Source organism: Loxodonta africana, chromosome 13 (assembly GCF_030014295.1).
Source record: "Loxodonta africana isolate mLoxAfr1 chromosome 13, mLoxAfr1.hap2, whole genome shotgun sequence".
Classification (NCBI taxonomy): Eukaryota; Metazoa; Chordata; class Mammalia; order Proboscidea; family Elephantidae; genus Loxodonta; species Loxodonta africana.
In genome coordinates this window covers 94,456,335-94,600,513 of record NC_087354.1, presented here as the reverse complement: position 1 = coordinate 94,600,513, position 144,179 = coordinate 94,456,335, and the positions used below count along the sequence as shown (strand labels likewise).

At 43.1% G+C, this 144,179-nt stretch overlaps 1 long non-coding RNA gene across 4 annotated transcripts; it reads right to left on the bottom strand.

Moving 5' to 3' along the window:
• Window positions 1–40,729: 40,729 nt before the first annotated feature.
• On the bottom strand, window positions 40,730–142,370 carry LOC111749280 (uncharacterized). Of its 4 annotated transcripts, none has more exons than XR_010317457.1 (6): window positions 142,148–142,370; window positions 134,906–135,080; window positions 57,159–57,343; window positions 43,938–44,018; window positions 43,593–43,706; window positions 40,730–43,226 (listed from the first exon to the last, which is right to left on the bottom strand). It is a non-coding gene; the product is annotated as an uncharacterized LOC111749280 (long non-coding RNA). The 4 variants fall into 4 exon arrangements; XR_010317456.1 differs by having other exon boundaries at window positions 43,938–44,013; window positions 142,148–142,369; XR_010317459.1 differs by lacking the exons at window positions 40,730–43,226; window positions 43,593–43,706; window positions 43,938–44,018; window positions 57,159–57,343 and adding an exon at window positions 66,697–66,773 and having other exon boundaries at window positions 142,148–142,343.
• Window positions 142,371–144,179: the final 1,809 nt, after the last annotated feature.

Genomic DNA, 144,179 nt, shown 5'->3' with positions numbered 1-144,179 from the left:
TGCAAAAGAGTTCTTTAAAGTGTTCAAAAGCAAAGATGACACTCTGAGGTCTAAGGTGGGCCTGACCCAAGCCATGGTATTTTCCATTGCCTTATATGCATGTTTTTTTTTTTTTACATGCATGCAAAAGCTGGGACAATAAATAAGGAAGGCCGAAGAAGTACTGACACCTTCGAATTATGGTGTTGGCAAAAAATATTGAATATACCATGGGCTACCAGAAGTAGAAACAAATCTGTTTTGGAAGAAGTATGACCACAGTGCTCCTTAGAAGCAAGGATGGTGAGGCTCTGTCTCACGTACTTTGGACATGTTATCAGGAGGAACCAGTCCCTGGAGAAAGACATCGTGCTTGATAAAGTAGAAGCTCAGCAAAAAAGAGGAAGTTCCTCAATGAGATGGATTAACACAGTGACTGCAACAGTGGTCTCCAACATGGTGACAACTGTGAGGATGGTGCAGGACTGGGCAGTGTTTCCATCTGTGGTCCATAAGGTCAGTATGAGCTGGAACTGATTAGACCCACCTAACAACAACAACACAACAGCAACAGTGTACGGCGAGCAATTTCACATGGGTTTCACTACGTCTTTGATGTGGTGGTTGACAGGTGAAATGGTGCACTGTAGATTAGTGGGAAGGCACAACTGGACCCATGCATAACCTTGCTTATTGGGTCACAGGCTGTGACAGTAATAATTCCTGCTTAGGAGAATTTGAAAGCTGTTCATTGTGGACGTGTGAGGGACTCCGAAATACTTGCAGAAATTTCCAAGTGGGTGGGGTGCTCTAGTGTGAGCATCAGGAGGAATGGACCCCATGTGTGCTTTACATCCTCTGCAGATTATGACACAATCAAACATTCCCTTTTCACTGTCTTGCAAATTGTAAGAGAACAGGGGGAATTTTTAGGCAGGACGCTTTCAAAACACATGGCAAGAAAATTTATTGAAACATTAAATTCAAAATAAAATTTTCCTATATTTTTCTTCCTTCCCTATCTTATTTCAAGGAGATAGTTGGACTCACAGAGTTGAACCTCTGAAACTTTGAGACCCTGAAGAGCCTGTTGTAAAAGCCTCAGCTCACTGGAGTAATCACACTGCGTGAACTGAAACCCAGGGGAGGAGTGAGAGTCAGATAGCAGAGTCCTAGAAATAGGAAAGGGGTTGGCCCTGCTTCTTGACAGTGCCCTGGGGTAGACGGCAGCACCTCAAAGGATAATGCAGGCACATAGGTACACAAACCCCATCATGGTGTTCGCAGCCCTGCCAAGGTTCTCCTGCTCCAGCTAGGAATGGAAGGAGCAGAGCCAATACCTCTAGAGAAATCACCCATGTAGGCTGGGGCAATGGGTGTTTTGAAGCCTGTCTCCAAACCTTGGTCCTTCATTAGACCCCAGGAATTATTGCATATCTGGATGAGGAGGGAACCTAAAAATAAGTAAGGTGAAAATCCACCCCCCTGTCCCCCCCCCCACCCCCCAATTTTGTAAGCAGGCTGCTCTGAGCTGGAATTCAGTTTATTTAAAGAAATATCATGCTTTTTTTCACACAGGATTTTATGCAGATTCACACTTATGATTCATATTATTCATTTATCCATTAAGTCAACAAAGATTCACTGTATACTGACTACATGTCAGACCCTATGCCATGTACTCTTGATGATAAGATAACTCAGAGAAGGTCCCTCATTGCCTGATCAGAGAAAGAGCCAAGTTAACCGTTGTATCAGTTGTGTATTGCTGTGTAACAAATGACCCCAAAATGTAGCACTTAAAAGAACAACCACTTACTAAGCTCAGAGTTATTCTGGTTGTCAATTTGGGAATCTTCCTATCTGGGCCAAGCACAGTGACTCGCAGCAGGCCTTCCTCATGTGTCTACAATTCGCTTCCAGGTCAGCTAGGAGCCATTTCATCTAAAATCAACTCAGTGAAACTCCTGGATCCTCTCTCCAATGGTCTCCCACCATCCAGCAGGCTGGCCTGGGTCCGTTCCCATGGGTTCTCAGGCTTTAAGAGCAACAAAAGGGCAAGTCTGAATGCAAAGTCCTTTCAACTCTCACCTTGTATCTGGTTCACTACTATCTTAATGGCCAAAGCAACCGTAAGGTCAGCCTCGACTGAGGGTGCAGAAAGACTCCTGCTGCTGAGGAAAGGCGCTCCAGAGTCTCACAGAAGGCATGGACACAGAGAGAGGGAGAATGTGTAGACCTTTCTAAAATCATCTGTGGCAAGTAAATGTAATTGTGTTTTATGTGGTGGTAAAGGGTATCTTGAATACAAAGGTATACAGAGCAAGAAGCGGACAAATTTACCAGGAAAAGGGTCAGGGAAGATCTCAACTAGGAAGTGATGCCTGAACCAAGTTGGGAATATGGTTGGATAGTTAAGGGATGACAAAGGCCCAGAATCCAGGAAACCCCAAGAATTCTCTAGAGGCTTCAGTACAAGGTGAGGGATGGCTTGATGAGAACATTCTGAGGAGACAGAGTGAAGCCACTGGTGCATTTGTCAACAGGCACAGATCGTCTTTTGTTCTGTTTTCCAACCAGTCCTCCCTCCTATACAGTTGGGAGTCACACAAAACGAGCCCCTAGCATCTTCGTGTTGAAATTTCTATTTTCTGCCGAGAAGTCAGCACCTCTCTCATCACCTCTCCAACTTTCCTAATTTCTTCCATAATAGATCTCCCCATTTCCAGGATCTTTTTCTAAATGGCATCCAAAACAAAAATAGAGTCTGGAAGAAGCAGAGGTCATGGGCTTTCCCAAGTCAACTCCTAAACCTCTTATTCTGGCTGCATAAAAGTCCTGAGTCTTAGGGCTTTTTGGTGAGGCCATAAGCCTAACCTGTTCCAACAGGGTCAGTTCTCTTCACCACATACTTCACCAGGGAGAGTAGGCCAGGAGATGGGAAGGGGGACAACATCTTCTAGTCAGAGTGAAGAGCCTGTGTGAAGCCTCAGAGGCTAAGGAGACCTGAAAAGGGTGCAGAGTGGATGTTGTATGACCAGGGCTGGAGAGACGATTCAAACTGAGTTAAATGAGAGGATTTGGTGGAAGCAACTGCCTATCACACTATTTTCATTCCCTGTATGCTCTCTCTCCCTCCCAAGGGATGGTAACCTCTTTGAGTGCAGAGAGAAGTTTTAATTTATTTTTAATATATAATCTCCCTCCTCCCAGCCCCCAAGCCCCTACTTCAACAGTTGCCATATTTTTCTTGCTGCCCAGCTTCGCTTCAAACTGGGCCCATAGAACCGAGCAGTGTCAACAATGATGTCACACAAGGGCTATGGAAGTCTTGGTGCTCACTCAGATGTCAACTGCTCTTTGGAGAGGGTGCCGATCTGAGGTCTCCTGCAGGAGAGTGTCTTTAGATAGCAAATCCAGGAAATTCAGGACTACATCAGAGTCTCCAAGTCATGAAAGATTCAGATATCATCAGTAACTGGGAGGAGGGATAGAGATCCTTCAGAATACCATTATTTTTGGATGTCTTCACCCAGACAGGATGAATCAGTGATAAACGAAGAAGAGGCCTTTCTCTAAGACTCTAAATAAGGGTGGGAGGAAAAATCTCCCAGATGGGTGAGAGCTAGGGAACTAGGGGATCTGATTTCCACAGAAATCAGAGCTATGACAGGAGAAGATGAAGGATTTGAGGTGAACAGATAGGGTCATAAGGAGGATTGACCTAAGAAAGCATTTCCTGTCATTTAGTAGATAATTAACCAAAGTTTGTAATGTCAATGGGAAATGCAGGAATAAATCAATGATCAAACTTAGGATTCTGAGAAATTTCTGGAATAAGTGCAGAAATAATACTCAATTGTTCTGGCCTTCAAACCTGATGGAAAGGAAGGAAGCCAGTGTACAACTGGGACAGAGAATGTAGGACTGAGGAAAGGGTGGTGAGGGAAAAGTGTATTCCATTATTATATTTTCTAATGAGATGGAATGAACATACTATGTGAAGAACTAAGAAAATTTTCAGGAGGTTCTAGGAGTGGGTGGTGTGAAGAAGCACAGGGCCCACATCATTGTGAACCATGCAGCCCCAGCCTGTTAGGGCAGAAGAAGGTCTTTCAGACTCCTTCCCTAGACCCAGGAACGCGCCTTTTCCTCCTATGTCTCCTCCCCACCTCTTCCCAAGGACCTAAATCCCTCACAGCAAAGATAGCTACAGGATAGAATTTTTTACATTCCTACTTGACTTAACCTGAGCTTCATCTAGGATTACTAATTTCCCACTGTATCACAGGCCAGTTTTGTTGCTCTCCCCACTACCATTATCTCTGCTGACCCCTAGCCTATGCTGCCCTCCCCTGGCCGTGCTTCCTGCTTCTTCCTGGTTTTCTGACACCCTCTTGACAAGTCCCCCATCCCATCTTCTGTCAGTCCCTGGAGCTTTCACTCCCCTCCCAAACTGCTTCCATTCATTTCTTCATTAACTCACCAATCCTTCCTTCATATTCAGAAATGTACACAGACCGTTAGGCTGACATTACAGCACACCCAGACACACTGAGGTGAGGTTCTTGTATGTTGCCCATCTGACGTTTGTGGCATCAAAACTCTCAGAAATGGACATCTGTTTCTGCCTCACCCTGAAGGAGTGCTTCTCATAGCAACATGGTAAGGTCCTTCTGTTCAGAAAAGGGAAATTTTAACCTTCTACCCTGGGTTGGTTAAGGATACAAGGAGAAGCTTTACATATATATAAAATACAAATTATTCTAAGTATGCTTCCTCCTATAAATACCCTTCCCTTAAAAGAAGGCTGAAAAGAGTTTAAAAAGTGATGACAATTTCTCCTGTTTCACTGTTTACACTCTAAATCTGTTATGAAAATCACTTTCATAGAAAATGTCTCTCAGAGAAGTCATGTGTGATTATGAAAGTTCAGGCAAATGAGGTCATTTTCATGTTCCAAAGGAAAAATTTCATTTGGCATGCAACAAATGCCAAAAAAATTAATGTGGAGACCCTCTCTTTGCAATAGAAACTATCAGTGTATTATAGTCCTTTGAAAGACTATAGACTTCTGTTATGAAGTGCTAATATCACAAAAGATTTCCCAGTGGAGACTTGGTCTCCCACAGTGATGTTCCCCAAAGATAGAAGGTCCCCAGGGAAAAAGGAAGAAACCACAGGTCCTGCAGAGGTGGAGGACAGTGATGATGGAGAGGCCTCCAAGAACACCTGAAACCAGGGTCTTGGGTCACAGTTGACAACTCAGTGCCCAGAGGGTTCATGTAAGTTAACTCTTTATTATCAGAAGTCTCAACCCAAGAGGAAAGTGCCACTCAAGCTAGAATATCGGAAGCAAAAAACGTAAGCTTCAGGTCCAGGAAGACTCCTTAAGAATCAGAGAGGTCTTCTTTCTCAGCTTCCTCTGAACAGATATCTCACTCATCAAGCTACTCCAGAGAAGCAATGAGTCAAGTATGTGTATTTCACCCAAGTGTGTACAGTGAAGGGGGTAGCCGTGGTCTGGCAGACCAAAACATCCCCTGCCTCCGTGGGAAAGATGCCCCCAGTCTTGAGGCCAAGTTCTCAAAGACAGCCCCATCGGCTCTGCTTCCAGTCTACACAATACCTAAGCCTCGGTCAGCATCCTGGAGTCCTGGCAAGAAGAGCCGGGCACCTTCAGGAGCATCTAGAGGAGCAGAGACAGGGGCTGGAGAGACTACAGCACCTACTGGTGCTGCTGCAGATGTGGGGGACCTGGCTACAGAGGGTACAGGCATGGCCTCAAAATGTGGGCCCTTCTGGAAAGACGTCCTTTCAGGCTCCTTTCACCCACTGCACCTGTAAAATCCTCACATGTGCCTTCCTCCCCACCCCACTCCATCCCCTTAACTGCATGGAGAGCTCCAGCCGGAGGGGGAACTGGATGGAAGAAGCCTCAGGACAGCTGACCATAGACACCAGGTCTGCTCAGAGGCTCTCTTGGAGAGGAAAGGACAGGCCTCATCTGGATGGTGAGCTCTTGAGGCCTTGAGGATGAGCACAGCATTAGTAGGGAAAGTGAAATGGGATTTCAGTGGGACTTGGGAGACTGAGAGGGAGCCTCTGTAATGACAGCTCTAAGGGAAGTGTGACGGTGAAGGGGACATCACCACGTTCTTTGTGACAGAAGGAGCCAATGAGACAGTAGGCTGTGGGGAAACCTGCCTGCAGGTGAGCAGTGGGCATAAAGCCCTAAACCAATGACAGTCAATTCCTTTCCCAGCAGCCTCCACACATAATCAATGACACTTGTTTCATCTTTCTCTTTTCTGTGGTCTAGCCTGAACTGCCCTGAGATCAGAGAACTGGAAGAGAAAAGCCTGACTGAGATGAAAGGAGCAAAAGAGAAGGCAAGGCCTCCTAAACCTGGTAAAGACAGCCAGAGTACAGATAACCAAAGGTTGAGGGTAGGAAGGGGCAGCTTGAGGCCCAGGCTCTGCAGGCCCAGAAAAGCCCAAGTCCCATCCTCAATATCAAGCTCCAGGGCCTGGGAAGCCCTGGAGGTGCCAGAGGTATGTCCACCCTGGGAAATGAAACCCCAGTTGGCGCAGGGAAGTCCTCAGGGGTAAGGAAGGATAGACACGGCCTCCAGGACAGGCACCTCCACCTGCAGGCTCTCCTACTTTTATTTCTCAGAGTGGAAGTGAGGGGTCCTATACGGGACTGGTTGGGGTTGATGGCAGCAAGGGTTCTGAAGTGGGTAAATTCTGCAGTCTCCTGATAAAGAAACAGAAAGACTGAAATGCTCAGAGATACTGAGTGAGAGGGGTCTTGCATTCCCATCCCATGCAGAGGCTGCCTGGGAGGTCCACCTGTCTAAAGACCTTGTGGACAAAATCTTCTTTATCTTTAAAAGATGTATCTTTCCAGTTAACTTCCTCTATGTTGAGTCCTGAAAAAAGGCCTACAATGTATACCGTGGGTTTTCCAGTAGATCAACAAGGGGAGGAACGTGGTAGTGGGACATCAGAGAAAGAACTGTCTAATGGTCCACTTGTTACTTAATGAATTGCACATGGTGTCCAGCATTCTTCCTTACCCCGTAGACATGTAAATGCAGTAGATGTTTGAACAATGAGTGCATTAATCCTGACAGAACTCTTTTTGGCCATTTCCAGGTATAGAGACCAGAAGAGGTCATTAGCTCCAAGAACAAGCAAGAAATTTGCTGAGACTTTTGTTCCATCTCTGAGTTTGCTCTTCATCCAGTGGTGAAAGTCTCTGAATCCAGTATTGGTGACAGTGTTTTGCCTATATAAAATAACAGCCAATAAAACTGTTTTAAATATATACATATATATATTTCTATGATTTTTTTACTTTGAAAACTCTTGTATTCTTATTATAACACATTTAACAACACAGATCTTTATAAGAATTATAATAAGAGCCATCCCCACATGTGTAAATTTTACCTGCTTCTCCAAGGTGTCCATGTTCAAAGACACATGTGTACCTCTTCACACATTCCTGTTTGCTGGAACACATATGCATAGTCACAGGTACACACGTAGCTTTATGGTTTGTTTGCTTTTCTGGAGATTAGGTCACACTCTACCCACATGTTTCTCTGCACCATTCTTCACTTGACAATTTATCTTGGTTCCCATAAGTCAGTAGCCATGGCAGTAATGCTATCTTTTTGGTTCTTCTAATTTTTAACTCATATATAAACGGGAACATACCAAATAAACAAAAAACCCGAACTCACTGCCAGCAAGTTGATTCCGACTCATAGCAACCCTCTAGAACAGAGTAGAGCTGCCCATGGGATTTCTAAGGAGCAGCTGGTGGATTTGAACCACCAATCTTTTGGTTAGCAAGCGAGCTTTTAGCCACTGTGCCACCAGGGCAGTACACACTATAAACACTCACATACAACTCTACAGAAATGAAAAGACATATCATCAATGCTTTTGAAGCATACTGTTTCTGTGTTTTAACTCTCCTCTGCCTGTCTTTTCCGACAAGTGAATCCAAGGGAATTCACACTATGAATCTGTTAAGTTTATCTCATTATCCTTGCTTAAACTGTTAAACAGTTATAAAACTCTGCAGATTCCCTATTTAAATTACACGTTCATGAAGAAACATGCATTTTCTTCCTGAAATAATATGATAAATTCACATTATCAAGGTTGAGCAAATCAGTGTTGTTTCCATGTCCCAGTGGTAGACATTAATTCAGCAGTCAATTAACAAAAAATGTTTTAACAGAATTATTTAAACTGTGAATTCCTCTGAGATTGAAAATATACCAAGTATAAATGCAACACTTTGCACTGGGTTTTCTCCTTGAAATGAACACATTTTTCTTTCAAGTTTATTTTTCATGTCCTTTGGTACTAAGTACTTCTCTCTAAGACCTCAACTAGAAGCTGGGAAGGCTTATCTCCTGAGAAGGAACCAAAGAGATCTCACTTACTGACAGAAAGATGGGGCCAAACCAGATCTCAGGGATGACAATCCCTTTTGTAATGGGCCCAAGAACTCACATGCATTATATTTGATTTCTCTGAGATCCAGGTCAGTCATGGTGCTTCCCAAACTTCACTGTGCACCCAGATCACCTAAGGATCGTGTTAAAATGATGAGTCTGAGTCAGGAGGTCTGGGTTGAGGCCCAAGAGTCTACATTTCCATCAAGGTTCCAGGTGCTCCCTGGATCCCAGCCTGAGGAGAGAGGTCCTAGAATATCCAAATGAAGAATTCAGATTCAAGAAGATTCAGGGAATAAAGAAGAAACATCTACATCAATTCAACTGGCCATACCTCTGAGAGGGGTGGGGATCAAAAGTGCCTAGAGCAACCATCCTTCATTCCCAAACCCAACCGGGATATCAGAGCAGTAGCCAGAGCCATGGCTGGGTTCCCAGAAGCTCCTTACTGTGCTCAGCCCACCAAGGTACAAAGGAGAGTAATACAGATTGGTGAAGTCAGAAGTGGCCGAGTCTACTTCTATCATAAGCACGGGTGTGAGTGTTGACCTCAATACATGCAGGCCCAACTTGTGACTCCATCCTTCTAGACCTGGTGAGGCTCCATGACCTATGGTCAGCTCAGAATTCTTCCATAGGAGATACCTCTGAGACAAATTTGATGAGAAGATCTGTGGCCTTGGGATTTTCTGATGGGCTTGGTGTCTGTTTTGGGGTGCAGATTTGACACGGGGGGGCCTTTCTTTCTTTCCATGGGGCTCTCTGACCCTTGCTGACATTGCAAGATCAGATGCAGCGAGTGCCCAAAAGAGCAAAAAAAAAGGGGATGTTGGTTGGGCCTGGGTGAGGGGTGTCAACTTGAATCTCAGTGGTGGGAGGGGGACATGGAGCATTTCACGTGCATGTCTCCAGCATAAAGAGTAGTTAGGAAATCCCAGTCTACAGCTTTGGCTGCAAATGAGAGGCATGGAAAGCCCTGGAGACACCAGAGATATGACAGTTGTGCCTCCATTATTGGGAGAAGAGATAGGAGAGAGTTTCCCTGTTCGAGCTGTCTTTCTTTGGATTCATGCATCCATTCCACAAATATTGAACTACCTAAAACATACTACACTAGGAAGTGTTCTATCTATGATCGGGGGATATATCAATGCATAAAGCACACAAAAATTCCTGTCCTCACTAAGCTGATAGTCCAGTGGAGAGACAATAGATAATAAATGTAATAAACTAGGAAATATTTATTATGTTAAAGGTGATAAGTGCTAGTAATAAAATAGGGCACAATTAGTGAAGGTGACAAAGACTTCCTCCAAAACTGATAGAGAAAGCCTTCCCCTGGAGCTGACACCCTGAATTTGGATCACCAGCCTATTAGACTGTGAGAAAATAAATTTGTCTTTGTTAAAGCCATCCTCTTGTGGTATTTCTGTTGTAGCAGCACTAGATGACTAAGACAGAATTTGGTACCGAGAGAATGGGGTGCTGCTCTAACAGATACTTAAAATGTGGAAGTGGTTTTGAAACTGTAAATGGACAGACTCAGAAGGAAGTGAGGAGAACTGGTAACACCGGAGAAGGTACCGATGGTGAGAAACAGCAGCAGAGGACTAGCAGCAGCAGGGAGCCAGGAGCAGCACACCCAGGAAACCAGGGCCAGGCAGTGCTGAAGTCAACCCAAGGAGCAGGAGAGCTGAGTGCCTGTGTGCTGGAGGATTCCTGGCAGAGTGGGGTGCCTCCAGGCACTTATCGGGGGAGCTACTGAGCTTTGGAACACTTGCCCCAATAGGACAGATGTGGGCATAAGGCCAGAGGGCCAAGAAGCCAAAAAGCAGAGGTTAAAGAGACAAGGAACACTGTAAGTTGAGCTGCCTTAGTCTCAAAAGGTATAGCCTTGACCTCTGGGATTTCAAAGTGGAGCCATGGCTTCTGGTGTTTCTAAGGGTGGAGTCGCCACTCAGATGGACCAGGAGAATTGTATGACTAAAGTCGAGGGAGCAGAGTTGCCATCCCAGTGGGTCAGGAAGGCAGAGCTGAACCCCAGGGCTCTGGGACCTCCGCTCAGAATCTGGACAGTGTGGCCAATACCTAGAGTCTAGAGGGCTGGGCCATTGTGTAAATGGTCTCAGAGAACAGAGGATTATTTGCAAAGGCTTTAGGGATAATGTAACGTGTTCTGTTAACTTGCTTGGTGCTTGTTATCCCTTCTATTCTTCTAGTTTCTCCATTTGTAATGGAAATGTACAGCTTGCACTTGTCCTGCCACTGCATTTGAAAACAGAAAACTTATATTCTAGATTTCACAGATGAAGAGGAATTTTTGGATTTTAGACTAGGAGTTGATTTAAGACTTTTGCTGTGATATGATGGGGTAAATACATCTTACATGTAGCAAGGACATGAATTTGGTTGGGGGGCAAAGGGTGGAATGTCATGGATCAAACTGTGTCTTCCCAAAATATGAGTCAACTTGGTTAGGCCATAATTCCTAGTATTGTGTGCTTGCCCTTCATTTTGTGATTGTAATTTTATGTTAAAGAGGATTAGGGTGGGATTGTAACCCCCTTACTAAGGTCACATCCCTGATCCAATGTAAAGGGAGTTTCTCCGGGGTATGGCCTACACCACCTTTTATTTTCAAGAGATAAAATGAAAGAGAAGTAAGCAGAGAGTTGGAGATCTCATAACACCAAGAAAGCAGTGCTGGGGTTCCTGCACAGAGAAGCTCCTAGTCCAGGGGTAGATTGGTAACAAGGACCTTCCTCCAGAGATGACAGAGAGAGAAAGACTTCCACTGGAGCTGGTGCTCTGATTTTGGACTTTTAGCCTACTAGGGTATGAGAAAATAAATTTCTCTTTGTTAAAGCCATCAGCTTGTGGTATTCCTGTTACAGCAGCACTAGATGACTAAGACAGTTAAAGGTGATAAGTGCTAGTAATAAAATAGGGCAGGGCTAGGGAGCATGTGAGTGTGAATGGGAGGGAAGAGTTTCCCTGGTTGCAATTTTAAATGGGTGGTCAGGGTAACCCTTAATGAGGAAATGGATTTTGAGCAATGAATTTTAAATGGTAAGCTAATTAGTCACATCTAAATCCTAGATTCTGGGGGCCAGAGGTGGTGCCGGAATGGGCCAGGACATGGGCAGAGCTGTGAGCTCATCTCAGGGAACCATGGAGATTTCCCTCTCAATATGGCCATGCTGTGCCACCTTGAAATAGGCTATAGGATTTCAGGGCTGGCCCCAGGGAAATAGGTCATCTGCCCATCTGCGCACTGCATGGGTTTTCCCTCTGATTTTCTCCTCTTGGGCAGCAGACACCCGTTTTGAGAAGCTGGGCTAAGGGAAATGCTCTCCAAACCCCTCTATAAGGTCACCTGGTTTTTTTACTTAACCAGAAGCAGAACCTAGGTATCCTGGTCAAAGGCATGCAGGATGCCGAGTGGGCCCCAGTGGTGGTATAGACGGACTGATCCTCTTCTCTCAATGAGAGCTTCATAACACGTTCATTCAGGGGCCTGGCCCTGGACTGCTCCCTGTGTGGGAAGGACTATTCTGTGTGGTCTCTGTGATGATCCCTAATTACTTCTGAGGAGCTCGGGTTTATAGGCCGTTTTAGGTGCCTCTGCTATAATCTGCCTTCTAGTGACTCTTCTCCATTGGGTTTTTGCTTTTTCTCTGTTCACTGAGAGAGATCTTAACATATTCTGAATGCCTATCCTTAGGTAGTTATGTTCATTGCAAATATCCCCGCCCGCCCCCGCCCCCGAGTTTGTGGCATTTTTTCCCCTTTTTCAGTAAGAATGAAAACTTCATTGGTTTGAAAAATACTGAATTTAAAAAGCGCCTTTCTTGCAGGATTTTCTAAGAATTCCCATATTGTCTCTTAGTCACACTCACAGCAGAGGCCTTGGAAATGAGACATTGGGCAATATCATTTTGGACCCCAAATGAGCAGTGTTAACAGAAAAACGGGACTGAATTCCCACGTGGCCAGGAACCAGCCCTGAAGGCCTTCCCCAGGGAGGCATTTCAAAGATGTCTGGAGCAATAGGTGTGCCTCCCAGGGAATCGTGAATGAACCTCTCCACAGGCCTGCTTTGAGGGGTCCCCACTCACTTATGTACCAAGCTTAGTGCTTAAAATGTCATACTTCTGCTTACAGTCTAGGTAAGAATTAGAATGCTTCCCTGAGGGGAAAATTCTTCATATGTGCTCCATAATCAAAGAGCCTCAGGACAAAGTTTAAAAGAAAAGCAAGGCACTTCCCACCAGTCCTTACTGAGAGGGTCTTTGTGAGAATTTCGTGAGACTCATGGAAAAGGACACAGTAAATGCCGCCTTCTTTTCTCCTCAAGAAAAAAAAAAACTGGCGCTAAGATGTCAGGCATTCTACAATCTCCTCTTCTCGTCCCGTATCTAAGTTTTCTAATAAAACTAGGAACCAGGCAATCAGCTGCTGTGAGAAGAGAACCCAGGAGTATTTCCAGTCTATGTCATGTTTGAGCTTCAGTGAAATCCTGTTTCAAGTCATTAGATCGGTGGAGGAGCTGGAAGGCTGAAACTACTGGCCCTCAGACTTGCGGGAAGGGCGGAGTGTGGTTGGCAGGGCCTCCTGGGCTATTCTTTGCCCCAATAGGCTTTGGAGGCTCCTTCATGTTAAAGCAAAGGCCTTTCAGGCCTAGCCAATAAGAGCAGCAAAAGACTTTGAAAAGACTTTGAAAGAAGAAACGGACTCAGGAGGGGCAGGTTTGAAGCTTTTCATCTTCAGTCAGCTTTCTGGCTTCAGGTCACCCTGGCCCCTGGCTGCCTACAGAACCAGGCCTTTCTAACTCATCCACCTCTCTCTCCCTCCCAGCTTTCCCTCAGCACCATGGGCTGTGGCTTCTGCCAGTTATGATGGTGTCCTTTCAGTAGCTCCTTGCACCTTTCAGAGGGGGCAGGTGCTCAGGGTATAGAGCACAAACCCACAGTGCCCTTCAAAACCCAAATCTACTGCCATCAAGTCGATTCCAACTCATAGAGACCCTGTACAACACAGTAGAACTGCCCCACAGGGTTTCCAAGGCTGTAAATCTTCACAGAAGCAGACTGCCACCTCTTCTCCTGTGGAGTGGCTGGCAGGTTTGAACCACCAAACTTTAGGATAGCCGCTGAGCACTTTAACCACTGTGCCACCAGGGCTCCTTACAGTACCCTTTGTTGTCCTTTAGCAGAAACACTGCTGAGAGGACATGAGGCCTGACTGATCCTGAGGCTCAGATGGGGAGAACCTGAGGAGTGGGTGGGAGTATTGACTTCAGAAAATCTCAGCTTCCTCAGGGTCAGGTCCCTGGGGTCAAGCCCGAGTGTTGGAAAACTGAAGTGGTTCTGAACCTCAGTGTGTTGAATGTCTAGTACACAGGCCTGGGCAGTCCCTGGAGGATTCTCAGACCTTATTCCAGCCAGCACTCGGGAAACCCTCACGGGGCGACGAAAGCAGCAATATTCCTGGGGATCTTTATTCCAGGATCTGAACTCAGTTTGTACAGTCTTGGGAGGTGGAAGATGAGAAAGTTAGGGACCAGGCAGAGTGTCAAAAGAGGAGGCTCATTTCACGTCCTTTGGATTCTTGTTTCACCCCGCCCCCCCCCCCTTTTTTTTAGCAACTAGGGCTCCAAACAGGCATTTATTGTTTCAAGCTCATTTTGTTAACTCTTCTTTAGTCTGAGCAGAGAACAGTCTGCTCACAGGTAGTGATGAGAATGGGGGAAACAAATTCCCTAGCCCACACCAGGGCAGGCTTTGCTGCAGGAAATCCTTGCAGCTTAGCTCTGCTATCTTCTTCTGTCTCCCCTAGACTGAGCAAAGCAGAGGGGTGTGTGGGAAACCTGCCACAGCCATTCTCAGTAGGGGCCTGCTCACAGCTGACCTCTAAAATAAAGCCTTCCATTGCATCAGGACCAGAATTGCCTGAAGAGCTTCTTAGAAGTGTAGATCCCTAGATACTCCCTCCCCAAATTGCTGAGCAGCTGGGGGCCCATGAACCACGCTCTAGCACCTTCCATGGGGGTCTTCCAGGGTGGGGTCTACAGTGGCAGAGTCATGGGAGGGTGGGGGCAAAAGAACTGATAGATGTCATAGGAGCCAACAAAATGGAGGTGGGAGGAAAAGAAGAAAGAACTAGATAGGGCTGAGAAGAAAATCTGGGAAAACATGTCATTGGAAAGAAACCACCCAACTAAAATCATGGGACCTCGTCCTGGGAGTGCACAGGCTCAGGACCTCAGTGCAAAGCAGCTTCATGAAGCAACTCTCCCTGCAGCTTCTGTTGCGGAATGCCAGGCTGGTGGAAAAACAGTGCAAGAAATTCAGGCTGGCAAATGGGTCACATGCAAGAGGAACTGCTGCCAGGGCTTGGCCCGTAAGCACCACCTCACCCTCCCCATGCGGTGCTGCAGCTCTGGGAGCCTGGGGATCCCCACAGTCTGATTTTGGCCTTCAATCTAGGGGTGAGCCCTTGGGAGGACTCTTCCCAGTGCGGTGCAGCCGGTGAGTCCTGACTGGAGAGAGGGTCCACCTGACAGTGTGGCCTCTTTGGCCTGGTCTTTTCCTCCTGGAAGTGCACCCCCCGGGGTTTCCTATGGATGGATTTAGAAACCCATGTGTGATCGCAACTCACTCACCCGTGCCCAGCGTCCTAGGGATACCCGACAGCTGACCGATTCGCAGCGGAAGTGCTGTGGGCCCGGAGGTGCACGTGGAGCTCCTGAAGTCCAGGTTCTGGGCCACCCCCTCCGTGGCATTGGCCTCCCCCTAAATTTTAGTGGTAGCAATGAGGAGACTGGTGGGGGAGACCCAGAGGATGAGGGCAGGGGCTGGAGCCTGGCTGGCAGGCAGGTATGAGGGGAGCTGACCCTTCGCCAGAGGCACCGGACCCAGGCTCAGGTCCTCTGCCAGCCCTGCTGGGCGCAGGACTCCGTGACGCCCTTGAGTGCTCCTCTCCCCGCGCGCAGCACCCACTGTGGTTGGCCCAACCGCCCCAACTGCCTCTCCCTGCCTTTTAGTTTCACAATGTGCGTGTGTGTGTGCATGTGCGTGTGTGTGTATAACATTTTCGTGCTTTAGGTGAAAATTTACATAGTAAATTAGTTTGCCATTCAGCAATTCATACACAAATTGTTCCCTGACATTGGTTGCAATCCCGGCAATGTGTCAGCACCCCCCCCATCCCCACCCTCCTGAAAAATGTGTCCTTTTGATGCCCACATGCAGCTGGACACCACAACATACCACACACAAAAGGAATCTCAGCTGGGTTTCAGACCCAGACATGAAAAGCACAACTTTAAAACAATTACGATACGGTATGAAAAAGAAATTAAGTAAAGACAAAAATAGAAAATAAAAGAATATTTGAAGACAGTATCCTCCCTATTTTGGACTCAGGAGCCTGTGGGCACGACACTGCTTGGGTAGCACACTGTTCATTTCTTTTCAGAAAATACAAAGTCTGAGAGGAGGGAACTGGTACCAGGAGTGGATGCAGGAAAGGACCTTTGTGGAAATGGGGAGAATCTGGGATTGATTAATGGGTTTGGATAAGGCTAAAACGAGTGAATATCCACATAATCTTTAAAGATGGGTTTCTAGCAGCCTAGAGCACACATTGGAAACTTCTGTAATAAATTATTGCCAGAAGATTCCATGAATCAAAATGGATTGTTGTTGTCGCTACTTGCCGTTGAGTCGAAAATGGATTAGAGTTAAAAATCTTCCTGCAAAGAAAATTACAGGCCTGGTTGGCTCTCAGATTTCATGAAGCATGCAAACAGTTAATTTTGGTCTTAGACAGGATCCATCAAAGAATAGATGAAGATGAAACTCTCCCCAACTTGCCCACGAAGCTAAATGCAATCATGGTCGGCAAGGTCAATGTGTTTGTTATCTACTGGTGCACAACGAATTATCCCAAAACTTAACAGATGTGGGATAGACTACAAAATAGTCCATTCATTTTGATAAAATTCGCAACTAAACAAAGATAGCTATAATTACTTCTATCCCAGAATATAGTTTTGGTGGTGAATGAATAAGCCAGAAATTTTAAATAACGAGGGTAACTATTAAAAGATTTTAAAACTTTTTTAATGCTGATATAATTGCAAACCTAGAGGACGAATATAAAATTGCTGATAAAGTGGCAGGATATAGGACAAATATACCAAAATCAGTGCTATATTTTCGACCAGAAATAAGCACCCAAAAAAATGGAAATGGGAAGGATAAATCATTCTTTTTTCTCTGCTATTTGATTGTACCAAATAGTGTCAAAAACAATAAGATACTTAGGGAAATGTTTTGATAGAAACAGTAAGGAACCTATATGAAGAAAATAATCTACTAAAGTAAATAAAACAAAACCCGAATGAACGCAAAAAAATATGCCTGTTCTCCCAAACGTGAAGACTTGTAAAACAAGTCAAGTGTTTCAAAACTAAGATATATATATAATGTGATTCCCATTGGAATATCAAAATAGTTGTCTGTTGAACCGAATACAGAGTAGAACTGCCACTTAGGGTTTTTTCTGAGGGAGAAAGAAGGAGGCTGTAATTTTTACAGAAGCAGATTCCCAGGTCTTTCTCCTGTAGAGCTGCTGGGTGCGTTTGACCCGCCAACCTCTCGGTTAGCAGCCAAGTGCTTAACCATTGCACCACCAGGGCTCCTTATACCAAAGAATAGACAATTGAAATATGAAAAAGGATAGTAAGTGCAGCGTTGTTTCATTGAATAATAGAACATATTAATACATTACACTAAACCAAAAAACCAAACCCATGCTGTCGAGTCGATTCTGACTCATAGCGACCCTATACGACAGGGTAGAACTGCCCCATAGTTTCCAAGGAGTGCCTGGTGGACTTGAACTGCCAACCTTTTGGTTAGAAGCCATAGCTCTGAACCACTGCGCAACCAGGGTTTATACTAAGAACTGAGAAATACACCAATGGAACAAAATAGAAAATTCATAAGGAGATCCTAATAACCACGAAGACAGAGTTGATATTTCAACTAGGCAAAATTATGATTTACATAATAAATGGTGCTGACTCAACTGATTGTCCTTATAGAAAAGTGTGCCAAAATACCACATGGATTTACAAATTTAATGTATAAATCAACAACAATCTTAACAGAAAATCAGGAAGTTACATGTAAGATTTTCTTAACCTATATAGGAAATCCAGAAATTATAAGAGAAAAGGTAGATGTAATTGAGCATAAAACATTTCAATTATTGAAGAGAGGAAAATATCGCTTTCAAAAAAAAAAAAAAAGAAAAGATAAACAAGCAAAAGATTTAAAAATTTGAAACGTAGATGACAAAGGACTAATAACTATTCCTACTTTAGATGAAGGAGACACAAAAATTTGGCATTTGGAAAATGAGCAGTGATTTTTTTTAATAATATTTTATTATGTTTTTGGTGAAACTTTACGCAGCAAATTAGGTTCCTGTCTGACAATTTCTACAAAAATCATTCAGATCTTTCACAGCGTGTCAACAGTGTCTTTAATTGTGTTCTGGTTGTTCCATTTCCAGTACTCTAGTTTCCCTGCCCCCTTATCATCTCGTCTTTGCTTTAGAGTAATGGTTGACATTTTGGCTGCATATAATGGCTTTTTAATGGAGTGCCGTACTGATGGATAATACCCTTTAATTTTGTGTGCCAGTCTGCTATTTCACTAAAAGATGAACTCAGGGAATAGTTTCAGTACAAGGTTTAAAGAGTATCTCAGGGTGATAATCTCAGGGAGTCCTCTAGTCTCAACTGGTCCAGTAAGTCTGGACTTTTTAATAATCTGAGTTCTGTTCTTCATTTTTCTCCCACTTTTTCAGCATCTATGTATTGTGGCCCTCATCAGAACTGTCAGTAATGAGCAATTATCGACCATTCAGAAAATATCCAAATCCCCAATAAAAATAATCAAAGTTTCAAAAACACTGATAGTTAAGAAAATGTCAATCAAAACCCCAGTGAAACTGGCACAATTTAAAAATCAACACCACTTATGGCTGGATGGGCTGTGGGAAGAAGGATGCCCTCAGACATGGCTGGAAAGGTGCTGTCATGGATGGAATTATGTCCCCTCCAAAAGGTATATATCAATTTGTCTGGGCCATGATTCCCAGTATTGTGTAATTGTCCTCCACTTTTGATTGTAATTTTACGTTAAAGAGGATTAGGGTGGGATTTTAACACCCTTACTATGATCCAGTGTAAATGGAGTTTCCCTGGGGTGTGGCCTGCTCCACCTTTTACCTTACAAGAGATAAAAGGAAAGGGAAGCAATTGACCTGAGATTCCCACACTGAGAAGCTCCCAGACCAAGGAAAGAGTGATGACAAGGACCTTTCTCCAGAGCTAGCAGAGATAGAAAGCCACCCTGCATTTGGATTTGCAGCCTACTAGACAGTGAGAGAATAAATTTCTCTTTGTTAAAGCTATCCACTTGTGGTATTTTTGTTATAGCAGCACTAGATGACAAAGACAGGTGCGTTACTACAGGCTTTTAGGGGAAAGACATAGACATGGCTCTATACTTTTTAAAACATTCTTTGAACTGGAAATCTCACTCATTAGAATCTACCCGACAGATACAAATCCTAGAGTATATAGTAACCCTACAGGACACAGTAGAGCTGCCTCATACAGTTTCCAGGGAGCAGCTGGTGGATTCGAACTGCCAACCTTTTGGTTAGCAGCTGGGCTCTTAACCACCGTGCCACCAAGGCTCCATGTAGTATATGCAAAGGATGGTTATTGTTAAAGACAAAAAAGGAAAAATAAAATTATTGCCCATTGATGATGTGATATTATAATAAAATTTTAATACATAATATTCAAATATTCCAGTAATATTAGAATAATAATATAATAACCATATCATATAATAATATATGGTAGCCATTAGAATGAAACAGAGCTATAGAAGATTAGTAAGTGAAATCACTGTGAAGTATCATTGAAGAAAAAAAAGCAAGACAGAGAGAAGTATATATATAAAGTGAGCCCATATGGGTAAAACAATAACAAATAACCAAATGTATTTGAATATAAGCATATAAAAATTTTTTTATATGTATATATATATGTCCATAAATGAGTAGATGTGGTTATTTGCATGTATGAGTATGATAGTTAAGCAAGAATAATACGATAGAACACTTACCTGATTGTTGATATGAACTATCTTAGATTCAGTTATGGGAAGGGACAAGGGGTGGGGAGCTAGAACATACTGAAAAGACTATGCTTAATCGACTCAATGGCAGTAGATTTTTTTAAAGATCATAGCTGCTATGTGTTTTCATTTCTGTAGAGTTATATGAAAGTGTATAGGTTGCACATTGTCATTGTTCCCATTTATTTACATTCTTTGTGTATAAATACGAGTTAAAAAATTAGAAGAACCAAACAGCATTAGTTCCATATCTACTGACTTACAGGGGAGCCATGATCAAATGTCAAGTGAAAAAAGGGGCAAGGAGCAATGTGGGTAGACTGTGTTGAAGGTTCTGTAACAGCAAACATGCAAATAGATCTACATGGATACGTACAACTGTAACATGTGTCCCAGAAAAGAGAAATGTAAGGAAGGACACACATGTGTCTTTGAACACTGGACACCTTGGGAGAGCAGGAGCATCATACATATGTAGGGATGGCTTGTATTATAACTTCTCTACAAATTTGTACTGTTATGTATGTCATAATAAGATTATAAGATATTTGCAAGTCGTAAAATATGACATATATGTTTTTAAAACTATTTTTTTATGTTGTTGTTGTTGTTAGGTGCCATCAAGTTGGTTCCGACTCATAATGACCTTATGTACAACAGTAGGAAATACTACCCCATCCTGCACCATCCTCACACCTGTTGCTGTTTGATCCCATTGTTGCAGACACTGTGTTAATCCATCTTGTTGAGGGTCTTCCTCTTTTTCTTGTAGGAAAAAAAACAATCTTTAATGTCAGATCAGAGATTTTAATCCCTGGATAGAGAACACAAACACAGACTGTACAAAAGTCAGACTCTGCAGATTTCATGTTTGGTATATGGAGCCAGTGACCTCTTCTGATCTCTATCCCTAGAAAGGACCAAAAAGAATTCTGCGAGGCTCAATATAGTAACTCTTAATGCATGTACACGTGTATACGCAAAGATGAGGGCTGAACACCATGTGCAATTGAGTAGGTAACACAAGGCACAAAGAAGAGTCTCCTTGTCAGGTATGCTATTACCATCTTCCTCCCCTCATTGCTCTACTGGAAAACCCACCCTTGAGCACTCCAGGCCTTTTATCAGGACTCAATGGCAATGGGTTTGGCTTTGGTTTAAACTTAGAGGAAGTTAACTGGGAAATTGCTGCTTTTAGGATAATGAAGACTATGGCCATAAGTCTTTAGACAGGTGGACCTCTTCAGACACCTCTGCCCACCTTGTAAACATCAGGCCCCTGGCAGTTCTGTACCTCTGAGAACCATAGGCGTTCCTTTTTCATCCTCTGGTACTGGCAGAGTTAATCCTGTCTCAAAGCTCTCGCTTCTGTCTGCCTCTGAACCCGTCCCTCGCAGGAGCCATTACCGTCACTGAGAAATATACACAGGGCAGCCTGTGGATGGAGATGCCCGTTCTGGAGGCCCTGCCCTCCCTTCCTTGCTCCTGAAGGCTTCCCTGTGCCATTTGGGGTCTTATCTCCCAGGAGGGTCAACATGCCCCTGGCACCTGCAGGGCTTCCCAGGGTGTGGGACATGATGATGTGTCTAAGACTTGGGCTTTTCTGTTCATTATACAGTCTGGGCCTGAATCTGCCCCTTGCTGGCCTCACCTCTAACCATCTGTGTTCTCCCAGGGTTAAGAGGCCTCGTCTGCCTTTGTTCCTGTACTTCCTGCCCAGTCTTTTTCTTCCCGTTCTCTGACCTCAGGATTGGCCAAATTATACCACAGAAAAAAAGAAAGAACAAGCTAGTGTCATTGATATGTGCAAAATCAAACAGAAAAAGCTTTTTTAAAAGAAAAAAAAAAGTTCCCTTACATCCTAGGAACTCATCCTTTGCATGAGTTATGCAGACACTACTAGATCTACTGTTATGCAGAAAAGGGACACCCAGGAGAGTTTTTCTAAACCATCTCCCACTCCAGCCCAAAGAGGCCCAGTACCCAGTGCCGCCAAGTCGATTCTGATTCATAGTGACCCTATAGGACAGAGTAGAACTGCCCCATAGAGTTTCCAATGAGTACCTGGTGGATTCGAACTGCCGACGCTTTGGTTAGCAGCCCTGGCACTTAACCAATACACCATGAGGGTTTCCTCCAAAGAGGCAACACTAAATCACAGCAATAAACCCAAATTCCCCCAGCGAGGGCAGTAGACTTGAATGCGGTGAGCTCTTTATTTCACCACCTCCTCCTCTTTGCCCAACCAGGACCTCTTCCTTTCTATGCTTGGAGGATGATGAGAAGTGACCCAGAGTCCTTGGTCAGGGCCTTATGCCCACTGCTCACCTACAGGCAGGTCTCCCCACAGCCTACTGTCTCTCTGGTTCCTTCTACGCAAAAAACTCAGTGACACCCCATTCACCAGCACACTTCCCTTGGAGCTATCTTTCCAGGGTCCCCCTCAGCCTCCCAAGTCCCACTGAAATCCCATTTCTCTCCCCCTCCTTATGCTGTGCTCATTCTCAGGGTTCTGAGACCTCACCATCCAGATCAGGCCTGTCCTCTCCTCTCCTAGGCTAGGGGAACCTCTGAGCAGACCTGGTGTCTGCAGTCAGGTGTCCTGGGGCTCCTTCCTTCCAGGTCCCCCTAGGATTGCAGCTCTCCATGCACTTGGAGTAGTTGGGTTGGGGCACAGGCTGGGAGGAGAGGTTCTTACAGGGCAGGTGGGTTAAAGGAGCCTGAACAGAGGCCTTAACAGAACAAAAACCTACTGTCTTGTTGATTTCAATGCATGGTGAACCCAGGTGTTTCAGAGTAGAACTGCACTGCACAGAGTTTTCAACGACTGTGATAGTACAGAAGTAGATTGCCAGGCCTTTCTTCCGTGGGCCACATATCTTTTGGGTAGCAGCTGATGAGACAACCCACATTTCCCAGCACAAATGCCCTGCTCCTCCCAGTCCCAAGTTGCTAGCAGGTCTTCAGGCTCTTCCTCCTCTGCTGTGCCCCCACCCTCTGTAGCCTGGCCTCCTCCCTCTGCAACCTCACCAGCTGGTGCCTCAACCTCCTCAGCTGCTCTCTGCTTCTCCAGCTGCCCCTCCAACTCCTGCAGATGGCACTCCTCTCCCACACCTCCCTCTTCTTGGAGGCCATCAAGTGGCCTTGGCCAGCTGGTGGCCGCCTCTGGGCTTGCATGGGGGTGAGGGTGGCAGTTCGTTTTCCAGCAGCTCTTCACAGAGGACCTGGCAGCTGAAGCCCTGGCGCACTCCATGCTCCATGTGAGCCACCAGGGCCTCCTGGGACTTGAACACAAGGCAGCAGGCCAAGCAGCGGAAGCTGTGCTCATGGGTCACTAGCCACTCCGGGGTGGCTGCGTGGGGGCTTTCCCCATGCTCCTCTCCTCAGACGCTGGGCTCGGTGGTGCGGGCCTGGGGCCCCTCCTTCCAAGGCCCCAGGGTGCTTACCAGGGACTCAGTGTTGGCCAGACTGGGGGCACAGCGACGGTGCTCTACTCAGAGAGCTCGGCCTCAAAGACTTGGGGCATCTGTCCCACGGGGGCAAAGGAGGTTTTGGTCTGCCAGGCCACAGCCACCCACTTGACCGTGCGCACCTGGGTGAAATATGCACACCTTACCCATCGCTTCTCTGGGGTAGCCCCTTAGCTGGATGAATGAGATGTCTGCTCAGCGGAAGCTGAGGGAAAAGGCCTCTCTGATGGTAGTGGAGTCTTCCTGGCCCTAAAGCTTGGGTTTTTTGCTTGAGATGTTGTGGATTCTTGGGCATTTTCCTTTTGGATAGAGACCTCTGAGAATAGTTAATTTATATGAGCTCTCATGGCCCTGATCTTCATATAGGAGCCCAAGGCTCTGGTCTCAGGAATCCCTGGAGGCCTCTCCATCACCAGCACCCTCCACCTCTGCAGACCTCGTCCCTTCTCTCTTTCCACAGAAGCTACCATATTTTTGGGGGCATTGCTGTGAGCAATAAAATCTCTGCAAAATGGTACCAATGATAATAGCCATTTCCAAGCAGTGGATTCTGACTCATGGCTATACCACGTGTTACAGAGTAAAGCTGCACTCCATAGAGTATTCTTGGCTGTAATCATTATGAAAGCAGAAGCAAGGCCTCTCTTTCAGGACGCACCTGTGTGAGTTGGAACCACTAACCCTTCGTTTATCTGTAGAGCACAAACGGTTTGTGCCACCAAAGGTCCCCTTCTAGTGATAGTAGTGCCTTGAAACAAAAGTTCATGCCCTTTGAAAATAGTATTGTGGGGTTTCATATTTGTAAACAAAGAATCTTCAAGTTAATTTTTTCATGGCATTGATATGTTGAATGCCAAGTGAATTCCCTCCTTTGGAACATGTAAATGTCCTCATTTCCCTGAACCTTTTTAACAGTCTGAAACTTCTCCTAAAGATTTCTTCTAAGCCGGTGATTTTCTTACCATATTTAACAAGTAAACATTCAAACAGGAGAAATGCTCATCTCTTTTAACTCTCTTTGAAGGGAGGACTTTTATAGAGACGCCGTACCTAAAGAGAAAGAAAAATTTGTATACTTTGTTAAAAATCTTACATGTATACCTCTTCCTTGTACCCTTCCTAAACAAGCAAGAGAGGGTTAAACTTATCTTTCTGTAAACAGAAGTCCCCTCTACAGGTCCATCTTAGATGAACTCTTTCAAGGTCCTCAGGCAGAAAACAGATGACTGTATGTATCTGAGAGTCTTGATTCCACAGACGTCAGTGGTCAAATACAACTACCTCACCTCGGTGTGTCTGGGTGGGTTGTCCATGTCAGCCTAAAGGTCTGTAGGTTTTTCTGTATCTGAGGGAAGGACTGGAGAGCTCAGAGAGAAGAAGGAGATGGAGGTAGGTTGTGTGAGTTGGATGGACAGAAAACTCCAAGGTGAGATACAGGATAGGGAGGAGGGACCTCCCAGGAGTATGTTAGAGAGATACAGAGACCAAGGAGGGAGCAGAAAGCAGGGCTCAGCCACTGTGGGGCAATACAGGAGAAAAGCAGAGAAGAAAAAGGGGTGGGTGGTGGAAGAGGTTATAGTATCAGGGTGTGCCACCAGGATTTACAGCATAAGCTCAGGTTCAGTGTGGTAAAATTTTAAAACTTCAAGTCTAAATAGAACTTTAGAACTTGGAGGAAAAGGGCAAGTCCCTGGAGCTCAGGCAGCAAGTCGTGCCCAGACCTTCTGCTGCCTGAGTCCAGGCTGGGAACTGTTGGGGCTCACAGTGACCGGCAACTCTGGGTCAGCGTGGGGTACTGTGTTCTCTCACACCACCCACTCCCAAAACTCCTCAAATACCTTTATTTCTTTTAGTTCATCACATGAATTATCAATTCGATCTCATTAGAACATATTAAAAATAAGTACAAGTCTCCATAACCACCCTTCTTCCTGGCCCTTCACCCACTGCCCTAGGTGACCACTTGCCTCCTTCAACCCCAGAGATAGAAGCATATGCCTAAAATATTGAGTGTCTTCTCCTCCCTACTCTGAAAAACCCTCAGGTTACAGTAGAATTTTATGATTAACGCATTTATTCCTTCACATTACCTACTTTGCTTAATTCTCTACTAAATGGCAGGAAGTACTTTCCCAACAAAAACCTTAGTGAGCCCGGTCATCCCACATCAAAGGCTTCATCTTCTCTCCTTGTGGCCTTCTTTTTCAGGGAAATACAACCCCTCACTGCCAGCTCTAACTGATTGGGAAGAATTTTCCTCCCACCTCAATTCTTAGAGAAAGGCCTCTTCGTTGCATTCCGCTGCTCCATCCCTGGGTGAAGATGAGCCAAAAAGGATGGTTTTCTGAAGGAGGTTTCTCCCTCCTCCCAGTTAGAGAAGATATCCCAAACTCTCACTAGCTGGATGACTCTGACTTAGGAAACACTCTCTGGCAACTGGTAGCTTAAGTCGCTCTCCCACAGAAGACCTCAGATCAACAACCTCTCCAAAGAGCCGTTGGGATCTGAGTGAACACCATGGCTTCCAGTAACTCTTGTGTGACATCATTGTTGACATATCTCAGTTCCAAGGACCCATTGTGAATCCATACACGGCAACAAGAAAAATGTGGCAACTCTTCTGGCAGGGGTTAGGAAGTTATTTTAAGGGAAGTGATATAGAAAGAATGAATTGAACCTTTCCCCTGCCCTTGAACAGGTTAATATCCACTGGGGTGACTTGAGAGTCCAGGGAATGATAACAGTATAAGGGCTGTTGTTCCCCAAGCCACTCCTCTGACACTGTTTGAACCACTTTGCTCCAGTCCTAGAAACACATGTCCACTCTGAAGCCCTCTCAGGCCTCCTTTGCAGCTGAGGCTTCACATAGGCTGTTCCCTTTGGATGGAAGATGTTCTCTCCCCTCTCTTCTTCTCCGTGGTGAACCATGATGAAGACAGCAGGCCCTAGCCAAACTCCTGGGCTTGAGTCCCAATGTCTCCATATACCTGCCATATGACCTTGGATGAGGCATTTAACCTCTCTATGCCTCACTTCCATCACCTGTCAGATTAAGAGAACTCTATCCTTCTCATAGGGTTGTTGAGAGGATGCCACCTTTAACAACAGTGACTGCTACAGACTAAGATTGTGTGAATGCTCACTGTTAGAGGAGCCCTGGTGGTGCAACTGTTAAGTGCTGGATACTAAGGAAAAAGGTGTCAGTTCAAACCCACTTAGTGGCTTTTGGGAAGAAAGAGCTGGCTATCTGCTCTCGTAAAGATTACAGCCTTGGAAACCCTATGGGGCTGTTCTACTCTGTCACGTGGGGTCAGTAGGAGTTGGAATCGAGTTGATAGAACATAGCAACAACAACAACATTGTTATACTTCATGTCACAACTTGCTGAGTCTGCCTAAACTACTTGATATTCCTGCTCTAAGTATATCAGATCACTCTATAATCCCTACATGATAACACTCCCCCTCCCCACCCCACTCAACTGTTCACGTGAGATCCTCATTTAAAAATCTATCTCCTTTAGAAGGATTATAAGCAACTTAGGGGCAAACACAAGGTCTACCTTATACGTGTAGTCCTAGAAAGTAGGATAGTACCTGACACATAGTAGATACTTGACATATATTAGTTGGATCAATGAATGATGAATAATGAGTCCCCCAAAAGACCCATCCTTTATAGAAAATCAGTGCAGAATAGAACTCTTTGATGTGGTGCCTAAAAGCACCATCACTCATGGGTAGGCTGTTGACCCAAATTCATTAACCTTCCTGGCTCTGAGCCCCAGAATATGGTACACTTACCCCCTTCCCATGCTTTCTCTTGGGCCTTCTGGAAAAGGGTTAGCATTATGGCCTCACAGAAAAGCAATGAGTATAAGGACCTCCATGGTCAACCCACAGGGGAGGCCTAGCAGAGCCCTCAGGAAAAAGCCCACTGTTCTCTGCTTTGCTGCACATTTGATTTTGTTCAAGAGTGCTGTTTAGAAAAGCAACCAGTAAAATTGTTGAAACCATTTGAGAAGGGGTTTTAGAAAGTTTTGTTGGTGAACAGAAGGGAATCTGATAACTTGGAGGAAAACGGAAGGTCTCAGATGAGGAGGAGAGGAGGATTGTTTTGTGTGACTGCAAAGGGTAGAACCGGGACAAGCATCTCTAAACACAAAAGGACAAAAGAAGATCTTTCTTGCTCAGAAATGCAGCAAAAATGCCCCAATAGCTTCACCCTGTCTCCTCAGAATTTTTACGTTCATGATACCCATGCACTTGCACTGTGGCCTCAGGAGAATACTTGGGGTTTCCTGAATATATTGGGCCATTTCCTACTTTTTAACCAGCTACTGATATTTCCACATTTGGCTCAGCATCACTTCCTGGTAAACGCTTCTCTGACCCTACTGCTGGTATAACTCGTCACTCCCTGCTGTGTACTCCATTGTGTTTTAGAAACAATTTGCCATAGCTCAGAACACACTTGATTGTATTTGCTTCTTGTGATTGATGGTAAAAGTGGCCACTCATTCTTGCTATCTCTGTACCTGTGCCCTTTTAATGTTTCAAGCATCACTTCTTGGTTGAAGCCTTTCTTGACACTATTCCTGGTAGCATATCCTACTCCCTGTTGCTGTTGTCTTTAGGTGCCATTGAGTCAATTCCGACTCATAGTGACCCTATGTACAACAGAACTATGTCCCACTCTGGGAGATTCTTGTACTCAAGAAATTCCTTACCATAGTTCAGAAAACACTCAAGTGCTTTTATTTATTGTACCTGAATACAGTATGGCCATATATTTTTCCTGTTTGTTTTCCATGCCTTTGGAAAATGACCTGGAAGCTGCCTTCACCAAAAGCAGGAGTCTGTTAACCTCTTGAATTGCGACTGAGCTTATGACAGCTTTGGCCATTGGCCAATACCAAACCTGATAGAAGTAGAGAACTGAAAGGACTTGGGCTTTGGGGCTTGCCCTATAGCTGCTCTTCAAACCCTGGAAACTCATGGGTTTGAGCCAAGGCCAGTGTGCTGCATGATTTATGTCTTCCATCAAATTTGGATAGTGTCCGGCTGTTATTTTTGCTTCTGCACCTTTCTCTCTATCCTCTATTTTTGGGATGACCGTGATGTGTTGCAGGGAGAAAAATATGGCAGTCTGCTCCCATAAAGATTTACAGCCTTGGAAACCCTATGAGGGTGGTTCTACTTTGTCCTACAAGGTTGCTATGAGTTGGGATCAACTCAACGGCAATGGGTTTGGTTTTGGTGTGATATGTTTACTGGCGTGTTTGATGTCACACAGGAAACTCAGGTTCTGTTCGTTTTTCTTATTCTTTTTTCCCCCTTCAGACTGGATAATTCCAAATACCTTGTCTTCAAATTTGCTGACCCTGTGTTCTGCCTGTTCAAATCTGTCATTGAGCCACTCTAGTGAATTTTTATTTCAGCTGTTGTGTTTTCAGCTTCATAATTTCCATTTGGTTCATTTTTATAGTTTCTATTCCTTTATTATAGAAACTATGTCATCGTGAGTGAGACTATATCATAGAAACTATAAAAATGAACCAAATGGAAATCATGAAGATGAAAAGCACAACAGCTGAAAAAAAAAAGTTTCTGTATCTTTATTAGAGCCCTGCTGGTGCAGTGGTTAAGAGTTTGGCAGCTGGAATCCACCAGCTTCTCCTGGGACACCATATGGGGCAGTTCTCCTCTGTCCTATAGGGTCACAATGAGTCAGGTTCAACTGAATAGCAACCGGTTTGATTTATACCATTGTGGACATTCATAGAGAGATAGTATTTTGTTCTTGTGATTTACCTCTTTATTCATGGCTTTCTTTATTTCATTGAGCATATTTAAGATATTTGATTTAATGTCTTTGACTACTGCCTCCACTGTCTAGGCTCCCTCAGAGATTGTTTCTGTCAGATATTTTTCTTTACTTTGTATGAGCCATATTTTTCTGGGTTTTTGTATGCTCTGGAATTTTTTGTTGAGAAATGGAAATTTTGACTATTAAAATGTGGCAGTTCTGGAAATTATATTCTGTCCCTCATCATGGTTACTGCTGTTGCTTGTTGAGGGCTTCAGCCATCCATTTGCAAAGTGGATTTTTAAATTATGTATGTAATGTAATTATTTCACCTGTGAGTGGTCAGTCAAGCATCTGTTCCATTATCTCTGTGGTCAGTTTGTGACCTTACAGATATTTCCTTAAATATGGAGATTTTTTTTTAAGGTGTGTATATCTCTTTAGAAACCCTGTTAGCACCATGGTTAAGAGCTCGGCTGCTAATCAAAAGGTTGGCAGTTCAAATCCAACAGCTGCTCCTTGGGAATCCTATGAGGCAGTTTTACTCTGTCCTATAGGGTTGCTGTTGGTTGGAAATGACTCTATGGCAACATGTTTTTTTTGTTTGTTTGTATCTCTTTCAGCCACTGGATCCTGAAGCGGCTAAAACACGGCAAAAACATCCTCAGTGTTCCCTCAAGTAACCACCTGACCCACCAAAATGTACAACTCCAAATGTTTGGAGGACAAGGTTCTTATAGTCCATGCTGGCATCAGTTAGCCACTCTAAGAATAAAAGCTACTGCCCGTATGTCTGTGGTCATGCTGAGGAATGGGTGCTGGTAGCTCGTTCCCCCATGTTGCTCTCTTACTAAAGCTCAGCAGCCACTCTTTTCATCAAGTAGTTCTCTGGTTGCCCTAAGTATCTGATTAGGTTGCAGAGCACTGCAATAGATGATTCTGACTTTTTTTTTTCAAGCTTAGCGCTGTTTTGCTGGAGAGACCAATACTTGGTGCTTTCTACTCTGCCATTTTCCATTACATTAAGTTTTTTCAACTATATTGTTTTTCGCATCACATTCACTGTCACTTTAAAAGTAGGATGAGGTGTCATTATTTGCTGAGCCTTTTTGGGTATTTACACTACAAATCAGGTCTCATGCCCTACTGACAGCTCAGGAATCAATGTTCTTGGTTGCCTCTCCCAGTCTGATACTTGCATATTAATTCCTTTAAAAATGATTTTTCTACGGCTATTTTTTATTTTAGTGGACTTTAAGGAATTAAAGGAGGTAAGTATGTGTATTCAATCTTCTGTCTTAAAGTGGAATCATTGACCTTGCCCATTTATTAATTGGGGATTTTATAGTAACCCCTATTGATGTATTGCTTCTGTTTATTTAACTTTAAGTTTGCCTTTATGAGTGATACATTTTTATTTTGCTTTAGGTGAAAGTTTACAGCACAAATTATTTTCTCATTCAAAAATTTATACACAAATTGTTTTGTTGCCGTTGGTTGCAATCCCCACTATCTATTAGTATGCTCCCACTTTCCCTTTACACCTCAGGTTTCCTGTGTCCATTCCTCCGGTTGTCCTGAACAGGTGATGCCCATTTGGTGTCATACACTTGATTGAATTAAGAAGCATGTTCTTCACGTGTGTTATTGTTTGTTTTATAAGCCTGTCTAATCTTTGGCTGAAAGGTAGACTTTGGGAGTGTCTTCAGTTCTGGGTTAGCAGGTGTCTGTGGGCCATAATCTCTAATCTCTGGCTGAAGGGCGCACCTCAGGAGTGACTTCATTACTGAGCTAAAAAGATGCCTGGGGACCATACTCTTGCAGTTTCTCCAGTCTCTGTCAGGCCAGTAAGTCTGGTCTTTTTTTGTGAGTTAGAATTTTTTCCTACATTTTTCTCCAGCTCTGTCTGGGACCCTCTATTGTGATCCCTATCAGAGCAGTCAGTGGTGGTAGCCTGGCACCATCTAGTTGTGCTGGACTCAGTCTGGTGGAGGCCATGGTAGTTGTGATCCATTAGTCCCTTGGACTAATCTTCCCCTCGTGTTTTTGGTTTTCTTCATTCCCCCTTGCTCCTGAGGGGTGAGACCAGTGGAGTATCTTAGATGGCTGTTCACAGGCTTTTAAGACCCCAGATGATACTCACCAAAGTAGAATGTAGAATATTTTCTTTATAAACTATGTTATGCCAGTTGAGCTGGATGTTCCCTGAGACCATGGTCCCCAGGTCCCTCAGCCCAATAATTTGGTCCCTCAGGGAGTTTGGATGTGTTTATGGAGCTACCATGACCCTGAGTTATACAGTTCTGCTGGTTTCCCCAGTATTGTGTACTCTTTTATCCTTTGCCAAAGTTACTACTTCTCTATCTGGTTATAGTTTCTTACACATAACTTATCACCTTTCTATTTTATGACTTTGAGTATTTTAGAATGCACTTCCTCCTTATCAGTTAAAAAATTAAGCAAAAATGCCATAGTTTCTTAAAAAAAATTTATTTTTTATATTTTAAATTTAAATATGTGATCTAACTGGAAATAAGTAGGTGTAAGCAGCAAGTCAATGGATCAAAATATTTATTTTTAGAGGTTATTGTTTAGGTAGTTACCAAATTGACCAGAAAACTACTTCTTGAATAAATCATCTCGTTCCTCTGCTCCCCACCATCAAACAAATTGAAAAGCATTTTCAGAAAAAGGAAGCCCACCATTCTCACCATTTCATTTTAAATATATTGCTTTGGTGCAAAATATACCCTTTCTGTTTTTTTTTTTATTTATCCATCTGTGATCTTTTCTCTATTAAACTCACAAAAATTTTGAGGTGTGCGGGATTTTTGCAAAACTAACAAGCAAGGGTGATTTCATAACTGGGTCTATGTGTTCCAGCCTCAAAGCAGGAGAGGTGTAAATAGAAACCACAGGGATGTCTTAAGCCATGAGAACATGATTCTCTGGGATTTGCTATTTTGTTCTACAAAGGGCTCTAGATTTTTTCCATATGAAGATGAATCTGTATATCAACTTTACTATCCACAGGGAATAACATCCTAAGCCATAGGCATTTATAAGGAATATATTCATGCCTTGGAGGATATTTACAAGTGTATGTATTTTGGTGAACATATATTTTCATTTTTGATGGGTATTTGTCTAGAAGTAAATTTGCTGAATTATAAATTATAGCTTCAAATAATTGTTTAAAATGGTTGTACCAGTTTACACTCTTCCCTGCAGTAGATTAGAGTTCCAGTTCCTCCATTCTACTCAAAATTTGGTATTTAGTATCTTTTTCATTTTACCCATCCTGGTTGGTATGGGGTAGTATAATATTGTTGCTTTATATTTGCATTTGCATGATGACCAAAGATGTCTAGCCCCTTTTCTTGTGTTTATTGCTCACTAGGCAGGCCAAAGTGGGAGATGAGAGTGAGGGCTGGGGTAAAAAAAGGAGTCAGAAATAATCTGCCATTTTTCCTTGTAGATCATATACTTCTGTCTGCTTTCCTAACTGGTAGCAGCTAAGCCCTGTATTCGAAATACTCCCACCACCATTCTGCTTGACTCTTTTAATGATTTTTCCATACATATCTCCTGAGCCCTGGTGGTGCAAAGGTTAAGAGCTCCCTGCTAACTGAAAGGTTGGCAGTTCAAACCTACAAGGGACCTCCATGGGAGAAAGACCTGGCAATCTGCTTCCATAAAGATTACAGCCTAGAAAAACCTATAGAGCAGTTCTGTTCGGTCATATCAGGTCACTATGAGTCAAAAATGACTGGATGGCACCTAACAACAACAACTTCCTCAGTTTCTGACTAAATAATAGTAGTCAATTGATGAGATTTCCCCTTTAAGTATACTTTTCTCTAGTTTCTCGTTTGTTTCAATAAACACTCATTACTGTTAAGTCAGAGAAAATAAAACTTTTGCAATGTTAAAAGTGAATAATAATACCTGTCTCACACACTGTATCAATCTAAGGGTTAAATGAGGAATGACATGTGAACATAGCAGAGGGCCAAGCCTCCTATGCCACTCAGGGAATGTGTTCTTCTCTCCTCTGGCTCTCTCTCTTTTCCTTATTGCTCTACTAAGACCTCGAGGGCTACATATGGCTACAGGGTTCACGACTTCGCAATTCTGTTTTCCATACCAGTGCACCGTAATCTTGGGCTCATGGGCAGCCTCTCTACAGATGTGGTGCTTCCATTTCTATTCACTTATTTATTAAGTCAAGGTTCCACCTCCAGCCATTTCAACTCCTCCTGGGTCCAGACTTATACTCAAATGTCAGCATAAATCTCTGTATCGACCTCTTCATGTATAAAATGTGCATTATAATGATACATTCCTCATACAGCTATCATGCAGAACAAATATCGTAAGAAAGGAGAAGCCCTCACAAGGGTCCTGGCACCACCAGCGCATGTACTCAATAAGTGTTAGCTGTTAGTATCATTACCTGACATCTCCAGGTGGATGTCTAACAGTTATCACATGTTATCAAGGCCATGAAATAATTCTTGGTCCCAAGCCCTATTCTACTTTTATTAATGCATTTCTCCAGACTTCCATAATGGTGGTATGTGTTTTCTTCCACACAATGGATATGTTTAGGAAAGTTTGGCCAGGTCTTACCTAATGAATTGCTCAGACATTTGAATGGGCAAACTTTTCTAAACATATCCATTAGAATCATCCTCAGCTGCTCCTGCTAGGACTCTCAATCCAGAATATCTGGTAAGACTATTGTTATGGACTGAATTGTGTCCCACAAAAATGTGTGTTGAAATTCTAACTCCCGCAATTGTAAATATGACCCAGCTTGAAAATAGGGGGCTCCCTTTGTTATGTTAATGAGGCCATAACAGTGTACGGTGGGTCCTAAACCTATTCACTTCTGAGCTATGAAAATGTGTGGAACGGACACAGAAATACACACGGGGCAGAGGAAGGCAGACGGTGGAGAGCGAAGACAAATGCCTCTACAGGGCAGGAACTCTAAGGATTGCTGGCAGTTTCTAGAAGCTGAAATAGAGGAGGAAGTACCTCCCCTGGAGCTATGCTCTGAATTCAGACTTCTGGCCTCCTGAACTGTGAGGAAATATATTTCTCTTTTAAAGCCACCCAATAGCCACTTTGTTTTTGTTGTTGTTATTGTAACTCCTACAGGTACCAAGATGATAAATTTTGCCCAAAGTAAAGTAATGTTTTTTCCTTCTTGGTATTCGTTGTTGGTGTTAGCTGCTCTTTACTCAGCCCCTGACTAATGGTGATGCTATGCATAACGAGATGGGACTGTTGTGATTCGTAGTGTGTTCACTGGCTGATTTTCAAAAATAGATTGCCACCTCTTTCTTCTTCATTCATCTTAGTCTGGAAGCTCTGCTGAAACCTGTTCAGCCTCATAGCAACAAGCAAGCTTCCTCTGACAGATGGTGGTAACCGTGCGTGCGGTGCACGGGCCAGGAATTGATTGGGGTCCCCTGCATGGAAGGCAAGGATTCAACCACTGAACCACCCTGCCCCCTTCCTCCTCGGTGCGGCCCACCAGAATCCTGCTCTTTCCCTCTCAGTGTCCTCTGCTCTCACCTGAGAGCCTTGGCAGGGTCAGCTTCGTGCTGATGGATAGAAATTTGATTGATTTTTAATTGTGGTGAAAATACATATTCTTATTTTATATTTATGATTACCTACTGCTTTCCAGTCAATTCCTACTCGTAGTCACCCTGTAGGACAGAGTAGAAGTGCTCCATATGGTTTCCAAGGCTGTACATTTTTACGGAAGCCGACTGACACATCTTCCTCCTGAAGAGCGGCTGGTGGGTTGGAACCGCCCATCCTTCACTGAGCAGCCGAACACAGAACTACTGTGCCACGAGGGTTCCTCATATGTATGATTAATTTTTATTAATTACAATACTTTCTATAGTTTTGAATTTTTTTCTATGGAGACTGCTCTGTAATCTACATATGATAAAAGTTATGCCTTTTCTTTCTTTTTTGTTTTGTGTCTTATTGTATGAGTTTGATCTCCATTTTAAATGTTTAATAAAAATAATACAAAGCATTCTTATTTTATTGCTAATTTTAAAGGAAATGTCCAACATTTCCCGTTAATACCATATTAATTATAGTTTTCCAGGTCAGGCAACTCCTTTCCTGTTTCATGTTTGCTCAGAGTTCTTATCTCTCACAGTGACTGGATTTTATCAACTGCTTTATCCCATCTCTTCGGGTGACCCTATGTCTTTTCTTCTTTCACCTATACATGTGGTGAATTAAATTATTAAATCTTTAATGTTCTCTCAAACCTGCGTGCCTACAATAAACCATCTTGATCATGGCATATTATATGTTTTATTCTGTGCCGGATTTCCTTTGCCAGCACTTCACGTAGGTTTTTGCATCTCAGTTATTTAGTGTGCTTGTCCTGTAACTCTTCTTCTACCATCCTTCTGTAATTGGTTATCCTTATTAAACTAGCCTTAAGATCCAGTTGGAGGAGTGTCTCATGGTTTTCTATTCTTTGTTGCCTATGTACAAGTTTAAAATTACCTGTTCCTTGCATGTTTGATGGTAACCTGACTGAAAATTATCTAGGCCCATTATTTTCTTTGTACAGAGATCTTGAACTATTGATCCATGTTGTTTAGTGATTAAAGGCCTCTTCTGGTAGTAATTAGAAAAATTTCTGCTGCCTGTTCTAAGGCTACTAGAATTCTATCTTTAAACATTATCTTGATTTTCATGGTTTTCAGCCTCATTCAGACCAACTAATCAATGCCAAATTTTCCCCCTTTTCCCAAAGTCAGCTTCTGCAACTATTCCTGGCACCAATCCCCTTATCTAAGTCTTATTTCCAAAGAAAGATATCACAGTATGCTATCCAAGCAGTTTTGTGTGCACAGGCTCCGTGAATCCATAATGTGAGCATATAATCTTCTAATACTTTTTTCAAATTGTTCTTTTGCTAAAACTTTCTTTCTCTACTTTCTTTTTTCATCCCTTCCCTCCTCCTCCATCTGGTAGTATTAAAGTTGTGGGTTTTATGTTCAGGTCTTCAACCCAGGTGGGATTGACTCTGCGTGCATTGCGGTGCCCAGTTGCATCTATGCAGCAAGAGGACACACTTCTAGAATCAGACGGCGGGGAGAGCGCCGGTTGGGCAGTTGGGGCGGGGGCGGGGCTGCGCAGAGAGGGGCGCGAGGGTGGCGCGAGGTCCCGGGCAGCCCCACCGCAAAGGCGGGGCTGCTGGACAGAGCCCGGCCTCCTGTGCCTTTTGGGACAGGCCCAGCCGGTCCAGCACCTCAAGGCCCCAGACCCCCGCCAGGCTACAGGTCCCACCAAAACTCGGGGCAGCCTAAGGCCACGGAGGCCAAGGCCCAGGGTCTGGCCCTGAGGACTTTTTCTGCCCCGCTTGATCACAATGCTTATACTGGGAAGGAGGGAAGGAGGCCTATCAGGACATGGGTCCAGAGGAGGACAGGAGGCAGGGCAGTGAGTTGTGGTCACCCATGGAGTCAGGGTCCTCCCATGGGAAGCCCACAGGGTACCCTTCCAGGAGGAGAAATCAAAGCAACAGAGGCCACACAGCCTGGCCGCAGCCCCAGGCTCGACTCACTGCCTGCCCTGCTGCCCTGGGAAAGGCTCCCCAGGGGCATCACCCCTAGTACAGGAAGCAGCAGAGCCTGCTCTGGCTAAGGAATTTGTTTCCTCCCCTCTCATCACTGGCTGTGAGCAGACTCTTCTCTGTGCAGACAGAAGAGGAATTATCAAAATGAGCTACATACTCCAGATTTAAGTTAAGGATCATAAGTTAACACAGAGAAATATGATTTTAGCAACAAATGCCTGCTTGGAGTCTGAGATGCATTAAAAAAAAAAAAAAGAAGAGGGAAGAAGCGGGGAGAAAGGGAGGGATGGAGGGAAGGAAGGAAAGAAGCGACAGAGGGAGGGAGGGAGGAAGGGAAGGGAGGAAAAGCAGGAGAAAGGAAGGAAGGGGGAGGGAGTGAGGAAGGAAGGGAGGAAGAAAGAAAGGACTACTCAAGACCGCAGAGGGAGTGATAGGAGTCTCCTTCTTTTGCCACCCTCCCATGGTCCCAAGCTTTCTAATCTCCCACCTCTTAAGACTATATCACCTGCTTTGAGAATTTTAGAATAAAGATCCTCAGGAATATCACTGCTCTCCCCCCTTAGGGTTTGCCCAGTGCTGGGTGAAACTAGGACTGAGAATCTTCCACAGGCTTCCCCCACCTGTGTATTGGGCAGTCAACACACTGAAGTTTGGAGCCACTTAAAGGAAGCTGAGACTTCTGGACAATGACCCCCCGCCCAAAGTTCTGCCCATCTGGGTCTAAGGATCAGTCAGGCCATCGTGTACCCTCAGCAATGTTCCTACTGAAGGACACTTAAGGGCACTGTGGGTTTGCTCCCTCAGCGGAGAGCAAGGAGCTACTGAAAGGACACCATTGAAACCCGCAGAAGCCACAGCCCAGGGTGCTCGGGGAATTTGGGAGGGAGAGATGAGGATGAGTTCAAAAGGCAAGTTGTGAAGGTGGCCAGGGGCCAGTGACCTGAAGCCACAAAGCTGACTTAAAGAGAAAAGCCTCACACCTGCCCCTCCTGGGCCCTTTGCTCCTTCAAAGGAGAAAGTCTTTTTCGCAGTTAATGCAACTGGGCAGTAATAGTCCTTGAGTTATGACATGAACGAGTCTCCAAAACCTCTTGGGGAAAATGATGGTCAAGGAGGCTCTGACAAACCCACCCTGTCCTTCTCTCAGGTCAGAGGACCAGAGCTCCTCTGCTGGTCTAGCGATTTGAAACAGGATTTCACTGGAAGGCAAACCTGTCACAGACTGGAAATACTCCTTGGGTTCATCTTCTTATAGCTCATTGTCTGGTGCTATTACACAACTTAGATACGGGACCAGGAGAGGAGTTTAGAGCTTGACCCCTGACATCTTAGCACCAGTTCCTGTTTCTTGAGGAGGGAAGAGGTGAAAGAAGACAGAGTTTACTCTGTTCTTTTTTCTGAGCCACTGGAAATCCTTACAAAGACCCTCTCAGGTAAAGACTGATGGGAAATGCCTTGGTTTACTATAACTTTGTCTTTGAGGCACTTGTTTATGTCATTTGTATAAAATGCTTTCCTCTCAAGGAGGCATTGTAATTCTTAGCTAGACTGTCTACAGAATGACTATATGTTAACCACTAAGCTTGGTACTTAAGCAAGTGGTTACCCTTCAGAGAAGGCCAGAGGAGAGGTATATAGCCTTCATTCCCTGATGCTGCCATTGCTCCAGATGTATTTGAAATGCCTCCCTGGGGAAGGCCTTCAGAGCCGGCTCATGGGCACATGGGAATTCAGACTCATTTTGTTTGTTTGTTTGCTACCATCTTTCATTTGGTGTCCAAAATGTTATTATCCAGTTTTTCACCAGATGTGGCTACAGACATCTCTCATATTTTCAAAGTAAATTTCATTCTCTAGTACTGATATGCCACCAAGAGTGTATTCCAAAGTGTTTGCACCAAGCTGTAAAGACTTTCCAAAGAGGGCAGTCCTGCGCCATGTTGTGTAGTGACAGCAGGGTTGGCATAGAGTGTTCACCCAGATACTTACCACTGTGCTGCTTTCCATAATTCCTGAAATTCCGAGTCTGCCACCTGAAGAACTTCCTTTAGTGCTTAAACTAAGTCTGGTGGTTATGAATTCTCTTTAGAGTTCCTTCAGCTGAGAATGTCATTATTTTCCTTTATTCCTGACGGATATTTTCACTGGATATAGAATTCTGAGTTAACGGTTCTTTTCTTTCAGCACTGAAAAAATGTTGTTGCAGTCTTTTGACCTCCATGGTTTTGGATGAGAACTGTAGAGTAATTGAAAAATTTTTTCCCCTTTGTGAAATGTATTGTTTTCTCTCTAACTTCTTCCAAGGCATTTCATTGTCTTTGCTATTCTACAGTTGATTATAACTTATTTGGGCATAAAGTTCTTTGAATTTAACTTGTTGGCATGTCCTGAGCTTCTTAAATTTGTAAGTTTGTCTTTCACCAAAATTGGGAACTGTTCAGCCCAGATTTTTTCAAATACTTTAACACCTACACAGAATACCATCTACATTCTGCTATTGAGCCCATCAAGTGAATTTTTAATTTCTAAAAAAAAAAATTTTATTAGTGTATTCATACCTAAATTTTTCTCACATCAAAAATTGTCATTTGTAAATACCTTCTTTTTCTTTAGTGATAATATTTACATTGCCATTTGTTTAAAAAAAAAAAAAAACTCTTCCTGTTACTTCTTAGAGCACGGTTACAATACCTTTTTACAGTTTTTCTGTTACGCCAGTGCTGTGAGTCCTGCTTTAACCTTATGGAAATTGTCATTTTTTTTGTTTGCTTGTTTTAGCAAGAAATAGACCCAGTTATGTTCAGGCTGCAAGTTCTGTCTCATCTCCTGTATGCTGTGGCTCAAATGTCTTTTGAATTTTCAAAGCTTAAGAGGACGAAAATATTTTGAGGACTTATCTATGTGAGTGCCACTCAGTCTGGGACCTAGATGGTGTTCTAACCCATAATACAGTGCTCAAAGGTTTACAATGCTTCCTAGGATCAGATCTATGCATGTGCAACTTACCCATTGCCGTCGAGTCAACTTAGAGGTGACTTTATGTGCGACTTTATGAAATCCCTGTCCTGAGCTGCTTCCTCTCTATATCTGCCTTCTGAGGGGCTACCTTCCCAGTCCACTGGCAAGAATGTTGGGGCTTTAATCTCTTCATTCTGCCATGTGGTTAAGTGACTGGGTCTGTCTATGGGGCGAAATAATGGTATGATAGAGACAGAAAACGTAACAGACATTCCTCTACACTCTTTGGACTTAGAGTATTAGGTGTTTGCCCCCTGCCTGCCTGCCCATCTCTCTCCTTTACAGACCGTCTACCCCCAACATGAGAGAAAGAAGGATTGTCTTGGACCTATTTCTATCCACAACCTGAGTGTAGTTATGAGATTTGGGCTCATTTAATTTCAGCCTCTGGAATATTCATACTTTATGTTCTGGTTTCCTCCCCCAGCCACCTTCAACCACTTCCTTTGCAGAGTCCTGAGATAGCATCCCATGCATTTGTCCAGATACTTAGTTGTCAGATACCAGCATAGCCACCGGGGAAGTGTTGGTTGTAGTTGGGGGGAGGGACTGTACACTGAAGGAGCTGCAAGACCTGGCTGCCTTGTGTGAGCAGGACCGGGGTGTGCTGAGGGACGAGTGCTGAAGGTGCTGAGTCAAGGGGAGTTTAATGTAAAGTTGGGTCAAGAAGAGTTTGTTGATATGGGGGAACTCTCTCCTAAAAAGGATTTATTGCCATTGTGGGGGTTCTGGAAATGGGTTTAATATGCTACAGGGATTGCGCTTGGAAGCTTGGAAAAGGCAATGGTCCACATTCTATGAAATCAAAATGCCGTTACTGCTGTGTCAGATGTTGAAAAATGGGGGAAAGTCTCTAATACATGGACATCCAGAGTGAGTTTTCTTAAGACCATTTTTGAGAAGTCCTGAAGGACACTCCTCTCATCAGAACAATAAGGAAGGCACGGTGGAGGGGAGAGGCAGCAAAATGAAACTTAGCGATGTCTGTCCCCTGGAGGCTTAGGTTGTGGGTAGGAGACAGCTGCCTAGTAGCAATGGGAATAATGGGGTCCCAGAGCAGCAGAAGCCAGGTGGAAGCACTTAACTATCAGAAACAAGGTGTATGTCATTACTGTAACGGTCAGCAGGTCAATATATTATGTACTGGGGCATAAAAAATTATCATAAAACATAGTAGATATTAGATAAATGGAAAAATACTCCATTCATGCTAATAAAATTTCGAAGTAGACAAATATACTGTTATTACTTTTATGACCCAACATACTTTTCTAGGTGAATTAATGAGCTAGAAAAGTTAAGGAATGAATTAAATATTAAAACAGATTTTCTTCTTTTTATGATGATAATATAATTGCATACCTAGAAAATGAGGATAAAAATTTTGGTAAACTGACAAGCCAAATATACCAAAATCAATGACTTCTCTCCAATCTAGACACAGTGCCCAAAATTGGAAGTTTCAGGGTGGGAGGAATAAAGACAATTTTCTTTACTACACGATTGCATCAAATTGTGTCCAAAACCATAAACTACTTAGGAAAACGTTGTTTTGACTGGAACAGAAAAGAACCTATTTGAAGTAGAGGAGGAAATAAAATTAAACCTTAATAATGCAAAAAATATGTTTTCTCAAATGGGAAGTCTTGTTTAATCAATGATGGTCCCCCAAAATCAACATACAAATGTATTGCAATTCCCATTAGAATATTTACCTAGTTATTTGTTGAATTGTATACAGTAATCTTAAGATGCAAATAGTATAATAGATACCAAAGAACAGACAACAAAACCTGAAAAAGAAGGAGGCTGCTTCATCAACTAATGGAACAAATATTACATAGCATAGGAACTGAAAGCTAGACCAAGGAAACAAAGTAGCGAATCCACAGAGATTATCATAATAACCGTTAATACAGAGGTGGTATTTCAACTCAGGAAAATTATGGTTTATCTTATAAATGCTGCTGACTCAACTGATCATTCTCAGCAAAAAGAAAAAAAAAAAAACTTCTAGGAATGTGATACATCAGTGATGGATTTGGGAAATTATGGGAAATGTCGGTGCTAAGAATTAACAACGTTTTCCGTTTTATATAAGGAAGACAAAAATAGAGGACTTGCAAAATGAGCAATGAATTCAAAAGGGCATTCAGAGCAAATACGAATGGCCAATAAGCATAATCAAAGTTGTTCAAAAACACTGGCAGTGAAGAAAATATCAAAGTCCCAGTGAAACCAGTACAATTTAAAAATCTACACCACCTATGGCTGGGGCCGGGGGGTGCTGTGGGGAGAAGGATGCCTCAGACATGGTTGGAAAGGGGCATTATGACAGCCTTTAGGGGAAAGACATGGACATGGCTCTGTAATTTTGAAACATTCTTTGACCTAGAAATCTCACCCTTTGGAATCTATCCCATGGAAGCAAATCCTCTAGTATACAAAGCATGGTTATTGTTAATAATGGCAAAAAATCGACTGCTCATGGATGGTGGAAAGATAGATAATTTATGGTAGAGCTAAATCAATAAAGTTTGAGTCATTAGAATGAAAAAGAACTCTAGTAGTTAAACAGGAGAAATCTCTGTGAAGTATTATTGAAGGAGAAAATCAAGGTGCAGAGAAGTCTGTATAAAATGAGCACATTAGGGTAAAGCAATAGCAATTGTTTGAGTATGCTTGAATACCTGTTTGTGTTTATGTGAGTTTATAAATGAGGAGACGAAGATACATGTATGTCTGTGTGTGCTCATATAAGCAAGGGTAAGAGAGACTACTTACCACATTGTTAACCTGAGTTACCTTGGATTCACTTCTGGAAAAGGACTGGGCGTGGGGGGGGAGAGTTAGAACATGCAGGAAGAGCGGACTTAGAAAGCACGGGTGATATGTGTTTCCACTGTAGTAGTGCTATGTATGAGTCTAGATAGTGTATACAGTAATGGTTCTCATCTATTTAAATGCTTTATGTGTAAATATGAGTTCAATAAAAAAAAAAAATTTTTTTTTTTAGTGCTATGAGTCTAGATAGTGTATACAGTAATTGTTCTCATTTATTTAAATGCTTTATGTGTAAATATGAGTTCAATCTTAGAAGACCCAAAAAGGCAATGTTAGTGCCATACCTAATGACCTTCAGGGAATCAGCAATTTACAGAGCACTGTGGGTAGAGTATGACCCAATTTCCATTAAAGCAAACGAACCAGGGGATCTACTTGTGAACCTGTGACTGTGTGTATGGGTCCCAGCTGAGAAACGTAGGGAAAGATACACATGTGTCTATTAACATTGGACGCCTTGGGGGTGCAGGACCAAATTACATATGAGGGTGGGGCCATGACTGTAACTTTTTCATTATACAAATCTGTACCCTTAGAGGTGTTATACAAAAGACTTTCAGAGCTTTGAAAGTTGATAAACATCATCATAGATACATTATTTTAAAAACATTTTGTTGGATTTTTTTTTTGAACAGGGGGAAAATATCTTTAACAACAGATACAAAGATTTTAATCACTGGAAGAAGAGCACACCACAGACTGCTCAACAGTCAGACCCAGCAGATTTCACGCTTGTTCTTGGAGACAATGAGCTCTTCTGGTCTCTACACCTGGAAATGACCAGCGAGAATTTTGTAAGGGTCCATGAAGTTACTCCTCAAACGTTTCTTGCAAGTACATGTCTACAGACAAAGGAAGAAGGCTGGACACCACATGCAGTTCACTAGGTAACTCATAGACGACTAGAAGATTCTCTTTCCCTGATATGCCACTACCACTTCCTTCCACTTGCTGCTCTGCTGGAAAACGTACCCTTTGCATGCTGTACCTTTTCCTGGACTGAACATAGAGGAAGTTAACTGGAAAGATGCAGCTTTTAAGGAAAAATATTTCGACCAATAGCTCTAGGGACAGTAGGACCCCCTCAGCCAGCCTACGGCCACTGTGGGAATGCCGGCCCCCTCACTCTCTTGTACCTCTGAGCATCCAGGGCTTTCTGTTTGATCATCAGAGACTGCAGAATTCCCCTCGCCTGAAAGCCCTCGCTTCCTCCGCCTCTGACCATGTCCCTCGCAGGAGAGTCCGTCACTCTGAGAAGTACAAACAGGGAAGCCTGTGGTTGGAAATGCCTGTCCTGGAGGCTCTGCCCTTCCTTCCTTGCCCCTGAGGGCTTCCCTGTGTCACTTGGGGTCTCATCACCGAGGGGAGGACATACCCCTGGCACCTCCAGGGTTTCCCAGCTCCTAGTGCTTGCTGTTGTGGCTGAAACTTGGCCTTTTCTGCTCATTACTGAGTCTGGGCCTGAATCTGCCCCTTCTCACCTTCACCTCTGATCATCCGTCTTCTTGCCGTCTCTTTTGTTATTTTCATCTCAGTCAGGCTTTTTCTTCTAGTCCTCTGATCTCAGGACAGGTCAGGTTATACCACAGAAAGAAGAAAAACCAAAAAATGTCATTGACATGTTCACAGTCAGAGGGTAAAACCTGTTTTAAAGAAAAGAAAGAGTTCCAAATTTCGCCCCTAGCCTCCTGGGAGATGCTGTGCAGGAATTACCCAGTAATTACTGGATCTACAGTTTTCCAGAAAAGGAGGCCACCCAGTGAATTTTCTATACCATCTTCCACTATACTAGCCCAAAGAGGCAACAACAATGCATCCTAATCATTAACCCAAACTCCCTGTGAGGCCAGTAGTGGATGGGGTGAGCTCGCTTTACCAGTCCTTCTCTCCTCCTGAAAGGCCCTCCTTCTCCTTTGCCTGGAGGCTGCTGGGAAGGGAAACTGCAGTCCATGGTTGAGGGCTTTATGCTTGCTGCTCGCATGCAGGGATGTTTCCCCACAACCTGCCAGCTCTCTGGCTCCTCCTACTGTGAAGAACTCAGTGACACCCCCTCCACCATCACACCTCCCTTAGAGCCGTCTTTGCAGGGCCCCCTCTCAGCCTCCCAAGTCCCACTGAAACCCCATTTCTCTTTCCCCACTTACACTGTGCTCATCCTAAGGGTTCCAAGACCTCACCACCCAGATGAGGCCTGTCCTCTCCTCTCCTAGGCCAGGTGAACCTTTGAGTGGACCTGGTGCCCGCGGTCAACTGTCCTGGGACTTCTTCCATCTGGATCCCTCTAGGGCTGGAGATCTCCATGCACTTGGCATGGGAGGGTGGGGACATAGGGACAGGAGGGAAAGTTCTTACAGGGAGGTGAGTTAAAGGACCCTGAATGGAGGTCTTGATAGAGCAAAAATCTGTTGCCGTGGTGTTGATTGCAACTCGCGGAGACCTCACTTGTTTCAGAGTAGAACTGCACTCAGTAGGGTTCTCAATGACTGTGATAATAAGGAAGTAGATCACCAGGCCTTTCTTCCACAGACCATTGTGTGGGTTGAAACCACAAGCCTTTTGGGTAGTAGCTGATGAGAGGACCCACATTTCCAGCCAAAATGCCCTGCTCCTCCCAGTCCCAGGGTGCTGGAGAGAGTCTTCAGGCACTTCGGCCTCTGCCATTGGTGCTAAACCAGTGCCCTCTGCAGCCAGGGCTCCTGCCTCTGCGTCCTCTCCAGCTGGTGCCTCAGCCTCTTCAGCTCCTCTCTCTGCTTCTCCAGCTGCTCCTCCAGGCACCTACAGACCGTTCTCTTTTCCCTCACCTCCCCCTTCTTGGAAGCCATCAGGCGGCACCTGGCCAGTTGGTGGCAGCGTTGGGGCCTGTGCTGGGCTGAGGGTGGCAGCCACCTCTCCAGCAGCTCCTCATAGAAGATGTGACAGCTGAAGCCCTGGCTCACACCATGCTCCGAGTGGGCCACCAGGGCCTCCTGGGACTCGAACACGTGGCAGCAGGCCACACAGCAGAAGCCATGTTCACGGGTCATCAGCCATTCCAGGGTGGCCGCATGGGGCCTCTCCCCATGCTTCTCCCCCTGTACACTGAGCTCTGGGGTATAAGCCTCCTCCTGCCAGGGCTCCAGGGTGTTGACAAGGGACTCAGTGTTGGCCAGACTCGGGGCAGAGCTGATTGTGCTCTCCTCGGAGAGCTCGGCCTCAAAGACCTGGAGCATCTTGCCGACGAGGACAAAGGTTTTGGTCTCCCAGGCCATGGTCACACCCTTGACTGTGCACACCTGGGTGAAGTAGGGCTCCTGGCCCATTACTTCTCTGGAGCAGGCCCGTAGCTGAATAAGTGAGAGGTCTGCTCAGCAGAAGCTGAGGGAAAAGACCTCTCTGATGGTTGTGGAATCTTCTTGGGCCCGGAGCTTGGGCTTTTTGCCGTGGATATTGTTGGCTGCATGGCACTTTCCTCTTGGGTTGAGACCTCTGAGAACAGAGTTAATTTACCTGATCTCTGGGCCTTGGGAAGACTCATCTATGAGCCCAAGGATCTGGTCTTAGGGATCCCTGGGGCCTGTCCAACACCACCATCCTCCCATCAATTCTCCCTTTGTCCTGGGACCCCTCACTCCTCTTGGGGGCGCTGCTGTGGGAGACAGAATCCCCTGGGCACAATGACACTAATGATAGTGGTACCTTATAACAAAAATGTTTACTCTGAAAACACTATAATATGTCTTGGGGTTTTATATTTGTAAATAGAACATCATCCAATGTGCCCCCTCTCCCCTTTTTTGCTGAATGCTCAGTCAATTTGCTCCTTTGGAACATGGGAAAGACCTCATTTTCTTGAACTTTTATATTTCGTGACTTTTCCAAAAGGAGTTTCCTACGAAAGTGATTTTCTTAGTAAATTTAAACACACAAATGGGAGAAATTTTCACCTCTTTTTAAGGGAAGCCTTTCATAGAAGGAATTATACTTAAAAGTTAGAGAATAATTTGTATATTTAGTTAAGACTCTGACAGGTATACCTCTTCCTTGTACCCTTCTTAACCAAGCCACAGTAATAGGTTAAAATTGTTTCCTCTTGAAAACAATTGAACAGAAGCCCCTTAAATGTCCTTATCAGATGAGTGACTTCAGAGTGATGCAGAAAACATATGTTTGGCCGAAAGCCTTGATGCCACAAACCTGAGAGGCTAAGACACAACCACCTCACCTGTGTGTGTCTAGGAGGGTTGTATGTGTCAACATAAGGTCTATCTATGTACATTTCTGAACATGAGGGAAGGATTCAAGACCTCAGGATGAAGAGAGAAAACAGACGGAGCCAGGTTGGGTGTGTGAGTGTGGTGTGGGGTGGAAAGTAGCGAAAGCTCTCAGAAGCAAGTTAGTGGCCAGGCAGAGGACCAAGGAGGAAACAGGAAACAGGGCTGGGGCGGTCCAGGGCAGCATGGGCAAGCAGCTGAAAAGATGGAGGAGGGCAGACACTGGCTGATGAAAGGGTGTACAATTAGGAACCACAGAAGCTCAGGTTCAGTTTGTTGTTGTCAGTTGCCATGAAGTCGATTCTGACTTGTGGCGACCCCATGTGTTTCAGAGTAGAACTGCTCCATTGGGTTTTCTTGACTGTAATCTTAATAGAAGCAGATCGCCAGGACTTTTTCTCCCAGTACTCCTACTTTTGGGTGAGCTGTCGAGCACAAACTGAATCACCTAGGCACCTTCACCTCCTTAACCTATACTTCAAGCTAAGTAGAGTAGGAATTTAAAATGCTATCCTGAAGTGAGGCTTTGCTGTGACTGGGTGTTAAGCCTTGGAAGAGGAGAAGGGGATTCCCTGGATCTAGGGGGATGGGGTCTGTCCTGACCCTCTTCTGCCCAAGCCCAGGCTGGTACAGCATAGCTCACAGTGGTACAGATACAGTGCTTCCTCACGCCACCCACTTTCATAAGCTCCTGAGAAATTTTACTTCTTTCGTTATTCCTGACATGACATATTAATTCAATCTTATTTGAAAATATGATACAATAACTGATCTCCCTAAACACGCTTCGCCCCCGTCCCAGTTGCCCAGTGGCTTCCTTAACATAAAGTAGGAGGTTCCCAAGCCCGAACAATTGAGTAGCTAGTCTGTGCCTACTCAGAAAGGCCCTTAGAGTTACAGTAGTGTTCTTTGGTTCACTCGCTCATTCCTTTATTCACATCACAGTTTTGTTGTCTACTAAATGACAGCAAGTACTTTCTCTGGGAGAGCCACTTCATCTCCTCACTCAAAATCCATATCTTGTCTCCAAATCTTGTCTGGTGAAATCAGATTCTTTGCCACACACCTCCTGTCAATCAGGAAGAATTTTTCTCCCACCCCTACCTCGAGTCTTAGAGGTTTCTCCTTTCCATATTGCCATTTCATCCTGACTGGGTGAAGGTAAACCAAAAAAAAAAAAAAGGTCCCCCAAAGGATGTTCACCCCTCTGTTCCAAGCTCTCACGAGTTGGGAACTCCAACTGAGGAATCACTCTCTGTGAACTGGTAGCTTAAGTTGCTCTCCCACAGGAGACCTCAGATCGACAACCTCTCCAAAGAGCAGTTGGATCTGAGTGAGCACCAAGGCTTCCATAACACTTGTGTGACATCATTGCTGACATTGTTCAGTTTCGAGGGCCCAGTTTGAACCTAAACAAGACAAACATGGCAGCTTTTGGAGGTGTTGGGAGGAGTGGGGGAAACGTAATAATAAGTATGTAATAAAAATGAATTGAAAGTTTTCCCTGCCTTCAAAGAGGTTACCATTCTATTGGGAAGAGAAACGTGAGTTCAGGGAATGATAATGGAGTGTGATGGGCTGTGGTTTCTCCCAAACCTCTTATCTCTGAATTTTAGATGGCGGCTTACTAGCTGGGAAGACCCCAGATGCCATTCACCAAAACTGGATGCAGAACATTTTCTTAATAAACTTCCTTATGCCAATTACCTACATGTCTCCCAAATCCATGGTCCCCAGACCACCGCCCCTGCTATCCTGTCCCTCAAAGTATTTGGTTGTGATCAGGAAACTTCTTAGCTTTTAGTTTAGTCCAGTTGTGCTGACTTCCTCTGTATTGTGCGTTGTCCTTCCCTTCACCTAAGATGATATTTGTCTACAGTTACTGTTAAAAAACTGTCTTTGGAATTGGAATTGGGATTGCATTGTATCTGTAGATGGTTTTGGGTAGAACTGACATTTTCACAATGTTAGTGAATTTTCCTCTCCCTCGCTCCCCACATTCTTAACCATCAAAGAATGTTTTCTTCTGCGTTTAAACTTTTTCATGAGTTCTTACAATAGTGGTCTCATACAGTATTTGTCGTTTTGTGACAGACTAATTTCACTCAGCATAATGCCTTCCAGATTCCACCCTCAGCCCCCTGTAGGCCTGAATCCTGCCACTAGGTGGCCAGATGCTGTCTGATGGTCACCAAGAAGAGGGAGGTGAGGAAGAGTGTGGTCTGCAGGCACCTGGAGGAGCAGCTGGAGAAGCAGAGATAGGAGCTAAAGAGGCTGAGGGATCAGCTGGAGAGGCTGCAGAGGCAGGAGTTCAGCTGCAGAGGGTGCAGGCGCAGCACCAAGGCCAGAGCGGGAAGCTCCAGAAGACCCTCTAGCACCCCCGGACTAGGAGGAGCAGGGCCTTTGGGCTGGAAGTGTGGGCCCTTCAGGAGAGACCTCCATTCAGTTTCGTTTAACCCAGCTCCCCTGGAAGACCCCCACCCTCCCACCCCAAGTGCACAGAGAGCTCCAGCCCTAGGAGGATCTGGATGGAGGAAGCCCCAGATAGCTGACCGCAGACACCAGGTCCCCTCAGAGGCTCCCCTGGCCCAGAAGAGGAGAGAACAGGCCTCACCCGGATGATGAGGTCTCAGAACTCTGAGGATGAGCATAGCATAAGTAGGGAAAGGGAAATGGCATTTCAGTGGGACTTGGGAGGGTAAGGGGTCCCTGCAAGGACAGCTCTAAGGGAGGTGTGACGGTCATGGGGTGTCACTGAGTTCTTTGCAGGAGAAGGAATCAGAGAAGCCGCAGACTGTGCGGAACCTGCCCGCAGGTGAGCAGTGAACATAAAGCCCTAAACCAAGGACTCTGGGTCCCTTCCCAGCAGCCTGCAGGCAGAGAAAGAAGCAGGGCTTGGGAGGAGGACAGGAGGGCGGGGTGGAGAAAAAGGAGCTCACCCCGGTCATGTCTTCTGTCCTCACAGGGTGAATTTGGGTTTATGATTAGGATTAGGGGAGGGGAAGGGGGAGTTGGTGTAGAAAAATCCTCCTGGGTGTTTTCCATTTCTGGATAAGAGTTGATCCAGTGCTTGCAGGATATTTTCTGTATAGCATGTCCTAAGGTAAGGAATAGAGCTTTGGAACTTTTTCCTCTCCTCTAAATCAAGCTATTCTTTCAGGTTTTTGACATGTTAATGAAACTTGCTAATATTTTTTCTTCTTTCTGTGGTCTAACCTGACATGTCCTGAGGTCAAAGAACTGAAGAAAAAGGTCGACTCAGATGAAAGAAGCAGAGGGCAGGCTTGTAAACCCAGAGAGAACAGCAAGAACACAGGTGATCAGAGGTGAGGGTGGGAAGGGGCAGATTCAGGCCCAGACTAAGTAGTGGACAGAAAAGCCCAAATCTCAGCCGTAGCATCAGGTCCCAGGTCTGGACATGACAGGGGCATAGCCATCTCCCTGGAAGATGAGACCTCTACTGTCACAGGGAAGCCTTCGGGGACACAGGAAGGGAGGGCAGGACCTCCAGAATGAGCACCTCCAACCACAGGCTGTCCTGTGTGGATTTCTCAGAGTGACAGAGACAGCTCCTGCATGGAACAGTGTCAGAGGTAGAGGGCAGTGAAGGCTTTCAGGACAGGTGAATTCGGCAGTCTCCTAAGGATCCAAAAGGAAAATAAGAGATTCTCAGAGGTATCAGAGTGGGAGAGGTTGGCATTCCCAGGTTGGGGAGAGGCTGGTTGGGGAGGTACTGCTTTCTGAAATCTTTTCATCAAACTCTCTTCTCTTCTTCAACTATCTTCTCAGTTGATGTCATCTATGCTCAGTCCTGAAAAGGGTCTAGAATGCACGAGGTGGGTTATTCAGTGTGGCAAGGTGGGGAGGAGGTAGTGGCAGCATATCCGGGAAAGAGAATCTTCTAGAGGCACATGAGTTACCTAGTGAATTGCACATGGTGTCCATTCTCCTTCATTTAGGTGTGGACGTGTGTTTGCAAGAGGTGATTGACTTCCCCAAATTATTTTTGGTCATTTCTAGTTACAGACACCAGAAGAGCACATTGGCTCCAAGAACATGCAAGAAATCCACTGATCGTGATTATTACCGTCTGTGGTATGCTCTCCTTTCAGAGGTTAAAATCTTTGTCTGTCATAGAGAATTTTCACCTATTTAAAAATAGGTATCTATGTCATTTACTAATTTCCAAAGCTATGAAATTCTTTTTATTACATGTCTAAGAATACAAATTTGTATAATGAAAAAGTTAACCTGCAGAGTCCCACCCTCATATTTTGCTCCTGCTCCCCCAAGGTATCCAAAGTTAATAGACACATGTGTATCCTTCCCTACACCTCTCTGCAGGGACACATACACACAGTCACAGGTACACAAGTACATCTGCTGGGGTGTTTGCTTTTATGGAAACTTGGTCTCACTCTACCCACATTGCTCTTGCCCCTTCTTTCCCTTCACATTCTATCTTGATTCTCTGTAAGTCATTAGATATAGCACTAACTCTATTTTTATGTCTTCTAAGTTACACACATAAATTAAATAGATAATAACAGTTTTAGTACACTTTATCTAGACTTAGACATGTTGTTAGGCGCTATCGAGTTGGCTCTGACTCACAGCGACCCTATGCACAACACAACAAAACACTGCCTGGTCCTGGGCAACCCTCATAATGGTTGCTATATTTGAGCCCACTGTTGTAGCCACTGTGTCAGTCAATCTCATTGAGGGTCTTCCTCTTATTCGCTGGACCTCTGCTTTACCAAGCATGGTGTCCTTCTCCAGGGACCAGTCCCTTCTGATAACATATCTAAAGCCATCCTTGCTTCTAAGGAACATTCCGGCTTCTTTCAAGACAGATTTGTTTGTCTCATACATAACACTAGTAAAATGGAAACACGTTATCACCCATGCTTTTTCAGTCCACTCTTCTGTATATTCTAGCTTTCCACCCCCTGTTCTTTCCCACAACTGAATCCAAGGTAATTCACTTCGACCATGTGCTAAGTAGTCTGTCTTATCCTTGCTTAAATAAGCACACACAGACATACATGTACCATCGTCTGTTCATTTATACACACACATACATGTAAACAGGTATTCAAACATATTCAAACAATTACTATTGTTCTTCCCAAATGTGCTAATTTTATATATACTTCTCTGCACCTTCATGTTTTCAGTAAACTTCCATAATACTTCACAGAGATTTCTCCTACTTAACTACTACTATTTTTCATTCTAATGACTCCCTATGTTATTGATGATGTAGCTTTACCATACATTCTCTATCATTCCATCACCAATGAACAGTCAATGTTTTGTCATTATTAATAATAAACAGCCTTTGTATAGTACAGGATTCGCTTATGTGGAGTAGACTACACAGAGTGAGATTTCCAGTTCAAAGAATGTTAAAAGTACAGAGCCATGGCCATGTCTTTCCCCTAAAGGCTGTCACAAAGCACCTTTCCAGCCATGTCTCAGGGCTTCCTTCTCCCCACAGCCCAGCCAGCCATAGATGGTGTTGATTTTTAAATTGTGCCAGTTTCACTGGGACTTTGATATTTTCTTAACTACCAGTGTTTTTGAGCAACTTGGACTATGTTTACGGGGCATGTGAATTTGCTCTGAATGATCTGTTTTAATTCACTGCTCATTTTTCAAGTACTTAACTTTTATCCTTCTTGTGTAAAATATAAATTGTTATTAATCTTTGTCATCTACATTTCACATCATTTTCCAAATCTATGATTTGTGTATCACATTTTTGCAAGCTTTGTCCCCCAGAACAATCAGTTGAGTCAGCACCATTTATTAGATAAATATAATTTTCACACCACCTTTGTATGAATAGTTATTGTGATTTCCTAGTAGGTTTCCTATTTCAGTTGTCTGCCTGTCAGTTTGTATGCTATGTAATATTGATTTGCTCTGTTACTTGATGAGGTAGACACCTGTTACTATTCTGTTATTTCAGGTTTTTCTTGTCTATTCTTTGCTAATGCAGCCCTGGTGTTGCGATGGTTAAGTGCTTGACTGCTAATTGAAAGAAAGGTTGGCAGGTCGAACCCACCCAGTGGCTCTGAGGGAGAAAGGCCTGGTGGTCTGCTCCCATGAAGATTACGGCCTATAAAGGCCTACTGGGCAGTCAGACGGGAGGGCTGTGAGTCAAAAATCTTGTCCAAGGCTCCAGCAACAACATCCTTTGTTACCTATTGTACTACTTGTAGCTTATGATTAATGTATACAATTAAAAACAACTACCTGAATATTCTAATTGGAAATGCATTCCATTTATGTATTAGTTTTGGGAACCTCCATTTAATTAACAAGGCTTCCCATTTGGAAATATGGCATATTTTTTGCACATATTCAGGTTTCATTTTATTTACTTTAATACATTAGTTTTCTTTATATATGTCCTTTGCTGCTCCGGTCAAAACAATGTTTCCCTAAATATTTTATAGTTTTGGACACAGTTTGCTACACTCAAGTAACAGGGGAAAGAGAACGATCAGCCCTTCCCACCCTTGCCAATTTCAGTCCCTTATGTCCACATGGGAGAGAAACCACTGATTTTGAAGTACTTGTCTTTTATTCGTGTATGCAATTATATCATCATTATTTTGAAAATCTGTTTTTATACTTATACCAGTTATTTAAATTTTCTAGTTTAACCCTTCACCTTAAAAGTATGTTGAGTCTTACCAAAATCTTTGTCTAGTTCCAAGTTTATCAGCATGAATTGAATATTTTTCCATTTATCTCTCATCTGCTAAGTTTGGGGATAATCTATTATGCCCCAATAGGTGACTAATACTCTGACCTGCTGACCATTATTGTAATCACAAACAACTTGTTTCTGACAGTTAAGTACTTCTACCTGGCCTCTGTTGGGCTAGGATCCCATTACTTATATTGGTATGAGGTAGCCCGGCTCCCACTAACAATCTCAGCCAACAGAGAATTGTTGTCGTTTGTTGCCGTCAAGTCATTTCCAACTCATGACAACCCCATGTGTGCAGAGTAGGACTGCTCAATAGGGTTTCCAAGGCTGTGACCCTTTAGAAGGAGATCACCAGGCCTGTCTTCTGAGGCACCCCTCGGTGGGTTCAAACTGCCAAACTTTCAGCTGGTAGTTGAGCACTGAACTGTTTGTGGCACCCAGGGACCCCCAAGAGAAGACAGATATCAGTAAGTTCAGTGTTGTTGCTGCTCCCCTCATCTCTGCTTTCCTTATTATTTTCATGAAATGGGTGTCCTTCAGGACCTCCAAGAAATGGTCTTATAGAAACTAACTCTGGCACGGACACATATTGGAGACTTTTACCTCATCTTCCCACATCTGACACAGCAGGTCTGGCATTTCTATTTCTTAGATAGTGGGCCATTGCCTTTTCCATGCATCAAAGAACAATGCCACAGCTTACGAGACCCAGTTCTAGAGCCTTTGCTATGGCGATAAATCCTTGTTAGGAGAGAGTTCCCCCATATCAACAAACTGTCCTTGACCCAACTTTATATTAAACTCCCCTTGACTCAGCACCTTCAGCACCCATCCTCAGCACACCCCCGTCCTGCTCACACAAGACAGCCAGATCCTGCAGCTCCTTCAGTGTACAGTCCCTCCCCCACTTACCACAACCAACACTTCCCCCGGTGGCTATACTGGTATCTGACAACTAAGTATCTGGACAAATGCATGGGCCACTATCTCAGGACTCTGCAAAGGAAGTAGTTGGCAGTGGTAGGAAACCAGAACATAAAGTATAAACATTCCAGAGGCTGAAATTACATGAGTCCAAATAATGTAACTGCATACCAGCTGTGGACAGAAACAGCTCCAAGAGAAGCCCTCTCTCATATCAAATGGGATAGAGGGTCCATAAAAGGAGAGAGGTGGGCAGGTATGCACGTGGGAAGAAACTTAAAACTCTGGAAGAAGAGATTCCTTCTCTTTGACCAGAGTATGTAAGGGCCCAAGAGTGTGGAGGAAGCTCCATTACGTTTTCTCTCTCCCTGTCTGCTGTTGGCATTTAGTCAATTCTGCCTCAAAGGGTGTGACTTTTCAAAAGCAGATCACCAGGCTAGTCTTCTGAGGCACTTCTTGACAGGCTCATGCTGCCAACCTTTGGGCCGGTTGTGGAGTATTTTGGCCCCATAGGCAGAACCGGTCACTTATGTGCACGACAGAATGAGGAGATTAAAGCCCCAGCATTCCTGCCAGTGGGCCAGGAAAGCACTCCTTCAGAGCTCAGAGAGCATCAGAGAAATAGAGAGAGGAAGCAGCACAAGAAAGAGATTCTTCAAACTTGCTATAACTCCTGGTTCACCCCTCCCAGATGCATATGCCTTGCCCTGACCCTAAGAAGCGTTATCAAATCCTTTAAGAGCCTCACTAGGGGTTACAACACCACCAAGATTCCAGTCTGGGTGGCACTCATGTAGATTAGACCCGAGTATCACCGCAAAGGCTTCAAAAATTGAACGAAGATGTGAGCCACAGAATACAAAAACAGGACAGAACTTGCAGCCTGAACATATCTGGGTCAATTGAATGCTAAGAAAAACAAAATTAACATTTTGTTTTTCCATAACATTTAAGCAAGACTTACAGCTTTGAAATCTTAAGACAAGTATTTTAAAATGCTATTCTAATCATGCTCCAAGAAATAACAGGGACATTTTTTAAATACGTGGAAAGATAGTCGCTATTTGCAAAGGAAAATTTTACACGCTAAAAATGCAATGCTAGAAATGAAAAATTCATTTGATAGTTTCAAAAGCAGAATGGTGATGACAGAGAAAAAAACTAAGTGAGTTGGAAGTAGATCAATAGAAAATATCTATTCTGAAAACAGAGAAAAAATACGGAAAAAAATGAGCAGAGCCTCAAAAACTAGAACAAAAGCCTATTTCTTTTTTGGAACTCCAGAAGACATGGAGAAAATGTGTGGTGCAGAAAAAAGTATTAGAAGAAATACTGGCTAACACTTTCCAAATTTGGTGAAAGACATGAACTTACAGATTCAAGAAACTCAGCAAACCCCGACGAGTTAAATTTAAGGAATTATACACCCCAATACCATATTATTATGAAAACATTGTGCATTATGTGTTTGTTGCCAACCAGGCCCTCCCCCACCTCAGGTGTATTTGTAAGCACACTACACGAATTCTTTTACAGTGACATGTAAAAAAGAAAACGGCGTACTGTGCTTATGACAATACCTGGGAGGGGGAAAATGCAGTTGACAAAAAGAGAAAAAAATATATAAAACATGTGCATTATTTGCATAAAAATATGATATATCATAATCAACTACAGAATAACAAAGACCAAGAAAATACTCAGGAAGAAGCTAGACAGAAAACAACACATTTCACTTGGGAAAAATAATTCAAATAACTCCATAGTCATTATCAGAAGCCATGGAAGCCAAAAGATTGTGAAACAACATTTTTTCAACACAAAGAGGGAAATATTAATCTATATAGATATATAATTCTATACCCAGTCATACCTTTGGGAGTAAAGCAAAAGTAATGCCATTCTCAGGGGATGAAAAACTGAGAGAATTCATCACCACCAGACTTCTCCTAAATGAAACACTGAGAAAAGTGGTTCAGGTGGTAGACTTGGAATTTCAGTCGTATTTAAGGAAAGCAGAAAACGTGGGAACTATGTGGGTAAATATACTATGTCAACACTGTAGTCACTGGACAACATGGCACTGGACGTGCCTCTTTGGAATGGTATTCCAGTCTCTTGGAAAGGCTTGGGAATATGCTCTTGGCCGCAAATCATTATTAGAGAAAGGAATTAATTCTGACAGTATCTGAGAGCTGGCTGTATTCAAGTCTGGTGAATAAACTGAGAAATAAATTTTTGGACCCAAAATAAGTCGTGGAAACAAAAAAATGAGTCTCAATTCCCATGTGGCCATGAGCCGGCTGTGAAGGCCTTCCCCAGAGAGGCATTTCAGGCACATGGGGAGCAATGCCTTCCTGTTGTTATTGCTAGGTGTCATCGAGTGGATTTCTGAGTCATTGTGGCCCGGTGTGAAAGGAGAACTGTCCCCATAGGGTTTACTGGTGTGTAATCTTAACGGGAGGAGGTTGCCAGATCTTTACTCCTTAGAGCCTCTGGGTAGGTTCAAACAATTAACATTTCGGTTAGCAGCCGAGCACTTAACTTTTGTACCACCAGGGCTCCTCGGAGCAATATTAGTACCACAGAAGTTGGTATGAACCTTCCCATGGACCTTCTCTGAGAGATAATCCCTTGCTTAAGAACCAACTTTAGTTTTCATATATACTCATTCTGCATCAAGATTAGATAAGAATTAGAGTGCATCCTTGAGAGGACAATATTTTATATGTGGTCATCAACAAAATATGCCTCAAGGGCAAAGTTAAGAATAAACCAAGGCATTTCCCATCAGTCCTTACCTGAGACGGTCTTCAGGAGGATTTTCTGAGACTCATGGAAAAGGAAGTAGTAGATGCTGCCTTCTTTTCACCACTTGCCTCCCAAACAAACAGGAACCACTGCTAAGATGTCAGGTGTCAAGCCCAAACTCCTCTTCGCATCCTTTATGAAACTTGTATAGTAAGACCAGGAACCAGGCATTCAGCTGTGTGAAGAGAACCCAGGAGTATTTCCCATCTTCCAAAGTTTCGAGTTCCAGTGAAATCCTGTTATAAGTCACTAGATCAGCCCAGGACTGGGAAGACTGAAATTCCTGGCCCTCTCATAAGTGGGAGGGGTGGGGGGGCACTGGGCAGAGCCTCCTTGACAATCACTTGCCCCAAGAGGCTCTGGAGGCTGCTTCATGTTAAAAGTCAAAGGCCCTTCCAGTCCAGCTAAGTAAGAGCAGGGAAAGACTTTCTCCATTGAAAGAAGAGATGGGCTCAGGAGCTGCAGGTGTGAGACCATTCAGCTTTTTGGCTTCAGAGCATCCTGGCCCCAGTTCACCTTCACAACTGGGCCTTTATAGCCTCTCTACCTCTCTCTCCCTCCCAGCTTTCTCCCAGCACCATGGGCTGTGGCTTCTGCTAGTTTCAATGATTTGAATGTTTCAGTAGCACCTCACCCCACTCAGAGGAGGCAGGTTTGCAGGGTGGGGGGCACAAACCCATAGTGCCACTTAGGTGTCCTTCAACAGAAACTCTCCGGAGGGGACAAGTTGGCCTGACTGATCCTGAGACCCAGACAGAGGGAAACCCAGGGGGAGGGTCATTGGTTGAGGAAGTGTCAGCACCCTCAGGGTCATGTCCCTGGGGTCATGCCCAATTGCAGGAAAAAGGAATTGGCTCTGCAGCTTGGTGTGTTGACCATCCAGTACGAAGGCCCCGGAAGCCTCTGGAGAATTCTCAGAATTTAGTCTAGTCCAGCACTGGGGAAATCCTTACTGAATGAGAGCAGCCATATTCCTGGGGATCTTTATTCTAAAACTCTCAAAGCAGTTGATACAGTCTTGGGAGGTGGGAGATGAGAAAGCTTGGGGCCACAGACGGACTGAGGCAAAAGAGGGAGGTTCCTATCACTCCCTCTGGGGTCTTGTTCAGGATTTTTTTTTTTTTTTAATGCAACTTGGGCTCCAAACAGGCATTTATTGCTTAAGTTGTATTTCCCTGTGTTAATTTATGATCCTTAACTCAAGTCTGGAGTTTTGCGCTTATTTCGATAATTTCTTCTTTAGTCTATGGAGAAAGGAGTCTACTATCAGCCAGTGGTGAAAGTGCAGGAAATAACGTCCCTAGTCCTGACCGGGGCAGACTCTGCTGCACCTCAAACTAGGGGTGACCTTCCTGGGGAGCCCTTCTGAGGGAGAAAGGGGGTGCAGTGTGTGTATGTACAGTGTGGCCTCTGGGGCTTTGCCTTCTCCTCCCAGAAGTGCAACCTCGGGCCTCCATGTGCGGACCCAGAGTTCGAGGGTGACCTCAATTCTCCCACCCTTCCTGGGTCATCGTCTGGACCCAAGTCCCCATATGCCTCCTCTGCCCTCCTATCCCAGCATAAACGCTGTGATCAGGCTCAGATATGTGCACTGAGTCTTGCTCTCTGTGGTCTCAGGCTTCCCCTATTCTGGTGAGATCTGTGAGCCTGGGGGGTCTGAGTTCAGGGCAGGGCTAGGTGGGCTGGGACTGTGGCAAAAGGCTCCTGAAGCCAACTCCATCCTGCTGCCCGTGAGCTTGCAGCGGGGCAGCCCTGGACATCGCGCATCCCTCTGGGCGCCCCTCTCTGTGCAGCCCTGCCCCGCCCCCACCCCTCCAACCACCCAACCTCCACCTCAGGCCTCCTAGTTCTAGAGGCGCCTTCTCTTGATGCCCAGATGCAACTGGGCACCGCCCCACCCCGCAGAGTCAGTCCAGCTACTGACCTCAACCTGAAATGCACAACTTTAAAACTGCTAGATAGGTGGGAAATGAAAAAAAAAAGTAAATGTGAAACACTTAAAAAAAAGAATAATTACAAAGAAGTTACATTATGTGGGACTCACTGTATTCTCACATCATAGACTCAAAGGAGGCTTGGTTGTATGTTTTCTTTGCAAATAAGTCTTAGGTAAGGGAACTGGTACCAGGAGTAGATAGCAGTCTGACTTCGGGAAAATGGAAAATCTGGGATTGATTAACTGGCCTGGACGAGGCCGAAAACAGTGATAACCGCATAATATTTAATGATGAAATCCTAGCAGCCTACAACATGCAGTGGAAATTTTTCTAAGTAAACTAGCACCAGAAATGGCCTTTAATCACTATACAAAATGGGTCAGTAGTTCAAGATCTCCCTACGAAGAAGGAATCAACTCGATGGCCAAATGGTTTCGGATTTGGGAGACCACTTTCACGCCAGTTCCAGCAAACATGCAAAAAACAGATCATCTTAAACTTGTACATAGTCACCAAAGAAGAGAAAAATATGAGATGCTGTCCAACTTGATCCTTGTGTGGGGCTACTTTAATATTGATACCGAATTAGAAAAGGAAGGTATAAGTAATTGAGATGCAAAACCCTACATAAAATGCTGGCAAAGAAATCCAGCCAAGTATAAACCATGTAATATGCCATGATCAAGGCGGTTTATTGTCAGCATGCAATCTTGAGGGAACATTAAACATTTAATAACTTAATTCACCACATGTGTAGGTTAAGGAAGAAAAGACGAGGCTCATGTAAAGAGATGGTGAAAAGCAGTGATAAAATCCAATCACACTGAGACATAAGAACTCTGAGCAAACTAGGAACAAAAAAGGAGTTCCCAAACTTGGAAAAATACAACTAGCATGATAGTTCATGGTGAAATGTGGGACATTCTCTTTAAAATTAATTAGCGATAAAACAAGGATGCTTTCTCTTATTATTTCTATTAAATATTTAACAGTGGAGGTCGAAGCTAGAACAAAATGACAAGAAAAAGAGAAATATAACTTATTATTCACAGATTATACGAACATTCACAGAAAAATTTAAAAGCCATAGAAAACATTAGAATTAATACTAGTTAATCATAAATACAAAGTAAAAAATAAAGTGAATTTCTATGCCTCAGCATCAAGCCGGCTCTTTTGTAGCTTAGTGAAAGCAGAGGACACTGATAGGGAAACAGCAGGATCCAGGTGGGCTAGACAAGGAGGGGAGAGCACTATTTTACCCTAGGCTGGATTTATAAGCACAGGTATGTGTGTTAGTTACCTAGTGCCGCCATAAGAAAAAAAAAACACAACTGAGTGGCTTTAAAGAACAGAAATTTATTTTCTCACAGTACAGGAGAGGCTAGAAGTCTGAATTCAGGGCATGGCTCATGTCTATTTCAGCTTCTAGCATCTTCCAGCCACCCTTTGTGTTCCTGGCCTTGTAGATGCATCTGCTCCTGTCTGTGTCTATTCTGCTCTTTTTATAACTCAGGAGGGACTAGGTTTAGGACCCACCCTACACTGGTATGGCCTTATTAACATAATTTAAAAAATTCCCTATTTCTAAATTAGGTCACATTTACAGGTACAGTAGTTAGGATTTCAATGTACCTTTTGGGGTTATACAATTCAGTCCATAATAGTGCCCTCACCAGATATTCTGAACTGAGAGTACAAGCATGAGCAGCTGAGAGTGGTTCTGTTTTTTTTCTATATTAGTTGACTGTAACTTGTTTCAGTGGTCACCCATATGAACTTTGGAGCAACTTATTATGAAGGACCTGGTCAACCTTTTTAACCATGTCCATTAAGTGGAGAAACACACACACTCCTATCACTGTAGCCTTGAGAAATTGATATGGGTGGAATGGGTTTGGGACCAAGACTTGCTTCATGGCCTTGATAACATGGCATAGCTGTCAGAGATCCATGTGAAGATGTCAGGTAACAATACTAACAGCTAACACTTACTGAGCACATGCACTGGTGCCAGGCACTCTTGTAAGTGCTTGTCCTGAAGATTTTTGCTCTGCATGATAGTCCTATGAGGAATGTGCCATTATAATGCCCATTTCATGAAAGAAGAGGTCAATACAGAGAGTTAGGCTGACATTTGAATATATGAGTCTGCACACAGGAGGAATTTGACTGGAGCTATAAAGCTGGCATCTGTAGCTACAGATAGACAGCAGGGGACTCACTGAGTCATTCTAGACAGAGGGTGTCAATAGAGAGAACTAAGCACCGAGCCCTAGGGCACTCTGACATCTAGAAGCCGGCCAGGTGAACTGCAGCCAACAAAGCTCTCTGAAGGCCACTGCGGTTCCTGGAAGGTGGTCTGTCCTTTCTCTAGGCCGAATTTCCCCAATGCCCCTCCCACCCGCACTGGCTTGTCCCCTTCATAATGGCAGGGATAGTGTGTAACTTTCACCACTGCCCAAGATCCCAAAGTTACAATAACGTTGGTATGGAAAGCAGAATGATGGAGTCAGGAAGCCTGGTGGTCACATACAGCCAGCTGGAAAGAGAAAAGAGCAAATAAACAAGGGGAGAAGACCGTGAGCCAGAGGAGTGGGAGAAATGAAATATTTCCCGAGTGCCAAGTAAGGCTGGGCGTCTGCTAGTGGCACGTAGTTCCTCATTTAAGCTTCAGATGGACACAGTGGGTGGGACAGACATTGTTACCACTTTCATCATGCAAATGCTTTACTATCTTTGATTTTAACAGTCACATGTTAACAAAACAGAAAACTGAGAATAGTATAATAAAAGAATAAAAAAAAAATCTCATCAATTGCAGACTATAGTGTTGCCTCAGAAGCTGCTCATTTTTGTTGCTGCTGTAAATATTCCACACAACCTTTGCCAAGTGAACAAGTTGTACAGGTGTACAAGCTATTGACAGCAATTACATTAATCAGCTGTGCAAACTTACCCTTAATCAATGGGATTGTTCCATCACCATAAACTGAAACTCCGTGCTCTGTATGCAATAACACTGCTTTATTTCCTCCCTCCTGCCCCTGCTAACCCCTAATAAACTTTCGTCACTAACCATTTGCCTGTTCTTATAAAGGGCAGGTTTCTGAATCTGAAAGCTCTTGACAAGCCACAAGGGTGAATTCGTATGATAGCAGAAGTTATTTGCAATACCTGTGTCCTACTATGGACTTGGTTCTAGACTATATAAAGAACCGTTTATAAAGCAAAAGCAAAAAAAAGTCCAATAGATGAGGAAATACTTGAAAAGATTTCTGTATGGCCAACATACATTCATCAGTTATCAGAGAAACTCTAATAAAATGTCACAATGTGATACTATCCCCCACACACCAGAATGGCTAAAATGAAAAAGATGGAAAATACCAACTACTAGATACAGCATGGAGCAAAGGGATCTCTAATTTACTGCTAGTGAAAGCGTAATTTGGTACAACCACTTTAAAAATGCTTAGGCCATATCTACTAAAGCTGTGAACATACATGTATCCTACGACCCAGCAATTCTACTTCTAGATACATACCCAATAGAAATGGGTAGATATGTTCAACAAAGCACATGCTTCTAAGGAATGAACACCCTCGTTCTGAAAGCCTAACTTTTTAAATTGTTCTTTAGATGAAGGTTTACAGAACAAACTAGCGTCTCACTAAACAGCTAGTACATATATTGTTTTATGACAATGGTTACCAACCCCATGACATGTCGACACTCTCTCTTCTTCAACTTAGGTTCCCTATTACCAGCTTTCCTGTCCTCTCCTACCTTCTAGTCCTTGGTCCTGGGCTAGTATGCTGCTGGAGTCTCATTTCGTTTTATCGGCCTGTCTAATCTTTGACTGAAGGGTGAACCTCATGAGCGACTTCATTATTGACCTCAAAGGATATCTGGGGTCCATACACTCCGGGTTTCTCTAATCCCTGTCAAGTCAGTAAGTCTGGTGTTTTTTTGTGAGTTAGAAGATTGTTCTACATTTTTCTCCAGTTCTGTCCTGAATGCGTCACTTTCAAAGCATCATTCTCTGTCTGTTCTGAGGTGATGGCCATATATAATGATATGTTTATATAGAAAAGTCTAGAACTTTCTGTGAAATTCAGCAGCAAATCTCGAGAGGCTCATGTGCTTATAGCTTCTGTTGCCTCCGGAGCTACTGCTTCTGTCTGTCCTTCTGCTGGACTGCACCACATGGAACCAGATATGAAATTCAACCTCATCTTATAAATTCACAGGAGTCCTACTCACACAAACTTTTTATTGGCTATGAGAACAGGTGTGTAGATAAGGTATAGAAGGGATTTCTATTGCAGCAAAGCAAAACCTTAAAATGAAATGGCTGGAAATGGTGGGCCTCCTTCTGTAAAAATGCTTTTCTATATGGAATATGGGAAAATGCAGTTAAGATATGGCTTATGCAAAAAGGCAAAAAGGAGTGTTTTCAGCAATTTGGTAATCATTTAGATCACCTGTAAAAATATTTTCATCCTTTTTCTCATAGCTTGCAGGAAACGAAATTCCAAAAGGATCGCATATTTAAAAGTAAAATATGCCACCATACAAATTTCAGAAGAAACTATGAGAGATTTTGTTTAGTTTTTTCTTGGTAAAAGAGAAAGATTTTCTAAAAATCCCAAAGCTGTGAAGGCTAAAACTGGTAAGATACAGATACAGATCTTTGGCATAGCAAAAACTATATGAAGAAAGCAAAAATACAGGCAAAAAGCTGAAAAAAAAAATTGCAGGCTAAGGATTTGAATAGACATTTCTCCAAAGAAGACATAGAAATGGTCAATAATCACATGATAAGAAGCTCAACCTCATCAGTCATTAGAGAAATGCGAATCAAAACCAAAACTCACTATTATTTCAAAACCACTAAGATGGCTCAAATCAACAGGATGGACAACACAAGTGGTGAGCATGTGGAGAAACTGGAACCCTCATACATTGCTGGTGGACATGTAACATGATCCAATCGCTTTGAAAACAGTTAGGTACTTGCTCAGAAAGTTAAACACAGAGTTACCATGCATAGCAATTCCACTCCTAGGTATGTACCCAGGAGAGCTGAAGCATGTTCACAGAACAACTTACAAAAGAATTTTCATAGCAGCATTATTCATAAATAGCCAAAATGTGGAGAGAATCCAAATGTCATGAATTGGTAGACAAGCTGTGGTATATTCATAGACTGGAATATTACTCAGTCATTAAAATACATGCAACAATATGGACAAACTTTGAGAACATTATGCTAAGTGAAAGAAGCCAAACAGAAATGACCACATGGTGCATGATTCCATTTATATGAAATGTCCAGAACAGACAAACCAACACAGACAGAAAGTAGATTAGTGGTTGTTATGTCTTGGACGAAAGGAATAATGAGGATGACTATTAATATGTAGGGCATTTATTTACAGGGTACTGAAAATATTCTGGAGCTAGACAGTAGTGATTGTTGCACAACTCTGTCCATATACTAGAAACCACAGAATTGTGCACATTTCAAAGGGCAATGTTATGGCAGGTGAATTATCTCTCAATAGAAATATTTGTGACTCCTAAAAGACTAATTTTTCAATTCAATATATAGAACCTATAAATCAGTAGGGGAAAAACAACCCAACTTTACCATGTCTCTTTCCAACCAAAGTGAAGGGGGTACATTCAGTTAGTACACTTTATTTTTGTCTCTCTCTTCATTATAGAAGTTCTGTTCTCATTTTATATAACTTTAAGTTATGCGAGTACTAGTCTCCATTTCCTTACCCCTGTTTTCACTATTGTAACTACATAAAGAGAGCAGTACCATGGTTTTTATAAAAAGCCACCCACTCATTCGTTCACTCAAATCAGTTTTGAGTGCTTCTTAGGTGCTAGGAACCAGGATACTCTTGCAACACAGCAGAGAAGCTCCTGCCCGTATGGGCCTTCTATTTTTGTGGAGCAGTCAGATGATAAACCAGCCAAACAGCACGGAATGTTACCTAACATCAGGGAGGAGTCGTGTAATTTTGGAGGTGTCCCAAGCTGTGTCTCTCTCGTGAAGAGTTCTCTCTTTCCTCTAAACTCAGTGAAAAGTACACACTTCAAAGGAACTGTGGGGTCGATAAGTGTGAAAAAGAGATTTCATTTCAGTTTCATTGTGTTGGTTTCACCTGCTACACTGTCAGAATTTTTTTAAACATTATTCTGCAGCTAATATCAACCCCTCTCCAAAAAAAAAAAACTCTTGCCATGCAGTTGATTCTGACTCACAGCGACCCTATAGGACAGGGTAGGGCTTCCAAGGAGTGGCTCATCTTAGGACACAAATAACTCCTGCTTATGAGAATCCGAAAGCTGTTCAGTGTGGATGTGTGAGGGACTCAGTTACACTTGCAGTGATTTCCCAGTAGGTGGGGTGCAATAGTGTGAGCATCAGGAGTAACGAACCCCATGTGCACTTTGCATCCTTCCACAGATTATGACACAACAAACATTCCTTCCTCATCGTCCTGCATCTTGTAAGAGAACAGAGGGAACCGTTAGGCAGGACCCTTTGAAAACGCATGGCAAGAAATTTTATTGAAACATTAAATTCAACATAAAATCTTTCTGCATTTTCCTTCCTTCCCTGCCTCATTTCAAAGAGGTAGTTGGACTCACAGAGTTGAATCCCTGAAACCTGGAGACTCTGAAGAATCTATGGTAAAAGCCTCAGCTCACTGGATTAATCACACTGAGTGAACTGGAACCCAGGGGAAGAGTCAGACAGCAGAGTCCTAGACATTAGGAAGGGGTGAGGTCTGCTTCTTGATAAAGCCCTGGGGTAAGTGGCAGCACTCAAAGGGTGATGCAGGCACGTAAGTAGACAGACCCCCTTATGGCGTTCCCAGCCCTGCCAACGTTCTCATGCTCCAGCTGGGAAAGGAAGCCGCAGAGGCAATGCTTCTAGAGAGATCACCCACATAGGCTGGGGCAATGAGCGTGTTAAAGCTCTTCTCCAAACCTTGGTCCTTCATTAGACTCCAGGAATTACTGCATATCTGGGCGAGGGGCACCCTAAAAATAAACCAACACGGAAAAAAAAAAGCCCTAAAAATAAGTAAGGTTAAAATTTCACCCCAATTTTGTAAGCCAAGAGCTCTGAGTTGGAATTCAATTGATTGAAAGAAATATCATGTTTTCTTGCGCACATGAATTTGTGCAGATTCACAGTTACGGTTCATATTATTCATTCATCCATGAAGCCAACAAAGATTTACTATATAACAGCTACATGTGAGACCCTATGGCAGTTGCTCTTCATGATGAAATGACTCAGAGAAGTGCCCTCATTGCCTGCTGAGAGAAACAGCCAAGTTAACAGTTGTTATCAGTCATGTATTGCTGTGTAACAAATGACCCCAAATTATAGTGTCCTAAAAGAGCAAGCATTTACTAAGCTCACAATTTTTCAAGTTGTCCATTTGGGGTTCTTCTGACCTGGGCCAGGCACAGTGGATCACAGCACGGCTTCCTCATGTGTCTACTATTTGGTTCCAGGTCAGGTGGGAGCCAGTTCACCTAAAGTCAACTCAGTGACACCATAGGATCTTCTCTCCATTGGTCTCTCATCATCTAGTAGGCTGGCCTAGGTTCGCTTCCGTGAGTTCTCAGGGCTTAAGAGCAACAAAAGGGAAAGTCTCAATGCAAAGTCTTTCAACTCTCTGCTTGTATCAAGTTTCCCAGTATCCCAAAGTCCAAAACAATGATAACGTCAGCCCCAACTAAGGGGTGGAGAAAGACTCCTACTGCTAATGAAAGGCACTCCAGAGTCTCACAGAAGGCTGGGCATGGAGAGAGGACAAATGTGTGGACATTTTTTAAACAACCACAACAAGTAAGTGCAATTGTGTTTTATGCTGTGGTAATCGGTTTTGCAGGTACAATGAAGTATGGAGCAAGAAGTGAACAAATCTGCCAGAAAAATATTTAGGTAAGACCACAACCAGGAAGTGATGCCTGAATCAAGTTGGGAATATGATTGGATAGTTAAGGGGTGAAAAAAGGCCCAGGTCCAGGAAGCCCCATGTCTTCTCCAGAGAGAAGTCTGAGGAGACAGGGTGAGGCCACTGAGGGAATTGCTACATTTGTGAATAGGTACAGATTATCTTTTTTTTTTTTTTTTCCAACCACTCCTCCCTGTTCAATAGATTGGAGTCACAAAAAACGAGCCCCTAGCATTTCCCTGTTGAAACTTTTATTTTCCTCTGAGAAGTCAGCTTCTTCCCCATCACCACCCCAACTTTCTTAATTTCTTCCTCAAATGATCTCCTTGTTTCCTAGTTCCTTTTCTAAACGGTTTCCAGAATGAAAGCAGAGTATGGAAGGTACAGAGGTCATGGACTTTTCCCAAGTCAACTCCTAAGCCTCCCATTCTGGCTGACCACAAAAGTCCTGAGTCTTAGCATTTGTCGGTGAGGTCATAAGCCCAGTCTGTTTTACGGGGTCAGTTCTTTTAACCATGCTTCACCAGAGGATAGGCCAGGAAATGGGAGTGGAGAGAAAACCTTCTAGTCACAGGGAAGAGCCTGTGTGAAGCCTCAGAAGCTAAGGAGACCTGAGAGGCATTCAGAGTGGATATTGTATGACCAGGGCTGGAGAGACATGATTCCAACAGGCTGAAATGAGCAGTTTTGGAAAAAGCAATTCCCTGTCACGCTGTAATGATTCCCTGTACTCTCTCTCTCCCCACCAAGGGATAGTAACTCCATGGAGTACAGGGAAAAGTTGCAATTCATTTTTAATACAAGCCCTGTTTTCACAGTCTGGGACTGGCAGGTTTCAAGCCCCTATTTAAACAGTTCCATGTTTTCCTTTTGCCCTATTTCACTTTAAAGTGGTCCCATGGAACTGAGCAATGTCAGCAATGATGTCACACAGGGTTACGGAAGCCATGGTGCTCACGCAGATCTCACCTGCTCTTTGGGGAGGGTGTCAATCTGAGGTCCTGTCGGAGAGAACCTGGAACTACTGAATCATGGAAATTCCTGACTAAACCAGAGTCTCCCCAAGTCATCAAAAGGTCATGCATCATCAAGAACTGGTAGAAGGTATAAAGATCCTTCGGAAGACCATCATGTTTGGACATCTTCATCCAGACAGGATGAAACAGTGATACATGAGGAAAAAGCCTTTCTTTAAGACTCTAGATAAGGGTGAGAGGAAAAATTGTCCCCGACTGATCTGTGCTAGAAAACAAAGGCTCTGGTTTCCACCACAAAAGAGAGCCATGATGGGACAAGATGAAGGATTTGGGGTGAATGATAAGGTCATAAGGAGGACTGTCCTGAGAAAGCGCTTTCTGTCATCTGGTAGGTAATTAACCAAAGTCTTATATCAACAACAAATGTAGGAATAAGTGAGGGATCAAACTAAGGAATTCATTGGGGGTTCGAATGCTTTCCAAACCGGGTGCAGACAGGGCACTCTATTGTTTAGGATCTGTACCTGGTGGAAAGGAAGGAAGCCAGTGGGGCAGAGAGTGTGGGATGGGGGTAAAGGTGGTTAGAGAGAAGCATACTTAGTTATTATATTTTCTAATGACATTAATATAGTATGTGAAGAATTAAGAAAAAGTCTCAGGAGGTTCTGGGAGTGGGAGGTTGAAGGACCCCAGGGCCCACCTCACTGAGGGCAGAAGGAGGGCTTGCAGACTCCTCCCCTAGATCCAGGAACTCCCCTTCTCCTCCTATGTCTCCTTCCCACCTCTCCCCAAGGGTCTAACAAACCATCACAGCAAAGATAGGTATAGAATTTTTTTACATTCCTGCTTAACCTGAATTTTGTCTAGGGTCTCAAATTGCCTACTCTTTTCAGGCCAGTTTTTTTGCCCTCCTCACTACCATTATCTTTGCTGCTTTCCACCACTACTCCAGTGCTGCCTCCACTGGCCCTATTTCCTCCTGCTTCCTAGTTTTCTGACTGGCCTCTAAAATCCTTGTCAGAGATCCCCCGCCACATCTTCTGTCTGTCACTGAGCTTGCAGTCCCCTCCCAAGCTGCTTCCATCTCTTTCTTCCTTAACTCACCAATCCTACCCTCATACTTGGAAAAATACAGACCCTTATGTTGACAAATGCAACCCACCCACACACTCAGTTGATGTGGTTGTGTCTTGGCTACTGAGTTTTGTGCCATCAGACTCTCAAATATGGACACCTCTTTATGCCTCAGACTGAAGGAGTATTCTCATAATGATATGGGGAGAGCTTTCTGTTCAGGGAAAGGCAATTTTAATATCCTGCTGTGAACTGGCTAAGGGTTTAAGGAGAAGCTTTAAAAAAAAAAATTTTTTTTTTAATTATACACAAAAATGCAAATTATGCTCTGTCTTTAAGTATAATTCCTTGTATAAAAAGCCTTCCCTAAAGGGCCACACAAACCAGAGACTCCATCAGCCTGAGACCAGAAGAACTAGATGGTGCCCAGCTACAGTCAATAACTGTACGAGAACACTTGCCAGTTATAAAAATGATGGTACCCTCAAATACAGCCCTTATACTGAAAGAAAAAACCAAAATGGATGTCAGAGATACTCTGAAACTTGCTCTTGAACGTAAAGTAGTGAAAGCAAATGCAAGGAATGATGAAGTAGAAGAGCTGAGAAGAAGATTTCAAAGGGCAGCTAAAGAAGACCAAGTATGATAATGACATGTGCGAAGACCTGGAGTTAGAAAAATAAAAGGGAAGAACACGCGTGGCATCTCCGAAGCTAAAAGAACTGAAGAAAAAATTCAAGCCTCGAGTTGCAATAGTGAAGAATTGTATTGGCAAAATATTGAACAACACAGGGAGCATCAAAATAAGATGGAAAGAATACACAGTGTGATTGTAGAAAAAAAAAATGGGTCGATGTTCAACCATTTCAGGAGGTAGCATATGATCAAGAACTGATGGTACTGAAGGAAAAAGTCCAAGCTTCACTGAAGGCATTAGCAAAAACAAGACTCCAAAAATTGACAGATTACCAGTTGAGATGTTTCAACAAACTGATGCAGTGCTTGAGGTGCTCCATTGCCTATGCCGAGAAATTTCACGAGCCCACTGGAAGAGATACATATTTGTGCCCATTCCAAGGAATGTGATTCAACGAAATGCGGAAACTATCGAACAATATCGTTAATATCAAAAGCCAGTAAAATTTTGCTGAAGATCATTAAAAAGAAGTTGCAAAAGGACATTGACAGAAAAATGCCAGAAATTCAAGTTGGATTCAGAAGAGGATATGGAACGAGGAATATCATTACTGATGTCTGACTGATCTTGGCTGAAAACAGAGAATACCAGAAAAAAGTTTCCCTATATTTTATTGAATATGAAAAGGCATTAGACTATGTGAATCATAGCAAATTATGGATAACACTTCAAAGAATGGAAATTCTAGAACACTTAATTTTGCTCATGTGAAACCTGTACATAGACCAAGAGGCAGTTTTTATGACAGAACAAGGGGATACTACGTGGTTTAAAATCAGGAATCGTTTGTGTCAGGGTGGTATCCTTTCATCACATTTATTCAATCTGTATGCTGAGCAAATAATCCAAAAACTGCAGTATATGAACAAGAACACGGCATTTGGTTTAGAGGAAGATTCATTAACAACCAATGATACGCAGATAACACAACCTTGCTGAAAGTGAAGAGGACTTGAAGCAGTTACTGATGAAGTACAAAGACAACAGCCTTCAGTAGGGATTGCACTTCAATATAAGAAAAACAAAAATCTTCACAACTGGACCAATAAGCAACATCATGATAAACAGAGAAAAGATTGAGGTTATCAAGGATTTCATTTTACTTGGTTCCACAGTCAAAACCCATGGAAGCAGCAATCAAGAAACCAAATAATGTATTGCAAATCTGCTGCAAAAGAACTCTTGAAGGTGTTGACCAGCAAAGGTGTCACTTTGAAGGCTAAGGTGTGCCTGACCCAAGCCATGACATTTTCAATCGCCTCATATGCATGTGAAAACTGGACAATGTATAAGGAACACCAAAGAAGAATTGCTGCCTTTGAATTATGGTGTTGGTGAGCAATATTGAATATACCATGGACTGCCAGAGGGACAAACAAATCTGTCTTGGCAGATGTACAGCCAGACTATTCCTTAGAAGCACGGATGGTGAGTGTTTGTCTCATATACTTTGGACGTGTTATGAGGAGAGACGGATCCCTGGAGAAGGACATTATGCTTGGAAAGTAGAAAGTGAAAAAGAGGAAGACCCTCAATGAGACGGATTGACACAGTGGCTGTAACACTGGGCTCTAGCATAATAACGGTTGTGAGGACGGCATAGGACATGGCGGCATTTCCTTCTCATGTATGTGGGGTCGCTCTCAACTGAAACTGCCCTGCTGACACGTAACAACAACAACATCCCGTTTGTATCACCGCCCGTCTGGCAGTTTGCATGTTGCTAGGATGCTGGAAGCTAGGCTACCAGTGTTTTAAAAATCACCAGGTTATCCATGGTGGACAGGTTTCGGTGGAGCTTCCAGACTAAGACAAACTAGGAAGAAAGGCCTGGAGATCTACTTCTGAAAATTAGCCAGTTAAAGCCTTACAGATCACAAGAGAGTACTGTCCAGCTCACTTGCTTTGGACATGTCATCAGGAGGGATCAATCAGTCCTAGAGGAGGATATCACGGTTGGTGAAGTAGAAGGCCAACAAGGCTGTGGGAGACTCTTGGTGACATGGACTGGCACATACCCCATAATGATGGAATCTAAATTGCTGGCAGTTGTGAGGATGGCACAGGACCTGGCAACGTTTACTTCTGTTGAACCTAAGTTCACCATTAGTTGGCGTCAACTCGATGGCTACTAGCAAAATCATACTGTTTGAAAGAACTGAGATATGAACTTGATACAATATACAAAATAAACATGTGAAAAGATCTCATGTTTACTATTAAAGAATGGGAATTGATAATACAACTTTGAAATCACTGGAAGGAAAAAGAAAGTAAGAAAAATTTGATCATTCCAATAAAAAAAAGAAACAGGAAAGGTAGAATGATAAAAAAAATATAAACAGTGAATATGAAGTATAATATTGGAATTACATCTACATGTTTCAGTAATAGCAAGAAAAAAGGATTAATACCTTAGAAAAATACATGTATGCTCAGCTTAGACTTTCAAATCCAGCCATATCTTATTCATAAAAGAAAATTAAAACATAATGACAGAAATTTTTTAATTATGTAAATGAAGAAATTTCTACTGTCTAATGGCTTTAATTTTTTTTTTTAATGGCTACGTGAACAACACTCTGCCAGATACTGCTGATACATAAATGATTAAGGAAAGATTCCTTGCAGTCTCGTGAGAGAAACAGCCCAGTTAACCAATCTATCAGTTATTGATTACGTGTAATGAAAGACCCAAAAATGAAGTGCCTTAAAATAACAACCAGTTACTTTGCTCAAAGTTTTGCAGGTTGGCAGTTTGGGGTTCTTCTGGTCGGGACCAGACGCAGCCACTCTCAGCTGTACTCCCTCATGTATCTGGCATCAGCCACCATGTCAGCTGGCGGGCAGAGGGCCTGAAATCTTCTCAGCTGGATTCTCTAATGGTTTTTGTCATTTATTAGGGTGGCCTGGGCTGTTTCTATGGGTTCTCAGGGTTTGAAGAGCAGCAAAAGGGCAAGGAGGAGCCCTGGTGGTGCAGTGGTTAAGGGCTCTGTCGCTAAAGGAGAGGACTTCAGTTCGGACCCACCAGCCGCTCTGCGGAAGAAAGACGTGGCAGTCTCCTTCTGTAAAGATTACAGCCTTGGAAACCCTATGGGGCAGTTCTACTCTGTCCTTCAGGGTCACTATGAGTTAGAATATACTCAAGAGCGATAGGTTTGGTTTTTCCTAAGAGGGCAAGCCACGGTGTCTGGCCATTGCAAGTCTCCGCTTCTATTAGTCTTGGTACTGTCCCAAAGGCCAAAGCAATCATAGATCAGTCCCAGTTCAAGGACTGGAGGAAGACTCTTGCTCTTGACAAAGGGAGCTGCAAAGTCATATAAGAATGCATGGATACAGACAGAGGAGAACGTGTGGCCATTTTTGCAACCATTACAGCAAGTAAATGCAATCAAGTCTGTTTTGAGTTGTGGCAGAGAAGTTTCTTAAGTACAATAGAGTACAGAGCAGAGGTGGTAAATTCTACCAGGTGTAGGGCTGGAAAGTCTTCCACCAAGAAGGGATGCTTGACCTAAATTTGGAAATATGAGTGGATGGACAGAAGATTTTTTCTTATGTTTCCAACCACTTCTCCCTGTTCTACCTTCTGTAGTCAAACAAAACAAGCCCTCTCTGCTACCCTGTTGACATCTTTCATTTTCCTTCAAATCCTCAGGCTATCCTCTGCCTACCAAACACAACTTCCCAAACTCTGCCTTAAAATGTTTCAACAGTTTGCTTGTTCCTTCTCTAAATTTCCCCAAACAAAAGCAGAACTCCAGATCAAGCAGAGGACAGTGGACCTTTCCCCGAGGGCTCTCCTAAGCCACCCAGGCAGGTTGACCATAGACGTCCTGAGTCTCCCTGCTTTTCTGTGATGCTGTAATCCTACCCTTTTTAGTGGCTCCAAGGGAGAAGCATGTGGACAGGCCAAGGAGCTTCACAGTCATACTTCCTGGGGCTTAGAGTCAGGAGTTCAAGAGAGAGTGGCCTAGACTCCACCACCGAGTGATGGTACCTCCAGGCAACAGACCAAAAAACCCCATTCTGCACTGGATGCCTGTGAAGGGTGAGTGATTTGGGGGAGTCTTCATTCATTTAATCAACACAGGTATACTGAGTATGTCTTATGTGTTAGGCACTATCCCATTTTCTGGGACTGCCAAATACGAGGCAGACCCCATCTTTGTCCCCAAGTTATTTACAACCCATTTGGAAGACACGAATTTGAAAATGAGTGTCTCCTATGACCCAGTGCTATGATGGAGGATTACTAGGTGCTCTGAATACATAAAGCAGGACCACAGACTGGGAACCGTGGGGGAAGAACCAGTCAACAGGAAGGGAGAGAATGTCCACTAGTCAGAGGGAACAGCTTGTGTGAAGCCTACGTGGCAAAGGAGACCTGAGAGGTGTTCAGAGTGGACATTGTGTCTCCAGGGCTGGAGAGATGTGATTCAAGGCCAGAGGAGGGGTTTGGGAGAAAAACAGCTCATCACACTCTGCTGTTCCCTGAACTCACAGTTCCCTTCCCCAGTAATGATAATCTCTTTGAGGAAAAATTTCAATTAATTTTTAAGATATAATTTCCCTCCTCTCAACCTCCTAACTCCTGTCACAACAGTTGCATATTTTTTCTTGTTGCTGCATTTGGGTTCAAAGTGGGCCCTCGGAACTGAGCGATGTCAGCGATGATGTCACACGAGGGTTACTGGACGCCTTGGTGCTCACTCAGATCCCAACTGCTCTTCGGAGATGTTGTCAGTCTGAGGTCTCCTGTGGGAGAGCGACTTTGGATACCAAAGTACAAATGGTTCATCCTAAATCAATGTCCCCAACTTGTGAGAGTTTGGGACATCATCTCTACATGGGAGGAGGAGAAACATCTTGCCGGTGACCATCCTTCCTGGTTCATCTTCACCCAGCCAGATGGAGCGGCAATACGTGAGGAAGAGGCCTTTCTCTAAGGCCCGAGGTAAGGGTGGGAGGAAATTAGTCTGTGTGATGGGTGCTGGGCAGCAAGGGGTTTGATTCACCATGGAAACAAGGACCACAAGGGATCACTGAGGCTTTCACCTGAAAAAACTTCCTGTCAATTAGTAGACAATAAGAATTTGTAATGTGAATAAATAAATGAAGGAATAAATACCTGAGTGAACTATAGAATTCAACTATGATCTGAGGGGCTTTCCAGAACAGGAGTAGACATGTCAGATCTGTGAACCCTCCTGCTTTGTTAGTGGAAAGGAAGCAAATGGGCAACTAGGGCCGTGGGTATAGGACCAGGGAGAAGTGTGGTTACAGAGACTTGCACTTAATTTTTTAATGAGATTGAATGAATATACCATGTGAATTAAAAATATATAAAAAATTTATCAGGAAGTTTTGGGAGTGGGTGGTGTGATGGAGCATAGTAACACACGTTCATCCAGAGTTCCCAGTCACTGTGAGCTGCCACAGCCCTCAGCCTGGTCTCAGGCAGAAGGTCCAGAAAGGCTCTGGCCCTCTAGCTCTGGGGATTTCCCTTCTCCTCCAAGGTCTCCTGTCCATATTTTCACAATGAATTAACAATTCTTCAAAGACAGCTATAGATTTTTTTTTCAATCTTAACCTTTTTTAATTGTGTTGAAAATATACACAAAACACAGTTACTCAAAAATTTCTAACGTATGAGTCATTGCTGCTCATTACATTCTTCAAGTTTTGTAACCATTCTCAGTATCATTTTCCAAAACATTCTACAACCATTAACATAACCTCAATGCCCCCAAAGGAAAAACTTGCCCTTCCTGCCTACCTGTCACAGCTGGCAACCCCCAATAATCTTCGGTTTCTATATATTTGCTTATTTCATACAAGTAAGATCATACAGTAGTTGTCCTTTTGTGACTAACTTTCTTCAATCAGCATGATGTTTTCAAAGCCTAGCAAGAATTTTCAAATTCCAACTATAGCTAACCTCAGTTTCTGCTATCATTCCCAGTTCTCCATCCTTTCTCCAACTAGTGTACCCCCTTTGTCTTTTCTGTTGCTGCCCCATTCTGCCTTTCAGTGACTGAGCCCTGCTTTCTGCTCCCTCCTTGGTCTCTGTATCCCTCTAACACACTACTGGCAGGTTCCGTGTCTGGATCTTGTCTCTGGAGCTTTCCCTCCATCCAACACATACGACCTAGCTCTATCTCTTTCTGGATCCTGAAGTCTACAGTCCTTCCCACATATTCACAAACATACACAGACCTTTAGGTTTACATAGGCAACCCACCCAGACACACCCAGTTAAGGTGGTTGAGTGCTGTCTGTCTGAGGTTTCTGGCATCAGGTTCTCAGATACGGACATCTCATTCTGCCTCACGCTGAAGGAGTTCCTCTAATAAGGACAAGGGCTTCTAGTCCAAGAAAAGCAATTTTAATCCTCTACTGTAGCTTGGTTAAGAAGGGTACAAGAAAGAGGTATACATGTAAGAGTCTTAACTAAATGTACGCATTCTTCTCTTTAAGTATAACTTCTCCGTAAAAACAGCCTTTCAGCAAAAGACGTTGAAAAGAGGTGAGCATTGCTCTTGTTTGAATGCTTACACCCCAAATTTACTAAGAAAAAAACCCTCATAGAAAATTTCTTTCAATGACGTCACACATTTATTATGAAGTTTCACGGGAATGAGGTCATTTCTAAGTTCCAAAGGAACAAATTCATTGGAATTCAATAAATGTGGAATTAAAGAAAAATAACTTCTTAAAAAATGAACTACCATAAACAGTACCACTTTACAAAGGAGACTTTGTCTTCCACAGCAGTGCCCCCAAAGGGTGGAGGGTCTCTGGGGAAGAAGAAAGAAACCATGGGGTCTGCAGAGGTGGAGGATGTGGTGATGGAGAGGCCTCCAGCGGTCCCTATGACCAAAGATTTGGGCTCGCAGGTGAGGATAAGGACCCTGAAAGCTCAACTAAATCTACTCTCTATTCTCAGAGGTCTCTATCCAAGAGAAAAATGCCCAAGAGTCAACAACATCCCAAGAAAAAGCCCAAGTTCCAGGCCCAGGAAGATTCCAAAAGCATCAGAGAGCTCTTTTCCTTCATCTTCCACCGAGCAGACCTCTCACTCCTCCAGCTATGGGGCTGCCCCAGGAAAGCGATGGGTCAGGTGCACATATTTCACCCAGGTGCACACAGTCAAGGGGGTGGTGGTCTCCTGGCAGACCAAAACCTCCTTTGACCCCGTGGGCAAGATGCCCCAGGTCTTTAAGGCCGAGCTCTCTGAGGAGAGCACCATCGGCTCTGCCCCAAGTATGGCCAACACTGAATCCCTGGTCAGCACCCTGGAGCCCTGGCAGAAGGGGCCCCAGACCTGTACTCCGGACCCCACCGACCAAGGGGAGGAGCACGGGGAGAGCCCCCACGCAGCCACCCTGGAGTGGCTGGTGACCCGTGAGCACGGCTTCCGCTGCGCGGCCAGAGAGATGGCAGGGTGTCAGGAAACCTGCCTGCAGGTGAGCAGTGGGCATAAAGCCCTAAACCAAGGACTCTGGGTCCCTTCCCAGCAGCATACAGGCAGAGAAAGACGTAGGGCTTGGCAGGAGGAGAGGAGGGCCCGGTGAAGGAAAATGAATTCACCCCAGCCATGTCTCCTGGTCTCCTAGGGTGAATTTGGGGTTCTGATTAGGATGCATTGTTGTTGCCTCATTAGGGGAATGTAAGTGGGAGGTGGTGTAGAAAAATTCCCCCTGGGTGTTAACCGTTTCTGGATAACAGTTGATCCAGTGCTTGCAGGGTACTTCTTGTAGAGCATGTCCTCGGGTAAGGGGTAGAGCTTTGGAACTTTTTCTTCTCCTTTAAATAAAGCTGTACATTCCAGTTCTCGACACGTCAATTAATCTTGTTAATTTTTCCCCCCCTGTGGTCAAATCTGACCTGTCCCGAGGTCAAAGAACTGGAAGAAAAAGGCCGTCTGAGATGAAAGAAGCAAAAGAGAGGAGAGGCTTCTTAACCTGGGGAGAACAGCGAGAACACAGGTGACCAGAGGTATGGATGGGAAGAGGCAAATTCAGGCCCAGACTCAACAGTGGACAAAAAAGACCAAGTCTCAGTCACAACATCAAATGCCAGGTGTGGGGAAACCCTGGACATGACAGGGATGTATCCATCTCTCTGGGCGATGAGACCGCAGAGGGCAGAGGAAAGGAGGGCAGGGCCTCTAGGATGGGCACCTCCATCCACAGGCTGTCCTGTGTGTATGCCTCAGAGTGACAGAGACGGCTCCTGCGAGGCAGAGGGTCACACGTAGAGAAGAACCAAGGTGTTCAGGCCAGGTAAATTCTGCAGTCTCCTAAGGATCCAAAACAAAAAATCAGAGATTCTCAGAGGTATCAGGGTGGGAGGGGTTGGCATTCCCAGGGTGGGGAGAGGCTGGCTGGGGAGGTGCTGCTTTCTGAAGTCTTTTGATCAACATCTTTCTTCTTAAAAGCTACCTTCCCAGTTGATGTCCTTTTTTATGCTCTAGGCTCAGACCTCAAAGGGCCTCGAATGCACAAAGGCGGGTTATACAGTGGGTCAAGGCAGGGAGGAGGTGGTACCAGCACATCCAGGAAAGAGAATTTTCTGGAGCATCATGAGTTACCTAGTGAATCGCACATGGTGTCCAGTCTTCTACATTTAGCTGTAGACATGTGCTTGCAAACGTGTTTGAGGGGTAACTCTACTGACTTCCCAAAATTATTTTTGGTCATTTCCAGTTATAGAGACCAGAAGAGCTCACTGGTTCCAAGAACAAGAAGAAATGCACTGGATCTCATTATTACTGTCTGTTGTGTGCTCTCCTTCCAGTGATTAAAATCTTTTGTCTGTCATTACAGAAAATTTTCACCTATTTAAAATATCTAACGAAACATGTTAAAATATACATGTATCTATGATGTTTATCAATTTCCAAAGTTCTGAAATCGTTTTTTATTACATTTTCAAGATTACAGATTTGTATGACAAAAAAGTTACATCAGGGTCCCACCCTCATATGTAATTTGCTCCTACTCCCACAAGGTATCCAATGTTAATAGACACATGTGTGTCCTTCCCTACATTTCTCTGCAGGGACACATATACACAGTCACAGGTACACAAGTACATCTGCTGGGGTGTTTGCTTTTATGGAAACTTGGTCTCACTCTACCCACATTGCTCTCACCCCTTCTTTCACTTGACATACCTTGATTCTCTGTAAGTCATTAGATATGGCACTAACAGTATATTTTTGGGTGTTTAACTTACATGAATAATTTAAATAGATGATAGCAACTCAGTACACTTTATCTGGACTTACACATGTTGTTGTTAGAAGCTATCAAGTCAGTTCTGACTCACAGTGACCCTAGGCACCACAGAACAAAACTCGGCCCCGTCATTGCAATCCTAATAATAGTTGCTATATTTGAGCACACTGTTGCAGCCATTGTATCAATCTCATTGAGGGTCTTCCTCTCTTTCCCTGGACCTCTGCTTTACCAAGCATGATGTCCTTTTCCAGGGACTGGTCCCTCTTGATAACATGTCCAAAGCCATCCTTATTTCTAAGGAATATTCTGGCTTTCTCTGCTCAAGACACATTTATTTGTCCATACATAACACCACTAAAATGGAAACATTATCATCCATGCTTTTTAAGTCCATTCTTCCTGCATGTTCTAGCTCTCCTCCTCCTGTTCTTTCCCACAAGTGAATCCAAGGTAATTCAGGTTAACAGTGTGGTAAGTAGTCTCTCTTATCCTTGCTTAAACAAGCACGCACAGACATACATGTATCCTCGTCTTCTCATTTATACACACACATAAACATAAACAGGTATTCAAGCATATTCAAACAATTGATATTGTTTAACCCAGATGTGCTCATTTTATATACACTTCTCTGCACCTTGATTGTTTCAGTAATACTTCCATAATACTTCATAGAGATTTTTCCCACTCAACTACTACAACTCTTTTTCATTCTAATGACTCCCTGTTTTATTGAGGATGTAGCTTTACCATAAGTTATCTATCATTCCACCATCAATGGACAGTCAAAGTTTGGTCATATTAATAATAACTATCCTTTGTGTACTACAGGATTTGTTTCTGTGGAATAGACTCCACAGAGTGAGATTTCCAATTCAAAGAATGTTAAAAGTACAGAGCCATGGCCTTTTCTTTCCCCTAGAAGCTGCCATAATGCACCTCTCCAGCCACGTCTCAGGGGATCCTTCTCCCGACAGCCCAGCCAGCCATAGGTGGTGCTGATTTTTAAATTGTGCCAGTTTCACTGGCAGTTTGATATTTTCTTAACTTGGACTGTGTTTATTGGGCATGTGGATTTACTCTGAATGAACTGTCTGAATTCACTGCTCATTGTTCAAGTGCTTAACTTTTATCCTTCTGTGTAAAATGGAAATTGTTAAGCCTTGTCATCTCCATTTCACATGATTTTCTAAATCTATGATTTGTGTATCACATTTTTGCAAGCTTTGTCCCCCAGAACGATCACTTGAGTCAGCACCATTTAAATAAATATAATTTTCTTGAAATATGACCTTTGTATCAATGGTTCTTGTGACTTCTTAACAGATTTTCTGTTTCATTGGTTGACTTGTCAGCTTCTATGCTATGTAATATCAATTTGTTCTGTTACCCGACGAGGTAGACACCTGTTACTATCCTGCTTTTTCATGTTTTACTTTGGTAAAACCACCCTGGTTTTGCAGCGATTAAGTGCTCAACTGCTAATCCAAAGAAAGTTTGGCAGGTCGAGCCCGCCAGGTGGCTCCAAGGGAGAAAGACCTGGTGTTCTGCTCCCGTAATGATTACAACCTAGAAAACCCTATGGGGCAGTCAGATGGGATCGCTTTGAGTCAAAAATCGCCTCCAAGTCTCGCAACAACAGGAATATTCTTTGTTATTTATTCTTTGTTATCTACTGTACTATTTGTAGCATATGATTACTGTATACAGTTCAAAAACAACTATCTTAATATTCCGGCTAGAAATGCATTCCACTTATATATTAGTTTTAGGGACCTCCATTTAATTCACAAGACCTTCCATTTGAAAATATGGCATATTTTTGCATATATTCAGGTTTCATTTTATGTACTTTAATACATTGTTTTCCCTCATAGAGGTCCTTTGCTGCTCTGGTTAAAACAATATTTTGCTAAATATTTTACAGTTTTGGACACAGTGTGGTACAGTCAAGTAGTAGGGGAAAGAGAACGGTCTGCCCTTCCCACCCTTGCCAATTTTAGACCCTTATTCTATACTGGAGAGAAACCATTGATTTTGATGCATTTGTCTTTTATGCAGGTATATAATTATATCATCATTATTTTAAATATCTCTTTTAATACTTTTACTAGTTATTTAAATTTTCTAGTTTATTCCTTCACCTAAAAACTATGTTGAGTGCTACCAAAATTTTTGTCTAGTTCCAAATTTATCGAAATGGGTTTAATATTTTTCCATTTATCTCACACCTGATAAGTTTGGGGATTTGTTATGCACCAATAGATAACTAATACTCTGAGCTACTGACCTTTATGGTAATCTACACACAACTTGTTTCTGACAGTTAAGTACTTCCACCTGGCCTCTGTTCAGCTGGGATACCATGATTTACATTGCTACTAGGCTGCCCAGCCTCCACTAAAACCTGAGCCTATAGAGAATTGTTCTTGTTAGCTGTCATCAAGTCCTTTCTGACTCATGACCACCCCATGTGGGCATAGTAGAAGTGTTCAATAGGGTTTTCAAGGCTGTGATCCTTTAAAAGCAGATCGTCAGGACTGTCTTCTGAGGTGCCTTTGGGTAGGTTCAAACCACCAAACTTTCAGCTAGTATAGAACAATTAACTGTTTGTGGCGTCCAGGGACCCCCTGCAAAGGATACGTATTGGTAAGCTCCATGTTGCTGGTGCTCCCCTCAGCTCTACATTCCTTATTCTTTTGATGAAATGGGTGTCCTTCAGAACTTCCAAGAAATGGTCTTATAGAAGACTAACTCAGACATGCCCACATATTGGAGGCTTTTATTTCTTCTTCCAACACCCGACACAGTAGGTCTGGCATTTCGATTTCATAGAATTTGGGCCGTTGCCTTTTCCAACCTTCCAAAAGCAATCTCACAGCATATTAAACCCATTTCCAGAACGCTTGCTACGGCAATAAATCCTTGTCAACAAACCCTCCTTGACCCAACTTTATATTAAACTCCCCTTGACTCTTTTTTTTTTTTTTTTTTGACTCAGCAGCACCTTCAGCACTCGTCCCTCAGCACACCCCCGTCCTGCTCACACAAGGCAGCCAGGTCTTGCAGCTCCTTCAGTGTACACTCCCTCCCCCTCAACCACAACCAGCACTTCCACCGGTGGCTATGCTGGTATCTGACAGCTAAGTATCTGGACAAATGCATGGGACTCTATCTGAGGATTCTGCAAGGGAAACTGTTGAAGGTGGATGGGGGTGGGGGCGGGAAACCAGAACATAGAGTATGAACATTCCAGAGGTTGAAATTAAATGAGCCCAAATCCCAGAGCTGCACATCCGTTGTGGACAGAAACAGCTCCAAGAGAAGCCCTCTCTCAAATAAATGGGATAGAGGGTCCGTAAAGGAGAGAGACGGGCAGGTGGGCAGACACGTGAAACTGTGGCAGAGGAGAGTCCTTCTCTCTGACCAGAGTATGGAAGGGCCAACGAGTGTAGAGGAATCTCCAATATATTTTTTCTCTCTCTCTGCTGTTAACTGGCACCTAGTCAATTCTATCTCAAAGGCTGAGACTTTTCAAAAGCAGATAGCCAGGCTTGTCTTCTGAGGTGCTTCTTGACAGGTTCAAACTGCCAGCCTTTTGGCTGGTTGTCCATCCAGTGCTTTGGCCCCATAGGTAGAACCAGTCACTTATGTGCACGACAGAATGAAGAGATTAAAGCCCCAGCATTCCTGCCAGTGGGACAGGAAAGCACTCCTTCAGAACTTAGACAGCAGCAGAGAAATAAAGAGAGGAGACTGTGCAAGAAAGAGATTCTGCAGACTTGCCATGAACTCCTGGTTCACCCCCCAGATGCATCTGCATTGCCCTGACCCTAAGAAGTGTTATCAAATCCTTTAAGAGCTGCCCTATGGGTTAGAACGCCTTCAAGGTTCCAGACTGAGTGGCGCTCACATAGATTAGATCTGAATACAGCTGCAAAGCCTTCAAAAATTGAACTAACATTTGAACCATAGAATACAGAAGATGGGACAGAACTTGGAGCCTGAACATAACTGGGTCAATAAAAAAAAGACTGCTAAAAACAAAAAAGAAAAAAATTCTCATAAAATTAAGCCGGACTTGTAGTCTCGAAATCATAAGATACAGATTTTAAAATGCTATTCTAATCATTCTCCAAGAAATAACAGGGACACTTTTTAAATAAATGGAAAGATAATAGGTGCTATTTGCAAAGGAAAATTTTACATGGTAGAAATAAAATTCATTTGATAGTTTCAACAGCAGAATGGTGATGATAGAGAAAAAAAATAGATGAGTTTAAAATATTTATTCTGAAAAGAGAGAAAAAATATGGAAAAAAATGAACAGAGTCTCAAGAATTAGAGAAAAAGTCTGTTTATTTATTAGAACTCCAGAAGAAGTGGAGAAAATGTGTGCTGTAGGAAAACATATTTGATGAAATACTGGGTGAACACTTTCCAAATTTGATGAAAGACGTAAACTTACAGATTCAGAAGGTCAGCAAACCCCAACAGGTTAATCCTAAAGAATTCTATGTGAAAATATCATATTTTTATGCAAATATTGTGTTACGTGTTTTTTGCAAATCACAAGCTCCCCTCCCCCAAAACCGGCATATTTGCAAGCATGCTACGCTAGTTTTTTACACCAACGTATAAAAAAAAATAAATAAAATTAGGCACCGTTCTCATAAGAGTACCTGGGAAGGGGAAGGCTCAGTTGGCAAAGAATATCTATAATGTGTGCATTATTTGCACAAAAATACAGTACATCATAATCAACTGCAGAATAACAAAGATCAAAAAAATACCCAGGAAGAAGCTAGAGAGAAAACAATAGATTTCACATGGGAAAAATAATTTCAATGACTCTTTCTTCATTATCAGAAAACCACAGAGGCCGAAAGGTTGTGAAAAAACATTTTTTCAACACTGAAGATCAGAAACATTACCCCAGACTTCTATATCCAATCATTACCTTCAGGAGTAAAGAAAAAACAGTGCCATTCTTAGGGAAGGAAAACTGAGAGAATTCATCGCCACCAGACTTCTCCCAAATGAGACGCTAATGGAAGTGCTTCAGGAGGTAGACTTGGAATTTCAGCTGTATTTCAGGAAATCGGAAAACATGGGCACTATGTGGGTAAATACACTGTGTTAATACTGTAGTCACTGCACAACATGGCGCTGGACATGATTCTTTGGAAAGTTTTTCCAGTCTCTTGGAAACGCTTAGGAATATACTCTTGATGGAAAATCATTATTAGAGAATAGAATTAATTTTGACAATATCTGAAAGATGTCTGTAGTCAAGTCTGGTGAATAAAATGGAAACTAAATTTTGGGACCTAAAATAAGGTGTGGTAACAAAAAATGAGTCTCAATTCCGATGTGGCCATGAGCTGGCTCTGAAGGCCGGCCTTCCCCAGAGAGGCGTTTTAGGCACATTGGGAGCAATGGCTTGTTGTTCTTGTTGCTAGGTGCCATCGAGTGGATTTGTGAGTCATTGCTGCCCAGAGTGAAGGCAATACTGTCCCAACAGGATTTCCTGAGTTTTAATCTTAATGGGAGAGGATTGCCACATCTTTACTCCTTTGAGCCTTTGGGTGGGTTCAAACCACTGACCTTTCGGTTAGCAGCCAAGCACTTAAACTTTGCACCATCAGGGCTCCTTGGAATAAGGGCAGCACCACAGAATTTGGTATAAACTTCCCCATGGGCCTTCCCTGAGAAGTAACCTCTTTGCTGAAGTACCAAGTTTAGTTTTCACACATAGTCATTCTGTAGAAAGTCTACATAAGAATTAGAGTGCTTCCTTGAATGGACAACATTTTACATGCCCTCCATGAAGAAAATGCCTCAAGGGCAAAGTTTAAGAGTAAACCAAGGCATTTCCCATAACTCCTTACCTGAGAGCGTCTTCGTGAGAATTTCACGAAGACGCTCTCAGGTAAGGAGTTATGGGAAATGGAAAAGAGCATAGTAGACACTGCCTTCTTTTACCTCTTCCCTCCTAAACAAACAGAAACCTTTGCTAAGATGTCAGGTGTCAAGCCCCAGACTCCTCTTCTTATCTTGTATGTAAGTTCTGTAATGAGACCAGGACCCAGGCAGTATTTCCCATCTTTCAAAGTTTCGAGGTCCAGTGAAATCCTGTTACAAGTCACTAGATCAGCCCAGGAGCTGGAAGACTGAAAGTCCTGGTCCTCTGACGAGCAGGAAGGGCAGGGTGGGATTGGGCAGAGCCTCCTTGACCATCACTTCCCCCAAGAGGCTCTGGAGGCTGCTTCATGTTATAAGTCAAAGGCCCTTCCAGCCCAGTCGCATAAGAGCAGGGAAAGGCTTTTTCCATTGAAAGAAGAAATGGGCTCAGGAGCAGCAGGTTTGAGGCCATTCAGCTTCTGTCAGCTTTGCGGCTTCGGACATCTTGGCCACTGGTCGCCTTCACAACTGGGTCTTTATACCTCTCCACCTCTCTCTCCCTCCCAGTTTCCTCCCAGTACCATGGGCTGTGGCTTCTGCTAGTTTTAATGATTTCAATGTTTCAGTAGCTCCTCGCCCCACTCAGAGGAGGCAGGTTTGCAGGGTGTGAGGGACAAACCCATAGTGTTGCTTAGGTTTCCTTCAACAGAAACAGTCCTGAGGTGACAAGCTGTCCTGACTGATCTTGAGACCAAGACAGAGAAACTCAGTGAGAGGGTCATTGGCTTCTGGAAGTGTCAGCACTCTCAGAGACATGTCCTGGGGTCATGCCCAATTGCAGGAAAAATGAAGTGGCTCTGAACCTCGGTGTGTTGACTGTCTAGTACACAGGACCCAGAAGCCTCTGGAGGATTCTCAGTCTTAGTCTAACCGAGCACTGGGGAAATCCTCACAGGGTGGGAGCAGTGATATTCTTGGGCATCTTTATTCTAAAAATCTCAGAGCAGTTGATACAGTCTTGTGAAGTGGGAAAAGAGAAAGCTTGGGACCACAGGAGGGTGGCAAAAGGAGGCTCCTATCACTCACTCCCTCTGGGATCTTGTTCAGGTTTTTGTTTTTTAATGCAACTTGGCCTCCAGGCAGGCACTTATTGCTAAAGTTGTATTTCTCTGTTTTAATTTATGATATCTAAGTCAAATCTGGAGTCTTGAGCTCATTTTGATAATTCGTCTTTAGTCTGTGCAAACAAGAGTCTGCTCACACCCATGATGAGAGCAGAGGAAATAAATTCCCTAGCCTAGACCAGGGCTGGCTCTCTTGCTCCTCAAACTAAGAGTACCACACTTGGGGAGCTCTCCTAGGGCAGTGCAGGCGGCGAGTCCAGTCTGGGGCCCTGGGAGGGGGACAGGGTGGGTGCTAGGCAGTGTGACCTCTGTGGCTTTGCCTTCTCCTCCTGGAAATGCATCTCGAAGGCCTCCACGTTTGGATCCTGACGCTAACCAGAAGTTCCCACCCTTCTGTGTCCACTGTCGGGACCCAAGTCTCCCTATGCCTCCTCTGCCCTCCTATCCCATCATATGCGCTGTGATCAGGCTCAAGTGTGTACCCTGGGTCTCGCCCTCTATGGCCTTATGCTTCCCCGAGTTCTGTTGGAACTTGCCAGCCTGGTGGGTCTGAGGTCCAGGTGGGGCTGGGTGGGCTGGGACTGTCACAAAAGGCTCCTGAAGCCAGCTCTTTCCTGCTCCCCACCAGCTTGTGGTAGGGCTGCCTGGGACCTCGCGCCTCCCCCAGGTGCCCCTCTCTGAGCATCCCTGCTGCCCCCTTCCCTAGTTCTTGAGGCGCCTTCTCTTGATGCACAGATGCAACAGGGCACCTCACCGCACTGAACCTGGAGTCAGTTCTCAGCTAGATTAAAGACCTGAACCTGAAATGCACAACCTTAAAACCACTAGAACTAATAACTCGTTGTTGTCTAATCCATTCCGACTCATAGGGACCATAAAGGACAGAGTAGAACTGCCCTATAGGGTTTCCAAGGAGCGCCCGGTGGACTTGAACTGCCAACCTTTTAGTTACCAGCTGTAGCTTTTAACCACTACTCCACCAGGTTTCCTAAAACTGCTAGATAGGTGTGAAATGAAAAAAGAAAAAGAAAAGTAAATTAAAAAATTTTAAGAAAAAGAACAATTACATAATATGTAAAAGAAAAAAAATAATGAAACAAAAAAACAACTACAAAAAAAATCACGTAATATGAGACTGTAACCTCACATTATGGACTCAAGGAGGCTGGGTTGTATCTTTCTTTGCAAATAAGTCTTAGATAAGGGAATTGGTACCAGGAGTAGATACACACTCTCACTTCAGGAAAATGGAAAATCTGGGATTAATTGACCTGGATCAGGTGGAAAACAGTGATAACCACATGATATTTAAAGAAGAAATCCTAAGAGCCTAAAACATGCAGTGGAAATTTGTCTAAGTATAGTAGCATCAGAAGAGGCCTTTAATCACTACACAAAATGGGTCAGTAGTTCAAGATCTCCCTACAAAGATGGAATCAACTCAATGGCCAACTGGTTTTGGGTTTGGTAGATCACTTTCAGGCAGGTTCCAGCAAACACGCAAAAAACAGATCATTTCAATCTTGTACACAGTCAATAAAGAAGAGAAAACTATGAGATGCTTCCCAACTTGTTCCCTAAGGCTACTTTAATATTGATACCAAATTAGAAAAGGAAGGTACAAGAGGAGTTACAGGACAAGCACACTAAGCAATTGAGATGCAAAAAGCTACATAAAATGCTGGCAAAGAAATCCAGCAAGGTATAAAGCGGGTAATATGCCATGATCAAGGGGGTTTATTTAAAGGATGCAAGCTTGAGTGAACATTAAAGGTTTGATAATTCAATTCACCACATGTGTAGGTTAAGGAAGAAAAGACATAGGTTCACCTCAAGAGACGGTGAAAAGGCAGTGATAAAATCCAACCACACTGAGACATAAGAACTCTGAGCTAAGATGGAACAGAAAAGGAGTTTCCGAATGTGGAAAACTACAACTAGCATGATAGTTCCTGGTGAAATATGGGACATTCTCTTTAATATTAATTAGCAACAAAATCAGGATGCTTTCTCTCATTATTTCTATTAAATATTTAACACTGGAGTACAAAAAGAAAAACGTATAACTCTTATCATTCATAGATTATAGGAATGTCTCCACAGAAAAATTTAAAAACCATAGAAAATATTAGAATTAATATTAGTTAATCATAAATACAAAGTAAAAAATAAAGTGAATTTCTCTGCAGCAGCATCAAGACAACTCTGTCACAGCTCTCAGTGAAAGCAGAGGACACTGACAGGGAAACAGCGGGATCCAGGTGGGCTAGACCACGGAGGGGAGAGCACTATTCTACACTGGGCTGGATTTATAAGCACAGGTATGTGTGTTAGTTACCTAGTGCTGCCGTATGAAAAAAAAAAAATAACACAGTTGGGTGGCTTTAGAGAATAGAAAATTATTCTCACAGTTCAGGAGGCTACCTGCCTGAATTCAGGGCATGGCTCATGTCTACTCCAGCTTCTAGCAGCTTCCAGCCACCCTTTGTGTTCCTGGTCTTGTAGATGCATCTGCTCCGTTGTCTGTCTTCCTCTCCACTGAGTGTGGCTGTGTCTATTCTACTGTTTTTATAACTCAGAAGGGACTAGGTTTAGGACCCACCCTACAGTATGGCCTCATTAATATAATTTTAAAATCCCCTATATCCAAATCAGGTCACATTTACGGGTACGGTGGTTAGGATTTCAACATGCCTTTTGGGGTTATACAATTCAGTCCATAATAGTGCCCTCACCAGATATTCTGGACTGAGAATACTAGCATGAGCAGCTGAGAGTGGTTCTATTTTTTTTTCGCATTAGTTGGTTGTAGCTTGTCTCAATGGCCACTCATATGAACTTTGGAGCAGCTTATTATGAAGACCCTGGCCAACCTTTCGTACCCATGTCCATTGTGTGGAAAAACACACAGACTCCCATCACTGAAGCGTTGGGAAATTCATTTATAAGTGTGGAATGGAGTTGGGACCAGAATTGTCTCGTGGCCTTGATAACATGGAATAGCTGTTAAGATATCCACATGGAGATGTCAGGTAATAATACTAACAGCTAACACTTACTGAGTACATGCACTGGTGCCAGGATTCTTGTAAGGGCTTCTCCTTTCCTAAGATATTTGTTCTGCATGATAGCCCTATGAGGAATGTATCATTATAATGCACATTTTATACATGAAGAGGCCGATACAGAGATTTAAGCTGATACTTGAGTATAAGTCTGGACCCAGGAGGAGTTGAAATGGCTGGAGGTGTAAATCTCACGTCCTCAGCTATAGGCCAATGGCTGTGGACACACTGAGGCATTCCAGACAGAGGGTGTCAATAGAGAGAGAGGGCTAAACACCGAGCCCTAGGGCACCCTGACGCCTACAAGCTGGCCAGGTGAACCACAGCCAACAAAGCTCTCTGAAGGCCAGTGTGGTTCCTGGAAGGTGGTCTGTCTTTTCTCTCGGCCGAATTTCCCCACTGCCCCTCCCACCCGCCCTGGCTTGTCCCCTTCCTAATGGCAGGGACAGTGTGTAACTTTCACCACTGCCCAAGATCCCAAGGTTACAATAACATTGATATGGAAAGCAGAATGATGGAGTCAGGAAGCCTGGTGGTCACATGCAACCAGTTGGAAACAGAAAAGAGCAAATAAAGAAGGGGAGAAGACTGTGAGCCAGAGGGGTAGGAGAAATGAATATTTCCTGAGTGCTAAATAAGGCTGGGCGTCAGCTAGTGGCATGTAGTTCCTCATTTAAACTTCAGAGGGACACCATGGGTGGAATAGGCATTGCTATCCACTTTGATCATGCAAACGTTTTATTTCCTTTGATTTTAACAGTAACTTCTTATAAAAACAAATGAGAAAATAGAGAAGAGTATAATAAAAGAATACATCTCATCAATTCAGTACTATCATTTTGCCTCAGCAGCTACACATTTTTGTTGTTGATGTAAATATAACACACAACCTTTGCCAAGTGAACGAGTTGTAGAGGTGTACACACTATTGACAGGAATTACATTAATCGGCTGTGCAACCCTACCCTTAATCTGTGTGATTTTTCCATCATTGTAAACAGAAACTGTTTCCATATGCAATAAAAAAAAATATGCAATAGCACCTCTTTATTCCCTCCCTCCTGCCCCTGGGAACCCCTATAAACTTTCATCTCTATACATTTGCCTGTTTTTGTAAAAGGCATGCTTTTTAATTTGAAAGTTCATGAGAAGCTACAAGGGTGAAGTCATGTGGAAGCAGAAGTTATTTGCAATACATACATCCTACTACAAACTTGGTTCTAGAATATACAAAGGATGATTCGTAAAGAAAAAAAAGAGAATTCAATAGAAAGACAATACTTGAACGCTCTATAAAAGATTTCTGTATGGCCAACATACATATGGAAAGGGACTACATCAGTTATCAGAGGAATTCTAATAAAAACTCACAATGTGATCCTAACCCTGCACACCAGAATGGCTAAAATAAAAAAAAAAAAAAAATGGAAATACCAACTATTTGGTAGAACATGGAGCAACTGGAATTCTAATTTACTGCTAGTGAAAGTGCAATTTGGTACAACCACTTTAAAAATGCTTTGGCCATACCTACTAAAGCTGTGAACATCCGTATATTCTATGACCCAGCAATTCTACTTCTAGATACATACCCAATAGAAATGGGTACATATGTTCGCAAGAACACATAAGTCTAACCATCTGCTAAGGAATGAACACCCTCCTTCTGAATGCCTAACTTTTGTTTTTAATTGTTCTTTAGATGAAGGTTTACAGAGCAAACTAGCTTCTCATTAAACAGTTAGGACATATATTGTTTTATGACATTGGTTACCAACTCTAAGATATGTCAATACCCTCTCTTCTTGACCTTGGGTCCCCTATTACCAGCTTTCCTGTCCTCTCCTGCCTTCTAGTCCTTCTTCCTGGGCTGGTATGCCCCAGGAGTCTCATTTTGATTTATGGGCCTGTCTAATCTTTCGTTAAGGGTGAACCTCAGGAGTGACTTCACTATTGAGCTAAAAGGATGTCTGGGGGTCATATTCTCAGGGTTTCTCCAGTGTCTGTCAAGCTAGAATTCTGGGTTTTTTTTTTTTTTTTAATTAGGATTTTGTTCCACATTTTTCTCCAGTTCTGTCCTGAATGCCTCACTTAAAAAGCACTATTCTCGTCTGTTCTAAGGTGATGGCCATATATAATGATAAGCTTATAAAGAAAAGTCTAGAGCTTTCTGTGAAATGCAGCAGCAAATCTCTAGAGGCTCATGTTCTTATAGCTTCTGTTCCCTCTGGAGCTACTGCTTCTGTCTGTCCTCCTGCTGGGCTACACCACATGGAACCAGTTATAAAATTCAACCTCATCTTATAAATTCACAGGAGTCCTACTCACACACAATTTTTATTGGCTATGAGAACAGGTGTGTAGATAAGGTATAGAAGAGATTTCTATTGCAGCAAAGCAAAACCTTAAAATGAAATGGCTGGAAATGGCGGGCCTCCTTCTGTAAAAATGCTTTTCTACATGGAATATGGGAAAATGAAGTTAAGATACGGCTTATGCAAAAAGGCAAAAAGGAATGCTTGCAGCAATTTGGTAATCATTTAAATCACCTGTAAAAATATTTTCATCCTTTTTCTCATAGCTTGCAGGAAACGAAATTCCAAAAGAATCACATATTTAAAAGTAAAATATGCCACCATAAAAATTTCAGAAGAAACTATGAGAGATTTTGTTTTGCTTTTTCTTGGTAAAAGAGAAAGATTATCTAAAAATCCCAAAGCTGTGAAGGCTAAAACTGGTAAGATACAGATATAGATGTTTGGCATATGAAAAATTATATGAAGAAAGCAAAAACACAGGCAAAAATCTGAAGAAAAATTCGTAGGCTAAGGATTTGAATAGACATTTTTCCAAAGAAGATATAGAAATGGTCAATAATCACATGATAAGAAGCTCAACCTCACTAGTCATTACGGAAATGTGAATCAAAACCAAAACGCACTAGTATTTCAAAACCACTAAGATGGCTCAAATCAATAGGATGGAGAACACAAGTGGTGAGGGTGTGGAGAAACTGGAACCCTCATACATTGCTGGTGGACATGTAACATGATCCAATCGCTTTGGAAAACAGTTAGGTACTTGCTCAGAAAGTTAAATACAGAGTTAGCATGCAACATAGCAATTCCACTCCTAGGTATGCATCCAGGACAATTAAGCATGTTCACATAATAACTTACAAAAGAATTTTCATAGCAGAATTATTTATAAATAGCCAAAATGTGGAGAGAATCCCAAAGTCATGAATTGACAGATAAACTGTGGTATACTCATAAAATGGAATATTCCTCAGCCATTAAAAGGCATCAGGTACTAATACATGGCACAATATGGACAAACCTTGAGAACGTTATGCTAAGTGAAAGAAGCCAAACAGAAATGACCGCATGGTGCATGATTCCATTTACATGAAATATCCAGAACAGACAAACCAACACAGACAGAAAGTAGATTAGCAGTTGCTACGTCTGGAGGAAAGGAGTAATGAGGATGACTACTAATATGTAGGGCGTTTATTTACAGGGTACTGAAAATATCCTGAAGCTAGACAATGGTGATTGTTGCACAACTCTGTCCATATACTAGCAACCACAGAATTGTGCACATTATAACAGGCAATGTTATGGCGGGTGAATTATATCTCAATAGAAATATTTGTGACTCCCGAAAGACTAACATTTCAATTAAATATACAGAACCTTTATAAATCAGTAGGCGAAAACAACCCAATTTTACCATATCTCTCTCCAGCCAAAGTGAAGGGGGTACATTCTATTAATACATCTTATTTTTTTATCTCTTCATTACCAAGTTCTGTTCTCATTATACATAACTAGTCTCCATTTCCAATTATGCATAACTAGTCTCCATTTCCTTATGCCTGTTTTCACTATTGTAACTACATAAACAGAGCACTTCCATGGTTTTTATAAAAACCCACCCACTCATTCAATCAGACATATCATTTCTGGAAGCTTCTTAGGTGCCAGGAACCAGGATACTCTGACCAACACAGCAGACAAGGTCCTGCCTGCATGGGCCTTCTATTTTTGTGGAGCACTCAGATGATAAACCAGCCAAACAGTATGTAATGTTACCTAACATCAGGAGGGAGACGTATAATTTTGGAGGTGTTCCCAGCTGTGTCTCTCTCATGAAGAGTTCCCTCTTGCCTCTGAACCCAGTGGAAAGTAAACACTTTGAAGGAACTGTGAGGTCAGTAAGTGTGAAAAAGACATTTCATTTCAGGTTCATTTTGTTGGTTTTACCTGCTACGCTGTCAACATTTTTTTAAACACTATCTTGCAGCTGACATCAACCACCCCCCCAAAAAGGAAAAACAAAACCCGATGCCATGGAGTCAATTCCGACTCACAGTGACCCTGTAGGACAGAGTAGGGTCTCCAAGGAGTTCCTCGTCTTAGGACACAAATAATGGACACAAATAATTCCTGCTTATGAGAATCTGAAAGTTGTTCACTGTGGATGTGTGAGGGACTCAGTAACACTTGCAAAGATTTCCATGTGGGTGTGGTGCTCAAGTGTGAGCATCGGGGGGAATGGACCCCATGTGCACTTTGCATCCTTCTGGAGATTATGACACAACAAACATTCCCTCTTCATCGTCCTGCATCTTGTAAGAGGACAGAGGCAATTGTTAGGCAGAACCATTTGAAAATGCATGGCAAGAAATTTTATTGAAACATTAAATTCAAAATAAAATCTTCCTATGTTTTTCAACCTTCCCTACCTCATTTCAAAGAGGTAATTGGACTCACAGAGTTAAAGCCCTGAAACTTCGAGACTCTGAAGAGTCTGTTGTAAGAGTCTCAGCTCATTGGAGTAATCACACTGAGTGAACTGGAACCCAGGGGAAGAGTGGGAGTCAGACAGCAGAGACCTACACATTGGGAAGGGGTGAGGCCTGCTTCTTGATAATGCCCTGGGGTAGGTGGCAGCACCTCAAAGGGTAATGCAGGCACACAAGTAGACAAACCACGTTATGGTGTTCCCAGCCCTGCCAAGGTTCTCATGCTCCAGCTGGGAATGGAAGCAGCAGAGACAATGCTTCTAGAGAGATCACCCATATAGGCTGAGGCGATGGGTGTGTTAAAGATCTCCAAACCTTGGTACTTCTTTAGACCCCGGGGTACCCAGAAAATAAACCAACACCAAATATACCCCTACAAAGAAGTAAGGTTAAAATTTTACCCCAATTTTGTAAGCCAAGAGCTCTGAGTTGGAATTCAGTTTATTTAAAGAAATATCAAGTTTTCTTGCACACATGAATTTGTGCTGATTCACACTTACAATTCATATTATTCATTCATCCATGAAGTCAGCAAACATTTACACTATAACAGCTATATGTGAGACCCTATGTCAGTTGCTCTTGATGATGAAATGACTCAGAGAATTTCCCTCAATACCTGGTGAGAGAAACAGCCAAGTTAACAGTTGTATCAGTCATGTATTGCTGTGTAACAAATGACCCCAAATTGTCGTGTCTTAAAAGAGCAACAATTTACCAGCTCACAATTTTTCAAGTTGTCAGTCTGGAGCTCTTCTGATCTGGGCCAGCCTCAGTGGCTCACAACATGGCTTCCTCATGTGTCTACAATTTGGTTCCAGGTAGCTGGGAGCCAGTTCATAACATCAAGTCAGTGAAACCGCTAGATCCTCCCTCCATTGGTCTTCCATCATCTAGCAGGCTGGCATGAGTATGTTCCCATGAGTTCTCAGGGTTTAAGAGCAACAAAAGGGAAGTCTCAGTGTAAAGTCTTCCAACTCTCTCATTTTATCAGGTTTTCTACCATCCCAATGTCCAAGACAATAATGTCAGCCCCAACTAAGGGATGGAGAAAGACTCCTACTGCTAATGAAAGGCATTCCAGAGTCTCATAGAAGGCATGGGCACAGAGAGAGGATGAATGTGTAGACATTTCTTACATCAACCACAGTAAGTAAATGCAATTGTGTTTTATGCTGTGGTAAAGGGTTTTGCAGGTACAATGGAGTAGGGAGCAAGAAGTGAACAAATCTACCAGGAGGATATTTAGGGAAGAGCACAACCAGGAAGTGATGCCTCAACCAAGTTGGGAATATGATTGGATAGTTAAGCGGTGACAAAAGGCCCGGGTCCAGGAAGCCCCATGTCTTCTCCAGAGAGAAGTCTGAGGAGACAGGCTGAAGCTACTGAGGCATTTGGTACATTTGTGACCAGATGCAGATCATCTTTTGTTCTACTGTTTTCCAACCACTCGTCCCTATTTATAGTTTGGAGTCATACAAGAGTAGACCCTAGCATTTCCCTGTTGAAACTTTTATTTTCCTCTGAGAAGTCATCACCACCCCAACGTTCTTAATTGCTTCCTCAAATGCTGTCTCCATTTACCAGCTCCTTTTCTAAATGGGCTCCAGAGTGAAAGCAGAGCCTGGAAGATGCAGAGGTCACGGACTTTCCCCAAGTCAACTCCTAAAGCTCCCATTCTGGCTGACCACAAATTCCTGAGTCTTAGCATTTTATGGTGAGCTCATAAGCCCAATCTGTTCCAAGGGGGTCAGTTCTCTTAACCACCATGCTTCACCAGAGAGTAGTCCATCAGATGGGATAGGAGAGAAAATCTTCTAGTCACAGAGAAGAGCCTGTGTGAAGCCTCAGAGGCTAAGGAGACCTGAGAGGTGTTCAGAGTGGACATTGTATGACCAGGGCTGGAGAGACATGATTCCAAGAGAGTCAAATGAGAAGTTTTGGACAAATCAACTCCTGGTCACACTGTAACAATTCCCTGTACTCTCTCTCCCCCACCAAGGGATAGTAACGACATGGAGGGCAGAGAAAAGTTGCAATTCCTTTTTTATATCTAAGCCCCCTTTTCCCAGTCTGGGACTGGCAGTATTCAAGCTCCTACTTGAACTGTTTCATATTTTTCTTTTTGCTGTGTTTCTATTTAAAGTGGGCCCATGAACTGAGCAATGTCAGGAATGATGTCACACAGGGTTATGGAAGCCATGCCGTTCATGCTGATCTCACCTACTCTTTTGGAGAGGGTGTCGATCTGAGATCCTGTGGGAGAGCACCTGGAACTACTCTATCACAGAAATTCTGGACTAAACCGGGGTCCCCAAGTCACCAAACGGCCATGCATCATGAAGAACTGGGAAAAGGGATAAAGATCCTTCAGAACATCATTATGATTGGACATCTTCACCCAGAGAGGATGAAACAGTGATACAGAAGGAAAAGGCCTTTCTGTAAGACTCTAGATAAGGGTGAGAGGAAAAATTGTCCCAGACTGATGTGTGTTATGGAACAAAGGGTCTGGTTTCCACCAGAAAAGAGAGCCATGATGGGACAAGACGAAGGAATTGGGAATGGATAAGGTCATAAGGAGGAGCGTCCTGAGAAAGCATTTCCTGTCATTTGGTGGGCAATTAACCAAATTCTTATATCAATAAGAAATGTAGGAATAAGTGAGGGATCAAGCTACAGAATTCACTGGGAGTTCAAGAGCTTTCCAGGCACTCTGTTGTTTAGGATCTGTACCTGGTGGAAAGGAAGGAAGCCAGTGGACAACTAGAGCAGAGAGTATAGGATGGGGGAAAGGGTGGTTAGAGAGAAGCGTACTTATTATATTTTCTAATGACATGATATTAATGTACTATGTGAAGAATTAAGAAAATATTTCAGGAGGTTCTGGGAGTGAGAAGTTGAAGGAGCCCAGAGCCCACATCATTGAGGGTAGAAGATGGCTTGCAGACTCCTCCCCTAGATTCAGGAACTCCCCTTCTCCTCCTATGTCTTCTCCCCACATCTCTCGAAGGGCCTAAAAAACCCTCACAGCAAAGAGAGCTGTAGGATAGAATTTTTTTACATTCCTACTTTTCTTAACCTGAATTTTGTCTAGGATCTTTAATTTGCCACTCCTTTCAGGGCAGTTTTGTTGCCCTCTCCACTACCATTATTTTTGCTACCCCTCACCACTACTCCAGTGCTGCCCTCCAGTGGCCCTATTTCCTTTTGCTTCCTAGGTTTCTAACTGGCCTCTAAAACCCTCTTGAGAGATCCCCTGCTGCAACTTCTGTCACGGAGTTTGCACTCCACTCCCAAGATGCTTCCATCTCTTTCTTCCTTAACTCGCCAATCCTACCTTCATACTCAGAAAAATACAGACCCTTATGTTGACATGTACAACCCACCCACACACACAGTTGATGTGGTTGTGTCTTGGCTACTGAGATTTGTACCATCGGACTCTCAAATATGGACATTTCTTTCTGCCTCACACTGAAAGAGTATTTCTCATAATGACATGGTGAGAGCTTTCTGTTCAGGGAAAGGCAATTTTAAAGGAGAAGCTTTAAATTATACATAAACATACAAATTTTGCTCTAAGTATAATTCCTTGAATAACAGGTCTTCCCTTAATGGCCACATAAACCAGAGACTCCATCAGCCTGAAACCAGAAGAACTAGATGGTGTGCAGCTACAGTCAATAACTGCCCTGACAGAGGATACTTGCAAGTTATAAAAATGATGGTACCCTCAAATACAGCCCTTATACTGAAAGAAAAGACCAATATGAATGTCAGAGATACTCTGAAACTTGCTCTTGAACGTAAAGTAGCTAAAGGAAATGAAAGAAATGATGAAGTAGAAGAGCTGAAGAGAAGATTTGAAAGGGCGGCTCGAGAAGACAAAGTATGATAATGACATGCGCAAAGACTTGGCGTTAGAAAAACAAAAGGGAAGAACATGCTTGGCATCTCTCAAGCTAAAGGAACTGAAGAAAAAATCCAAGCCTCGAGATGCAGTAGTGAAGGACTGTATGGGCAAAATATTGAACAACCCAGGAAGCATCAAAATAAGATGGAAAGAATACACAGGGTCACTGCACAGACACACACACACAAAAAAGCACGGGTCGATGTTCAACCATTTCAGGAGGTAGCAGGTCATCAAGAACTGATGGTATCCAAGGAAGAAGTCCACGCTTCAAAGGCATTGGCAAAAAACAAGACTCCAGGAACTGACAGGTACCAATTGAGATGTTTCAACAAACAGATGCAGCACTGGAGGTGCTCAATCGTCTATGCCGAATAATTTAGCCAACCGATTGGAAGAGATCCATGTTTGTGCACATTCCAAAGAAAGTGATTCAACAAAATTCAGAAACTATCAAACAATATCATTAATATCAAAACCCAGTAAAATTTTGCTGAAGATCATTAAAAAGAAGTTGCAACAGAAATTCAAGTCAGATTCAGAAGAGGATATGGAATGAAGAATATCATTGCTGATGTCTGATGGATCTGGGCTGAAAGCAGAGAATACCAGAATACCAGAAAGATGTTTCCATGCATTTTATTGACTATGAAATGGCATTATACTGTGTGAATCATAACAAATTATGGATAACACTTCAAAGAACGGAAATTCTAGAACACTTAAGTTTGCTCATTTGAAACCTGTACATAGACCACGAGGCAGTTTTTCAGAGAGAACAAGGGGCACTATGTGGTTTAAAATCAGGAATAGTTTGTGTCAGGGTTCTATCCTTTCATCACATTTATTCAATCTGTATGCTGAGCAAATAATCCAAAAAGCTGCACTCTATGAAGAAGAACGTGGCATTAGGTTTAGAGGAAGATTCATTAACAACCTACGATATGCAGATAACACAAACTTGGTGAAAGTGAAGAGGACCTGAAGCACTTAGCGGTGAATATCAAAGACTACAACCTTCAGTATGGGTTGCACCTCAACATAAAGAAAACAAAAATCTTCACAACTGGACCAACAAGCAACATCATGATAAACAGAGAAAAGATTGAAGTTATCAAGGATCTCATTTTATTCAGTTCCCCAGTCCACGCCCATGGAAGCAGCAATCAAGGAATCAAATGTATTGCAAATCTGCTGCAAAAGAACTCTTTAAGCTGGTGACAAGCACAGATGTCACTCTGAAGGCTAAGGTGTGCCTGACACAAGCCATGACATTTTCGAACGCCTCATACGCATGTGAAAGCTGGACAATGAATAAGGGAAACCAAAGAAGAAATGCTGCCTTTGAATTATGGTGTTGGTGAACAATATTAAATATACCACAGACTGCCAGAAGAACAAACAAATCTGTCTTGGAAGAAGTACAGCCAGAATATTCCTTACAAGCACAGATGGTGAGTGTTTGTCTCACATACTTTGGACATGTTATCAGCGGAGACCAGGCCCTGGAGAAGGACATTATGCTTGGTAAAGTAGAAAGTGAAAAAGAGGAAGACCCTCAGTGAGATGGATTGACACAGTGGCTGCAACAATGGGCTCTAGCATAATAACAAGTGTGAGGATGGCACAAGACTGGCCAGTGTTTTGTTCTGCTGTATATAGGGTCACTATAAATTAGAACTGACCTGATGATACCTAACAACAACAATACCCTGTTCGGCTCACTGCCTGTCTCTTAGTTTGCTGTACTGTGGTGGTTTGGATGTTGCTATGATGCTGGAAGCTAGGCCACCAGTATTTTAAATACCAACAGGGTTATCCATGGTGGACAGGTTTCAGTGGAGCTTCAAGACTAAGACACACTAGGAAGAAAGACCTGGCGATTTACTTCTGAAAAGTAGCCAATTAAACCCTTACAGATCACAAGAGAATACTGTCCGATTCACTTGCTTTGGACATGTCATCAGGAGAGATTAATCAGTCCTAGAGGAGAATATCATGGTTGGTGAAGAAGAAGGCCAACAAGGCTGTAGGAGACCCTTGGTGAGATGGACTGGCACATTAGCCATAATGATGGAATCTAAATTGCTGGCACTTGTGAGGATGACACAGGACCTGGCAACCTTCAGTTCTGTGTTACCTAAGTTCACCATTAGTCGGAGTCACCTCAATGGCAGCTAGCAAAAAATTACTGTTTGAGAGGAGAACTGAGATATGAACTTGATACAATATACCAAATATTAAAATGTTCAAAGATCTCATGTTTACTGTAAAAGAATAGGAACTGAAAATACAACTTTCAAATCACTAGAAGGAAAAAGAAAGTAAGAGAAATTTCATCATTCCCATAAAAAAAGAAACAGGAAAGGCAGAATAATAATAAAAAAAAAAAAGAACAGTGAATATGAAGTATAATATTGGAATTATGTCTAAATGTATGAGTAATAGCAAGAAAAAGGGATTAATACCTTAGGAAAAAACATGTACACTCAGCTTAGACTTGCAAATCCACCCATATCTTATTTATAAAAGAAAGTTAAAACATAATGATAGAAACTTTTAAATTATGTAAATGAAGAAATTTCTACTGTCTAATGACTACATGAACAACCCTCTGCCAGATACTGTTGATACAGAAATGATTAAGAAAAGATTCCTTGCAGTCTGGTGAGAGAAACAGCCCAGTTAACAAATCAGTTATCAATTGCTGTATAACAAATGACCCAAAAATGAAGTGCCTTAAAAGAACAAGCAGTTACTTAGCTCACAGTTTTGCAGGTTGGCAGTTTGGGGTTCTTCTGGTCTGGGCAGACTCAGCTGCTCTCGTCTGGGCTCCCTCATGTATCTGGAATCAGCCACCATGTCAGCTGGTGGGCAGAGGGCCTGAAATCTTCTCAGCTGGATTCTCTCTCTAATGGTCTCTTGTCATTTATTAGGGTGGCCTGGGCTGTTCCCATGGGTTCTCAGTGTTTGAAGAGCAGCAAGAAGGCAAGGAGGAGCCCTGGTGGTGCAGTGGTTAAGGGCTCAGTTGCTAAAGGAAAGGTAATCAGTTTGTACCCACCAGATGCTCTGGAGAAGAAAGACATGGCACTCTCCTTCTGTAAAGATGACAGCCTTGGAAATCCTATGGGGCAGTTCTACTCTGTCCTTCAGGGTCACTATGAGTTAGAATATACTTGAGAGTGATGGGTTTTGTTTTTGGTAAGAGAGCAAGTCACGATGTGTCTAATTATATTCGGTCTCTGCTTCTATTGGTCTTTGTACTGTCCCAAAGGCCAAAGCAATCATAGATCAATCCAAATTCAAGGACTGGAGGAAGAATCTTGCTCTTGAGAAAGGGAGCTATAAGTCATATAATATGTATGGATACATACATATTAGAACATGTGGCCATTTTTGCTATCCATCACAACATGTAAATGCAATCAAGTTTGTCCCTAGTTGTGGCAGAAGCGTTTCTTAAATACAATAGAGTATGCAGCAGGGTGGGAAATTCTACCAGGTGTAGGGTCGGAAAGGCTTCCACCAGGAAGCGATGCTTGACCTAAATTTTGAAATACGAGTGGATGGTTAGGAGATTTTCTTTTTTTATATATTTCCAACCACTTGCCCACATTCTACCATCTGTAGTCACACAAAACGAGCCCTCTGCTCCCATGTTGACATCTTTATTTTTCCTTCAAATCCTCAGGCTCTCCTCTACCTACCAAGCACAACTTCCCAAACCCTGCCTTAAAATGTTTCAACAATTTGCTTGTTCCTTTTCTAATTGCCCCTTGGACAAAAAAGGAGATCAAGCAGAGAACAGTGGACCTTTCCCCGAGGGCTTTCCTAAGCCTCCCAGGCAGGTTGACCATAGACGTCCGGAGTCTCAGTGCTTTTCTGTGATGATGTAATCCTACCCTTTTTAGTGGCTCCAAGGGAGAAGCGTGTGGACAGGCCAAGAGGCTTCACAGGGTTTAGAGTCAGGAGGTCAAGAGAGAGTGGCCTAGACACCACCACTGAGTGATGGTACCTCCAGGCAACAGACCAAAAACTCCATTCTGCACGGATGGCTACGAAGGGTGAGTCTTTTGGAAGAGTTTTCTTTTATTTAATCAATAGATATATATTGGGTATCTCCTATGGGTGGGGTTCTGTCTCACTTTCTGGGACTGCCAAATATGAGGCAGACCTCATCTTTGTCCCCAAGTTATTTACAACACATTTGGAAGACACAAACTGGAAGTTGAGCATCTCCTATGACTCAGTGCTATGATGGAGAATTACTAAAAGATTACTAGGTCCTCTGAATACATAAACCAGAAGCACAGACTGGGTACCTTGGAGGAGGAACCAGTCAACAGGAAGGGACAGAATGTCTACTAGCCAGAGGGAACAGCCTGTGTGAAGCCTAAGTGGCAAAGGAGGCCTGAGAGGTGTTCAGAGTGGACATTGTGTTTCTAGGGCTGGAGAGATTTGATTCAGGGCCAGGGAAGAGGTTTGGGAGAAATAGCGACTCATTATACTCTTCTATTTCCTCAACTCACAGTTTCCTTCCTCTTAGATGTTGACTTCTTTAAGTGAACATTTCAATTCATTTTTAAGATATAATTTCCCTCCTCCCAGCCTCCTAGCCTCTCCCACAACAGTTGCCATATTTTTTCCTAGTGCGCTGTTTAGATTCAAATTGGGCCCTTGGAACTGAGCGATGTCAGTGATGATGTCACACAAGGGTTACTGGAAACCTTGGTGCTCACTCAGATCCCAACTGCTCTTTGGAGAGGTTGTTGGTCTGAGGTCTCCTGTGGGAGAGCGACTTTGGATACCAAAGTACAAACGGTTCTGCCTAAATCAAGGTCCCCAACTTGTGAGAGTTTGGGACATCATCTCTACGTGGGAGGTGGAGAAACATCTTGCCGGTGACCATCCTTCGTGGTTCATCTTCACCCAGCCAGAATGGAGCGGCAATACGTGAGGAAGAGGCCTTTCTCTAAGGCCCGAGGTAAGGGTGGGAGGAAAATTCAGTCTGTGCGATGGGTGCTGGGCAGCAAGGGGTTTGATTCACCCTGGAAACAAGGACCACAAGGGATCACCGAGGCTTTCACCTGAAAAAACTTCCTGTCAATTAGTAAACAGTAAGAAATTATACTGTGAATAAATAAATGAAGGAATAAATATGTGAGTGAAGTATAGAATTCTACTGTCATCTGAGGGGCTTTCCATAACAGTAGCAGACAAGTCAGATTGGTGAACTCTCCTGCTTTGTTAGTGGAAAGAACGCAGGTGGGCAACTGGGGCAGTGGGTATAGAACCAGGGAGAAGGGTGGTTACAGAGACTTGTACTTAATTTTTTCATGAGAATGAATTAATATATCATGCGAATTAAAAAAATATATCAAATTTATCAGGAGGTTTTGGGAGTGGGTGGTGTGATGGAGCACAGTATGACACATTCATTCAGAGTTCCCAGTCAATGTAAGCTGCCACAGTCCTCAGCCTGGACTCAGGCAGAAGAAGGTCCAGGAAGGCCCTGCCCCTCTAGCTCTAGGGATTTCCCTTCTCCTCCAAGGTCTCCTGACCATCTTTACCTAAGGGTTTAATATTTCTTCTAGGTAAAGACAGCTATAGTATAGATCGTTTTTTTTTTTCTCTTGTAATTGCAAAGTTTTATTTTTTTTAATTGTGTTCAAAATATACATAAAACATAACTGAATAATTGCTAATGTATGAGTCAGTGATACTCATTACATTCTTCAAGTCATATAACCATTCTCAATATCCTTCTCCAAACTTTTCTACAATCAATGCCCCAGTGGAAAAACTTCCCCTTCCCCCGCCCACAACTGGCAACGACCAATAATCCTTGCTTTCTATATATTTGCTTATTTCATATAAGTCAGATCGTACAGTATTTGCCCTATACTTAGGGCAAATACTAACTTATTCCATTTAGTATGATGTTTTCCAAGTCTAGCAGGAAAGAATTTTAAAATTCCAACTATAGCTAACCTCAGTTTCTGCTATCATTCTTAGTTATCCCTTCTTTCTTCGACTAGTCTGCCCCCCCCTTTGTCTTCTTTGTTGCTGCCCCATTCTGCCCTTCAGTGGCTGAGCCCTGCTTTCTGCTCCCTCCTTGATCTCTGTATCCTTCTAACCAACTGCTGGCATGTTCCATCTCTGAATCTTGTCTCTCTCAAGCTTTCCCTTCATCCAACGCACCAGACCTAGCTCCATCTCTTTCTGCATCCTGAACTCTGCAGTCCTTCCCACAGATTCAGAAACATACACAGACCTTTAGGTTGACACAGACAACCCACTGAGACATACACAGGAGAGGAGGCTGTGTGTTGTCCATCTGAAGTTCTCGCATCAAGGTTCTCAGATACGGCCGTCTCTTTCTGCCTCACTTCATCTACTAAGGACTGGGCTTCTATTCCGAGAAAAACAATTTTCATCTTCTACTGTGGCTGGGTTAAGAAGGGTGCAAGGAAGAGGTATACATGTAAGAATCATAACTAAATATACACATTCTTCTCTTTACGTATAACTCCTCTATAAAAAGCCTCTCAGTAAAAAGAGGATGAAAAGAGGTGACCATTCCTCTGGAGTGTTTACCCTCCAAATTTACTAAGAATATCACCCGCATACAAAACATCAAGTCACACATTTATTATGAAGCTTCATGGGAATGAGGTCATTTCTAAGTTCCAAAGGAACAAATTCATTGGAATTCAATAAATGTGGAATTAAAGAAAAATAACTTCTTAAAAAATGAACTACCATAAACAGTGCCACTTTACAATGGAGACTTTGTCTTCCACAGCAGTGCCCCCAAAGGGTGGTGGGTCTCTGGGGAAGAAGAAAGAAACCATGGGGTCTGCAGAGGTGGAGGATGTGGTGATGGAGAGGCCTCCAGGGGTCCCTATGACCAAAGCTTTGGGGTCACAGGTGAGAATAAGGACCCTGAAAGCTCAAGTAAATTAACTCTCTATTCTCAGAGGTCTCTATCCAAGAGGAAAATGTGCAACAGTCAACAACATCCCATGAAAAAAGTCGAAGCTCCAGGCCCAGGAAGATTCTAAAACAATCCGAGAACCCTTCTCCTTTATCTTCCACCGAGCAGACCTCTCACTCCTCCAGCTACGGGGCTGCCCCAGGAAAGCCATGGGTCAGGTGCGCATATTTCACCAAGGTGCGCGCGGTCAAGGGGGTGGCGGTCTCCTGGCAGACCAAAACCTCCTTTGACCCCGTGGGCAAAATGCCCCAGGTCTTTGAAGCCGAGCTCTCTGAGGAGAGCACCATCGGCTCTGCCCCCACTCTGGCCAACACTGAATCCCTGGTCAGCAACCTGGAGCCCTGGCAGGAGGGGCCCCAGACCTGTACCCAGGAGCCCACTGACCAACGGGAGGAGCATGCTGAGAGACCCCGCGCAACCACCCCGGAGTGGCTGGTGACCCGTGAGCACGGCTTCCGCTGCGTGGCCTGCTGCCGCGTGTTCGAGTCCCGGGAGGCCCTCGTGGCCCATGCGGAGCATGGTGTGAGCCAGGGCTTCAGCTGCCGGGTCTTCTTTGAAGAGCTGCTGGAGAGGCGGCTGCCACGCTCAGTGCAGCGCAGGCCCAGACGCTGCCACCAGCTGGCCAGGCGTTGCCTGATGGCCGCCAAGAAGAGAGAGGTGAGGGAGAAGAGAGCGGTCTGCAGACGCCTGGAGGAGCAGCTGGAGAAGCAGAGAGAAGAACTGAAGAGGCTGAGGCACCAGCTGGACAGGCTGAAGAGGCAGGAGACCAGGCTGCAGAAGGAGCAGGCGCACCACCGAGGCCAGAGGGGGAAGCGCCTGAAGACGTGCTAGAACCCCGGGACTAGGAGGAGCAGGGCCTTTGGGCTGGAAACGTGGGCCCTTCAGGAGAGACCTCCATTCAGGTTCGTTTCACCCAGCTTCCCTGGAAGATCATACCCTCCTTCCCCTGTGACCCCAACCCTCCCAACCCAAGTGCACAGAGAACTCCAGCCCTAAGGGGGATCTGGATGGAAGAAGCCCCAGATAGCTGACCGCAGACACCAGGTCCCCTCAGAGGCTCCCCTGGCCCAGGAGAGGACAGGACAGGCCTCATCTGGATGGTGAGATCTTGGGACCCTAAGGATGAGCGCAGCATAAATAGGGAAAGGGAAATGGGATTTCAGTGGGACTTGGGAGGATTGGTGGGGGGGGGGCCCTGCTGAGGTGTGATGGTGAAGGGGGTGTCACTGAGTTCTTTGGAGGAGAAGGAATCAGAGAGATGGCAGGCTGTTGGGAAACATGTCTGCAGGTGAGCAGTGGGCATAAAGCCCTAAACCAAGGACTCTGGGTCCCTTCCCAGCAGTATAGAGGCAGAGAAAGAGGCAGGGCTTGGTAGGAGGAGAGGAGGGCAGGTTGAAGGAAAAGGAACTCACCCAAGCCATGTCTTCTGGTCTCCTAGGGTGAATTTGGGTTTATGATTGGGATGCATCCTTTTTGCCACATTAGGGGAATGTAAGTGGGAGGTGGTGTAGAAAAATCCCCCTGGGTGTTAACCATTTCTGGATAAGAGTTGATCCAGGGCTTGCAGGATATTTCCTGTAGAGCATGTCCTAGGGTAAGGGGTAGAGCTTTGGAACTTTTTCTTCTCCTAAATCAAGCTTGTATATTCCGGTTCTTGACATGTCAAACAAAGTTGCTAATTTTTTTTTGTTTTCCTGTGGTCAAATCTGACCTGTCGCGAGGTCAAAGAACTGGAAGAAAAAGGCCCTCTGAGGTGAAAGAACCAAAAGAGAGGACAGGCTTCAAACCCAGGGAGAACAGCGAGAACACAGGTGATCAGAGGTAATGGTGGGAAGGGGCAGATTCAGGCCCAGACTCAACAGTGGACAACAAAGCCCCAGTCTCAGTCGCGACATCAAATCCCAAGTCTGGGGAAGCCCTGGACATGACAGGGGTGTGTCCATCTCTCTAAGAAATGAGACCACAAGTATCACAGGGAACCCCCCAGGGGCAGAGGAATGGAGGGCAGGGCCTCTAGGATGGGCACCTCCGTCCACAGTCTGTCCTGTGTGTATTCCTCAGAGTGACAGGGACGGCTCCTGCGAGGCAGAGGGTCACAGGCAGAAAAGAACCAAGGTGTTCAGGCCAGGGAAATTCTGCAGTCTCCTAAGGATCCAAAACGAAAAATCAGAGATTCTCAGAGGTATCAGGGTGGGAGGGGTTGGCATTCCCAGGGTGGGGCGAGGCTGGCTGGGGAGGTGCTGGTTTCTGAAATCTTTTCATCAACATCTTTCTTCTTAAAAGCTACCTTCCCAGTTGATGTCCTCTATGATCTATGCTCAGACCTGAATGGGGCCTAAAATGCACAAAGGTGGGTTATCCAGTGGGGCTAGGCAGGGAGGAGGTGGAAGCAGCATATTCAGGAAAGAGAATCTTCTGGAGGCGCATGAGTTACCTAGTGAATTGCACATGGTGTCCAGCCTTCTACATTTAGCTGTAGACGTGTGCTTGCAAGACGTGTTTGAGGGGTAACTCTACTGACTTCCCCAAATTATTTTTGGTCATTTCCAGTTATAGAGACCAGAAGAACTCACTGGCTCCAAGAACAACAAGAAATCCACTGGATCTGATTATTACTTTCAGCAGTGTGCTCTCCTGCCAGTGATTCAAATCTTTTGTCTGTCATTCTGGAGAATTTTCACCTATTTTAAATATCTAACAAAACACGTTAAAATATACATATATCTATGATGTTTATGAATTTCCAAAGCTCTGAAATTGTTTTTTATCACATTTGCAAGATCACAGATTTGTGTGACAAAAAAATTTATGTCAGGGTCCCACCCTCATATGTAATTTGGTCCTGCTCCCCCAGGGTATCCAATGTTAATAGACACGTGTATCCTTCCCTACGTTTCTCTGCAGGGACACATATACACAGTCACAGGTACACAAGTACATCTGCTGGGGTGTTTACTTTTATGAAAGCCTGGTCACACTCCACCCACATTGCTCTCTCCCCTTATTTCACTTGATATTCTACCTTGATTCTCTGTAAGTCATTAGATATGGCACTGACACTATATTTTTTGATCTTTTAACTTACATGAATAATTTAAATAGATGATATCAATTCAGTACAATTTATCTGGACTTCTACATGTTCTTGTCAGAGCTATCAAGTCAGTTCTGACTCACAGTGGCCCTTTGCACCACAGAACAAAACACCACCCGGTCATGTGCAATCCTAAAAATCTTTGCTATATTTGAGCACACTGTTGCAGCCACTGTATCAATCTCATTGAGGGTCTTCCTCTCTTTCCCTGGACCTCTGCTTTACCAAGCATGATGTCCTTTTCCAGGGACTGGTTCCTCCCTCTTGATAACATGGCCAAAGCCATCCTTGCTTCTAAGGAATATTCTGGCTTTCTCCCTTTAAGACAGATTTGTTCGTCCATATGTAACACTACTAAAATGGAAACATTATCATCCATGCTTTTTAAGTCCACTCTTCCTGCGTGTTCTACCTCTCCTCCCCCTGTTCTTTCCTGCAAGTGAATCCAAGATAATTCAGGTTAACAATGTGGTAAGTAGTCTCTCTTATCCTTGCTTAAACAAGCACACGGACTTATACACACTCATAAACATAAACAGGTATTCAAGCATATTCAAACAATTGATATTGTTTAACCCAGATGTGCTCATTTTATATACACTCCTCTGCACCTAGATTTTTTCAGTAATACTTCAATAATACTTCACAGATATTTTTCCCACTCAACTACTACAACTCATTTATTGATGATGTAGCTTTACCATAAGTTATCTATCATTCAACTATCAATGTACAGTCAATGTTTGGTCAACACTAATAATAACTATCCTTTGTGTACTACAGGATCTGTTTCTGTGGAATAGACTCCATAGAGTGAGATTTCCAGCTCAAAGTATGTTTTAAAAGTACAGAGCCATGGCCATGTCTTTCCCCTAGAGGCTGTCCTAAAGCACCTTTCCAGCCATGTCTCAGGGTATCCTTCTCCCCACAGCCCAGCCAGCCATAGATGGTGTTGATTTTTAATTTGTGCCAGTTTCACTGGGACTTTGATATTTTCTTAACCACCAGTGTTTTTGAGCAACTTGGACTATGTTTACTGGGCATGTGGATTTGCTGTGAACGATCTGTTTGAATTCACTGCTCATTTTTCAAGTGCTTAACTTTTATCCTTCTGTGTAAAATGGAAATTGTTATTAAGTCTTGTCATCTCCATTTCACATGATTTTCCAAATCTATCATTTGTGTATCACATTTTTGCAAGCTTTGTCCCCCAGAACGATCACTTGAGTCAGCACCGTTTATTAAATAAATATAATTTTCTCAAAATACCGCCTTTGTATCAATGGTTATTGTGACTTCTTAGCAGATTTTGTTTCATTGGTCGACTTGTCAGTTTCTATGCTATGTAATATCAATTTGTTCTGTTACCTGAAGAGGTAACTTCATGTTTTGCTTCTCTATACCTTTTAAAGCAGCCGTAGTGTTGCAGTGATTAAGTGCTCATCTGCTAATCCAAAGAAGGTTTGGCGGGTCGAACCCACCAGGGGGCACTGAGGGGAAAGACCTGTTGTTCTGCTCCCATAATGATCACAGCCTAGAAAACCCTCTGGGGCAGTGAAATGGGGTCACTATGAGTCAGAAATGGACTCCAAGTCTCCTAACACCAGCAACATCCTCTGCTATCTACTGTACTATTTGTAGCATACGATTACTGTATACAATTCAAAAACAACTATCTTAATATTCCGACTGGAAATACATTCCACTTATATATTAGTTTTGGGGACCTCCATTTGATTGACAAGACTTCTCATTTGAAAATACGGCATATTTTTTGCATATATTCAGGTTTCATTTTATGTACTTTAGTACATTAGTTTTCATCATAGAGGTCCTTTGCTGCTCTGGTCAAAACAATGTTTTCCTAAATATTTTACAGTTTTGAACACAGTTTGATCCAGTCAAGTAGTAGGGGCAAGAGAATGGTCTGCCCTTCTCACCCTTGCCAATTTGAGACCCTCATGTCTATATTGGAGACAAACCATTGATTTTGATGTATTTGTCTTTTATTCAGGTATGCAATTATATCACCATTATTTGAAAAAATCTCTTATTATACTAGTTATTTAAATTTTCTAGTTTATTCCTTCACCTTAAAACTATGTTGAGTGATACCAAAATTTTTGTCTAGTTTCAAATTTATCAGAATGAGTTGAATATTAATTTTCCATTTATCTCACACCTGCTAAGTTTGGGGAGAATCTATTATGCCCCAATAGATAACTACTACTCTGACCTGCTGACCATTATTGTAATCACACACAACTTGTTTCTGACAGTTAAGTACTCCCACCTGGCCTCTGTTGAGCTGGGATCCCATGATTTGCATTGCTACTAGGCAGCTCAGCTCCCACTAACAACCTGAGCCTATAGACGATTGTTGCTGTTAGTTGTCATCAAGTCATTTCTGACTCATGACCACCCCATGTGGGCACAGTAGAACTATTCAATAGTGTTTTCAAGGCTTTCATCCTTTAGTAGATCGCCAGGACTGTCTTCGAAGGATCCTCTCAGTACGTTCAAACTGCCAAACTTTCAGTCAATAGTCGAGCACTTGACTGTGTGTGGCGCCCAGGGACTCCCTACAAAGTATACATGTTGGTAAGCTCCATGTTGGTGGTGCTGCCTCATGTCCGCATTCTTTATTCTTTTGATGAAATGGGTATCCTTCAGGACCTCCAAGAAATGGTCTTATAGAAGACTAACTCAGGCATGCCCACATATTGGAGGCTTTTAATCCCTCTTCCAACATCTGACACAGCAGGTCTGGCATTTCGATTTCCTAGAATGTGGGCCATTGCCTTTTCTAAGCTTCCAAAAGCAATCCCACAGCATATTAAACCCATTTCCAGAACCCTTGCTATGGCAATAAATCCTTGTCAACAAACTATCCTTGACCCAACTTTATATTAAACTCCCCTTGACTCAGCACCTTCACCACCCACTCCTCAGCACACCCCCGTCCTGCTCACACAAGGCAGCCAGATCTTGCAGCTCCTTCAGTGTACAGACCCTCCCCCCCAACCACAACCAGCACTTCCCCCTGTGGCTATGCTGGTATCTGACAACTAAGTATCTGGACAAATGCATGGGACACTATCTCAGGACTCTGCAAAGAAAGTGTTGAAGGTGGATGGGGGCGGGGCGGAACCAGAACATAAAGTATGAACATTCTAGAGGCTGAAATTAAATGAGCCCAAATCTCACAGCTGCACACCCGTTGTGGACAGAAACAGCCCCGAGAGAAGCCCTCTCTCATATAAATGGGATAGAAGGTCTGCAAAGGAGAGAGACAGGCAGCTGGGCAGGTGGGCAGACACCTGAAACTCTGGCAGAGGAGAATCCTTCTCTCTGACCAGAGTATGGAAGAACCAAATATTGTAGAGAAAGCTCCATTACATTTTCTCTCTCTCTGCTGTTAACTGACACCTAGTCAATTCTACCTCAAAAGGTGAGACTTTTCAAAAGCTGATCGCCAGGCTTGTCTTCTGAGGCGCTTCTTGACACGTTCAAAGTGCCAGCCTTTTGGCTGGTTGTCCAGTGCTTTGGCCCCATAGGCAGAACCAGTTACTGATGTGCACAACAGAATGAGGAGATTAAAGCCCCAGCATTCCCGCCAGTGGGCCAGGAAAGCACTCCTTCTGAACTCAGAGAGCAGAAGAGAAAGAGAAAGAGGAGGCTGTGCAAGAAAGAGATTCTGCAGACTTGCTATGAACTCCTGGTTCACCCCCCAGGTGCGTATCCATTGCCCTGACCCAAAGAAGCATTATCAAATCCTTTAAGACCCGCACTATGGGTTAGAATGCCATCAAGGTTCCATACTGAGTGGCGCTCACATAGGTTAGACCTAAATACACCTGCAAAGCCTTCAAAAATTGAACTAACATTTGAACCATAGAATACAGAAGATGGGACAGAACTTGGAGCCTGAACATAACTGGGTCAATTGACTGCTAAAAACAAAAAAATTCTCCATAAAATTTAAGCAGGACTTGTACTCTCAAAATCATAAGAAACAGATTTTAAAATGCTATTCTAATCCAAGAAATAACAGGGACACTTTTTAAATAAATGGAAAGATAATAGGTGCTATTTGCAAATGAAAATTTTACATGTTAAAAGTACAATCGTAGAAATCAAAAATTCAGTTGATATTTTCACAATAGCAGAATGGTGATGACAGAGAAAAAAACTAAATACTTGAAATAGAGCAGTAGAAAATATCCATTCTGCAAACAGAGAGGAAAATATGCAAAAAAATGGACAGTGCATCAAGAACTAGACAAAAAGCTTATTTATTGGAACTCCAGAAGAAGTGGACAAAATGTGTGGTGAAGAAAATAGTATTTGAAAAAATACTGGCTGAACAGTTTCCAAATGTGGTGAAAGACATAAACTTACAGATTCAAGAAGTTCAGCAAACCACAGCAAGTTAAAGAATTCCATGCCCCAATACCGTATTTGCACAAAAATATTCTGCGGGTTATGGGTTTTTTTGCCAACCCAGTGGGCCTTATCCCACATCCCAAGTATATTTGTAAGTACATTACTCTAATTTTTTTTTTTTTTTAACAGCAGCATGTAAAAAGAAAAAAACAGTGTGCTGTACTTACAGACATACCCGGGAGGGGAAAAACAGTTGACACACACACACACACACACATATATATATATATATATAGAACATGGGTTACTTGCATAAAAATACCATACATCATAATCAACTGCAGAATAACAAAGGTCAAGAAAATACTCAGGAAGGAGCTAGAGAGAAAACAACACATTTCACCTGAGAAAAATAATTTGAATGACTCTGTATTCACTATCAGAAGCCATGGAAGCCAAAAAAAAAAAGATTGTGCAACAACCTTTTTTCAACCCTGAAAGATGGAAATATTAACCCAGAATTCTATGTCCAATCATTACCTTCAGGAGTAAAGCACAAATAATGCCATTCTTAGGGGAAGGAAAACTGAGAGAATTCATCACCACCAGACTTCTAAGTGAAACACTAAAGGAAGTACTTCAGGTGGTAGACTTGGAATTTCAGTTGTTATTTAAGGAAAGCAGAAAACGTGGGAACTATGTGGATAAATATACTACGTCAACACTGTAGTTATTGCACAACATGGCGCTGGACAAACCTCTTCGGAAAGTTTTTCCAGTCTCTTGGAAACGCTTGGAAATAACATCCTGGCAAATCATTATTAGAGAATGGAATTAATTTTGACAATACCTGAGAGATGTCTGTAGTCAAGTCTCGTGAATAAACTGGAAAATAAATTTTCTGACTGAAACTAAGGTGTGGTAACAAAAAATGAGTCTCAGTTCCCACGTGGCCATGAGCTGGCTCTGAAGGTCAGCCTTCCCCAGAGAGGCATCTCAAGCACATTGGGAGCAATGGCTTCCTGTTGTTATTGCTAGGTGCCATCGAGTGGGTTTCTGAGTCATTGTGGCCCAGTGTAAAAGGAGAACTGCCCCGATAGGGTTTCCTGGTTTGTAATCTTAACGGAAGCAGTTCGCCAGGTCTTTACTCCTTAGAGCCTTTTGGTGGGTTCAAAAAACTAACCTTCGGTTAACAGCCGAGTGCTCAAACTTGGCACCACCTGGGCTCCTTGGAGCAATGGCAGCACCACAGAATTTGATAGAAACCTTCCCACAGGCCTTCTCTGAGAGGTAACCCCTTGCTTAAGGACCAAGTTTAGGTTTTATATACACTCATTCTACATAAAGTCTACATAAGAATTACAGTGCTTCCTTCAGCGGACAATATTGTATATGCCCTCCATAAACAAAATATGTCAAGGGCAAAGTTTAATATTAAACCAAGGCATTTCCCGTCAGTCCTTACCTGAGAGGGTCTTCGTGAGAATTTCCTGAGACTCTTGGAAAAGGACTTAGTAGACACTGCTTCTTTTTACCTCTTCGCTCCAGAACAGAAACCGCTGCTAAGAGGTCATGTGTCAAGCCCCAAACGCCTCTTCCTATCCTGAATGTAAGCTGTGTAATAAGACCGGGAACTAGGCATTCAGCTGGGTGAAGAAACCCAGGAGTATTTCCTGTCTTCAACACCTTCCAGATCCAGCGAAATCCTGTTACAAGTCACTAGATCAGCCCAGGAGCTGGAAGACTGAAATTCCTGGTCCTCTGACAACTGGGAAGGGCAGGGTGGGGTTAGGCAGAGCCTCCTTGACCATCACTTGCCCCAAGAGGCTCTGGAGGCTGCTTCATGTTATAGGTCAAAGGCCCTTCCAGCCCAGGCACATAAGAGCAGGGGAAGACTTTGTCCATTGAAAGAAGAGATGGTCACAGGAGTGGCAGGTTTTAGGGCACTCAGTATTGGTCAGCTTTGCGACTTCAGGACATCCTGGCCCATGGTCGCCTTCACAACTGGGCCTTTATAGCCTCTTCACCTCTCCGTCCTTCCCAGTTTTCTCCCAGCACCATGAGCTGTGGCTTCTGCTAGTTTCAATGATTTCAGTATTTCAGTAGCTCCTCACCCCACTCAGGGGAGGCAGTTTTGCAGATTGCGGGACACAAATACACAGTGCTGTTTAGGTGTCCTTCAACAGAAACACTTCTGAGGGTACAAGTTGGCCTGACACATTCTGAGACCCAGGCAGAGAGAGGCCCAGGGGGAGGGTCACTGGCTTCAGAAAGTGTCAGCACTCTCAGGGTCATGTCCCTGGGGTCATGCCCAATTGCAGGAAAAATGAAGTGGGCTCTGAAGCTCAGCATGTTGACCGTCCAGTACACAGGCCCCGGAAGCCTCTGGAGGATTCTGTCTTAGTCTAACACAGCACTCGGGAAATCCTCACAGGGTAACAGCAGTGATATGCCTGAGGATCTTTATTCTAAAAGTCTCAAAGCAGTTGATACAGTCTTGTGAGGTGGGAGATGAGAAAGCTTGGGACCACGGAGAGAGGGTGGCAAAAGAAGGAAGCCTCTATCACTCCCTCTGTTCAAGTTTTTTTTTTTTTTAATTGCAACTGGGGCTCCAAACAGGTCTTTGTTGTTAAAGTTGTATTTCTCTGTGTTAATTTATGATCTTTAACTCAAATCTAGAGTTTCGAGCTCATTTTGATAATTCCTCTTTAGTCTGTGGAGACAGGAGTCTGCCTTCAGCCAGTGGTGAGAGTGGAGGAAATAAAGTCCCTAGTCCAGACTGGGGCAGGCTCTGCTGCTCCAAAAACTAGGGGTGTGGTCCCTGGAGAGCCCTTCTGAGGGCAGCACAGGAGGGCGTCCTGCCTGGAGAAAGGGCAGAGGGGGGTGGGGGATTGTTTGTGTGAGCAGTGTGGCCTCTGTGGCTTTGCCTTCTCCCAGCGGTGCAACCTGGGGCCCTCCACGTGCGGACCCAGAGTCCGAGGGTGACCACAACTCTCCTACCCTTTCTGGGTCATCCTCTGGACCCAAGTCCCCATACGCCTCCTCTGCCCTACTATCCCAGCATAAGCACTGTGACTGGGATCAGGGATGTACCATGGGTCCTGCCCTCTGTAGCCTCAGGCTTCCCCTAGTTCTGGTGGGACCTGTGAGCCTGGCGGGTCTGAGTTCAGGGCAGAGCTGGGTGGGCTGGGACTCTGGAAAAAGGCTCCTGCAGCCAGCTCCTTCCTGATGCATGAGATTGTGGTGGGGCAGCCTCTGACCTCGCACCTCCCCTGGGCGCCCCTCTCCACACAGCCCTGCCCAGTCCCCTCCCCCCCCAACCGCCCAAACACCTCCTCCTGCCTCCTAGTCCTAGAGGAGCGCTCTTTTGATGCTCATTTGTAACTGGCACCCCATGGCCCTGCAGAGAGTCAATTCAGCTAATGACCTCAACCTGAAGTGTACAACTTTGAAACTGCTAGATAGGTGGGAAATGAACAAAAAAAAAAAAAGAGGAGAAATACTTAACAAGAACAATTACAAAAAAAGTTATATTAGACTGTATTCTCACATCATGGACTCAAAGAGGCTGGGTTGTATTTTTGTTTACAGATAAGACTTAGATAAGGGAATTGGTGCCAGAAATAGATGTAGAGTCTGACTTTGGAAAAATGAAGGAAAATCTGGGATTGATCAATTGACGTGGATGAGACTGAAAATAGTGATAACAACATAACATTTAAAGATGAAATCCTAGCAGCCTAGAACATGCAGTGGAAATTTTTCTAAGTAGCACCAGAAAAGACCTTTAATCACTACACAAAATGGGTCAGTAGTTCAAGATCTCCCTAAGAAAATAGGAGGCCGAGACCACTTTCATTCAGGTTGCAGCAAACAGGCAAGAAACAGAGCATTTTAATCTTGTGCAAAGTCAGAAAAGAAGAGAAAAAGATGACATGCTCCTCTACTTCATCCCTAAGGCTAGTTTAATATTGACACCAAATTAGACAAGGATGGTAGAAGAAGAGTTACAGGGCAAGCACACCAAGTAACTGAGATGCAAAAACCTACATAAAATACTGGCAAAGGAAATGCAGCAAAGTATAAACCATGTAATACGCCATCATCAAGGGGGTTTATCGTCAGCATGTAAGCTTGAGTGAACATTAAAGATTTGATAATTTAATTCACCATAAGCATAGATGGAAGAAGAAAAGACATGCTCATCTCAAGAGATGGGGACAAAGCAGTTGATAAAATCCAATCACACTGAGAGATAAGGACGCTGAGCAATCATGGACCAGAAAAGGAGTTCCTTAAGTTGGAAAAATACAACTGGCATGATAGTTCATGGTGAAATGTGGGACATTCTCTTTAAAATTAATTAGCGTTAAAATAAAGATGATTTCCCAATTTGAAGACTGGCATCTGGCATCTTAAACATTAGCAAGTAGCCATCTAAGATGCATCCATTGGTCTCAACCCACCTGGATCAAAGGAGAATGAAGAACACCAAGGACACAAGGTGATTACGAGCCCAAGAGACAGAAAGGGCCACATGAATCAGCTACTACATCATCCTGAGACCAGAAGAACTAGTCAGTGCCTGGCTATAACCAATGACTGCCCTGACAGGGAACACAATAGAGAAACCCTGAGGGAGCAGGAGAACAGTGGGATGCAGACCCCAAATTCTCAAAAGACCATACTTAATGGTCTTACTGAGACTGGAAGGATCCCGGGGGTCATGGCCCCCAGACCTTCCTTTGCCCCAGGACAGGAACCATTCCCGAAGCCAACTCTTCAGACATGGATTGGACTGGGCAATGGGTTGGAGAGGGATGTTGGTGAGGAGTGAGCTTCTTGAATCAGGTGGACACTTGAGACTATGTTGGCATCTCCTGCCTGGAAGGGAGATGAGAGGGTGGAGGGGGTTTAGAAGCTGGCGAAAAGGACACGAAAAGAGAGAGTGGAGGGAGAGAGCAGACTGTCTCATTAGGGGGAGAGTAATTGGGAGTGTGTAGCAAGGTGTATACGCGTTTTTGTGTGAGAGACTGACTTGATTTGAAAACTTTCACTTAAAGCAGAAAAAAATTATTAAAAAAATAAGGATGCTTTCTATCATTATTTATATTAAATATTTAACACTGGAGGTCCAAGCTAGAACAAAACGACAACAAAAAGAAGGAAAAGCTGCAACTGCTATTATTCATAAAAAAAAATAGATTAAAGAAATGCCTCCACGAAAAATTTACAAACCATTGAAATTAATGCTAGTCAATCATAAATATAAACTAAAAAATAAACTGCATTTCTATACATCAGCATCAAACCGACTCTGTTGTAGCTCTTAGTGAAAGCAGAGGACACTGATAAGGAAATAGCAGGATTCGGGTGGGCTAGACAAGGAGGGGAGAACACTATTTTACACCAGGCTTCATGTATAACCATGGGTATGTGTTAGTCATCTAGTACTGCCATGAGAAAAAAATAACACAGTTGGGTGGCTTTAAAGAACAGATACTTATTTTCTCACAGTTCGGGAGGCTAGAAGTAGGAATTCAGGGCATGGCTCATGTCGACTTCAGCTTCTAGCAGCTTCCAGGCACCCTTTGCGTTCCTGGCCTTGTAGATTATATTCCCCTTTGTCTGTCTCCCTCTTCCCCTGTTTGTGTCTGTGTCTATTCTGCTCTTTTTATAACTCAGAAGGGATTAGGTTTAGGACCCACCCTACACTGGTATGCCCTCATTAAAATAATTTTAAAAATCCCCTATTTCCAAATCAGGTCACATTTATAGGTACAGTAGTTAGGATTTCAACATACCTTTGGGGTTACACAATTCAGTCCATATAGTACGCTCACCAGATATTCTGGACTGAGAGTACAAACATGAGCAGCTAAGAGTTCTATTTTTTTTTTCTATATTAGCTGGCTATAACTTGTCTGAGTCCACCCATATAAACTGTGGAGCAACTTATTATGAAGGACCAGGCCAACCTCTATCAGCCATGTCCATTATACGGAAAAACGCACACATTCCCATCACTGAAAAAAAAAAAATTCTTTTTTTTTTTTTTTTTTTTTTATCACTGAAGCCCTGAGAAATTCATCGATAAGGGTGGAATGGGGTTGGGACCAAGAATTGTTTCATGGCGTTGATAACATGGCATAGCTGTTAGACATCTACGTAGAGATGTCAGGTAATAATACTGACAGCTAACACTTACTGGTGCCAGGACTCTTGTTAGGGCTTCTCCCGTCTTAAGATACTTTCTCTGCATGATACCCATGTGAGGAATGTATCATTATAAGGCATATTTGACAGATGAAGAACTCGGTACAGAGAGTTAGACTGACATTTGAATAGAAGTCGCGAACCAGGAGGAGTTGAAATGGATGGAGGTGTAAACATCGCATCCTCAGCTACAGACAGACAGCCACGGACTCACTGAGGCATCCTAGAGAGAGGGTGTCAATAGAGAGAGAGAGGACTAAGCACTAAGCCTGAGGGCATTCTGACATCTAGAAGCCGGACAGATGAACTGCAGCCAACAAAGCTCTCTGAAGTCCAGTGTGGTTCCTGGAGCATGGTCTGTCCTTTCTCTGGGCTGCATTTTACCAGTCCCCCTCCCACCCGCACTGGATGTCCCCTTCACAATGGCAGGGACAGTGGGTACCTTTCACCACTGTGTCCACACGATGTAGACTATTCCTGGCACATGGAATCTCTCTAAATATTGATTAATTGAAAAAAACGAAAGATGAAAATGATGAATGAAATCATAGTTTGCTACCCCCACATGTCTGTCAGTTTGTCATACTGTGGGGGCTTGTGTGTCACTGTGATGCTGGAAGCTTTGCCACCGGTATTCAGATACCAGCAGGGTTACCCATGGAGGACAGGTTTCAGCTGAGCTTCCAGACTAAGAGAGCCTAGGAAGAAGGACCCAGCAGTCTACTTCTGGAAAGCATTAGCTAGTGAAAACCTTATGAACAGCAGCGGAACACTGATATATGGCCAGAAGATGACCCCCCCAGGTTGGAAGGCACTCAAAACATGACTGGAGAAGAGCTGCCTCCTCAAAGTAGAGTCAACCTTAATGACATGGGTGGAGTAAAGCTTTCGGGACCTTCATCTGCTGATATGGCACTTCTCAAAATGAGAAGAAACAGCTGCAAACATCGATTTAATAATCGGAACCTGGAATGTAGGAAGTATGAATCTTGGAAAATTGGAAATCATCAAAAATGAAACGGAATGCACAAACATCGATATCCTAGGCATTAGTGAGCTGAAATGGGCTGGTATTGGCCATTTTGAATCAGACAATCATATTGTCTTCTATGCTGGGAATGACAACTCGAGGAGGAATGATGTTGCATTCATCGTCAAAAAGAACATTTCAAGATCTATCATGAAATACAACGCTGTTAATGGTAGGATAATAACCATACTCCTACAAGGAAGACCAGTTAATACGACTATTATTCAAATTTACACAGCAACCACCAGGGCCAAAGATGAAGAAATAGAAGATTTTTTTCAGCTGCTGCAGTCCGAAATTGATCGAATGTGCTATCGAGATGCATTGATAATTACTGGCTATTGGAATGCAAAAGTTGGAACCAAAGAAGGATTAGTAGTTGGAGAATATGGCCTTGGTAATAGAAACGATGCCGCAGATCAAATGACAGAATTTTGCAAGACCAACGACTTCTTCGTTGCAAATACCTTCTTTCACCAACATAAACGGTGACTATACACATGGACCTCGCCAGATGGAACACATAGAAATCAAATTGACTACATCTGTGGAAACAGACGATGGAAAAGCTCAATATTATCAGTCACAACACGGCCAGGGGCCGACTGTGGAATAGACCATCAATTGCTCATATTCAAGTGCAAGCTGAAATTGAAGAAAATGAGAGCAAGTCCACGAGAGCAAAAACATCCCACCTGAATTTAGAGACCATCTCAAGAATAAATTTCACACATTGAACACTAGTGACCGAAGACAAGTTTTCGAAGGACATCAAGGACATCATCCATGAAGAAAGCAAGAGGTCACTGCAAAGACAGGAAAGAAAGAAAAGACCAAGATGGATGTCAGAGGAGACTCTGAAACTTGCTCTCGAACGTCGAGCAGCTAAAGCAAAAGGAAGAATTGATGAAGTAAAAGAACTGAAGATTTCAAAGGGCCTCTCAAGAAGACAAAGTAAAGTATTATAATGACATGTGCAAAGAGCTGGAGATGGAAAACCAAAAGGGAAGAACACGTTCGGTGCTTCTCAAACTAAAAGAACTGAAAAAAAAAATCAAGCCTCGTGTTTCGAAAGTGAAGGATTCCATGGGGAAAATATTAAACGACGCAGGAAGCATCAAAAGAAGATGGAAGGAATACACAGAATTATTATACCAAAAAGAATTGGTCAATATTCAACCATTTCAAGAGGTGGCCTATGATCAGGAACCAATGGTACTGAAGGAAGAAGTCCAAGCTGCTCTGAAGGCATTGGCGAAAAACAAGGCTCCAGGAATTGATGGAGTATCAATAGAGATGTTTCAGCAAACAGATGCAGCGCTGGAGATGCTCACTCGTCTATGCCAGGAAATATGGAAGACAGCTTCCTGGCCAACAAACTGGAAGAGATCCATATTTATGCCTATTTCCAAGAATGGTGATCCAAACGAATGTGGAAATTACAGAACAATATCATTAATATCACATGCAAGCAAAATTTTGCCGTAGATCTTTCAAAAACGGCTGCAGCAGTATATCAACAGGGTACTACCAGAAATTCAGGCCGGTTTCAGAAGAGGACGTGCAATCAGGGATATCCTTGCTGATGTCAGATGGATCCTGGCTGAAAGCAGAGAATACCACAAGGATGTTTACCTGTGTTTTATTGACTATGCAAAGGCATTCGACTGTGTGGATCATAACAAACTATGGATAACACTGGGAAGAATGGGAATTCCAGAACACTTAATTGTGCTCATGAGGAACCTTTACATAGATTAAGAGGCAGTTGTTCAGACGGAACAAGGGGATACTGATTGGTTTAAAGTCAGGAAAGGTGTGCGTCAGGGTTGTGTTCTTTCACCATACCTATTTAATCTGTATGCTGAACAAATAATACGAGAAGCTGGACTATATGAAGAAGAACGGGGCATCAGGATGGGAGGAAGACTCATTAACAACCTTCATTATGCAGATGACACAGCCCTGCTTGCTGAAAGTGAAGAGGACTTGAAGCACTTACTAATGAAGATCAAAGACCACAGCCTCCAGTATGGATTACACCTCAACATAAAGAAAACAAAAATCCTCACAACTGGACCAATGTGCAAGATCATGAGAAATGGAGAAAAGACTGAAGTTGTCAAGGATTTCATTTTACTTGGATCCACAATCAACAGCCATGGAAGCAGCAGTCAAGAAATCAAAAGACACATTGCATTGGGCAAATCTGCTGCAAAAGACCTCTTCAAAGTGTTGAAGAGCAAAGATCTCACCCTGAAGACTAAGGTGCGCCTGGCCCAAGCCATGCTATTTTCAATCACATCATATGCATGTGAAAGCTGGACAATGAATAAGGAAGATGGAAGAAGAGTTGACGCCTTTGAATTGTGATGTTGGCAAAGAATATTGAATATACCATGGACTGCCAAAAGAACGAACACATCTGTTTTGGAAAACGTGCGGCCAGAATGCTCCTTAGAGGCAAGGATGGCGAGACTGCATCTTAACATACTTTGGATATGTTGTCAGGAGGGATCAGTCCCTGGAGAAGGACATCATGCTTGGCAGAGTACCAGGTCAGCGGAAAAGAGGGTGACCCTCAATGAGGTGGATTGACACAGTGGCTGCAACAATGAGCTCAAGCATAACAACGATTGTAAGGATGGCGCAGGATCAGGCAGTGTTTCGTTCTGTTGTGCATAGGGTCCCTATGAGTCAGAACCGACTCGATGGCACCTAACAACAACAACGACAATCTTTGAATACTTTAAGGGCCTTCGTGTGTAAGAGGGAGAAAATATGATCTGAGTTGATCCTGAGACTATCTCTTAGCGTTAAAGAATGCTGAATAACAATTCAATAAAAAGGTTCAATAGCAAAGATCTTTGTTAAAAGATTTAAGTATAGGTTGAAGATTACTAGAAACATGCACATTTAATATTTCAACTATACTCAAATTGCTAAAATTATATACTCCTTGCACACAGCAGAATATAATAAAACAATTTGATGTTGTCTGTAAAATAAACAAAACTTTATCATGGAAAAGGCTAATATTGAGTGAAAGGAGCAGGATATAATATTTATGTGAATATACATAAATGTGTGTGACACACATATAAAACCCATTGCCGTGGAGTCTATTCTTCCTCATGGTGTTCCCATGTGTGTTAGGGTAGTCTCCAAATTTTCAATGACTAGAATATACTTCTATAAGCAGGACAAAATTAAAGGAATATATTTAAACAATAAATGAACAGAAGTGAAAGAATTAAACCTGCGGAGAAGCTGCCCAGGAACCCAAGACTACAATAACATTGGTATGGAAAGCAGAATGATGGTGTCGGGAAGCCTGGTGGTCACATGCTTCCAGCTCTAAAGAGAAGAGCAAATAAACCAGGGGAGAAGACAGTGAGCCAGAAGAGTGGGAGAAATGAAGTATTTCTGGAGTGCCAACTAAGGCTGAGCCTCTGCTGATGGCATGTAGTCTCTCATTTAAAACTCAGAAGGATGTAATGGGTGGGACAGACCTTGTTATCCACTTTCATCATGCAAACATTTTATTAATTTGAACAGTAGAATGTTATAAAAACAAATTAGAAAATAGAGAAAAGTATAATAAAAGAATACGCCTCATCCGCTGAGTACTATTATGTTGCCTCAGCAGCTGCTCATCGTTGTTGTTGTAAACATACCACACAACCTTTGGTGACCGAACAACTGACAGTAATTACCATTAATTGGCTGTGCAACCCTGCCCTTAATCAATGTGACTTTCCACCACTGTTAACCAGAACTCAGTCTCCATATGCAGGAACACTCCTGTTATTTCCTCCCTCCTGCCCCTGGAAACCCTAATAAACTTTTATGTCTACACATTTGCTTGTTTTTGTAAAAGATGGGTTTTTGAATCTGAAAGTTCACGACAAGCCACAAGGGTGAATTCATGTGGTAGCAGAAGTTATTTGCAATACATATATCCTAATACTGACTTGGTTCTAGAACACATAAAGAACAATCCAAAAAGGAAAAAGGAAGCAGACAGTTCGATAGAAAAATGAGCAAATACTTGAACAGTGTATAAAAGATTTCTATATGGCCAAGAAACATATGAAAAGTGACAAAACTTCACAGGTTATCAGAGAAATTCTAATAAAAAGCCACAATGTGATACTATCCCCTACATGCCAGAATGGCTAAAATGGAAAAGATGGAAAATACCAACTATTGGGTATAACGTGGAGTAACTGGAGCTCTAATCTACCGCTAGTGGAAGTGTAATTTGGTACAACCAGTTTAAAATGTTTTGTCCGTATCTACAAAAGCTGTGAACATACATATATCCTAGGACTCAGCAATTCTTCTTCTAGATACATACCGAGTAGAAATGGGTACATATCTTCACCAAAACACATACACTTCTCAGCATCCGCTAAGGAATGAACACCTTCCCTAGGAATGTCTAACTTTTAAAGCATTATTCTCTGTCTGTTCTAAGGTGATGTCCATATATGATGATAAGTTTACACAGAAAAGTCTAGAGCTTTATGTGAAATTCCACAGCAAATCTCTAGAGGCTCCTGTTCTCATAGCTTCTGTCGCCTCTGCAGCCCCTGCTTCTGTCTGTCCGTCTGCTGGGCTGCACCACACGGAACCAGTTATGAAATTCAAGCCCATCTTACACTCGCCAAGGTCCTATTCACACAAAAGTTGTATTAGCTTAAAAGAAAAGGTGTGTAGATAAGATACACAAGGGATTTAATTGCACAAAACAAACCTTAAAATGAAATGGCTGGGAATGGTGGCCTCCCTTTGTAAAAAGGCTTCTCTGTACGGACTATGGGAAAATGCAGTTAAGATATGGGTCATGGGAAAAGGAGTGTTTGTAGCAATTTGGTAATCACTCAGACCACCTGTAAAAATGTTTTCATCCTTTTTCTCATACCTTAAAAAAAAAAACAAAACAAAATTCCAGATGGATTGAATATTTAAAATTAAAATATGCAACCATAAAAATTTTAGAAGTTTTTATTTTCTTTTTATTGATAAAAGAGAAAGACTTTTTAAAAATCCCAAAATATGAAGGCTAAAACTGTTAAGATCTATAGATCTTTGGTATATCAAAAAGTATATGAAGGGAGTAAAAATACAGGCAAAAAGCTGAAAAAAAGTTTGCAGGCTAAGGATTTGAATAGAGATTTCTCGAAAGCAGATATAGAAACTGTCAACAAGCACATGAAAAGAAGCATAACCTCATTAGACATCAGGGAAATGCAAATCTAAAGTGCACTACTATTTCAAAACCAGTAAGACAGCTAAACTCAACAGGATGGACAACGAGTGTCAGTGACGATGTGGAGAAGCTGGAATACTGCTGGTGGAAATGTAAAATGATCCAATTGTTTTGGAAAATGGTTTGGCAATTCTGCAGAAAGTTAAACATAGAATTCCCATACAACACTGCAATTGCACTCCTAGGTCTGTACCCCGGAGAATCAAAAGCATGTTCACATACAAACTCACACAGAGGATTCCTAGTAGTGTTATTCATAACAGCCAAAATGTGGAGAGAACCCAAATGTCATAACCTGATAGACAGGATGTGGTATATTCATAGACTGGAACCACAAAAGGCACCAAGTACTGATACACGCCACAATATGGACGAACCTTGAGAATATTACGCTAAATGAAAGAAGCCAAACACAAATGACAGCATCGTGTATGATTCCATTTACATGAAATGTCCAGAACAGACAAACCAACACAGACAAAAGTAGATTAGTGGTTGCTACGGCTTGGAGGAAAGGAGTAATGAGGATGACTGTTAATACGCCTTTATTAACAAGGGCCTTTATTTACGGGGCACTGAAAATATTCTGAAGCTAGACAGTGGTGACTGTTGTGCCAAGTCTGCCCATATACTAAAAGCCACGGTATTGTGCATATTTTCAAAGGCAGTGTTACGGCAGGTGAATTGTATCTCAATAGAAATATTTGTGATTCCTAAAAGACTAACTTTTCAATTAACATATAGAACCTATAAATCAGTAGGGAAAAAACAGTCCAATTTTAAAATGTCTCCCTCCAAAGCAAAGGGAAGGGGGTACATTCCATCCGTACAGCTTATTTTTTTTATCTCTTCATTATTCAAGTTCTATTCTCATCTTATGTAACTCTAAATTATACCAAGTAATTGTCTCCATTTTCCTTATCCCTGTTTTCACTATTTAACTAAAGACAGCAACAATGTTTTTTATAAAAACCCACCCACATTCACTCAAATCATTTTTTTAGCACTTCTTAGGTGCCAGGTACCACGATGCTCTGACGAACACAACAGACAAGTTCCTGCCTGCATGGGCCTTCTATTTTTGTGAAGCAGGCAGATGATAAACCAGCCAACCAGCTCTTAATGTAACCTAACATTAAGGAGGGAAACATGTAATTTTGGAGCTATCTCAAGCTGTGTCTCTCTCACAAAGATTTCTCCAAATCTAGTGAAAAGTAAACACCTCGAAGGAACTCTGTGGGGCCAATAAATGTGAAAAAGCCATTTCATTTCAGTTTGGTTTTGTTGCTTTCACCTGCTACCCTGTCATTATTTTTTAATAACACGATTATGGAGCTGACATCAAACTCCCACCACCCGCCTGAAAGAAAATACCAAACCCGTAGCCATCGAGTCAATTCTGACTCAGAGACCCTATAGGACAGAGTAGAACTGCCCCGTTGGGTTTCCACGGAGCAGCTGGTGTTAGGACACAATTTCCTCTTATAAGAATCTGAAAGCTGTTCACTGTGGATGTGTGAGGGACTCAGTAACACCTGCAGAGATTTCCACGTGGGTGGGGTACTCTAGTGTGAGCATCGGGGGAATGGAACCCATGTGCACTTTGCATCCTTCTGCAGATTATGACACAAACATTCACTCTTCATTGTCCCACATCTTGTAAGAGAACAGAGGGAATTGTTAGGCAGGACCCTTTGAAAATGCATGGCAAGAAATTTTATTGTAACATGAAATGGAAAATAAAATCTTCCTACATTTTTCCTCCTTCCCTACCTCATTTCAAGGAGATAGCTGGACTCACAGTGTTGAAGCCCTGAAACTTCAAGACTCTGAAGAGTCTGTGGTAAAAGCCTCAGCTCGCTGTGGTGATCAGACTGAGTGGACTGGAGCCCAGGGGAAGAGTGACAGTCAGATAGTAGGGTTCCAGACATTGGGAAGGGGTAGGACCTCCTTCTTGATAGTGCCCTGGATCAGGCTATATTACCTCAAAGGCTGATGCAGGCACATAAGTAGACAAACCCTGTTATGCTGATGACAGCCCCACCAACGTTCTCATGCTCCAGCTGAGAATCGAAACAGCAGAACGAATGCTTCTAGAGAGATCACCCACATAGGCTGAGGCAACGGGTGTGTTGAAGGTCTTCTCCAAGCACTGGTCCTTCATTAGACCCTGGGAATTATTGCATATCTGGAGGAGGGAGTACGCTAAAAGTAAATGAGGTTAAAAACTCCCCTCAATTTTGTAAGCAAGTAGTTCTGAGCCTCAATTCATTTTATTTTTTAAAAAATCATGCTTTTTATCATACATGATTTTGTGCAGACTCGCACTTACAATTCGTTTTACTCATTCATGCATTAAGTCAACAAAGATTTCCTGTATTAACAGCTACATGTCAGACCCTAGGCCAGATGCTCTTGGTGATGAAATGACTTAGAGAAGTTGCCTCACTGCCTGGTGAGAGAAACGGCCAAGTTAACAGGTGTATCAGTCACGTATTGCTGTGTAAGAAATGACTCCAAAAGGTAGTGTCTTAAAAAAACAACCATTTACTAAGCTCACAATTTTGCAGGTTGTCAATTTGGGGTTCTTCTGATCTGGGCCAGCCACAGTGGCTCGCAGCAGGGCTTACTCATGTGTCTACAATTTGCTTCCAGGTCACCTGCGAGCCAGTTTGCATCCTCTTTCCAATGGTCCCTCATCATTCAGCAGGCTGGCCTAGGGTCATTTCCACAGGTTCTCAGGGTTTAAGAGCAACAAAAGGGCAATACTGAATGTAAAATCTTTTCAGTTCTCTCCTTCTATCATCTCTGCTACTATCTTAAAGGCTGAAGCAACCATAAGGTAGGCCTTCAACAGGTAGGAGAAGACTCCTACTGCTAATGAAAGGTGCTCTGGAGTCTCATAGAAGGCATGGGCACAGAGAGGGGAAGAATGTGTAGTAAATACAATTGTGTTTTATGCTGTGGTAAAGGGTCTCCTAGGTACAATGGAGTACAGAGCAAGAAGTGGACTCATCTACCAGGAGAAGATTCAGGGAAGACTACAACCAGGAAGTGATGCCTGAACCAAGTTGGGAATATGACTGAATAATTAAGGGGTGAAAAAAGGCCGAGCATCCAGGAAGCCCCAGGTATTTTCCAAAGGCTTCAGTAAAAGGGGAAGGATGGCTTGATGAGAAAAGTCTGAGGAAACAGGGTGAAAACACTGGGGCATTTGTTACATTTGTGAAGAGGCACGGATTATCTTTTGTTCTATTGTTTCCCTACCATTCCTGCCTCTTCTGTCCTTTGGGGTCACACAAAACAAGCCCCTACCATCCCCATGTTGAAACTTTTATTTTCCTTGGAGAAGTCTGCTCCTTCCTCATCACCACCCCAACCTTCTTAATTTCCTCCTCAAATGCTGTCCCCATTTGCTGGTTTCTCTTCTAAATGGCCTCCTAAACAAAAGCAGAGTCTGTCATGGGCTTTCCCCAAGTCAACTCCCAAACTTCCCATTCTGGCTGACCACAAAACGCCTGAGTCTTAGGGCTTTTTGGTAAGTCATAAGCCTAATCTGTTCCAGTGGGGTCAGTTTTCTTCACCTCCACGCTTCACCAGGGAGAGTAGGCCAGCAGACGGGAAGGGAGAGAACATCTCCTAGTCAGAGAGCAGAGCCTGTGTGAAGCCTCAGAGGCTAAGGAGACCTGAAGGGCTCAGAGTGAACATTTTATAACCAGAGCTGGAGAGACATGATTCCAACAGAGTCAAATGAGAGGACTGGGAGAAAGCAGCTGTCCATGATACTGATATCATTCCCTGTGCTCTCTTTACCCACCAGGGGATAGTAACCCCTTACACGGCACAGAAAAGTTTCAATTCATTTTTAGTATCTAATCTCCTTCTTTCCACATTGGCACTAGCACTTCTCAAGCGCCTACCTGACAGTTTCATGTTTTTCTGGTTGCCGTGTTTAGCTTCAAACTGGGCCCATGGAACTCAGCACTGTCAGCAATGATGTCACACAGGATTACGGAAGCCTTGGTGCTAACTCAGATCTCAGCTGCTTTTTGAAAAGGGTGCCAACCTCAGGTCTTGTGGGAGAGAAACTGTAGCTACTGAATCAAGGAAATTCAGGAGCAAGCCAGAGTCCCCAGGTTATCAAAGGTTCCTGATGGGAGAAGGGATAAAAGTCCTTCAGAAGACCATTATGTTTGGACATCTTCACCCAAGCAGGATGAAACAGTGACACACGAGGAAAAGGCCTTTCTCTAAGACTCTAGATAAAGGTGAGGAAAAGTTGTCCCAGACTGATGAGTGCTACAGAACAAAAGGTCTGACTTCCACCAGAAAAGAGAGCCATGGTAGGACAAGATGAAGGATTTGGAACAAATGGATAAGGTCATAAGGAAGATTCTTCTGAGAAAGCACTTTCTGTCATTTAGTAGATAATTAACCAAAGTTTATTTTGTCAATAAGAAATGTAGGAATAAATGAGGGATGAAACAAAAGAATTCAATTGTAAGTTTGAGAGCTTTCCAGAATAGCTGCAGACAAGGCACTCTACTGTTCTGGATCTGAACATGGTGGAAAGGAAGGAAGCCAGTGGGCAACTGGGGCAGAGAGTATAGGATGGTGGAAAGGGTGGGTAGCAAGAAGCCTACTTAATTATTATATTTTCTAATGAGATAGAATTAATATACCATGTGAAGAACTAAGGAAATTTCTCAGGAGGTTCTGGGAGTGGTAGGTTGAAGAGCCCAGAACCCACATCATTAAGGGCAGAAGAAGGGCTGTAGACTCCTCCCTAGATCCAGGAACTCCCCTTCCCCTCCTGTGTCTCCTGCCCACCTCCCTCAAGAGCCTAACAACCCCTAACCACAAAGATGGCTACAGGATAGAATTTTTTATTTTCCTACTTTTCTTAACCTGAGCTTCATCTAGGATCAGTCATTTATCACTCTTTTCAGGCCAGTTTTGTTGCCCTCCCCACTACTATTACCTCTGCTGTCCTCCTCCACCCAGTGCTGCCCTCCACTGGCCCTGCTTCCTGCTGCTTCCTGGTTTTCTGACTGGCCTCTAATACCCTTTGAGAGATCCCCCACCCCATCTTCTGTCTGTCACTGGAGCTTACACTCCCCTCCCAAACTCCTTCTCTTTCTTCCTTAACTCACCAATCCTTCCCTCAAACTCAGAAAAATACTGACCCTTATGCTGACATATACAAGCCCCGCCACCCCCCACAGGAGGCATGGTTGTGATTTGGCTACTAAGGTTTGTGCCATCAGACTCTCAAATATGGACATCTGTTTCTGCCTCACCCTGAAGGACATGGTAATGGGCTTCTGTTCAGAGAAAGGCAATTTTAATCTCCTGGTGTAGGCTAGTTAAGGGTACGAGGAGAAGTTTTAAATTACACAGAAAAGTACAAATTACGCTGTCTCTGTAAGTATAATTCCTTCTATGAAAATCCTTCCCTTAAAAGGAGGATGAAAACAAGTTACAAAGAGGAGACCGATTCTCCTGTTTCAATGTTTACACTCTAAATTTACTAAAAAAAATAACTTTCATAGAAAACAGCTTTTAGAGAAACCATGTATTATCATGAAGGTGCAGAGGATGAGGTAATTTCCATACTCCACAGGAGCAAATTCACTTCCATCCAACAAATGCAAAAAAAAAAAAAAATTTTTTTTTTTAATGTGGCGATCCTCTGTTTATATTATAAACTATCACTGGATAAATGTTTGGCTGCGAACTAAAAGGTTTGGCAGTTGGAATCCACGAGCTGCTCCTTGGAAACCCTATGGGGAGTTCTACTCTGTCCTATAGGGTTGCTATGAATTGGAATCTACTAAAAGAAAACTGGGAGTTTTTTTTTTTTTTTTTAAATCAACGTATTATAATTTTTTGAAAAACGATAGACTTTTGCTATAAGGTAGTACCATCACTGAAATTTTCTGGAGGAGACTTTATTGCCCAGAGTAAATTCCCTAAAGTATGGTCGGTGTCTGGGGAAGAAGAAAGAAACCATGGGGACTGTGGAGGTGGAGGGTGGTGGTGATGGACAGGTCTCCAGGGATCCCTGAGACCAGAGACTTAGGTCACAGTTGAGAAACCAGAGCCCAGAGGGCTCATGTAAATTAACTCTCCATTATTGCAAGTCTCAACCCAAGAGGAAAGTGTCACTCAGGGTAGAACAAGAGAACAAAAAGCCCAAGTTCCAAGCCCAGGAAGATGCCCCAAGTATCAGCGAGGTCTTTTTCATCAGCTTCCACTAGGCAGAATTCTCACTCATCAAATTACTCCAGAGATCAATAGGTCAAGTACGAGTATTTTACCCAAGTGTGTAAGGTCAAGGGGTTAGCCATGGTCTGGCAGACCAGACCAAAACATCTCACACCCCTGTCGGCAAAAGGCCCCTGGTCTTGGGGCTGAGTTTTTGAAGAAAGTGAGTGCCATCAGGTCTGCCCTCAGTCTAACCAACACTGAGTTCCTGGTCAGCATCCTGGAGTCCTGGCAAGAAGAGCCAGGCACCTGCAGGAGCATCTGGAGCAGGAGACAGGGGCTGAAGAGGCTACCACACCTACTGGTGCTGCTACACATGTGGGAGACCTGGCTGCAGAGGGTGCAGGCATGGCCTCAAGGTCAAAGGAGAAAGCACCTGAAGGCGTGCTAGGACTCTTAGACTGAGAGAAGCAGGATGTCTGGACTGCAAAATATGCACCCTTCAGGGAAGAACTTCATTCAGGCTTCTTAAACCCCCTTCACCTGGAAGATCCACTCTTTTAGCCTTGTGCCCCTTCCACGCCCCCTCTAGTACATGGAGAGATCCAGCCCTAGAGCACCAGGGTGGAAGAAGCCCCAGGATAGCTGTCCAAAGACATGAGGTCCACTCAAAAGCTCCCCCGGCCAAGGAGAGAAGAGGACAAGACTCACCTGCAGATGAGGTCTCAGGGCCCTGAGAATGAGCACAATGTTTGTAAGGAAAGAGAAATGGGATTTCAGTGGGACATGGAAGTCTGAGAAAGAGCCTCTGCAAAGATAGCTCTAAGGGAGGTGTGATTGTCAAGGTGGGCTGGTCACTGAGTTCTTTGTAGTACAAGGTACCAGACAGAAGCCAGACTCTGGGGGGAGCCTGCCTGCCGGTGAGCAGTGGGCTTAAAACCCTAAACCAATGAGAATCGAATCCCTTCCCAGCAGCTTCTGCACAGATCAGTGATGTTTGCTTGGTCTTTCTCTTTTCTGTGGTCTAACCTAATCTGTTCTGAGATCAGAGAATTGGAATAGAAAAGCCTGACTGAGATGAAACGAGCAAAGAGAAGACAAGGCCTCCTAAATCTGGTGAAGACAGAACACAGATAACCAAAGGTGAGGATGGGAAGAAACAGATTGAGTTCCAAGTCCCATCCACAGTATCCCAGGGCCTGGGAATCCCTGGAAGTGCCAGAGGTGTGTTCTCCCTGGGAGATGAGACCCCAAGTGTCAGAGGAAGCCCTATGGAGCAAGGAAGGGAGGGCAGGGCCTCTAGGATGGGCACTTCCATACAGGCTGCCCATGTGAATTTCTCAGAGTGACCGTGACAGATCCTGAGTAGGACAGTTTGAGGCAAAGGAAAGTAAGTTTTCTGAAGAGGGGTGAATTCCACCTTCTCCTGACAATGAAACAGAAATCCCGTCCTGCTCAGAGGTACTGTGTAGGAGGGATTGTGAATTCCCATCCTGCACAGAGGTTGGCTGCGAAGTTCGACTGTCTAAAGACAATGTGGCCAAAGTCTTCTTTATCTTTCAAAGATATATCTTTAACTTCCTGCAAATTCAATCCTGGAAAGAAGCCTAGAATATACAAACGTGGGTTTTTCAGGAGAGCAACAAGGGGAGAAGGTGATAGTGGCATATCAGAGAAGGAGAACAATAGTCTAATGGTCCCCGTGTTACTTAATGAATCACGTACCGTGTCCAGCATTCTTCCTTACCTGTAGACATGTACATGCAGTAGATGTTTGAGCAATGACTGAATTAATCCTCACAGAATTCTTTTTGGCCATTTCCAGGTATAGAGACCAGAAGAAGTCATTAGTTACAAGAGCAAGCAATAATTCGCTGGTCTGAATTTTGTTCAATTTCTGTGTTTGCCCTTCATAGATGGATAAAAGTCTCTGAATCTGGCATTGAAGACAGTGTTTTCTCTATTGTTATGGATTGAATAGTGTCCCCCAAAATGTGTGCCAACCTGGCCAGACCATGATTCCCAGTATTGTGTGGCTGTCCTGCATTTTGTGATCTGATGTGATTACTTATGTGTTGTAAATTCTAACCTCTGTGATGTTAACGAGGCGGGATTAGAGGCAGTTAGGTTAATGAGGGAGGACACAATCTACAGGATTAGGGTGAGTCTTGAGTCAGTCTCTTTTGACGTACAAAGAGAAAAGTGAGCAGAAATGAGAGGGACCTCATACCACCAAGGAAGAAGTGCCTGGAGTGGAGCACGTCTTTTTGACCCAGCGTCCACGCGCTGAGAATTTCCTAGGCCAGGGGAAGATAGATGACAAGGACCTTCTCCCAGAGCCACAAATACAGAAAGGTTTCTCCTAGAGCTGGTGCCCTGACTTCAAACTTCTTGCTTCTTAAACTGTGAGAGAATAAGTTTCTGTTTGTTAAAGCCATCCACTTGTGATATCTCTGCTATAGCCACACTAGATAACTAAAAAACACATATATAAAATAGTCAAAAAAAAAAAAAGTTTCAAATACACACACATACACGTATGATGTTACTAAACTTTAAAAGGTTTTACATTCTTATAACACATTTAACAATAGAGATTTGTATATAGAAGTTATAATAAGAGCCATCCCCACATAAGTATATTGTACCTGCTCCCCCAAAGTGTCCAGTGTCCAAAGATACATATGTACCCTTTTACACACTTCTTTTTGCCAGGACACACGTAAGGACATTCATTTGTTTGTTTTTATGGAAATTAGGTCACACTCTACCCATGTTTTTCTCTGAATCACTCTTCACTTGACAATTCCTCATGGTTCCTCTAAATCAGCAGACATGGAAGAAGCACTCTTTTTGGTTCTTCTAATTTTTAACTCCCACCACTCTTCTGTCAGTTTGTTGTACTGTGGTGGCTTGCATGTTGCTGTGATGTTGGAAGCTATGCCACCGGTATTTCAAATACCACCAGGTTCACCCATGGTAGACAGGTTTGAGTGGAGCTCTGGATTTAGACAGACTAGGAAAAAGGACCTAGTGATCTATTTCTAAAAAAAAGCTGGCCAGTGAAATCTTACGAATAGTACTGGAACACTGTCTGACTGAATGACAGAGGATAACCCCTTAGGTTGGAAGGCACTCAAAATACGAGTGGGGAAGAGCTACCTCCTCAAAGTAGATCCCACTTTAATGACATTTGCTGATGGGGCACAACTCAAAATGAGAAGAAACTGACGCAAATATCCATTAATAATCAGAATGTGGAATGAAGGAAGTATGAATCTAGGGAAATTGGAAGTCATCAAAAATGAAATGGAATGCATAAAGGTCAATAATCCTAGGCATTAGTGAGCTGAAATAGCTTGGTTTTGGACATTTTAAACTAGACAATGGTATGTTCTACTATGCCAGGATTGAGATACTGAAGAGAATGGCATCATATTCATCGCTACAAAGAACATTTCAAGATCTGTTCTGAAGTACAACACTACAAGCAATAGGATAATATCCACAGGCCTACCAGGAAGACCAGTTAATAAGACTATTATTCAAATTTACACACAAATCATGAATGTGAAAGATGAAGAAGTTGAAGGTTTTTACCAAGTTCCGCAGTTTGAAACTGATCAAACGTGATGCATTCATCAGTCAAGATGTACTGATAATTGCGAAGTTGAAAACAAAGCAGACAAATCAGCAGTTGGAAAATAAGGTATTGATGATAGAAATGACACTGAAGCTCACATGATAGAATTTGGCAAGACCAATGACTTATTCATTGCACATACCTTTCGTCAGGAACATAAACGGTGACTATACTCGTGAACCATTCCAGGCAGAAAAGACAGGAATCAAATTTGTGGAAGGTGATGATGGAGAAGGTCAATATCATGAGTCAGAATCTGGCCAGGGGCTGACTGCAGAACAGATGATCAGCTGCTCATATTCACGTTCAAGTTGAAGCTGAAGAAATTTAAAACAAGTCCATGAGTCAAAGTATGCCCTTGAGTATATCAAACCTGAATTTAGAGACCATCTCAAGAATAGATTTGATGCACTGCACACTAATGATCGAAGACCAGATTAGTTGTGGGATGATAGCAAGGACATCATATATGAAAAAAAACAAAAAGTCATTAGAAAGACAGGAAAGAAAGAGAAGACCAAAGAGGATGTCACAAGAGACTCTGAATCTTGCTCTTGAATGTACAGTAGCTAAAGAGAATGGAAGGAATAATAAAGTAAAAAAGCTCAGTAGAGTACCTGAAAGGGAAGCTGGAGAAGACAAAGTATGATAATAATAATGTGAACAGATCTGGAGTTAGAAAACCAAAAGGGAAGAAAACACCTGGCATTTCTCAAGCTGAAAGAACTGAAGGAAATATTCAAGCCTCTAGGTGTAATACTCAAGGATTCTATGGGCAAAATATTGAACAACACAGGAAACATCAAAAGAAGACGGAAGGAATACACAGACTCAATACACCAAAAAGAACTGGTCAATGTTCAACCATTTCAGGAGGTAGCAGATGATCAAGAGCTAATGGTACAGAAGGAAGAACTCCAAGCTGCACTGAAGGCACTGGCAAAAAACATGGCTCCAGGAATTGTTGGAGTACCAAATGAGATGTTTCAACACATGGATGCAGTGCTGGAGGCGTTCACTTGTCTATTCCAATATATTTGGAAGACAGCTACCTGACCAAATGACTGGAAGAGAGGTGCTCCAATGCAATGCAGAAATTATCGAGCAACGTCATTAACATCACATGCAAGAAAAATTTTGCTGAATATAATTAAAAACAGTTGCAGAAGTACACAGACAGGGAACTACCAAAAATTCAAGCTGGATTCAGAGGAAGACATGGAACGTGGGATATCATTTGTGATGTCTGATGGATCTTGGCTGAAAGTAGAGAATATCAGTAAGATGTTTACCTATTTTTGTTTCCTATACAAGCACACTCAATGTGTGGCTCATGACAAATTACGGATAGCTTAGCAAAGAATGGGAATTCCAAAACACTTAACTGTATTCATGCGGAATATGTACTTTTTTTTTTTTATGTACATAGACCAAGAGGCAGTCATTTGAGTACAACAAGGGATGCTGTGTGGTTTAAAATCAGGAAGTTGTGGGTCATGGCGGTATCCTTTCACCATACTTACTCAATCTGTATGCTGAGCAAATAATCTGAGAAGCTGGTCTGTAAGAAGAAGAACATGGCATCAGTTTTGGAGAAAGATTCACTAACAACCTATGATATGCAGCTGATACGACCTTGCTTGCTGAAAGTAAAGAGGACTTGAAGCAGTTACTGATGAAGAGCAACCACTACAGCCTTCAGTATGGATTACACCTCAACATAAAGAAAACAAAAATTCTCACAACTGGACCAGTAAGCAACACCATGATAAATAGAGAAAATACTGAAGTCATCGAGCAATTCATTTAACTTGAATCCATAATCAATGCCCACAGACGCAGCAGTCAAGAATTCAAACAATGTATTGCATTGGGCAAATCTATCGCAAAAGACCTCCTTAAAGTGTTGTGAAGGAAAGATGTCACTTTGAGGACTAAGGTGTGCCTGAGCGAAGCCATGATATTTTCTATCACCTCACATGCTTGAGCAAGTTAGACAATGAATACGGAAAACCGAAGAACTGATTCATTTAAAATATGCTGTTGGCAAAGAATACTGAATATACCATGGACTGCCAGAAGAATAAACAAATCCATCTTGAAAGAAGTACACCAAGAATGTACCTTAGAAGCAAGGATGGCAAGACTTCGTCTCACGTGCCTTGGACATATTTTCAGGAAGGACCTGTCCCAGGAGAGGCTCATCATGCTTGGAAAAGCTGAGGGTCAGAAAAAAAGAGGAAGGCGCTCAACAACATGAACTGACACAATGGCTGCAAGAATGGGCTCAAACATAGCAATGATTGTGAGGACAGTTCAGGATCAGGCGGTGTTTCATTCTGTTTTACACAGGATCGATGGCATCTAACAGCCACAACAACTAACATATGTATGTATGCATATATATGTGTGTGTGTGTGTGTATACCCATTGCCGTCAAGTCGGTTCCAACTCATAGTGACCCTACAGGACAGAGTAGAACTGCCCCACAGAGTTCCCAAGGAGCGCCTGGTGGATTCGAACTGCTAACCTTTTGGTTAGCACCTATAGCTATTAACCATTACGCGACTAGGGTTTCCATATATATGTATATATATACACACATACACACACATATATATACACACACTCATATATATGTGTGTGTGTATATATATGTTCCCTTCACTAGTTTTGCACCTCTAGAGACCCCAGGCTAAGACATTTGGTACCTACAGTGATTCTAGAGGAACCAAATCTTAAGGATGAGTTTTCTGAATTGATCTCAAGTCTAGCTAGTCTTAAAGGCACTGATGACTGTCTCCAGAAGTAAACAGGCTATTGCTAATCCATGGTGTGAGGTGACAATACAAATACGGAAAATACTACTACCACTGGACAAAATATTTGTGAGAGACAAGGCTCTGCCTGATTACATATTTGATACTTTTCTATAATTTTGTCAGAATAAGAATAATAAGGAAGCTGCTTGGTTGGTCCTGCTTTTGGAGCCACACTGGTGAATGAAAGAAATGGGCTCAAAGCTCAAGCACCACATACAAGATCTGAAAGCTGCCACTTGTGCCCAGAAAGAAAACCATATTTCTTATAGTAACAAGGCTAATGCTGCCAAAAATAAACTCAGATTCTTATCATAAGAGTGACTGAATTAAAGCGCCAGTTGAATATCCAGCCTCAAATGGTGTCTGAAGTTAAAGTGAGGGCACTGATTGGGAAGAAATGGGATCCTGAAACTTTGGATGAGGACATATGGGCAGATAGTCAGGAAGCGGGGGACAATGAACCTCCATTTTCCGTTGAATCACCTTCCTAACAGAACCAGACCTCTTACTTCCATCTGAAGAGATTCTCTAACTTTGCCTGCTAAGGCACCCTTCCCAGTCAAACAATTATCCCTTCCACCTCTATCTAATGAGATTACCCTCAGCTGTGCCTGAAGTGTCTTGTTTGAGTTATCTCCTGGGGTGGTATCTGGGGCATTGCCTGGGGCATCACCTTAGATGCCTTATAAGACACGGCTGAACATCCCACTGCCACTGCCCATTTTTGCTTCTAGACCTATACCTCGACTTCAGTCCCAACAAGCCCCAAAAGGTGAACTATGAAGTGTGACCCAGGAGAAGGTATGCTAAACTCCAAAAGAACTGCTTGATTTTTCTAATACATACATACATACAGAAACCTGGTGAATATGTGTGGGAATGGCTATTATGGGTGTGGGATAACGGTGCAAGCAACATAAACGTGGATTAGTCTGAGTTTATTGATATAGGCCAAGGAAGCATAGATTCTTCATTCAGTGTTTCAGCTTCAGAGGTTAGAAAAGGATCTCATAGTTTATTTGGTTGGTTTACTGAAGCATGGATTAAGTGCTGGCCTACAATAAATCAAGTGGAAATGGCAGATCTGCCATTGTATAATGTAGGAGAAGGTAACCAAAGGCTGAGGGAAATTGGCATGTTAGAATGGATTTATTAGGCTGGACCCACAGACCCACACACGGAGTGCCCAGAGGGCTCTCTTTTTACCATAGCGGTGAGGTACAAATTTGTGAAGCAAGCCCCAGCATTATTGAAGACTTCTGTGGTTGCTATTTTATGTAAGTAAGAGTCCACAGTGAGAACTGCCCTAACTGAATTAAGACACCTGACTACAATGCAGTTGACTGGACCCCGTGGTGGTAGCAGCCAAGTGGCGGCACTCAATCAACAAAGACAAGGTGAGCGTGGTTACCATAACAGACAGTAGAGTCAAAGCAGTAATCAGAATAGTCTGCTTGCATGGATTTATGGCATTGGCTACTTAGTCATAGTGTCCCTGGGAGTGAAAGAGCTGGGAAATGTACATCTCCTGGTACCTAGTGTCTTAGATATCTAGTGCTCCTGTAACAGAAATACCACAAATGGATGACTTTAACAAAGAAAATTATTCCCTCACAGTCTAGGAGGCTTTATAAGTCCAAATTCAGGGTGCCAACTCCAGGGGAAGGCTTTTTCTCTCTGTCTCTCCTAGGGGAAGGTCTTTGTCACCAATCTTCCCCTGGACAAGAAGGTTCTCAGCACAGGGATCCTAGGTCCAAAGGATGCACTGCTCCTGACACTACTTTCTTGGTGGTACTGAGGTCCCCCTGTCTCTCTGCTCTTTTCTCTTTTATATCTCAAAAGAGATTGACTTAAAACACAACTTAATCTTGTAGATTGAGCCCTGCCTCCTTAACATAACTGCTTCAAATCCTTGCTCATTAACATCACAGAGGTAGGATGTACAATACATTGGAAAATCACATCACCTGACAAAATGGTGGATAATCGCACAATACTGGGAAGCATGGCCTAGTCAAGCTGATATATACATTTTGGGAAGACAGAATTTAATCCCTAACACCTAGTATGCAGCTATCGACCTGTTAATGCCTTTTTCTCCATACCTGTTTCGAAGTATCACCAGAAACAGTGTGCCTTCTCTCTGACCTTAGTGTATAAGGACCAAATAATGTAGAGGAATCTCTGTTATATTTTCTCCATCTTACCAATATTTGGCCTCATAGGCAGACCCAGGCACTTCATTGCACAGCAGAATGAAGAGATTAAAGCCCCAACATTCTTGCCAGTGGACCAGGAAGGTAGCTGCTCAGACATCAGAGAGCCTCAGAGAGACAGAGACCAGGTGGCTCAAGAGAGGGATACCATAAAGTTGTTTATCATACCCCCCCCGACTCCCACAGTTGCATATGCTTTGCTCTGACCCTAAGAAGTAGATCAATCCTTTGAGAACTGCATTATGGGTTAGAACACCAACAAGGTCCCAGACTGAGTGACACTCCCATAGATTACATCCAAATATCACTGCAAAGTCTTCAAAATCTGAACTGACATCTGAGCCACAGCATACAGAAATTGGGAAAGAACCTGCAGCCTGAACACAACTGGGTCAAGTGATTCCTAAAACAAACAACATCGACATTTTCTGTAAGACTGAAGTAAGACATAGTCTTAAAATCATAGACAAAAACTTTAAAAAGCTACTTTAACCACGCTCAAAGAAGTAACAGGCACACCTTAGAAAAATAGAAAAATACATAGAAACCATTCACAAATGAAAATTTTAGACAGGAAAAATAGAAAAATAGAGATAAAAAATTCACTAGATCAGCTCTACAGCAGAATGCTGTTGACAGACAAAAGGATCAATGAGATGAAAATAGTTCAATTGAAAATATCCAATCTGAAAACAGAGAACAAATATTGAAAAAAAAATGAACAGAGCCTCAAAAAAATCCAAAAATATCTAACATTTATTTATCGGAATTCCATAAGGAGTAGAGAAAATATGTGGTGTAGAAAAAAGTATTTGAAGAAATATTGGCTCAACACTTTCCCAATTTGTTGAAAGACATAAACTTACAGATTCAAGAAGCTATGCAAACTCCAACAAGTTAAACTCACATAATTTTACCCCCAAATGCCTCACTGTCAATTGTGGAATAACAAGGACCAAGAAAATATCTTCAAAGAAGCTAGAGAGAAAACAACTCATTTCACACAGGAAAAACAATTGGAATGACTCTGTATTCATCATCAGAAGCCATGGAGGCCAAAAGGCTGTGAAAACAACATTTTTTCAATACTGAAAGAAAAGAAACATTAACCCAGTGTTCTATAGGCTGTTATTTCCTTCATGAGTAAAGGAAAAATATTGACATTCTCAGGTGAAAGACGATTAAGAGAATTCATCGCCACCAGACTTGTTCTAAATGAAACACTAAAGGAAGTTGTTCAGGTGGCAGGCTTGGAATTTCAGGAATTATGGAAAGCAACAAAGTCGAAAGTACCTTCTGAAGTTCGCCCTTCAGCCAAAGATTAGACAGGTCTATAAAACAAACAATAACACACGTGAAGAAAGTGTTTCTCAGTTCAATAATGCGTATGAGACCAAATGTGCAAAACCTGCCCAAAAGCACAGAAAAGAGGGCAGGATGGAACAGGAATCATGGCGGATGGAAATGGGGAACTGGAGCATAGGAGAGTGTTGACACATCATGAGGATTGCAACCAATGTCAAAAACAATTGTGTATAAATGGTTGAACAAGAAAGTAATTTGCTCTGTAAAGTTTCAAATAAAGCACAATAAAAAATAAAAAAAAAGTGGTAGGTATCTGGATAAACATATTATGCCAACCCTGCTGTCACTGCACAACATGGCGCAGGACTCCCCTCTTTGGAAAGACTTTCTAGCCTATTGGAAACACTTTGGAATATACTCTTGGTGGCAAATTAGTATTAAAGGATGGCATTAATTTTGAAAATATGAGATGCCTGTACTCATACCTGGTGAATAAACTAGATAATAACATTTTCAGAGCCAAATGAGATGTTCTAACAGAAAAATAGGCCTGAATTCCCACGTGGGCCATGAGCCTACTCTGAAGGCCTTTCTCAGAGAGGCATTTCAGGCACTTCCAGAGCAGCAGGAGCGCTGGGGAATGCATGTATCAACCTCCCCCAGGGCCTTCTCTGAGGGGTAAGTACCTGCTTTAGTACTAAGCTTAGTGGTTCATAAACAGTCATTCTGCATAAGATCTTCGGGTTCAAGTCTGTAATCCAGCTGGGATTCTGTGTGTGCTGCATCTCTGCATCAAAAGAACATGCTTCTAGAAGCAGAATGCCAGGAGAGAGGCGGTTGGGCAGTTGGGGGTGGGGGGTGCTGCACAGACAGGGGTGCCCAAGGGAGGCACAATACAGTCATTCTGCAGGAGGTCTAGTCATTCTGCGTAAGAATTAGAATGCTTCTGTCAATGCACAATAATTTACATGCAGAACATAAACAAAGTTACTGAAGGACAAAGTTGAATAGTAAACCAAGCCACTCCCTGTGAATCCTTACCTGAGAGGGTCTTCATGAGGACTTCCGGGGATGGAGAAGGACACAGAAAACGCTGATTTATTTTACCTCTTCCTTCCTCAAGAAACAGGAACTGGTGTTAAGATGTCAGGTGTCAAGCCCCAAACTCCTCTTCTGGTCTGTATCTAAGGTGTATAATAAAACTGGGAATGAGGCAATCAGCCGTGAGCAGACAGACCCAGAGTATTCCCAGTGCCCCACATCTTTGAGCTCCAGTGAGATCCTGTTCTTAGTCACTACATTAGCAGAAGAGCTGAAAGACTGAAATTCCTTATTTTCAGGCAACTTGGGCTTCAAGCAGGCACTTATTGCTAAAGTCGTATTTCTCTGTGTTAATTTATGATCCTTAACTCAAATCCGGAGTTTGGAGCTCATTTTGATAACTCCTCGTTAGTCTGTGTAGACAAGAGTCTGCTCACAGTCAGGGATGACAGTGGAGGAAACAAAGTCCCTAGCCCAGGGGAGGGACTGCTCCCCAAATTTGGGGCAATGCCCCTGGGGGGCACTGGCGAGGTACACTGTCCCCTCTGTGGCTTTGTGTTCTGCTCCTGCAATTGCACCCTGGGGGCCTCCATATGCAGATCCAGAGTCCTTGGGTGGCCACAACTCCCGCCCTTCTGGGTCATAGGCACCTTGCGATATGCTTCCTGCCCTCCTTCCGATCATAAGCGCTGCGATCACGCATGGCAGAACCAGTTCCCAGGTCCAGACCCTAGGCCTTGCCCTCCTTGGCCTTAGGCTTCCCCTAGTCCTGGTGGAACCCGCAAGCCTGGCGGGTGCGAGGTTAGCACCCGGCTGGGCGGGCTTGGGCCTGTCTCAAAAGGCTCATGGTGCACGCGGGTTCGGCCTCCTTGGAGCCTGCGGGCTTGTGGTGGGCAGCCCAGCATCTCCTGCCTCCCTCGGGCGCCTCTCTGAGCAGCAGCTCCCCTCCCCCCCCCCACCAACCGCCCAACAGTCGCACGGCCTGCTTTCTGCTTCTAGAAGCCTGTCCTTTTGGATTACAGACTTGAACCTGAAACGCACAACTTTAAAACTACTAGATGGGGTGGGGGGGGGGTGGCAGTGAAAAAAGGAAAAAAAATTAAGAAAAGAACAATTACAAAAAAAGTATTAGAAGACTGTATCCTCACATTATGGACTCAAGAAGGCTGCGGATACACAACTGCGTAGATAGCATACTGTTGTCTCTTTCTTTGCAAGTAAGTCTTAAACGAGGGAATTTGGTACCGGGAATAGTTGTAGAGCCTGACTTTGGGGAAATCTGGGATTGATAAATTGGCTTGCATGAGGCTATAAGCCCTGATAATCAACATTTAAAGATGAGATTTGAGCAACATAGAACATGCATCAGAATTTCTTCTAAGTAAGCACCAGAAGATGCCTTTAACCTCTAAATAAAATGGGTCAGTATTTCAAGATCTCCCTACAAAGAAAATGGCAGACCTAGATCGTTTCCAGTCAGGTTCCAGCTAACATGCAAGAACCAGTAATTTTAATCTTGTACATAGTCAACAGAGATTAGAAAACCATGAGATACTCCACTAACTTGACCCTTAAGGCTAGTTTAAAAATGATAGCAAATTAGAGAAGGAAGGTAGAAGAAGAGTTAGAGGACAAGCACACTCAGTAACTAAGATGCAAAACCCTACGTAAGATGCCAGCAAAGGAAATCCAGCAAAATATAAACCATGTAACATGCCATGATCAAGGCGGTTTATTGTAGGCATACAAATTTGAGTGAACATTAAAGATTTAGTAATTTCATTCACCACATGCGTAGGTGAAAGAAGAGAAGACATATGCTCACCTCAAGAGATAGGGGCAAAGCAGGTTGATAAAATCCAATCACACGGAGAGATAAGGACTAGGACCAAGCATGGAACAGAAAAGGAGTTCCCGAACGTGGAAAACTACAACTAGCATGATAGTTCATGGTGACGTGTGGGACATTCTCTTTAAAATTAATAAACAATAAAATAAGGATGCTTCTATCATTATTTTTATTAAACATTTA